Consider the following 143,464-nt stretch of genomic DNA (forward strand, 5'->3'; position numbering starts at 1 on the left):
CATGACACTACCTGAGCCTTCTGACTCCTTCTCCAGGCCCAGAGGCTCTGGCTTCAATCAAAGGACAGAAGAGCCTGACCACCTGGCCTTATTAGCAAGCAAGGACATCAAGGGTGGCTTCTTTATTTGCCTGCTCATCTCTGAGAAGTCCCAGCTGCTCACTAAGACCCTGGCCTCTGTGTGGCCACAGCGGGTGTCAAGGGCTGCTTAGGGACCCATAGTCCCAGCCTGGGAGGGGTGAGTAGGGGCTTAAGGTGAGGCAGCAACCTGAGGAGCAGGGACAACGGCAGACTGCAGCGAGCTACCAACTTTGGGTCAAACTGGAGAGTCCTGCATGGTGGGATGGGCCACAGTATCTAAGCGAATGGGGAGCCCTTTCTTATGGGGCCTGAGGTTCAGAAGAACCTGCACCAAAGAAAGGGGTCCCTATCAGTGTCACTATTCCTGAAATGATGGTAGGACCCCGGTCCTGGTTCTCAGGGCTCACCCTCAAGAAGGATGCCACATAAGTCTGTAGGTATGGGTCTAGGCTCCATCAATCCCCCTAACTTTGGGAGCCCAGCTTTTCCAGAGAAGCAGCCCCTGGCATTTGGAGCACTGAGCCCTCTGGCCTGAAGTGAAGGACAATGACATACTGAATTTGGGTGGGGAACTAGGGGAACATGGGCAAAAATATGAGCATGGCCCTGGATCCTGAGCTACCTTAGTATGCTGGAGGCTGGTGTTTCTCTGGGAGGTTGGTGAGAGGGGAGGCTCTCTTCCCTGCCCCCATAAGCCATGCTTAAGGCTCCTTCAGCAGCTTGCTTAAACTGCTTACAATGGTCTCCTTCCAAAGGCAGAACATAGGAGAAGTGAAAACAGCTAAGGCTGCAGCATGAGCAATTTAGGATAGACTTTAGGAAGCACTCCTGACAGAGAAGACTGCCAAGGAAGGTCTTGAGTTCTTCTCTGTAGGCAGGTCCTGCTCCTCCTGCAGAGACACGGTTCTGTGCAGTCCTGAGCACTGGTCAGGGGGATGGCTTGGACACGTCTTTGGCCTGTCTAGCTCAAAGAACCTCGATAGCTAGGTCTTAAGCTTCCTGTGCCGTTGCTGGGGCTCACTTCCTCTGGGTTGGCTTCTATTTTGCCTGTTATTAAGTCCTCATGATCTAGATGCCTCTATCATGGGGATCTCTCACCCCCTCTGTATGCTTCAGATCCCCAAGTTATTGCTCGTTGCCTGGGTGACACCTCTAACTGGATGCCTTTTCAGCTTTCCTTCATTTGGAGGGATAAACATGACACTTTACTTCTAGATCCTGTGAGAGGGCCTTGGCCTAGAGCACTTGTGCCTCTGAGTGTGCAGTCACTGCAGTGGGACTAAAGCCACGGCTCAGGTGGGGCAGGGGTGGGGTGCTCACCAGCGGGCCTGAGTGACAGTCATGGCGAATCCTCTCTGGAAGCCTACCCTTCAGGATCTAGCAAGACTGTCCTCTCTCCTGGCTGCTCTGTGTCACTGGTTTACCCTCAGATTAGGAGCTGTGTTTAAGTCCCAATCCTAATCTGAGTTAGAAATTAGCTCCCCGAAGCTAGAGAATCATTCATATCCCAATACATTTTTCCCTTCTTGTCATGAACGGGAAGGAGAAAGGGGAGGCTGACATTCAAGCATGACTCTTAATGCTGTGTGTGTGTGTGTGTGTGTGTGTGTGTGTGTGTGTGTGCGTGCGTGTGTGTTCCAGGCACATATGCTTCCTTGGAGGCCAGGGGGTGCAGATTTCACGGCTTTCCATGCCTCTCAGGCAGACAGTGTGAGGTGTCCTGGTGCTTTAGGAGTCTTAGAAGTAAGACTTCCTATCAGAAGCTGTATATATTGGTGTGTCACATTGTTTCTGTTGCATGTGTCCTTGGGACCTTCTTTTCAGATGAGGAAAATGGGCTGAAAGAGCATTATTCATTTACAGTCCAAGACCCCCAGCCTTTCAATGAAGGCAGCATCTGACCTTCCTTCAGTTCAGTGACCTCTATGCAGCAGAGGGCGTCCCTCAGCTTAAGGATCATCCCAAGCAAAACTTTAACTCTAAAACCGCTTCCATCCACCCATTCCATCAGCTCCCTACCTCCTGCCTTCCTCCACCTCCAATACAGACTGTGCATGGAGAAAAATCCACTTGATTGTCAGTGGGGGCCAAACAGGGTTTAGAATGGGATCTGTCCCCCAAACATTATGGGCTCTGGAGCCAGATTCTCTAACATTTGCATGATGGCTGCTTTCTGGTGAGGTAGAGCCTGGTCCTGCAGAGCCCTGACTCAGAGAGGAGGAGAAAGGGGTTCTGGGGACTGCACTCTGCACCCTCAGGTTCTCTAAAAGGGGAAGAATGAACTGCTCAATGGGAGTTAAGAAACAAAATCCACACCAACAAAGCAAGATCTCGTCTGAGAAGACTCAGACATTCCTGGTTAGTAATGAAAAGCATTCCCAAGGACAGCGCTGGTGAGAGAAAGGAGGGTTGGGGGGTTCTGAGATGTGCCTGGAGCCTCAAAGATCAGCTGGCTGAAGCAAAGCAGGGCTCCTACAGCCCTAGTGCTCCCCTGCTCCCTGCCCTGCCGTCCACTCTGGGTTTTCGGCATTGGAAGTAGCTGCCCTGTGTGCTAAGTGCACTAACTCCAGGCTGAGAAAGGCCAGCTGAGCCCCTTACCATCCCAATTTCTAAATCTCGGGGAAATGCCACAGTCCGCAAGTTGGTGCTATGTTTCATCTCATTGCATAATACTACACCATTCTCCGTGTGTAGCGGCTGTTCTATTTATATACATCGGTAGGCAACATATGGCTCTCCCCACCCCCACCTGTCAAAACTGTGACTACATCACTTCTGACGACCAGAAGGAAGCTGCTAGGCTGGGCCAGGATTCTAAATGCTGCGGAGGTAATTCAGAGCCAGGAGAAGTTGCACCATATGCTTTGGGGTTGCCGGCTGCTTATGTGCATGGGGATTGGGTTCAGTGCCAGTCCGCAAAACCCAGGGATGGCCCTCTCCTGGCTGCGGTACGCACCTGGTGGGGGTCTGAGGTGCCACTTTCTCTCTCCCTGGAGGAGAATCTGCTGGGAGCCACCGTTCTTCACGAGGGGACCCACGAGGAAAACAGGCTCCCCCAAAACCTGCCCTGGATAACATCAGGCCTGGCCAAATAGTATTTCTTTAAAAAAAAATTTTTTTTTTTTTTGGTTTGATTTTATTGGATAAAGATTAAGAAAGCGCCAGCGTCTGAGAGAAGGAAAGCAAACCACGGCCGGCGGCACGCCAGCCCGCCGAGGGTCCGTGGCGCGGCCGGGCGGTCTACCTGGAGGCGCTGGTCTCGGCCAGCCGGTTGTTCATGATGCCCAGCGCGCCTACGCCTCCTGAGAAGCCGTTCTGGCGCGTGTTGACGCACACGCTGCGCGGGTAGCCGTTGGCCGTCTCGGACAGCTGCTTCTGCAGCAGCGCCAGTGACACCTTGTTGGAGGCCGTGAGGTCGCGCATGGAGATGAGCTCGCCCGACAGGCGGCGGCCCTCGGCGTCGCTGTCGCGGGCCGCGGGGTCGGCGCCGAGCGCGGCCAGGCGGCGGCGCAGCCGGGAGCCCGGGGTGATGGCGTTGCGCCGGGCCAGGGGCGCTCCGGGCGCCGGGCAGCAGCGCGCGCAGCAGCGGCAGCTCAGCTTGCGCAGCATCCAGTTGAGCACCTGCTTGATGAGGATGGAGATGACGTTGAAGAGCGAGTAGATGCAGCACACGCCGAGCAGGATGAAGAGGAAGTTGCCCAGGCGGTAGAGCCCCTGGTTCCGGTAGGCGGCGTGCTGGCTGCTCACCAGGTCCCCGAAGCCGATGGTGCTGAAGGTGACGAAGCAGAAGTAGAGCGAGTCCACGTAGTCCCAGCCCTCCACGCTGGTGTACATGGCCGAGGCGCAGCACGACAGCAGCACGGCGAACAGGCCCAGGATCAGCAGCACGTGGTACACCGAAGGCTTCCAGCCCGCCAGGCAGTCGGCCTCCGAGAGCGCCGAGCCGCGGCGGAAGGTGGCGGGCAGCAGGCCGCTGCGGCGCAACTGGCGCTCCCTGCAGGCGCGCATGATGAAGGCCAGCAGAGAGATGATGCGCTCCAGGAAGAGGTTGAAGAACAGGATGGTTCCGGCGCAGCCGAACAGCCCGTAGGCGATGAGGAAGGCCTTCCCGCCTACCGTCGCGGGGGTGGTCATGCCAAAACCTGTGGAGACAGGGCAAGGGTCAGTGAGGTCCTGGCTGGGCAGGTGGTGCCCACTGGGCGGGGGAGCCGGGCGTACATAGGTGTTGACGCGGCTCCTACCGAGTGGCATCACTCGGGGGAGGGGAAACAGTACTTAGACATTTCTCGCCCTTGGCGGCGTGGTTCCTGATTGGGGCAACGCCTAAACTGATGGCAGAGATGTGGCTCCTCGTCTTGGGGTCTGTGGATCAAGATGGGTGGGCAGGATGGTCACTAGGAAGGACCCATAAAGACTCGTGAAATGAAACCACTGTATGGGTGCAAACCATTGAGATACCTACAAAGCCTACAAAGAGATGTCACCTGCTCTCCCACCCCTCAATTTTTTTTTTTTTTAAATGTAACCAATGGCACACGTGGGCCTCCTTAGGACACAATTCCATAAAGACTTCATTTGATCTGGGATTACTAGGGACCAGGTACAGTGTGTTCAGTCCAGGTGGCTATGTGTGATGGTCTCTGAAAAGAGGGTTTATGAAACTGACAAAAAGCTTGAGAATGAGTCCACAACATTCAGGGAGTGAGCTGGCTCTACCATTGGGTGTCATTGGGTATCTTTCTCATCCAAGGACCACCATCACCCTTGCTCAGACTTGTGGCCAAGGGAAAGGTGGTGGCCCAGCAGGGTCCTATGCTGCCATGTGTCTGGGGTCACTTTTGTCCTGGGAGGCCTGTTCTGTGCCTGGGCAGCTATTTATTGCTTTTAGTTCATAATTAAGCCTTAACGTGTCCACTTGTTCAAAGCACAGGCTTTAAAGGAGATTCTTTATCATTTGATTTCTGCTGAAGGCTTGGCTTCCCACCAGGGCTTGGCTTCCCTTGCCCTCCCGGGCAGCTCTGCCCTCCCACCTGCGTGCTCAGCTGGCTGTGGGCTGTGGGCTCTCTGTGGGACCCATAACCCACTCTGGTTTCGGAAGGGGGTTTAATTTCTTTGCACAAATATTCACTGCTGCTCGGAGTCTGAGCTGGAAATAGATCATCTGTCCAAACAGCACCATGGCACCTTTCCCACCTCTGCAGCAAAAGTTCAGGGGCATCCCTGTTAAATTTAGGTGCCCTGTCAGAGGGGCTGCCTGTGTGCTGCTAGTGGGGTGAAGCCAGCCCTGGGAACTGGGTGCTGAAGACTTCTGTCTCACTTGGTTTACTATTTCCTTAAAAAAGCCAGAGGTAAAAGATTTTTTTCCAGTAATTCCTTAGCCTCTATGCTAATCATTCTTGAGATTCCCTGGAGGAAATCTCAATTGCCTGACCACGATCTTCATCTTATGCTTAATAACTTAATTTAGGAGAAAAGCTATAACAATACCCATGTTGAGGAGGATGGATTATATCCTTAGATTCAGATTTGGGCCACAAGAGAGTGAAAAAAACAACAAAATATTAGCAGTGTAAGCAATTTAACGGATTTTTCCACACTTCAAAGCCAAATCCAAGTTCTTGAATTCGTAAAGAAATCAGCTTTGAATCTATATGGTTATATGTGGAGTGAGAGTATTTGTATTTGTGTGTGTGCGTGTGTGTGTGCACGCTTGTTTGCATGTGCACATTTATATAAAGTCCTGGATTGATAACCCAATTGTCCACAACTAAGTCAGTCTGTTCCTACAAGGAAATACTCTGCAGCAATGAGAAAGCATGAACCACAGCTACTTGCAATAATATGAATGAATCTCACAAAATTGTTAAAGAAGCTGAACACAGAATGCATTCTGTATTATTCCATTTATAAAAAATTCAAATTCAAAACCAGGCAAAACCAAACTATAGTAATTTTTTTAGGGATGCATTCTTGGTTGGTAAAATTATAAGGAAAATCAAGGAAGTGATTTCAATAAAAGTCAGAGTTGGGGTTTCCTCTGGGGATGGCAGGGGTAATAAACGGGAGGGGACACAGGGCCTCTGGGGTGCCAGAAATGTTAATCTGGGTAGTGGTTACATGGGTGTTGTATAATTGTCTAACCATGTGCCTTGTGACTTTTTTTGGTACTCTTATGATAAGAAAAACTTTTTAAAAAACTGCTATGGGGCACCTGGGTGGCTCTGTCAGTTGAGTGTCCGACTTTGGCTCAGGTCATGATCTCACAGCTTGCGAGTTCGAGCCCCACATCGGGCTCTGTGCTGACAGCTCAGAGCCTGGAGCCTGCTTCAGATTCTGTGTCTCCATCTCCCTCTGCCCCTCTCCCGCTCGTGCTCTGTCTCTGGCTCTCCCTCTCTCAAAAATAAATAAACATTAAAAAAAATTTTAAACCTGCTAGATTGTTAACTGTAAGGGACCTTAATTTTGATCTCTCGCTGTGTAAGTGAGGGAGCAGGGGCAAAAGTGACATGATCTATAGCTTGTTGGGAACACATACCTTACACATGTCCTGGCTTCTAGCCTGGTCTTAGACCATTCTACCTGACACTGTTTCTACACATTGAGGAAAAACAGCACCTCTAATAGGGGATCACTTTGCTAGATTCCTGAAGAAATGGAAAGTCCTGAGCCTGGAAAATTAATTTGCCTAAGAGAATACTGAATGGGATTTTCCTAATCTTTAGGATTTTTAGCTGAAGTCTCAAAGCTAAGAGTGACACGTGGCACATTATCCCCTATTGGAAAGAGAAGTTCTAGATGCATTTATGCAGAATTACTAGATCAAAATGGGTCTGGTGACTAGCACCCCTCAGCCCTGGGCTACATGGAAAGGCTGGAAGTTATTCAGGGATAACGGGAGATGGTCATGAAGTAGCAGAGTGGTTGTCATAGTAGGAGGTGCTGTGGCATCCTCCACCTACCCCCAGGCCAAGTGATGGGGGTGCGGTCAAGAACACCTCGCCTGCAGCTAGAGGGGAGCTGGCAGTTAGCTTCCCAGAGGCTAGCTGACCTGCAGAACTAGGCAGGCCCATCCAGGACCCCTGGATGGAGTATAGTGAGAGTTCTGGGAGAGTCAGAGGTATCTCCTAGAGTTTGAAGCTGTGCTGGAGAGTTCTCTGGGTGAGAGGCTGACTGGAGCAGGCCACACAGACAGAGGTGGGAAGAGGGGAGCAGTCTGCACTTCAGATGCTTGTTGCATCAAGGCTGTGTGAGAGTGACACACAGGTCACTGAGAGTGACAGGGTCAAGTGGATGTGCAGAAGGCAGCCAGGTCTGAAGACATTCTGCCCAAGAGGGTTGCTGCTGGGTGGAGGGGCCTCTAGCAATAAGAGGCTAGGAGATGGGGTGCTGGGACAGCATTTGAGGCACTCCCAGGAGGTAGGATGGAGAGGGTGCCCCCACTGAGGGAATGGTGCAGAACAGTGGGCCCTGTGGGTGGTCTCCAAAAACCCATAGATAGGCCCCATGAAAGGGTATGTCTAACAGTGGGCAATAGGTAAGAAAGGATTATAGTGGCACCAATGATGTCAGACCGAGCCAACAGACTGCCCTCCCCCCACAGGCCCCTGAGCTGAGGGCCAGACATGGAGCTGGAGGGAGAAGCTGATCTTTGATTAGAAGTGAACTTAAAGACTGGATTTATATTGGATTTAGATGGGACTGGATACCTGAGAATGAGTTTCAATTTTAAGACTAATGGTACTTAAAAAAAAAAAAAAAAAAAAAGGCTGATTGGAAAACTCTAGCATCTGCCCAAGACCTGAAGGGATCCGAAGGGAAGTTCCTTAAGACAGCAGATGAAGACAAGGTCACTTCTGTGTCAGGCCACTGGATAAACTGGTTCCACCTGGATTCACTTGCTGCAGCAAAGCCCCCGGCTCGAGCCCACAGTCCTTTCTCGCCTCACTCCATCTTGGCCACAGCTGTGGGGGAGGGACACCCCACTCACCAAGGGGTTAGGTAGTTGTCAAGGCCTCACAGCACAGAGCAGGGAAGCTGTGCCTGAAATCCAGGTCTGTTGCTGTCTAACATTCATGTTCTTTCCACCAACCCCAGACTGCCTTCTGAGAGCACTGCAGGGCCTCCTTTCCAACTGTAACGGCTCATTTCAGTCCTCCAAGGCTGGCAGCCAAGAGAGCACTTTCCCCCGGGGAGGCTGGCTGACCCTGAGTCATGACTCGTGTCCCTAAGAGTCCTCTGTCCCCTGTGGCTCTCTTTCCCTGGACCATTGCTGGGGAGAGGGGCCACGGCTCCTCCTTTAACGTTCCCACTGAGGTGGATGCATCACCTCTCCAGTGGCACAGCTAAGACAAGCAAGGCTTTAGAACCAGATGCCCCAGGGCTTGGTTAGGGACAGCAGGAGGCATGCCATACAGGGGGGCCTGTACTTTTGGCTAACAGTCTGGCTGGTGGCTCATCTGTCCCTTGGGGTCCTCACAGGACTACCCGTAGCTGACCTACCCCCCTGAGTCAAAGGCCAGGCCACCAGGAGCAGCCTCAGATTCCTCCAAACTCCCCCATGTCTGGATTCCTGGCCCCCTTCCAGAGTCTGGGTTCCCTGTTGAGGATTTGTCTCTTCCCTTCATGACTGAGAATGTGGCTGAGAATGTGACATGTTTCCCACTGACCATTCTCCCTCCCCAGAGGGTTATGGCCTTATCCTAGGGCCCCCATAAGGCCACAGCTAGATACGCTGCAGGAAGATGGACATCCACCTGTTCACTCCTTCAGAAACACAGCTTGGTCGACTTTGTGCTAGGCTCGGGGTATGTTGGAAAACCGGACAGATGCGGTCCCTGCCCTCAGAGTATCTGGGCTGCCTTCTTAGAGGTTTAGTACTCATCTACTCCTCTGCTCTGCAGGCTCACCCCTGGGCCAGGGCACAGCTTTTCTCCGATGCCCCCACAGAGTCTGAGCCAGAACTTGTTCTGGGGTCTCGTCATGGCCATGACCACAGGCCCAAAATGGTGCCAAATGCTTGACTGGCTGTGGCACCGTCGGCCCAGAAGGAAGGGGACAGGCAGGTCAGGAGTTTCTCTGCCAGCACAGGAGCACCCAATGCAAGTGTCCCTCCCACCAGCCCTATTCCTGAGGTCTGGCTCTGTGCCCACGACACCTCCTTTTGCTTTCCTACATACAACACTGTCCGTCTGCTCTGCCCAGGAGATAGGTGGCAGTTTACCGTCCTTCCCCATTGACACCGATAGGCTCAGAGCTCTGGGGGCACTGAGGCCTTGGGGTCAGGGCTGTGGGTTATGTGCCTGGTGCTGCTTCTCAGAGTGGAGTAGCAGTCCCTCAAGCTCTGGCAATCTGTGGGGAGCCAGGCTGGCTCCGGAGAGGGGCCTTAAGCCTCAGCCAGAAAAAGGCAACCCCAGGCACCCTGAGAGTCCCCTCCTTCCCCCAATCACACCCTGCAGAGGCGTAATCTGTCCCCAGGTTCACACCAAGCCTGCTGTTTTGTTTATGCCACAATTGATCTGCCATCCCAGTTTGCAAAGAGCAGACACTTGGGGGCTTTATTATGCCACTTTGACAAAAACTGTGAAGCTCGTTCCCACAGCCTGTCTGGTGCCGCCTTTGCAATTGGGGCTCTGGTGACGGGGCCTCTGGAGTTCAGCTCAAAGAGGCTGGAATCGAGATGGAGAGGCCCGTACTGATCTGTATCGGGTACCCCTGGCTGGCAGTGTCCATGCTGGACACTGGACACTTGTCCTCTCATCCGATCCCCCAACCACCCTGGGAGGCAGGCATCATCAGCTTTAATAAGGACATGAGCTAAGGGAGGTGAAGGTACCGGCTGAGTTTCCGTTTGTAAGTGGCTGAGCTGACTCTGAAGCCCTTTCCATTGTGGCAGAAGGCTGGGGAGTCTTCGCTCTTTACCTGGGGTACATTTTCTGCTGGCTCTACAGTGTCAACTTAGAGAAGGGGAGATATAATATATAGTCCAATCCAGTATACTTTTGAGAGTAAAAGGGGCACTGATCATCATTACACCAGGAAAGCCATAAATCAGGGCTGATCCAAGCAACTGAGATGTATGATTAAAATGATTAAAGGGCAGATTCCAAAGCAGAGGTTGGTTAGCTCAGTTAGAATGTGGTACTAACAAAATGCAGATTCCCACTCCAGAAGTTTATTTAGTGCGTCATGAAAAGGGCCCAGGAATCTACATTTTAGCAAATGTTTTCAGATGATTCTGATGCAGGCGGGCTAAAGCCCTTTCTTTAGAAAAAAATGTGATAAGGTAGCCCTGTATGTCCTACTGGTTGGAATCTGCCCAATTTCAAATATTTTGATTTAAATTCCTTTAAAAAATTGGCTTACTGAGGTATAATTAATACATAAAATTGTAAGATATTTAAAGGGTATATTGTGGTGCTCTGTTGATTTAAATTTCAAGCAGCTTAAAACACTTGTGGATATTGTGGCTGTCTCCTTAACAACACCTCCCACCTCCAACTCCTATAGGAGGCAGCCAGGCCACTGGAAGAACTGACTGAGCATCAGGAGTGGGCTCTGTTAGTCTAGGCCAATCGAGATTACCAGTCCCTTACCATGACTGGCTCAAGGATGGATAAGCCTAAACCAATCAGTGCAGGACACTTTTATGGCTACAGAGATTGGTGTAGGAGTGGACACGTGACTTCATTCAAGTGAATCAGCTCAAAGAAGAGTTTCTCTGATAGTTCCCGGGTTAAAAGATTTCTCGCTCTAGAGCTGCCCTGGCCCCAGGAGTAGTTGGCAGCCATCTGTGGCCATGAGGTGGGGCCAGCCTTAGATGAAGCTGACACTGCAGGAGGCTGAGTGGAGGCAGCCAGAAAGAAATGGGGCTTTCATGGCCCCAGTGAGCTGTCAAATCAAACTGGCCATGCTGCCCCACCTACCTCCAGCCTTCCCATTGCTTGAGCCCATAAACCCCTTTGCCTGCTTACACCTTCCATTACATGCCACCAAACATACTCCAACTGGTGTGATGGTTTGAGGGCCTGGGTGAGCAGCTCAGTGTCCAGGAAATAGAACCAGAGTTGAACTGGAAGTTATGACCTCCGTTGTGGCCTCTATCAGGCAAGCGTGAAGCAAATTGCTACCACTAACTTCTCTAAGCCTCAATTTCATCTGTACAACGTAAACCCCCCCTCCCCCCAATGTGAACTCTCTTTGTAAACTGTAATACACTATGCCAAAGTATGCTCCTCAAGGTGAGCCTGGGTGGCTCTGTCGGTTAAGCCTCCGACTTCGGCTCAGGTCGTGATCTCACAGTTGATGAGTTTGAGCCCCGCATCGGGCTCTGTGCTGACAGTGTGGAGCCTGCTGGGATCCTCTGTCTCCCTCTCTCTCTGCCCCTCCCCTGCTCATGCTCTGTCTCTCTCAAAAATAAGTAAACATTAAAAAAAAATGCTCCTTAAGATGATAAAACATGCTTAATGGTGGTGGGGAGAGGAGAATTCCTAAAATTAAAAAAAAAAAAAAAAAAGGTGGATGTAAGGGCAACATGTTTATTTATGGTAGGACTTTTCAGAGCACTTATGTTAATGTGACTTATGAATCCGAGTAGGCTGTGCTGGCACTCTCCAGTGTTCCCCACACTAACTGGACCATAGACTGTATTTAATCACCTCAGGTGACTTGAGTGTTTCAAAGAATAATCTTTGGGAAATGCTGCACTCCACCCTCAGGAAGAATTGAGGATAAGACATTTTTAAAAGCGCTTGAGGAGTACCCACATTTTCAACAGTCACCGTGACAATGCGGTGCCTGGAATAGCCCCTGGGATGCAGAACGTGCTGGAGCTCAGCTTGTCGAGTGAATAAATAGACTCTCCCTCTGCTGGTTTGGAGCAGGGATTCTCAAACTGGTTTGCCTAGGACCCGCCTGGGGATCTTGTTGAATTCTAGGGCGGGGTTTCTGATTCTGCATTTGTAACCTGGCATCCAGTGATGCCGCTGCAGCTGGTCAGTGAATCCTGAGTAGCGAGCACAGATGACTTACAGCATCAATTACCTTTTGGGGCCTGTCTCCACAATGAGACAGGGAATCCCTGGCAGGTGGGACCACATCGTAATTGGCTATTTGGAACTAGGTTGCTCAGGTTTGAATCTAGTTCCACCAATTAACCTCTCTGAGCCTCAATTTCCTCATCTGTAAAATGGAGATAATATAACTGCCTCAATAATTTTTTGTTTTGAGTTAAGTATATGCAGAATATTTAGTGCCTAGCACATTAATAAGTCCTAAATAAAGATTTATTATGAATCTTTCTGTGCTCTACAGCGGACAAAGGAACCTTATGTAAAGTAGGCACTGATAGTTATTTGTTGACTGAATGACTGAAAGTAAAAATTTCAAGAATCTCTCAAGGGTGAGAGTTAAATACCAGAGACAGTAGGAAAGCTGAGATGTGGAGTCAGTGGGCAGGGATGGGCAAGGAGACTCATTAGCATTGCCAGATAAAATACAGAACTTCCGGGGCTCCTGGGTGGCTCAGTCAGTTAAGTGTCCAATTCTTGATTTCAGTTCAGGTCATGATCTCATGGTTCAGGAGTTCAAGCGCAGCACCAGGCTCTGCACTGACAGCATGGAGCCTGCTTGAGATTGTCTCCTTCTCTCTCTGACCCTCCACAGTGTGTATGTGTGTGTGTGCTTGCTCTCTCCCTCTCATAATTAAATATTTTAAAAAGCCAGAACTCCCAGTTAAATATGAATTTCAGATAAATAACGAATCATTTTTTGGTGTAAGTATGTCCCAAACATTGCATGGGTCACATTTACACTAAAGAAGATTCATTATTTATCTGAAATTCAAATATAACTAGGTGTCCTGTATTTTTATGTGCTCAATCTGATGACCCTAACCAGGGCTCCGCTTGTCTGCTTGGCACAATCCCCTGGGAAGCCATCTCATTTGATCCTTCCTGACTGGCTGGTAGAAGGATGAACAGCCTCCCTTTAAAAAAATTTTTTTTAACATTTATTTATTTTGAGAGACAGAGCACAAGCAGGGGAGGGGCAGAGAGAGAGGGAGACATAGAATCCAAAGCAGGCTCCGGGCTACGAGCTGTCAGCACAGAGCCTGATGTGGGGCTCGAACTCACAAACCGTGAGATTATGATCTGAGCCGAAGTTGGATGCTTAACTGACTGAGCCACCCAGATGCCTCTGAACAGCCTCACTTTAATATCAAGGAGGCTGGGTCTTGCCCAAGGCTACGTTAGCAGCCAGGCCTTCCCGTGTCCCGTTCCCCCCCACCCCCCCGACCAGGTAAGCAGGGAGCAGTGGGAGACTCGGGGTGGGCTGGGGGGTGGAAGGTGGAATGCCATTGGGCTGCTCTGTGGCCAGTGCCAAGACACTGACTCTCAGGGAGAAGGAAGGAGCTTCTTCTTGGAGGAAGGTTGGACACTTGAGAAGGCATCAGGCCAGAAAGATTTCCCTGGGACATGAGCCTCAGCCCTGGACCCTCGGGCTGTGGCGGGGGGGCTTGGGGGACAACTAACCAGCTTGGGTAAGCCCCGAATATTTTGGGAGAGCTGGGGCTGAAAGAATGGTGGGGGAAAGTCACTAAAGCATTCAGTGAGGAATAAAGACGTGGAGGGGGATAATAATAGCTGACATGTATTGAGCCCTCACTATTTCCAGGCACTGTGCCAAGACTTCATGTATATCCATGCATTTCATCCTCACGACTCCATGAGGCACTGGCTTTCATTTACTCTAAGTCACAGCTTTTTTTCCCTTGAATTTTAACATTCTTGAAATCAGGATGCTTCCTACAGTCAATGACCTGGCATGGTTTATTTGGCAACATTTTAAATTCTTAATGGTACACAATAATGGTGCATTTCTAATCGATGGTGCATTTATAATCTTAGATGTGATGAACCACAGTGGGAATTATTATCATCTCCATTTGTGAGATTAGTAAATGCGCTCACACTTAGTAGATAAAGACACCGAGGTTAAATAACTTGCCCAGATCACAGAACAAGCTGCAGAGCCAGGAGGTGAATGTGGAGGAAAGAGCTTGCGATGTGATAAAGGAGAGAGTCAAACGCAGGGGAGTTTGGAAGAAAGGGAGGTCGGTTGCTTGTGGCTCGAACAGTGGTTCTTCACTCTGGCTATGCAAGAGAATCACTGGGGGAACTTAAAACTGTCCCCAGTACCCAGGTGCGCCCGGACCAGCATAGGTCAGTACTGGGGCTGAGGTCCTCCCCGTGGAGGGTCTGGGAAAGACTTATGGAGGAAGGTGTATTTGTGTTCAGTCCAGAAGGGTGTGTTTTGGGGAGGGAGTGGAGTTTGGAGAGGGAGGAAGCTGAGGCCTGGGTCTGAGAAAAGCATGTCTACTGGGAAGGTGCCGGGCACCGGGCCGGGTGTGCAAGGGGCTCAGCCTGGCCCACAGTATCCAGTAACGCTCGCCTATGGAACAGGTGACCATGTGGAAGGAAGGGGACGATGTGGGAGAACTTCCCATCCACCTTGTTCTCAGGCTGAACTATGGGAACACTGTGGGAATGAGGCCTCTAGAAACACCTCCAGGGGCACCTCCAGAAGCTTCTCCAGCATCTGAGCCTGACATCCGGCAACATGCCCTGCCTTTGTACAAACTTACAAGCTCTGGAAACTTCACGCTACAGAAGACAAAATTGGCATGTCTCCATTCCTGCAGGCTTGGGAAGGGCCAACGTCACCTTTCTTGGAGAGCCGACAGCAGAGACTGGGAGCAGAGGCTGTGGCGTCAGGCGCATGCCTCACTTGTGAATGCGGCAACACGGACAGGTTACTTCTCCCTCTAAAAATGGCCTGCTGACTGCCTACCTCGGAAGGTTACTGTGAGGAGTCCGTGAAGAGATGGTTCCCACACGCCTCCCGCAGCACCTGGGACATGCTGAGTGTTCACAAAGCAGCGAGCTTAATTGGCAAACAGCACGGGAGAGGCACGGCCCTTCCATCACAGCTCAGGTGCATCGGGTGAAACGTGGAAGCCAGGGGTGAGCCGTGACCAGAAGTTTCAGCGGCAAGAAAGAGCTCCCCATCCACACACCTAAGACCGACTCTACCACTGCCTGCTTTTACCTCCCTGGGCCTCAGTTTGCTGGGCAGTTTCAGGTGAGTGACAGCACCCTCTGGACTCGCTTCAGGCTCTGGCCTTGTGCGGGGTGGGAGGCCCAGCTAGAGGGAGGCACTGCCTTCTCCAATCCCCCAAATTCGCATGGCAGGATCCTAGAAAACGGGACCGTTATGGAAAAGCCAAGACCGTGGGCTGCTGTATTTGTTGGCACTTGTGGATTTCTCTCAATTGCAAACCAGATGGACAGTTTCTCGAGGACAGCAGCTCCTGGTCCCCTTCTTTCCACAGCTGAGCGTGGGGCTGAGCTCGTACCAGACGCCCCATGACTCAGGACAAAGAGGCACTGCCAGCAAAGCACCTGGAGAATGTGGGCCCCTCCTCATTCTCCTGTTTGCTTTTGGGTTGTTCTGTGGGGGCCTCTGGGATAATTCTTGATGAGAACAGGAGAGCAGTTGGGGGTGGCTTAGACGGCAGGGGGCTGGGGGCTGGGAAAAGAAGGCTGAGCGCTGCAGGCCAGTGATGTTTAACGTTAGAAAAGTTTTGGTAAACTGTGAGCAATGGGCAAGTGACCCCGAGAACCAGTTTTGAACCTTGGCATGGGCGTTCCCAGCCAGCCGGGCTGACTTGAACCTCCTCCCACTCTGTGCTGCTTCTGTGGGATTAAGGTTTTTCTCTTCTCACCAGAAATCATTCAGCAAAATGAGTTATTAAAAGCCGGTTAACTACTCCTGCCTCCGGGTAGCTCCTGCTTAACAACCTCTCCCCGGGAGCAGCTGTCAAACCCAGGCCCCACGGAGCTGGCGGGAAGATGAGTCATTTACATGGAGCCCATCCTGCGTCCTGCCCCCCAGATCTGTCCCTGCCTCTCTCATGACTAATCCTTTTGGGGGATGAGATCACTGCCCCTCCTGCCCCCCACCCTCCCCAAAGAGCAGAGCCCTAGCCTCAGCCCAGGGTTGTGGGAGAAGGCTGGATCCAAGGCCAGGGGAAGTGAGGAGCGGTCTCTGATGGGACAGAGGCCTGGCCAACAGGAGCCTGGAGAGGGCGCAGTGAGATGGGGGAAGCCAAAGGCCGCCCTGGCCTTGCTCCTGGACCTCAGGAGAGGTGGGGGAGGGGGGAGGAGGGGGGAAGGGTGGGTTCCCTCCCCACGGGGCTGTGGTGAGGAGCTTGAGAGCTCACCTTTCAGGCAGACATGGTTGTGGGGAGAAAGCAGGTGTGTCAACCCTGCTTGGAAGTGTCACTACAACATCACCTGAATCTCCTGTCACCTCAAATCCTGTATCATAGAGGAGCAGAGGTTTTAAAGCCCATGGTGGTTCCTGTAAGGCAGAATCGTGCTCTCCCACCGACAGTTCCCCCGCCTCTCGGCCAATTCCGTTTTCGTGCGCCTGGAGAAGCTCAGCTTCCCATCCTTCACCCCTGCCCATGGAGCTGCAAGGCACATTTGAAGGAGGAGAGATGCAGGGAAGGGGGCCAAGTGCCTGGGAAGCTGGATTCCGAGGCTCTTTGTGCACAGGGGTGCTCTTCAAGGCCCTGATCTGTGTGAGGGGCTGTCCCAGCACGTGGCTCCCCCCACCCCCTCTCCTCCCCCCGCACCTCTCCTCACAGAAGGAGGGCTGTGGGCTGCTCCAGAGAGTGCTAGAGACAGACAAGCCCAGTGTTGAGAGCCGGACCTGGGGAAACGCTCTTGGGGTCCCCACAGACCCCTGTGTCTGCCCCGGTGCCTGCTGACATGCCCCCTGCCCTGTGGGCTGGCAAACAAGCTAGAGGGGCTGTGTCACGGTGCCTCGCTTGGCACAGGGGCCTCTGTTAGGGCCTGGCTGTGTCAGGAGGGATTGGACCTGTGGCCCCAGGACTGAGGCCAAGGGATCAGGGGTGCCGTCTCCTCCAAATGGGGCAGGGCAGCTCCTACTGCACATTGTGCTCTCAGCTGCCTACGGGGAAGGGTGGGTGACCACCGGCTCACGGGAGGTGAGGGATGGAGGGACTGGTATGGAGCCCTAGCCCATGCCCGGCACTCTGCTGGTGCTTTCCAAGTTGTACCCCCGGAGAAATTCCTGGAGCAAGTGCTTCTGGTCCTTATTCAGGTGAGGAAACCAGGCCCAGAGAAGTCAAGTAATGAAAGAACACCAGCACACAGGTCCCAAACCCCACACCCATGGTTCTTTCCATTCGCCCTCTTGAAGCCCGACTCCCCTTTGGTTCAGAGAATGCACTGATTTTGCTCTAAAACATGCAAACGATCATACCGTGATGGGGAACTGTGACCAAAACCCCTGCCACAGGTCTGCGCCATGAGTGTGTGTCAGATGCTAAGTGACAGGAGATGGAGGCTGGGGCTCGGCACCGTGAAGGACCTTCTCCAGGATCACAGAAAATGGCCTAACTGGGATTCCAACTCAGGTCTGCCTGACTCTAAATCCTACATTTCTCCTCACCTTGCTTTTGGCACCCCATTCATAGAGAGGCCCTGATGACTTGGGACCCTCCTTCTGCACACTGTCCTAGATGGACTATCCTGCTCAAGCCACACTGAGCTCCCAGTTGACAGAAGGATCTGGAATGTCTTAGTCTGGCACTCAGGCCCTGACCCACTTTTCTAGCATCATCTCCCCTCTTTGAACCTTCTTCCTCAGGCCCTCGGGTACCCTCACTGCCTTATGCATACACACACACACACACACACTCATTCACCAGGAATTTACTGAAAGCCTGCTCTGTGTCGCGCATTGGTGGATACGAGGCAAGCAAGATGGTCAAAGCTGCAGCCTGAACAGAACCTAGTGTCTAGGAGATGTGCCACGAACACTCCCCCACCCCGCCCCCATGCCATGCCTCTGCACCTGTCCTTCCCCACCTTGCAAGGTCTGTAATGGCTTATTTCCTTTTCTTTACACTTATCTGAAGTCCATTCATCACCTGGCAGCACCTTTAGCTCATTGGGTATTTAGTTCTGTGCTGCTGTGGTGGCCCCTGTACTACTGACCATGTCCCAGAGTATTCTTTACCTCTTTGTGCTTTTCTGGGTCGCCTTGTCAACGAGGACCCAGCCCATGTCTTACATTTCCTCTCTCCCTCTACAATGCAGGTGCTCAGGGAGCAGCTGCTAAATTCCCGACCGAACTGGCAGTGTGTCCAGTGGTCACCAGCAGGGACTGTCCCAGAAACATGGTTTCCACCTTCATTTGAGTTAATTCACCTAACATGTTTTTGAGACCTGCTATGTGCCAGGCGTGGGACAGGGGAGGAAATACTGTGATATACCGTATCGTCTGTGCCCTGCTGCCAAAGGCCACCAGGAACACATCTTTAGATGAACAAAATTAAGTTCACTGCAACAAGGGAGATGTACATCCTGGAGAGCCGTGGAGCTTCTTAGCCAGTGGGTATCAGAAAGGACTTACTTAGGATTTGAGCTTGTATTAGGTGATCTGGGGAGGGCTCAAGGAAGCAAGGCTTTGCTCAGGTAGCAGGGATCATTCTAGGATTGGGCATTTTAATACTTCTTACATAGGGACGCCTGGGTGGCTCAGTTGGTTTAGTGTCCAACTCTTGATTTCAGCTCAGGTCATGATCTCATGGTTTGTGAGACTGAGCCCCATGACAGGCTCTGCACTGACAGCTTGGAGCCTGCTTGGGATCTCTCTCTCCCTCTCTCTCTCTGCCCCTCCCCTGCTCGTGCTCTCTCTCTCTCCCACTCAAAATAAATAAACACTAAAAAAATATTTCTGGGGCACCTGGGTGGCTCAGTCAGTTAAGCGCCTGACTCTTGATTTCGGCTCAGGTCATAATCTCATAGTTCATGAGTTTGAGACCCTCCTCGAGCTGACAGCATGGAGCCTGCTTGGGATTCTCTCTCCCTCTCTCTCTGCCCCTCTCTTTCTCTCTCAAAAATAAATAAACATTAGAAACATACTTCTTACTTAGAAGGTGGGAGTCATGGAGCAAAACCATGGCTATGATTGGTAAAGAAGTAGAAGACACTCACAGTAACCAGAGGGGGGTGTTTGGTCATGTTCGTGGCTTGGGTGATGTTCTTATTTGCTCTGTGTCTGGGCGTGATTATAGGTCTTGGTTTTATCTCACTCCGTTGTAGTCATAAAGAGGCCTCGTGTGATGCGGGTGTCCTGCAGAATTGCTTACGTTGAATGTGAGAACACCCCAGCCTAGATGTGAGCACAGGCCAGTTCCTGGCTTTCTGGGGCCGTTTTTGTCTCTCTCAAAATGGTTCCGCACTCAGCATTCCATAATAGCATTTTATTGGAAGCCATTCATTTTTTTTTAAAGAAATTCCTTCTGTTAACTAACTAGAATTTAAATAAAATCTTGAAACGTTAAAAAAATAAGGAAATTCCTTCTAAGTCTTCCAATGTACTTAAAAAATATGTGTATATGCATGTGCGTGTGTGTGTGCGCACATGTATTTAGTTCTGTGAGTGGAACATACCTCTAGGTTGTAGAAATATGGGCGATTTTTATTTTAATTTTCTTCTGTATGCTTTTATAAATATCTCACATTCCCTGTGGTACAAAGGGGATAGTTACTACTTTTGAAATCATAACTTTCCCCCAAAAAACGTTTAAAAAATGTAGACATAGGGGTGCCTGGCTGGCTCACTCAATAGAGCATGTGACTTGATCTCAGGGTCATGAGTTCAAGCCCCACATTGGGCATAGAGATTACTAAAAAAATAAAAAATAAAATCTATAAATAAAAATGAATAAAATAAGGCCCCTGTTCTCAAAATAATGACCCTGATACCAGATGAAAAGGACAGCATGGGAGATGTCACAAGAAGCCAGGAAATAGGAGAAGGGGCCTGGGGGCTTCCCACAGATGGTACCACTGGCTAAGTAGTACACATGCCTTAGGCAAGCAGGTGGAGATTGGGAGATGGACTCAGGGGTCATGTGGGTAAGGTTTCTCGGGGAGAGTGTGCTGTATGAGAATGAGGGCCTCTGGGGAACCCCAGTATTTAAAGAGCAGAAGAAGGGTGCCTGGGTGGCTCAGTCAGTTGAACACTTACATCTCGATTTCAGCTCAGGTCATGATCCTAGGGTCATGGGATTAAGTCCTGCATTGGGCTCTGGGCTGAGCATGGAGCCTGCTTAAGATTGATTCATTCTCTCTCTCTGTCTCTCTCTGTCTCCCTCTCCCTCTCCGCCCCCCCCCTCTCTCTCTCTCTCTCTCTCCCTCTCCCTCTCCCTCTCCCTCTCCCTCTCCCTCTCCCTCTCCCTCTCCCTCTCTCTCTCCCTCTCTCCCTCTCCCTCTCTCCCCCTCCCTCTCTCCCCCTCCCTCTCTCCCCCTCCCTCTCTCCCCCTCTCTCCCCCTCTCTCCCCCTCTCCCCCTCTCTCCCCCTCTCTCCCCTCTCTCCCCCTCTCTCCCCCTCTCTCCCCCTCTCTCCCTCTCTCCCCCTCTCCCTCCCTCTCCCTCTCTCCCTCCCTCCCTCTCCCCCTCTCCCCCTCTCCCTCCCTCTCCCTCTTTCCCTCCCTCCCTCTCCATCTCTCCCTCCCTCCCTCTCCCTCTCCCTCTCTCCCTCCCCCTCCCTCTCTCCCTCTCTTCCCCCCCCTCCCTCTCTCCCCCCCCCCTCTCTCCCCCCCCCCCCTCTCCTCCTCTCTCCCCCTTTCTCCCTCTCTCCCTCCCTCCCTCCCTCCCTCCCTCGGGGTGCCTGGGTGGCTCATTTGGACTTTGGCTCAGGTCATGATTTCACAGTTCATGAGTTTGAGCCCCCATTGGGCTCTGGGCTGACAGCTCAGGGCCCAAAGCCTGCTTCGGATTCTGTGTCTCCCTCTCTCTCTACCCCTCCCCTGATCATGCTCTGTCTCTCTGTCTCTCTCAAAAATAAATAAACATTAAAAGAAAAAAAAGATTCTCTCTCCTCTGTCCCTCTCCCCTACTTGTGCTTTCTATAAATAAATAAATAACAAAAATAATAAAGGACAGAAGAGGAGCCAGTGAAGGAGGCTTTCATGTGGTCAACAAATACTTATTGAGGGCCTACTGTGTGCCAGGTGTTGTGCTAGGCCCTTGGGATTCATCAGTAATTCAAACAAAGTTCCCTGCCCCCACGAGGATTATATTTCAGCATGAGAGATGGATAATAAAGTACAAACATAATATGCAAGTAAACTGTGTTAGCAAATAGTAAGTGCTATGGAGAAAAGAAAAAAATAGAGCTGGCCCAGCTGTGGGCTGGGAGGAGGCACACTGCAGTATGAAGTGGGGTGAGTCAGGGCAGGTCTCATTAAGGAGTAACATTTGATGAAGGATTGGAAGGAGGTATCTGGGATAAGAGTGTTCCAGGCCAGTCAGCAGCCAGAGCAAAGGCCCTGAGGCAGGGGAGCTGGAGATGGTAGTAGAGAGCAGGAAAAAAAAAAAAAAAAAGAAAATACTGGACAGAGAGATTAGTCAGCAAATCTCTCAAGGACCCTCTCGGGGAAAAGTTGAACTCACGCAGATGTCCGAGAGTGTCCGAAAACCTCTCACTCTCATTTGATTTTAGCATGAAGGATAAACAAATAAACTAGTGGTCTTAAAGAGGAAGAAATACAACTATTCAAGTAGATTTCAAGGGGCAGCAGAGATGCTAAAAATAACTGATCGCTACCTTTGTTCTCGATCAGGAGGATCACATGCCATTCTAGAAGGAATTAAGATTATGAGAACCACCATCAGCTCTTCGGTGTACAGAGCAAATGTTTATGTCCTATCACATGTAGCCACTGCTACCACCCAGGAAGGAGAATGGCACCATCATCCCCATTTTACAGACCAGGAAATAAGTCTATGGGAAGTGATGTGAATTCCACGACATCTGACTTCCTCGAGTCTGAGCCAGAGTTTGTACCTCCTACCTCTCAAACCTAGATTTTTTTCATTTATAACCAGGGAAATATTGGAGGGCGTGTCAATTTGTATTTTGTATATAGTGTTCATGTGCTCTCAATCAGTATTTAGCTATTAAAATTTTTACACAACGGTAATAAAAATAATTTTAAAAAGCCAGTTTCTCTGGCTGGCGTGTGGAGGGCAGCCTGAAGGGCCAGGATCGAGGAGTCCAGTTCAGAGACTGTGGCACCAAACAGGTGGGGGTGGCCCTGAACAGGGCAGTAGCCAGAAGGAGACTAAAGAAGGGGGGAAGACGCAAAAGCAGGAGAGAACAAAGTCACCGAAGCTAGAGCAGACAAAGGGTTTGAGAAGCAGAAATGAGGCAGAAAGGGGTTGGAGACTTCTAGAAGGATCTAGTCAGATAGAAACCTGACAGTTTCCCTGGGATTTGGCAACTGGGAGAAGCTGGCTCTAGACATGAAAGGAGGGGGTGGGGCCTTATGGATGCCAGGCTGCAGGGGGTGCAGAGGTCTTGAAAGAGGAGGAATGGATGCAAGTGGGGAGCCTGTCTTTGAAGCCCTTACGAAGGAAGGCTAGGACATCCCCACCCAGCAAGGCTCCGGGCCAAGACGGGTGCTTCGCTTACTTTACCTCAGGGAGTATTAAGGTCTTAATGTTTGTGTGTCTCCCCCCACCCCACCCCAAATTCATATGTTGAAATCCCACCCCCCCCCCACCCCCCTGTTCAGGTGATGGTATTAGGAGGTGGCGCCTTTGAGAGGTAATGATTAGGTCATGAGGGAAAAGCTCTCACAAATGGGGTCAGTGCCCTTATAAAGACCAGATCCCCTCATCCCTTCTGTCATATGAGGACACAGAGAAAAGGTGTCGCCCACGAACCGGGGGGGGGGGGGGGGGGGGGGAGGGCATTCGTCAGACACCGCATCTGTCAGCACCTTGATCTTGGACTTCCCAGCCTCCAGAGCTGTGAGGAATAAATACGGTTTAAGCCACTCAGTGTAGGGTATATTGGTTATGGCAGTCTGAACAGAATAGGTGGGGAGGGTAAATAACTTGCCCAAGTATCAGAAGACTGTGGTTAAAATCCCAGGCCCTGGAGTCAGAGGTTCAGGTTGTAACTAGCCCCACACTCACTCAGAGCTATTTGCCACGTCTCGTGTCTTCATCTATCAAAGGGAGACAGTGGTACCTTGCAGGGTGGCTCTTGGACCAGCAGAGTGCCTGGCAGGGTGAACCTCAGTCAAGTATTCATTATTAAGGTTACACACCCTGCAAGGGCAGAGAGGGAGAAGGCCTGGCTGGGCGGACCTCTGTCCTGTTGGAAATACCTACAAAGGGTCCTAAAATTTCAAGTGTCAGCTCTTGCTTTTAGGCATTCACTCCCTGTCTTAGCCCGTTCATGCTGCTGTAACACAATACTGTACATGGGGTGGCTCGTAAACAACAGAAATTTATTCCTCACGGATCTGGAGACTGGAAAGTCTAGGATTAAAGTGCCAGCAGATTCAATGTCTGTTGAGAGCCCTCTTCCTCATTCACAGATGGCACCTTTTCTCTGTGTTTACATGAGAGAAGGGGTGAGGGATCTCCCTGGGATCTTTTTTATAAGGCTCCACCCTCATAACCTAGTCATCTCTCAAGGGCCCCACCACTTAATACCATCATCTTAGGGGGTAGGTCTCAACATGGATTTTGGGGGGACACGAACATTTCAGACTATACCACCCCCTCACATGTGCTTCTGTAACATTATGAAGTGCCTACTGTGTGCCAGCCAGGAGCCGTGTTTGCTGTGTCAAGGGGCTTAGTGTCTGGGAAGACACAGACTCAGCCCATTAGAGGCCTGAACAAGAGTCCAGGGACTCTAAGCAGTAAGCCGCCTTTTGTGGGATCTCCAAATGCCGTCTCTGTGTTGAGTCACATCATCAGAAAACAGCAACTGCGGACCATATTGCCCTTGCTCCTCACAGACATGCCTTCAGGAATGATTTAATGTTTTACCTCCTGCCTTTAGGAAGGCCATGTCTGTGTTTTCTGCAGAACCAAGGTAAAAATATTGCCCATGTCCCTTATTAAAGATCCGTGAGATTTGCTTCTTGAATTTAAGATCCGAAGTATCGGTTTCCCAGGGGCACTTGCATGTACTTGCTTCCTTTTCTTGAATGCTAAGCACCCAGTGTGCCTGCTCAGGGGAAGTTCAGAGCCGACGCAGTGACCGATGGCTGTAGGACTCTGTCCTACACTTGGGACAACCCTCATCGATTTTCAACTATTTTTTTTTAGCTCCTTTTGCCCCTCCCTCCTTCCCTCGTCTGCTTCCTCCTGTCCACAAGACCTGCTGAGCACTTGCTCTGTGCAAGCACTGTGCTAGGGCACAGCCCTGCTCTCTTAGAGCTTACCCTTCAGTTTAGTCTAGTTTTATCACTAAGTTTGTTCACACTCTGTGGAAAGAAGCTGGCTTTTAGTCGTATATAATAAGCATCAGCAATTTCTAAAAATCTTAAGTCACAGTGACCCCACCAAATGTATGGAATCTCTTTCTCTAAGGTGGTTTTTAAAATGCAGACCTACTCTCCTTCACCAAGGAAGGCTCTGACATGTTTCAGTCTGAAGGCTGATTCTTATGTTGAAGTCCTAAAATGACTGTATTTGTTTATAGAGGCTTTAACAAGGCAGTTTAAAGTAAGATGAGACCACATAAGTAGGTCCTAAATAGGACTGGGGTCTTTTTTTTTTTTTTTTAATTATTTATGTTTGAGAGAGAGAGAGACAGAGTGCCAGCATGGGAGGTGCAGAGAGAGAGGGGAACAGAGTATCTGAAGTGGCCTCCGCACTGTCAGCAGAGAGCCCAATATGGGGCTCTCACTCACAAACCTCAAGATCATGACCTGAGCCAAAGTTGGACACTCGACCAGCTAAGCCACCCAGGCTCCCCCAGGACTGGGGTCCTTGTAAGAAGAGGAGATTAGGACGTAGACACAAACTGAGGCAAGACCGTGTGAACACACACAGAGAAGACAGCCACCTGCATGTCAAGGAGAGAGGCCTCAAAGGAACAAGCCCTATGGACACCTTGATCTTGGACTTCTGGCCTCCAGAACCATGAGAAAATAAGCCACCCAGACCATGGCACTTGGTGCTGGTGGTCCAACATGACCGACCCAGCCTGTGAGCTAGGCTGCGGAAGCCCAGAATCGCTGCACCCTTGCTTATCCTGGGTTTTTGCAGCAGCGGTGGCAGCAGGGAGCTCAGATGCACAGCTCAGTTTCTGAGCCCTGATCAGGAGGCTGTGTTTATATTTATCCTGCTAGCTGCAGGGGACTGTTTATACCCAGAGCAATAACCTCCCGGGCGAGCTGAGGGCAGCCAAGGAGCCAGCTGCTCCCATCAGGCCTGCTGGGTTCGTCCAGCCGGTCCCACACCATCAGTCCCCATGGTTCTCATGTGCCACGTCCCTCCAGGCTCTCTCTCATGCCAGAAGCTGGGCTTGGGCTCAGGGGCCGAAGTCTGGCCTTCCTGGAGCCCAGGCAGATTACACAGATGCTGACTGCTTCTCACACTCTGTCTGGGGTGTGCCCGGCCCAAGGACTGGCCTTTGCCAACCAGTCTCCATCCTAGTCTCACTCAGATTCAACATGATACCAGGTACTCAGCAGGTGCTCAACAAACAGAGTAAGAAGGAGTTTTGGTTTTAAAAAAAATTAGTCTAGGGGTGCCTGGGTAGCTCAGTTGGTTGAGTGTCTGACTCTTGATTTCGGCTCGGGTCATGATCTCATAGTCATGAGATCCGGCTTGGGATTCTCTCTCCCTCTCTCCCTCTGCCCCTTTCCCCCACTCACTTTCTCTCTCTCCCAAAAAATAAATTTAAAAAAATTTTAAAGATTAGTCTGGACTTCCAGCTTCATAAACTGTAAAGTGCTCCTGCCACCTGTCCTCCCTTTTTGGTCCCCTTCCTGGGGGCTCTGAGAGGGCATCTCCTGGGAGCAGGTCCCAGCCACTCCAGGGTTGTTCAGTGGTCTCGAAGCTGGCCTGGGCTTCTGGGAGCCAATGACAGGTTTCAGCAGGACCCTGGCCATAATGCATAGATTCTTTTTTTTTTTTTTCACCATTGCTCAACTGCTCATCTTTTATTTATTTATTTCCCCTAAGTACTGATGTTTATTGTTTGCTAAGTAGGGAGTACAGGTTTAAAATTGATAATTTTTTTTTTTGATATAATTTATTGTCAAATTGGCTAACATACAGTGTATACAGTGTGCTCTTGGTTTTGGGGGTAGATTCCTGTGATTCATCACTTACATACAACACCCAGCGCTCATCTCAACAGGTGCCCTCCTCAGTTCCCATCACCCGCTTTCCCCTCTCCCCCACCCCCCATCAACCCTCAGTTTTTTCTCTGTATTTAAGAGTCTCTTATGGTTTGCCTCCCTCCCTCTCTGTTTGTAACTATTTTCCCCCTCCTTCCCCCCATAGTCTTCTGTTAAGTTTCTCAAGATCCACATATGAGTGAAAACATATGATATCTGTCCTTCCCTGACTGACTTATTTCACTTAGCGTAATACCGTCCGCTTCCACCCACGTTGCTGCAAATGGCAGGATTTCATTCTTTCTCATTGCCAAGTAGTATTCCATTGTACATACAAACCACATCTTCTTTATCCATTCGTCAGTTGATGGACACTTAGGCTCTGTCCATAATTTGGCTATTGTTGAAAGTGCTCATAATGCATAGGTTCTCATTTATCAGAGAAATCACTTCCTCACTGTGACCCTGAGTCCCCAGATCCGAGAGGAGTGGGATGAGAGTACCCGGGCCAGGCAGGGTGCCCAGGCCTCTGCCGCCTGCAGAGAACTCAAGTGTGCGGGGAGCCGGTGCATGCCACGGCGACGAGGGAGCAAAGACACAGAGAAGCTTACAGGTTTCCAGCGCTGGCTGGAGGGCACTTTATACTCAGGGGTGGACAAAGAACGCGGGTCAGTCTGCACAGTGACATGTACGTGTTCTCTTTAAAGGAATTATTTGAGGTGGGAACTTTAATTCACTTGAGCAGGTGTGCCAATGTAACCGTGAGAAAGGGAGCTGCCAGAGCACTGTGTCACAGGCCCTGTCACAACCACGGCCACCACCACAAGCACAGATGACAACTACATTGTTTAGCTCTGACCACTTCTCTGGGTCACTCTCCTCACTAGGTTTCTGTGGGGTTTTATGGTTGTAAAGGCCATTTTCACATATAGTTTATGTATGTTTCTTCCCAACCATGGGAGGTGGGTGGGACGTCCCCGTTTTCAGATGCACAATCTGAGGTCAAGACAGGTTTGGTCTAAGGCAAGGAAGTGGTGCAGGCGGTGTCAGAATTCAGGTCAGTGACCCCACCGTGGCTGACCCTACCCTTTCGGGTCTGTGATGACACTGTCCCAAGGTTTGAGGGCAGAAACTCGTCAGGAGCTCGGCTGTCCCTCTACGCGCTCCTGCCCCTGTCTGGACAGACACTCCGGAAGGCAGTTGGGTGTCTTGCCCCCCACCCCGCCCTCGCATGTGCTCTGTGACTCTTTGGGAGGAAAGGCAGAGTGAGGATCAACATGGTTACGTGGCCCCGGACACTGCCCGCGGGCTAGCCCTCTGGGGCCGGGCCCATGAGCTAGGACTTGGGGCTGGGTCACTCCCTCCTTTTCCCTGCCGCTATGATCCTGAAGGTCTATGAAAGAATGTGTACCATCTTTACAGTCTCTCTTTCCTCTCTGTGTCACAAAGTGAGATGTCATCCACCCAGATTCGATTCTCATAGCTCCTTCTGTCACTGACGGGAGGAGGGCAGAGGCTCTTTCCACCAAGGAGCCAGGAGGACGCCCATCACTGTTTCTGGGAGCAGGTGATCCCCAGATGTCGTGCCGAGTCCCTAGGGCCCACCTTCTCTCAGCTCTTGGTGGCAGTGAAAGTCCAAGAAAGATTCTGGAAACACTGCCACCAGTTTCACTTCTCTTTCTTTTGGACTGATTCCACTGTCTCAGAGGAGAGTAAAGACAGACCTCCACCCAGATGACAGCCACACAGACATGCCAACACTCCAGTTCACTGCCCTATCCCCCCTCAGCATACACTTGGAATCAGGGGCTAAAGCTAGGCCAATGGGCTTCTCATCGTATCTCTAGATCTTTGTATAGTTTCAGCCTGCTCTTGCATAAGACTTCATAGCCTGGGGAGGTCCTGGTCTCTGTGCGCTGGGCCTAGGCCTTGTTACCTCTGAATGACAGGGATTATGGGCTGCGAACAGCATCTGGAAAAGCCTTTCTCCTTCACAAGGCACTTTTCCAGGCCCTAAAGAGGGCTAGCACCATTGTTCCCAGGGTTCCCACTAAAACACATCAGTCCCGTGTACTTTCGTGTCTGAGTAACTCATAGATTGCAAAGCTATAATTTCATGGGATTTGTTTTAAATGCCCTTTGTTGGCAGATGTGGGCTCAGCATGAGCACTCTGTAATTTTCTAGCCTCCTAAGTGGCCCCCCTGTAGCTAACACATACCACGCACCAAACATAACCCACCCTTTTTCCACCCCCCAGACAACCTGATTACTCACTCACATGGTCTTCACCAGGGCCCTCCCAGGGTGGGTGGGGGTCCCCTGGCCTAGGTCCTGTGGGGGCGGCATTCGTGCTTCTGAAAAGCCACAGCACATCCTCTCCAAAGAATACTACGCATCCAACAACAGGGATGCTTTTACAAAGTTTATTTCTACATTATATATCAATAATATAAGGCCTACAATTTTTCTACAGAAGGAAGACTCAAAGGCAAATCCCCGGCTTAGTTCTATTTTCGTGGTAGAAATATTGGGAAGGTTCTTCTTTCACTTCTATGTGCTCTTCTCTTTTTGAAATGTTCAATAACGAGCATATATTATTTTAATGGATTAAAAACTGTGTCATTCTATTTTAAAGGCAGGGTCTAGCCTCTGGTGGGGAGGGAAGTCACACACGTGTGTGGTCAGATAATCACTGGCAGAAGTGAAACGAAGAAGGAGGGTCCGTGGAGGCTGAATTAGCAGGGTGGGCCCTGCCATGGAAGACGCCCTTGAGTGCTGTGTGGGTTTTGGAGAAATGAAGTGGGGGAGGATGGGAGAGGGCTTTCTGGGCAGAGGTGATGTGGTAATAAAGAGCCAAGCGGGATCAGGTGTTTGACTAGAACCGAAGGAGCAGCAAGGGGAGTGTTTGCTTACACGTAGGATTGGAGAGGCAGGGGTCAGTTTCTGGAAGCTGGAGGCTGCCGCCAGAGGAGGGACCCTTTGGGAGACCTGGATACAGGTCCTCATTTTCCCTCCATTCAGTCATTTACTAAGTATCTTTAATGTCTCTAAATTCCTCATCATTCAGGCAGCAGCAGCCTTGCCGCAGGGAGGGGGCAGGTGGGATGGCTGAGGAGGTAGGGGCCCCGGCCAGAGTCTCCTTTCTGTCACTTGCTGGCTCTTTGATCTGAGAAAGCCCTTTAACTCCTCTTTCTAACAGTTTTCTCACCTGAGGATATCAATTGCACCTATTTCCACAGAACCTGATGAGGATTACATGAAATAAAGTATGTAAAACGCTTAGCATAGGTCTTGGAAACGTTGGCCATTTGTGCAGTTAGAGAACAAAGAACAGAATTTCTAAAGATAGGAGATGAGGACGAACAGAGAAGAGAAAGGTGGTAGAATAAAACTCCCAGACTGAATTTCATTCAGCTTCCTTTGTTTTCTTTGGGTAAATAATTTGTTCAGGAGGCCAGCTGGCATTATCTAAATGCTCTCTTGGGGAGGAACCCACCCACATTAAATTCCCAGAGAAAGAGACCACTATGCACAGGGAAAAGCTGGAAAGGGAGCAGGCATCAAAGGTGGACAGAGGAACAGCCCCTCCCTGGTTGGAAACTCCCAAGGGCTTTCAGAGCCTAGAGCTGTGGGTCTCAGTTATCTGGCTCAGATTCCCACAACTCTGCATTTGTTGCAAAGGCGTCTGAATCTGTTTGTTCACTGAGCATTGTTCTCAGCCATAATAACTTTCTCCTATATGCTTGTGCTAGGAGTTTCCAAATATATGTAAATGTAAAACCACGAATGCATTTAAAAGTGGTATTGAATTAATTCAGAGGACTTTGTGTGTCAATACGTATTTTCCCTATTAATTAATGAATACTGAAAGTATATGTCACTTTTATCATATGGGTTCTATATAAAATACTTCTATCATGTGGGTTCTGTAAAAATATTCTGAATAAATAAAAATATGTAAAAGTATTTAAAGTGATCTATACACACACACACACATATGTATATGTGTGTGTGTGTATATATATATATATATATATTTTTTTTTTTTTTTTTAATTAAGTAAACTCTATGCCCAATGTGGGGCTTGAACTCAAGACTGAGATCAAGAGTCCCATGCTGCACCGACTGAGCCAGCCAGGTGCCCCAAGTGATCCTCACCTCTAAAAAGGTTTGGAGACTTCTGGTTTCTAAGATAATCATCTAATCACCTGGATTGCTCCCCCACCCCCACCCCAAGACCAGCTAAAATGACAGAAAAGGGACAGAAAGGCTTAAAGCAGGAACAACACTGAGGATGGGGAGGGAGATGTCCAGTGGATGAGGAATCTCAACGTACTTCTGGAAGGTGGCAGCAGGTCAAGGAGTGGTGACTGGTGAAGGTGGGTGTGGTTGAGGAGGGGAAGGAGATGAAGTGCCCCAAGGAACCCTGGACAGGCGTGGGTGTGGGAAACACTGCAAAGATAAATGGCTCACCCGCTCATCTAAAGAGAAACCTGAGTCTGCAAGCCCCACCTATGCAGATTTTCTATTTTTAATTCTTTTTTTTTAATTTTTTTTAATGTTTATTTATTTTTGAGACAGAGAGAGACAGAGCATGAGCAGGGAAGGGGCAGAGAGAGAGGGAGACACAGAATGTGAAGCAGGCTCCAGGCTCTGAGTTGTCAGCACAGAGCCCGACGCGGGGCTCGAGCTTACGAACTGTGAGATCATGACCTGAGCCGAAGTCGGATGCTTAACCGACTGAGCCACCCAGGCGCCCCTCTATTTTTAATTCTTAAATGAGAATGGACAGTCACAATCCAGACATTTGCAGAAAACTGTGCCCTCCTTCTGTCGGTTCTCCTAGCTTAGCCACCCCTTCAGCTTTTGGACCACTAAGACTCAGTCTTCAGATCACTTCTGGGTGCCACGATCACTCCCTGGGACTCAGGGCTTCCAACCTTGGCTATACATTGGAGTTACTAAGGACTTTAACAATATACTCGTTCCTATGCCCTACCCCCAGTGAAGATGATGCAATCGGATGGTGCGGGGTAGGGTGGTGGTTGGACATTAAGACTTTAAAAAGCTCCCAGGTGGGGCACCTGGGTGGCTCAGTCAGGTGGGCATCTGACTCTTGGTTTCGGCTCAGGTCATGATTTCATGGTTTCATCGGTTCAAGCTCTGTGCTGACATGAAGGAGCCTGCTTGGGATTCTCTCTCTCTGCCTTTACCCTGCTTGCACTCTGTCTCTCTCACAATAAATAAATGAATAAACTAAAAATGAAATAAAATAAAATAAAAAGCTCCCTAGGTAATTTTAATATGCAACCAGGGCTGAGAACAACTGCCCTAGCCGATCTTTGGCAGGGCATCAAGTGACACATACAGAGTGGTTCTTACCCCTGCCTGCACATTAGAATCATCTGGAAAACTTTAAAAAGTATTAATTCCTAGGTCCAATCCCCAGAGATGCTGACTGAATTGGCTTAAGGTCAAGTCTGAACACTGACTTTTTTTTTTTCTTTCTAAGTTTCCTAAGTGTTTTTAATGCCACTGTAGCCAGGGTTAAGAACCATTGGCCTATAAAAATTTGTATCTCAGCCCTGAGCTTTTTCTTGAGTTCTAGACTTGCAAATACAACTGCCTAACTGACATCCAACCTGACGTCTAGCAGACATCTCAAAGTTAATATCTTCATAACTTAGCCCTTGATTCTCATCTCCATCACAGCAACTCCCCTCCTTGATTCAACTACAACCTTCCTTATCTCAGTAAATGACAAATCCATCCTTTCAGTTGCTAAGGTCAAAAGTCTTGGAGTCTTTAGAGTCTTAGAGCCCTTATTTTCTTTCTCTCACACCCTATATCTGATCCATTAGCAAATCCTATCTATATCTATATAGAAACATATCTATAATTGAACCACAGACTTTTGCTTTAGGCCATGAAGGAGAAGCTCTATCCAGACATCCCTCTTACCATAAACAACTAGGAAACTGACAAAATCTATGAAATAATTATTTTCAAACACTAGAAAACAGGTAGTACAGGACTATGATCCCTGAGAGAAGGGAAACAAATGAAGTGAGACCTTTGATTGTCCTGGCTTTCTGCCTGGAGACAATTTTCAGACAGCAATAGAGGAAATGGGGATCCAAACAGAGCCCAGCACTCTTAGTGAATTGAGGAGACAGAGACTTGAGTTCAAGGAGGACAAGGCAGCTACAGCAAAGGCAGCACTTGCAGGGTAGTGTGTGGGAAAAGAAGGAATTACCAAGAGAAAGAGCAAAGGGGCTTCCTTGGGTCTTTGGCTGAATAACAATCTGTGCAGATGTAAGATGAAATTTCTTAAGACCAACAAAAAATAACTTCCAGGAAAGAACAATTGCCAGAGATGTGTAAACCAAACAGTTTCCAGAGCTCTTATAGAACCAGGAATCACCAGAGTTCCCACTTGCCGGGATGCAAAGGTTTTACTGAATACATAACACATTCAGTAGAGACCACAGAATGGCTCTACCTTAAGAGTGTGGCTAAACTAGCCACAGAGAAAAGGCTCCTTTATTTCTACCTTTAAAAAAGTTTAAAAACAAGCCTGGAAAAGATCAAATGCATCTATAAGTAACTCAACTGTCTGTTAGAACAAAGTGCAACACTTTTTAAAGGAGTACAGCATAATCAGGCATCAAAAATGTAAAATTCACAATGTCTCTAATAAAAAAATTATCAGACATGCAAAGAAGCAGGAATCCACAAACAAGAGAAAAATCAGTAGAAAAAGATCCAAAAATGCTAGAGATTAGGGAACTAACAAAGACATTTAAACAGCTGTTAGAAATATGTTAAATATGTTCAAGGGTTTAAGAAAAAGATAAACATAATGAGAGAAATGGAAAAAAATAAAAAAGAACTAAGCAGAACTTCTAGAGATAAAATATCTGAAAAGGAAATTTTACTGGATAAGTTTAACAGATTAGACACTGCAGAAAAGAAAGAAAAAAGATCAAACCAGAAGACATAGCAATAGACACCATCCAAAATGAAGCACAGTGAAGGAAGGAAAAAGTCTGTAAAACATAAAAGAAAGCAATTAGCCTCTGTTACCTGTGAGACAGTATCAGGTGGTCTAACTTATGTGTAATTGGAATCCAAAAAAAGACACGGGTGACAAAAAGAATATTTGAAAAAATAATGGTCATAAATTTTCCAAAGTTGGTAAAATTTATAAACACACGGATCCAGGAAGTTCAATTAAGACCCAAGTAGGATAAACACAAGGAAAACTATGCCAAGGCACTTCAAAATCAAATTGCTGAGAATCAGGGATGAAGGGGAAATCTTAAAAGCAGCCAAAGAATAAAAGGCACATTACTTACATATAAACAAAGATAAAAATCACAGACTTCTTGTCAGAGACTACACAAGCCAGGAAATAATCTTGTCTCAGTTATTTAAGTGCCCAACTCTTGATTTAAGCTCAGGTCGTGATCCCAGGGTCTTGGGATTGAGCCCCACGTCAGGCTCTGTGCTGCATGGAGTCTGCTTAAGATTCTCTCCCTCCTTCTGCCCCTCTCCCCTGTTCGTGCTCTCTTCTTTAAAAACAAAAAAAAAAAGGAAATAATATTTAAAAGGCTGACGGAAACAAATAACCCTTCAGCCTAGATTTCTATACCCAGTGAATAAAGCTTTTCTGAACACTATTCTGGAAGACCTAATCACTTCTCCCTGGCTCTGCCATTAAAACCTGGTCTAAGTCACCATCATCTCTCATCTGGAATATTTCAAAAACCTCCTAACTGGTTTCCATGCTTCTACACTTGCTTCTAAACTTCCCCTAAAGTTTTCTTCTTGAACAGTAGAGTGATCTTAAAATCAAAGCTTATCTCACTCCTCTTCTCAGTACCTCCACTGGCTCTGCATTTCACTCAGTAAAATCCAAAGGCCTTGCTGTGGTCCATACACCCTGCATGGGTCTAATCCTTGGTTATTGTTCTGACTTCACATTCTAACACTCTCCCACCTGACCCTCTTCCAAACACTATTCCAGTCACATTGGCCTCATTGCTACTCCTGCATGCAACTTGTACTTAAGAACCATGGCTGGAATAATCTTCCTCCAGGTAGCCACACAGCTCACTCTCTTGCTTCACTCAATGTCTTTCCTCAAGGGTCATATCATCAGAGACCCTTTTAGAACACCCAATCAAAAATAGCACCCCCATTTCCAACACTCTTTAGTCTCTTGCTTTTTTTCTTTTTGTAGCATTTATCACCATCTGACACTTACTTGTTTATTGACTGTCTTCCCCAACTAGAATGCTAGTTCTATACAGTAGGGATTTTGTCGACCTGTTCACTGCTATATGAGGATTGTGAAATCAATCACTCATACACATATACACACCGCATCCATACCTCATGTTTTTCTGGAACTCTCCAGTTCCTGACTCCTTGATGCATAAAGACATTTTGGTTCCCTCAAAGGGGCTGGGAGGAGCTCTAAATGACAGGTATTTTAGTACAGTGGCACCATTCTGGGTTGGAAACCCTGGAAACATTACAAGAGGAAAAGACCAGGGCTTTGCAGATGGTGTCTCACTTGATCATATTACATGGAAAAGTTGGGCCTCTCCCTGCAGGGTCTGAAACATCTCCTTCCTCCCTTCTCAGCCCTGGGGAATGGGGCAGGGTCAGGAACTGGGATAGAATTAATCAGAGTACTCAGCTCCAAGTCTGCAGCTGGGGTGCCCTTCAGCCACAAACAGCTGTAAAAGAAGAGGAATTTTTATAGAAAAACATTTAGAAAGAAATAAATCAGACATTTATTTGAAGATGAAGGTGATCCTAGAAACAAAAATGCCATGAATTTAGGCCACTGCTACACACCAACCTCTGTTGCAGTCTTGTCGCCCTTCCCTAGTGCCTTTCTCAGCACAGGGCACAGGAGACTGCCCTCTGCAATCTCTGAGCAGGGAGGGGAGGGCTGCCCTGCTGAGCCCAGATATGGAGGACGGGCTTTCTCCTCCAGCCTCAGCCTGACTTCACTCCCCACTTTCTTTGTGGCTGGAGCATCCTTAACTGCCTTCCCTCCACTACTAGACACATACACAAGCAGCTCTAGATGTATTGTAGAGATCACTTTCAGCCCCCTTCCCTGGATCGTCATGTGTGGCCTTGATGACAGGGATGGGAAGAACAGAGAACAAGAAAATCCAAGATTAGTGGAGATTGTGCTGGGTCATGTTGAGTGCCAATCACTAGATCCTGCCATATCATTCCTGAAAACATCTCTCTCTCTCAGCTTCTCTTCTGTTCCTTTCCAAAGGCCTCAGGATTGTCAGCCCCTATCCCTAGCCCCTTCCACCCAATTCACTCTGCACACAGATACTCAGCATCCTGGATTGACATATAAACAAATGAACAAACATTTATTGACCCTTGGCCTATTATGTGACGGTCTTCCCTGTACGCCTACAAGGCAGACATTATTGTGGGAAAGATTTGTATATAGCTATTAAGTCTAATGTGCCAAATTCTGCTAGCTCTTTGTTCAATGTGCGTGTACCAGTAGCTATAAAATAAAATTATAACTATCATAGATCATGAGCCACTTAGAGCTCATGAAGAAACAATACACATTGGCAATCCTTTTGAATGAGTTTGGAATCACACTGCAGTTCAGAGCTAAATATACAAACTAAGTACCTACTCCTCAAGGATTTACCACCCATATAGACATGTAAGCTCCCCATAAAGTGAAGGGGACAGCTGGTAGTGGGCTGATTTAAGTGTTCGAGGTGAACAGCCAAAACAAGGTACTTCACAATTATCTGGTTGTTTCCAGGCAGTCTAGAGAATGACAATTTAGACTAGATTGCCTGACTTAATGACACGCTATATAGTGACTAATCAGTCAGAATCCTTCTCTAAAACATTCATCATCACACTGCACTCCTGCTCAAGAACACATAATGGCTCCTTATTGCTCCCCACGCCAAGTCTAAACATTTCTGCCCAGCTTTTTAAGGCCCTCTGATATGATCTAAACCTACAAAATCAGGTCACTGTTCCTTAACATGCCAAGGCTAGGCTGGTCCTGATGTCACACGCTGTTCCTCCAGGCCTCCCTACCCTGCAGCCTGAGAAGTGGCATCAGACACTGTGGAGTGAGCAAAGGCTCTGAGGTCAGAAACCTCAGCTCACGGTCCAGCTCTGCCACTCACTGTGCGACCTCAGCCAAGTTATTTATTAATACAAACACTAGCTCTGTTAGAGTGCTTATTAAATGCCAGGGCCAGACTAGGTACTACATTCATTACCTCACAGAATCCTCCCAACAACCAGAGAGAGAGGCATTATTATACTCCCATTTTATTGATGTTAAAACTGAAGCTATGGAAGTTGATTCATCTGTTCAACAAATACCAGATGCTCGGCAACAGGTGCATAACTGTGGGTGAGAGAGAGGAGAACCCTCCTCTCAAGGAGCAGGGAGTGGCTGGTGGTCAGGAACAAACAAGAAAACAAGTAAACAAATACACAAACCCAATGATTTATGAAAGTGGTTCATGCTCTAATAAGACAGGGAAGGGGCACCTGGCTGGCTCAGTTGGTTAAGCATCTGACTCTTGATTTCGGCTCAAGTCATGATTTCAAGGTTTGTGAGTTTGAGCCCCACGTTGGGCTCTGTCTATGCTGTCAGCACAGACAGAGCCTGCTTGGGATTCTTTCTCACCCCCTCTCTCCACCCCTCCCCTACTTGCTTGCTCTCTCTGTCTCAAAATAAATAAACATTTAAAAAGTTAAAAAATAAGATAAGGAAGTGCGACGGACAGTGGTCGGGGGTGAGTAGGGGTAGTCAGGGTGGTCAGGGAAGGCTCCTCAAGGGATGACATTTTAGCTTTCATCATGGGGACTTGAATGTGGTTGAGAAGTCAGCCATGCTAAGACTCAGGGAGCACTGCTCTAAGGAGCAGGAGCAGCAGGTGCAAGTACCCTGAGGTCTGATAAGTCCAGTTTTGGCATAGTGACATGAGCAAAGGGGAGAGGAATGCCAGTGAGGCTGAGAGAAGGAGGGCCAGAACCCACAGGGCCTTGCAGGTCACAGTAAGGAATCAGATTTCTTGCAAGGGAAAGTCATTGAAAGGTTTCAAGTGGAACACTGGACAAGAACTTGATCTAATTTATACCTTGAAAGATCTCTTTGCTGTGTAGAGAAGAGGTTGTCAAGATGCAGAGAGGAAGCTAAGGGTTGGTTAGGAGACTGCTTTCGTTGCCCCAGCAACAGATGGTAGTGATGGTGGTCAGAGTGGATCAGTAGGGATAGGTATGGGGACAAGGAGATGGAATCAGCATATATTCTGCAGCCTGAACTAACAGGATTTGATGATGGATTGGATATGGGAAGTTAGGGAGAAAGAGGAATCAGGACAGCTCCTTATGTTGGTGACATTCAGATAAGGAAGATGGAGACGGGGCAAGAATCAAGAGTTCTGTTTTTGGTCTTTTTAAGTTTTCATACCAAATTAGACATCCATGTGGAGATGTTAAGTAGGCAGTTGGACCTGTGGTCTTGAAGCTTAGTGTGGAAGATTGGGGCATTTCTTCTGGAAGTCATCAGCAGGTAGACAGGATTTAAGGGCATGGGATGCAAGGGGATGAGAGTATGCAGACCCAAAATAGGCAACTTTGGCAGAGGATTATTTTGAGCTGACGGCAATAGAGAAACAGCAGATACAGGAAAAGCTCTCTACCCTTCTCCTATCTGCCTAAATGTAGGGTATAAATTTTCCTTGGTGAAGGTGTCTTCCCTTCCCTCAACCGCACCAGAAAGAAAAGAGCTCTTAATCACCAGAGACACTCACATCACACTGATGCTGCAGGAGATTGAATCTGCATAACAAACCTTACTAAAATAACACTTAAGTTTAAGTTTCCCTTTCCTACAATTTATCACTCCTAGAAGCTTAAACCCTTTTTTCCTTGTCTTCACAATTTACAGCTTCACAATTTATAGCTCTTTATTACACTGGTATATCAAACCCTGGCCTAACTGCTTCTTTGGGTATCAATTCTTTCCTTAACAGGCCTCCATATACATACATAATAAGCCCTTTCTCCTGTTAACCTGGCTTTTGCCAGTTTAATTTGCAGGGCCCCAGGAACTGAATATAAGAGGGTAGAGAAAAAAGATTTTCCCTCCCCTACAGGTTAAATGCGATTATCTGAAGAGGGAGCAGAGAGAGGGGTCTGAGGACTGAACATGGGGCTCTCCAACACTGAAAGGCCAGCCAGAGGGAGGGGATCCAGCAGAGGAAACTGAGGAAGGCAGCCAGTGAAGCTAAAGGAGAGCATGGTGTCTCAGAAGCCAAGAGAAAAGAGGATTTCAAGAAGGAGGGTGGTCAGCCATGTCTAATATTGCTAAGATGCTGAGTAAGCTGAGAACAGGGAAGCCATCATTGGGTTTGCAGAAGGAGGCTGCTGGGGATCTTGCAAGTACAGACTCTGGAAAGGCGGGATAACCTCTTGATTGATGTGGACCCAGAAGAGAAGGAAAGGGAGGAAGGGAGAGGTTGGCTACACTTTTGAGAAGTCTTCCTGTGAAGGGGAGCAGAGAAATGAGGTAGCTGGAGGACAGTGCAGGGGTCAAGGGGGTTGTCTACTAAGAAGGGAGAGGGGCGCCTGGGTGGCTCAGGCAGTTAAGTGTCCAACTCTTGATTTCAGCTCAGGTCATGATCTCACGGTTCATGAGTTGGAGCCCCACATCGGGCTCTGTGCTGACAGTGCAGAATTCTGCTTGGGATTCTCCTTTTCTCCCTCTCTCTCTCTGCCCCTCCCCTGCTCACCCTCTCTGTCTCTCAAAATACATAAATAAACTTTAAAAAAAAAAAAAGGGAGAAAATGCAGCATGTTTGCCTACTAATCGAGGACACTTTGACAAATGCATGGGAGTGGGAATTGTAGGAACAGAATCTTTGAGCAAGTTGGAGGGGATGGAACCTAGTGAAACAGGCATTTAAAAGTGGACAATTCATGTGCTGTCATAACAGGGCAAACGGTTCCACGTGATGCATGGATTTGGCATTGTGAGGATAAGAGAGTCTCTGGTGGCTTTTATTTTCTCAGTGAAGTGTGAGCAGAGTGAGGGGTGTGAGAGGCTGGAGGTAGGAAGAGGGGACATAAGCAGTGAGTTGACATCGTAGGAAGGTGGTAGGAGGGCCGGCCTGGTACCCAGGGCCACTGACTGAAGGTTAGATCGGCCAGCATGATGGCACTGTTTTCTCCAGCCACATTCAGCTGCTTGGGTGCAGGTGAGGAATAGGTGGAAAGCTGGCATTTTGATGGTGACCAAGTGGAGACAGGGGCACAGCACATGGAGAGCAGGGCAAGGAAGTTAAGGGTCCTTGCAGAAGGAATAAATCTAAACTGGATTGGAAAAGAAGTAAGGGGCGGGGGGGGGGGTGGCACCTGGGAAGCTCAGTTGATTGAGTGTCCAACTTCAGCTCAGGTTGTGATCTCGTGGTTTGTGGGTTCAAGCCCCGTGCCGGGCTCTGTGCTGACAGCTCAGAGCCTGGAGCCTCCTTTGTATTCTGTGTCTTCCTCTCTCTGCCCCTACCCCACTCACACTTTGTCTCTCTCTCCTTCAAAAATAAATAAACATTAAAAAAAAATTAAAGGGGATGCCTGGGTGGCTCAGTTGGTTAAGTGTCCGACTTCAGCTCAGGTCATGATCTCGCAGTTCGTGAGTTCGAGCCCTGTGTCGGGCTCTGTGCTGACAGCTCAGAGCCTGGAGCCTGCTTCTGAATCTGTGTCTCCCTCTATCTCTCTGCCCCTCCCCCACTCATGCTCTGTCTCTCAAAAATAAAATGTTAAAAAAAAAATTAAGGAAATAGGACACTGCAGGTCCTGAGGTCCCAGGATCATTGTTCTGGGACAATAGAGGAGGAGAGCTGGAATGACAGAAGGAGGTGGTCAGAGGAAGAGATGTTTGGAGTCAAAAGCTTTGAAGGTAGTACAGTTCCTGGTCACAGCAAAGACAGAGGTAGAGTGGGGTGGGACAGAGAAGAGCATCTCTATAGACGAGATGGCCGAGGGCCATGTGCCCTGGGTTTCGATGGGTCACACTCAGAAGACAGGAGAGGGGTGCAGAGGAAGGCAGTGATCAAGACCTCCTCAGTGAGCGAGCAGGAGACATGCCCTGGTGACTGGCTAGTGAATGGCAGAGCTGAAATTCAAACCCCAGACCAGAGCCCTCGCTCTCTCCCTGACCACTGTGTCACCCTCACGTTGTCTCCTGGTGATGCAGATTTTCTCAGTCTGACAACAGAGACGTGAACAGCCACCCGCCTGCTGAACGGTGTGTGTCAGGGAGCTTTGTAAGGCACTTTCTGCACGGCAGGCAGGAAATCCAGTCTGCTGCCCTGTGGGTACAGGGCACACTACCCACTTCAGCTCTCGGCACACCTGCTTCTGAGATGCTCACTGGGCCAGATGTGTGCTCACTAGTTTGACCACGGTCCCTCGCCATCAAGGACTGTGCTGCTTCAGGAATTTGAGGCTCGTGTGTAGGTGGTGATGGCAGGAAAAGGGACTTAATGCAGCTGCTGGGTTCCTGACATACTGGCTGCATGCTGCACTTCACTCTAAATACAATGAAGTGCCTGGGTCTACTTCTCGAAGCCCTGGGGTAAAGCCCTCTGCAAACTGAAGCTTTCTTTTTACAAGGCGAATCGTCATCTGATTTTCATATTTTACTTTTTCTTAAACTGGTGCCTAGGTAGACTTGAGAATCTTGCACACAGCCATTCATCCCACAGATATTCCTGGAGCCCCTCCCATGTGCCAAGCCCTGTGCTGGCCAATGGGAGGCACAGCAGAGATCGGAAGACACGGGTGCTGGCAGGACTGGGCACTGGCAGGATAGGGTCCTGTGCTTCCGCGTCACTGGCGCTGACAAAGGCAGGGTTCTCTTCCCTGCCTGCTTCCTGGGGCTTCCAGACCTCCCCCAGCACTGGCTCACCTGCCACCTTTCCTTCCTTACCTTCCATTTAAACATAGAATCCAGGCATCAAAAACTGCATGGTCTCCAAAATGCACCCTGCCCTCCTAAGAAAGGCCAACCAGCCCAACATGGGCAGAGTTTTATGTGTTCCTTTCCCTCTCGGCCCGGGATGTCTCTGCAGCATTTCTGGCAGGCCCTGGTGTGAGGAGCTCAGAATTCAGAACACTTGGCAGCAGGGAATGAGATGGTGGCCATTTGGAAAGGATTAGGAAGAAGTCACACACAGTGCGATTTGGGGTTTGTGTTTATCTCAACTGTAACTTTCCAGAAAGCTGGGACACCCACTTCCAATAAAAGCTCCCCAAGTATTTTTGGAGGCATTGTGATGGTGCTGGATTGTGTGGGTGGGCATGGTTTTTCCCAGTTTGTGCAATTGTGTTTAGTTACTGGGAAAACTTCTGTCCAATTTGTGAACCAATATCCGGTTCCCAAGGGGTGTGTCCTGGGCAGGATGGGGAGAAGGTAGCACTGCTAGGCTGAGGGCTAGAACTTAACAGGGTCTCCTTAGGGCTGGGGACCAGGGGCTGTGGCCAAGGCCAGGCCATATGGGGAATCAGGGTCAGTGAGAGAGCTGGGACCAGAAGTCTGGCTTCTTCATTTAGGACTGAACTTTTGCTACCACTCCTGGGGCAACAGGGGCTGAGTCTCAGAATTGTCTGGTGTGGTTTCATGCCAAGCATTGTGTAGGGCCCCAGGCAGGGGAGGAAAGGACCAAGGTGACTCAGAGAGCCACAGAGACAGCACTGTCAGCCAGGGGAAGCCCCGCTAGAGTGAGCTGGCTGCTTGCTGCACACCTGCCAGCCGCTGAGAGATCGTTAAACCAATGGCCCAGCAGAGAGGCCAGGGAATAGCCAGTCCCTCTGGCTCCAGAGTGGGGAGGGAGGAGGGGGGAGATTCCTGGAGCCCAGCCTGGGCCCAGCTTTTTGCATTTAAGAAAAAAGTTTTTTATTACTATGTCCAGTAGTCCAAGGTTGTCAGTTACTAACACTCATTCATTCATTCCATCCATTCAACAAATGTTGATTAATCACCTATTTTGTGCCAAGCATTATGCTTCATGATTTACAGAAATGGTCTCTTTGCTTTAATTATCTCCATCCGTCTCCAGATACAGTGCCCACTTTATAGTAGTCATTCAGTGCATGCCTATTATTGTTAACTGTAGCAGTGACAAGCCCCACTAAGAGCTCCTAGCCTGGAAGAAGAGGAAGGGGGAATAATTTCTGACACCTATGTGCTGGGTCCTGTGACAGCTTTTGATATAGCTTGCATTATTTCCAGGGAAACTGGCATAGAGACAAATAGTTGCCACAAGTCTGGGGCCAGTAAGAGGGACTTCATAGAAGGTCTCGCTCTAGTGGCCCCATTTGAGTTGGGCTTTGAGGACCAAGTTCACTGGGTAGAAAATGGAGAGAAAGGGAAGAGCATTGCAGGTCAAGAGAACAACAAAAGCCATGGCCTGGAGGCTCAAAGTGCCTATAGTTTGGGGATGGGGGTGAGTGGGAAGGGTTGGGGTGTAGTGGGTGGGGAGTAGGGGAGGGATGGCCAGAAGTTAAGAGTGGCTAAGGAGGGGGGTGCATTGGTAGGTCCTTGGTTTCATGTGCTCCCCTAACATCTGGGCACGTTTGCCTCCAGGATAAAGACCTTGAGCAGAGCCTTTCATAAACCAGCTGGCCCTTGGGAACTGAGCTGGCTGCATCCCCAGACTTTCCCGGCTGGTGTGTGGACCTTCTGGTCCTTATTCAGTTTTCTGTCCTCACCTCTCCGTGTCCACTGCTGCTAGCCCAAGGGCAAGGCTGAGGGCCCTCAAGTAATGGGGTCCCCTCTCTGAGCAGGAGCTTGGAACAAAGTTCCCTTCCACACAGGCTCCCAGAGTTCTGGTGAGCTCTGAACAAAGCACTATGCTTATCTACCTTCTCTCATCTGCCCAGAAGTCTCCCTCCCAGAGAGGAGCAGTTGTAAACGATGGAAAGCAAGCAGCCCTTAGTTCATTGAAGCCATTGGGTTTGCGAGGAGCACAGCAGAGCCAAATCCAAGTCCTTAAATTGTGCTTGAGCCCTTGCTGATACCTCCTCATGTTCTCCTCCTCCACCCCCACCTCCCAGCAGACTGAAGACCGGGCTGTGATCCTTCCCTGTCGGTGGTAATGAGGGGCTCAGGGGCAGCAGAGAGGATGCTGGGTGGTCAAGAGTCCTGAATCTTCTATCCTGCCAATGACGCACTTGCTGTGTGACCCCAAGCAAGTCGCTTAACCTCCCTGAGCCTATTTCTTCATCTGTGAAATGGGATAATAGCTTCCTCTTTGCTGTCCTTGGGTTTTTGAAAGGTTCCTGAGTAAACATGTTTTCCGGTGAAAGCATGGTAAACCAGCAAGCATGACATGAGGGGGAGACCACCAGCGAGAGTGATAAGGCTTCAGCTATCGCTCCTGCTCCCCAGAACAGAGGCCCTGGGTGCTGGCACAGTAGAGTCTGGAGAGGGGAGATGCTGGCAGCCTCTGTAGCCTCCCCTGTCCTGCCCTAGGAGGCCTCTGACTGGGAATGCTTCTCTGCCCATCAGGGGCACTGAGGTAGCCCCAGGGTAAAGAGGACCTGGAGCGACACCCTGGCTCCCGCCCACAGGGTGACTACTCACTGCAGTGCCGTCCTCCAGTGGCCTCCCCCTGCAGTCCCATCTCAGAGAAGCGTGTCAGGGCCTGACTTCAGTCACCTCTGCCTCTGCTGCTCTCAGCTCCATCACCTCCCCCTAAGCCCGAGCACTGCCAAGAGGCCCTATAGCCCACCTGGGAAACCAGGGCTTTGGGCAGCAGTTGGCCCACCAGGGCTCCATTCTGAGAGTGGAGAACAGAGAAGCACCAGGAGACACTGGTCTAACCCACCACTCAATCATCCATTCAATTATTCCCTAAATAGGTTCTTTAAAAAGATTACCAGAGCACACACATGTGAAGAATTAGTAAGACGTTCTAGTTGAGGAACCAAATAAAATGCATTTTAAAAAGCACCCTCCCAGGCCAGTTATGTAACAGTGCAGGACAGCAACACACCCCAGAGGCAGTGGCCAATGAGAGGGCAGCAGATGCCACGCTGCAGGTGTGGCTGGGACCCAGAGGGTTGTGCACAGGGTGGTGTGTGTGGGTGAGCTGCAGGGGGTGAGTACTGCCTCAGTTTCCCTCCTGTGCAGTGAGGCAACTTGCCAATGGGGCCACTTCTGGGCAGCTGATGGTTCCTGAGGGCTTGCCAGGCACTGCACACACGGACTAGCTCCCTCAGTCCTTAAAGTAACTCCATAGGGCAGGAGCCATCGTTATCCTCACTTTCTAGAGGAAACACAGGTGAGGAGAGGTATATCTACGCACCAGGAGCCCATGGATTGTAAGTGGCAGAACGGGGACCGGAAGTCAAGCCGGCAGGCTGCATAGCTGGCGTGTTTAGTCCACATTATACTGCACTGGGAGAATGGGAGCAAATCACCTTCCTAGACGTGAGAACGTCAGAGCAGGAAGGGACCCCAGGGACTGCAGGGACTCCTTCCTTTTAGGAATGGAGAAACTGAGGTAGTGGGAGGTGATGTGTCCTGTCCAAAGCCACAGGGCCAGTGAGTGGCAGAGGTGGGTCTCAGCTGCCAGCCCCTGATTCGCTGCTGCTTCTCTACACCCTGGCTAGTAGAGGTGCAGCCTGGGGACCAGTGATATGGATGTCACTGAAAGCCTGTGAGGAATCCAGAGTCTCAGGTTCCCCCAGACCTACTGGGCAGACACCTGCGTGTTGACAAGAACCAGAGATTCACATGTACTTTATAGTTTGAGAAGCACTGCTCTGTGCTACTCTGTCTTCCTGCCCTGCAGTATGTATTACTGTGAGCACAACAATACTGTATCCAGACACAGTAAAACCTGAAATTATAAAATTCTGGCATCTCCATCCTGGGCTCACCTGGGGGTGAGTCCTCTGTGATCTAGGGGAAGCAGACAGAGCAGGTCCCCCACAGCTCGATCCTTCAAGGACACAGGTACACCAGTCACCGCTGACTGCTACTGAGCTGGGAGCTTAGTCCTGAGCTGGGGTTGCCAAGCCCAGGGAAGGGGTGACACTCACAGACAGGGTCCAGAGCATCCTCCCCCATCACCACTGATGGCTAGCAGAGGCGGCCTAGAGTGCCGTGAGGAACAGCTAGATTGGAGGCGGGCCTGGGAATGGCAGATTCAGGACAAAACTCCCTGGGACAGAGCCTGACAGCAAGGGTGGCAGCCAAGGGCTGGCTTGGGCTGAGGGCCTGGGGGTTTTGATTATCTCTCTCTGCTCTCTCCTGGCACCTCCCCGAGTACTGTGAAAGGCTCTTCTCAATCCCATGGAAAGTCCTATGTCCTCATAGCCTCAAGCCCCTCCACCTCCCGACTCTTCCCTACACAGAAATCCTGCCCCTGCCCCTGCCCCTGAGTGCAGTCAGAGCTTGAGACTGCCCAGTGTGCCCACCTCAGCCCACACACATTCCGGTCTGCTGGCTGGCATCCCCTGTCCCAGCCCTGGGCCCTGGGGAAGGGAGTGGAACTAGACAGGAGCCAGGGGAGGGTCAGAAGACTGGGGAAGACCCGGGCTAGGAGTGATCACAGGAACACAGTGGCTTTTTGCTCTCTCAGCTCCTCTGAATCTGAGGCGGCCATACAGGGGCAAGGAGAGTCCCACTGTAGATGACAGGGCTGGGGGCACCACACCCCACCTTCAAACACAGACCACCTTCAGATGGAGTAGGAGCTTCTCCCTGGAGGACACCTCGAAGGCACCTGACTGACTTTGCTGCTCCTGAGATGTCCTATTCTCCTTTCTATAAGCTCTTCCCTTTTCTCCCTGAGGTACAGCTAAATGTTCCCCTGACCCGCTGTGTGACCTTGGGAACCTCTCCCCCTCTCTGAACCTTACGTGAAATGAAGAACAAGGCTAAATTAGCCCTCTTCAGGTGGGTCTTGGAGGAGCTCTAGGGGGTTCTCGGAGAAGGTTTTGGGGAGAGCATGGCATCCAAGAGTAGGCCTGACGGGCAGGGCTCCAATCAGAACAGCTTTGCTACTGTCTGTTTTCTATAATGGGAGGCTTGTTGGCTTTTGTTGGCAAAATGGTCTAAATGCTTGGGAGACTTTTATGGTAGTGTCTAGCTGGAATCCCTGAGGGGTAGATCTTTGCTCCTGTGGCACAATTTGGGCCATTCCAGGCTGTGGCCCAGTCAGGGCTGAGGGGAAGAATGCTCTCCTTCAGCTGGCTCGGCCCAGGAGTGGTGGGAGATGGTCCCCAGGAGTGCAGGGGACAGGAGGGAAGAAGCTCCAGGTACCCCTCTCTCTCAGTCTTTGATGGCCTGGTAGCTATTCCCATCTGTTCCTCTCTCCTGCCATTCTTCATTCACCCGGAACTTCCCAAAGGAAGCAATTCTCATTAAAGCAATGGAGGCTAAAAATGCTGAAGCCACAGACTTGTTCAAGGGGCGGCTCAGCCCCAGGGACTGAATGCAATCCTGGAGAAAACCAAGTGGCAGTCTGTGGCCTGTTTCCATGGAACAAGCAGCTGGATAACTGGTCTCTGTCAGGCCATGGAGAGGTATAGGCTCAGCTTGGGGGAGACCAGACAGTCCCTCACTTGGAAGGGGCTGGCCACAGAAGCCAAGAAGACAGCAGTATCCACTGACTCAGCAATTTCACCACTGAGAATTCAACCCAAGGAGATATTACAGGAGGAAAAGGCCATCTGCATAAAGATGATCACTGTGGCATTACTCAAAATAGCCCCAAACAGGGAACCACCCGGCTTCCCAGCAATAGGGGTAGTAAATTATAGAACATCAACCAGATGGAATATTATGCACCCACTAAAATTAGCATGTGAAGGCTATGTGGAAACCTAGAAACAACACTGATGATAAAATGTTAACAAAAGGGAAGCAGCTTAGCACAGATCAGTTCTCTTTCTTTTCCCTATGAAAGGTGTGCCAGAGAACTACAGTTGTATTATGAGTGATTTGCTCTCTTGTTCACTGAATAAATAACGATCGAGTGTCCACCATGTGCTGGGGTCAGGGCTGGGTGCTGCGGATGGGTGTGGATGAGAATGCGTTTCCTTAAAGGTCCTTCAAAGCTGTCATAGCACCATCTTTCAATAAAAAATAGTTGATGGGGGAAATAAGTGAGGAAAGGGGCTCCATTCCTTCTGGGTAATGTTATTTGCCTCCTGGGATCAGAACCACCTCCAGTTGGATTACATACATGTTAGAAGAAAACCGAATGTAAATGTGGCGGTGACATTTCGGTCTTATAATGTCTTAGTTTCCTTTGAAGTGAAAACCGTTTTAAAAATCCATGTGAAAAAAAGAGGAAAAAAGTTAGGACTTGTTACTAATCTCGCGGCTGAATAATTAAGTGTGCCTAATTCTGAAAGTAGCAAGCTAAATTATGCAGTGTCAACAGTGACAACTCTCATATACCTACACCATCCCGTCTAGAGCGGCGTGGTTTTAACTTTATAGCTCAAATACGCTGCCAGCAAACCTAATAAAAGGAAGCAAAAATATTTCTGTTTATATCAAGCTGCCATTTGAGAAAGACTTTTAAATATGTTCTTCCCTATGTGTAAATCTGACAGCAGTTGCATAATTAAAACCCCAGTAGAGAGTTTCCTTTTAATCTTTTCAAAGTAAACCAGTAAAACATCCTTTAGGATGTGAAACGATGGATTAATACCCTTTGGATTGCTTGAATATCTTTGAGCTAGAGCACTGCCTCCAAGAATATTGTTTAGTGCGAACAGAACACAAGCCGCCATCTTTACCTGGAGGAGTTCATGTAATCACAGGAGATGCAGATAATGATCTGCCAAAGGCCACACATGGATCTACGATGAGCTAGACTTGTCTTGGATTTTGTTAAATTGAGGAATGAATAAATGAATGCATTCACATTAAAACAAACTTGATTTCAACCCCTTAGGAATATGTCACATCGCATAAATGAAAGAAATAATACTACTCAGGGTTTCAGTTCAGTGTAAGCAATCAATATGAATAATTTAGACCACAAAGTGGATTTGTATTTTGCTTGAGCTATTCAGACTGACTTCCTGCACAGCCTCAACTACTGCTGAACAATCACTGGCAAATTTTCCCACTGGATCTGTACCATGTGGACACACATGTGTCTATACCACTGCAAACTACCTAGCTCTGGTATGGGGCCCTGTTCAAGCCAAATGTCCAGACAAATATTCCATGTTATCATGGTGTTTCATCTAACCCTAAATACAGCCACATGTGTGTCTCCCTCTAGCTGAAGGCCCATTCCTGCCCCTTCTTCCCTTTCCCTATGTGTGTGTGTGTGTGTGCGCGCACACACACACACACACACACACACACACACACACACACACACATTGGGGCAAAAGAAGGCAGAAAGCAAGTGGTTTCCATCTCTGTACCATTCTGATAAACACCAGAAGGTCTCCTACTTGTTAGTACCTGTCTCTGACTGACCTTCTTGGTATTGGCTCTTGCCTTCCCAGCTGTCTTAGACCTGCCAGATGCTTCTCATCTGTCTGACCTCTAACATATGTTTGATCCTTCAAGTGTTCTCTGGACTTAATCAGTTCTTGGCCTGACCAACAGACCAGTTCTGCCCAGCCCTGCCCTGATGTCAGACCATCCCCCCACATGCCCATTATTAAATACTTCAGTCTCAAACAAGAAGGTGTCCGCCACTTATATGCATGAAACTGGTAGACCAAACACTGCACAACATGGATTCTCGATCCAGCTGAACATATAATTAACTGTGACCTGAGACAATTCCTTTAGAACTTTGCACCACACGGGACTGGACTAAAGGTCTCCTCCTTGTTCTAATCATCTTTAGTGAAAATAGCCAGGATATGTTGCCCATAAATGCTATGATCCATCTGCCGTGGAATATGCTTTAACCTGTGTCTTATAGAATAAGCTTTAACTTTTCAAAACGTAGCACCGGGCCTGACATACACAATACATCAATATTTATAGAATAAATGAAGATTTGTCCATACGAACATCTAGATGAATCATTTAGCAGGGTCCATGCACCACAAAAGAGGAATGCCCACCGCTGCATGGACCATCTATACCATGATATCCACTGATCAGAGAAAACGGAGTGCATGCTAATTTTCCTCTTCACTGGATGAGGTGGCAGGCAGAGAATCCTGACTGCCCATTTTGGACCAAGCTGTGGCTTCCTGAGCTGCTAAATCCACAAAAGCACCAATACTAATAATAATTGTCTCTGAAGACTCAGGGCATTTAAGGGAAAGAAACTGATGTATGTAGACCTTTACTTACATCTCATCTAAGTATATTTTGCAAGAGAAGGCTGAAATGACAACCATGCTACTTTGGGATTCAGCAGAACTTATATGACAGAAGTGACCAGTTTGAACCAGTGCTCCAGGCCATGGCAGCACGTGGATCCTGCTACTCGTGTAGCTGTCTTGGCATCCCTGCAAAGGTCTAGTTCAATGCTAAGTTGTCCACAGGCTAGTTCCTGTCCCTGAGTGTAGCTCCCCTGAGAGATGAATGTCTCCGTGCAGCAGATTTTGGAAACAATGTGCTGGGTCATTCGTAACACAGCCACATGCTTCACTGTAGCCCTCCTACACTGCTTGCCTACATCTGAGAACACAAATCAAGAAAGAGAACATAGTTCCTTTCTGCTTGACTAAAGAACAGCCACTCCTGCCAGTAGCTTAAAGGGCTTGGAACAATTTGCCAACACACAGACTTGATTTCGTGCAAGGACTGAGAGAAGCTTTAGAAGCTGTGGCTGGGCAGTGCATGAAGAAATTGATGGGTGCTCATCCGAGAGGCACAGAGACCAACAGGTCACTGGCATGGGGCCCCATCTGGATGGACTCACTCCCTGTAGGGGAAGAGGACACTGCTAACACCTCTCCCTTTAGCGTGTACGTTCCATTAGGAAGCTGAAGCCAGAGCATGTAACCAGGAGAGAAATGCTGTGGCCATCCAATATGTGCACAGGTGTGCCTCTAGGTGGAAGAAAGCAAAAGGGTGTGTTTCCAAGAGGAAGAGCACAAATCAGTAATGAGCTATGAGTGCATGATGTCATCCTCTAGGACTAAGCATCCTTAGTACTTTTAAAGCACTTAAAAAAAAAACTCTAGTTGCTATAGCAACTTGATGCAGCTCTTACAAGGGGATTTTTTTGAGGGGGGTCATTTTATATCTTCAATCACCATAACAACATGATATAGCTTTTAAAAGGTATTTTTACCAAATTTGTGTGTGCTTTGGGCTTGGGCCATATTTGCCATTTCTATTTAAAATAATCAGATGAAGCATGACACATGAAAAATCATTGAAGGAAAGGAAGCCCTTTCGTAGACTATACATATACACTCAGAGAGACATCTCTAAGCTGCTCATATCCTGCACATGGATGAAGTCTTTCTCTGCCTCTCAGCAGCCATCTGCGATGGCTTACACTGGCCAGTTGGTCTATGCACACCTCTGAGCTGGCATACAAAACCAGCCCAGAACCTACCCATGGAAGTTGTGTCTATGCAATCCCTCACTTCTCAACACAGTGAAACCAGCCCTCTCTTCCAAAACTACCACCAGGAGATAGTGCCTTGGGGTGACTAGTGATATGGCCAGCCAAATGCCCTCTCCCACCCTGGAGCTCAAAGCAGGAGCGGACGGCACACACACACAAAATCTCACCGAAGTGGCAATCCTGTATTTATTCTGCACTCTGTAGTAACTGAGGAGGAGGTCTGTTTCACATGACACCCAGCATCCTCAGAAAGGGGGGATGGGGAAAGTGGGTGACAGGAGAAGAAAAAAGAAGGAAGGGGTGTAGTGCTGAGCAGCCAGTGGCTCCAAGATCTCTACAGGAGAGGCTGGTGGGATGGGGGTGGGGGTGTGAAAGTAGAAGTGGGGGGCTTGAAAGAGTATTTACACATCATATTTTGTGTGGTTCTGAAACCGTGAACTGTTTATACCAAACATAAGAAGGAATGATAAAAAGTATGGAGAAACTGCCCCCTCCCCACCCCACCCGGTTATCCCTTGGTGCCACTATTGGTTGGAAAAGATGGCAAGGTAACGAGAGAGGTCTAGAAATTGGAGGAGAAGCTGGGAAGCGGGTGGAGGGAGAAGGGGGAGAAAATCCAAGTGGGAAGGGGGGCGGAATAAGAGCGCTGAAATCCTGGCCTCAGAGTCTAAGGGCTTTTCTTTGGTGGAGGGGGCGGTGTAGACTGTAGGAGTAGCGGGTGGGAAGGAGATCAAGGAAAGTGTTCGTCCTCCCCAGGGTAAAGGGCTAGAGGATGCTGAAGAAAAACGTGGAAAAGAAGAAAGAAAAGAGAGATTAAAAAAAAGAGAGAGATAAAAACGTGGTGAGTGGAGGGAAAGGGGGCTTCCCAAATCATCTGGATGAGGAAACAGACCCAGGGGGCGTGAGAAATAGAAGGAAATAGAAGGCCCTAGACGCTTATTCTCACAAGTCCTTTTAGAGGAGAAAACTGAGGCGCACAGAGGTCAAGTTACGAGCTGGGAAGCGCTAGAGCGCGCGGGCGGCCGCGGGTCAGCCCAGTGGCTGGGTGAGGGTTCTCCCCATTGGGCCGTACTGCCTGGCGAGTCACCGCTGGGTGAGCGCCAGAGATGGGTCTCCCAGGCCACTTACCGCGCCGAAAGCCAGTTAAGAAAGAGAAGGGTCAGGAGGAGGGGGACCGGCGGAGGGGTGAGGGCAAGACGAAACTAGGCAGTGGGGCATTAGAAGGGAAGGGGGAAGCCGAGGGACGCGGACCAGCCGCCGAGCGGTAGAAAGGGTGGCAGGTGAAAGGCGCGGAGAGGAAAGACGCGCGCCGGGCGCGCTGCTCACCTATGGTGGATACCACTGTGCCCACGAAGTAGAAGGCGCCAGGGAAGTCCCAGCGCGGGCGCAGCGCGTCTGCTCGGACGCCGGCAGCCAGCGCGGCCTCGTAGTGCCGGAGGAAGGCGCGCAGCTCTGGCTCCGCCACGCCGTGCGCCGCGCTGAAGTTGCGCAGCGTGGCGCCCCAGCGCGCCCGCGCCTCCGCCTCGCCCGGGCTCTCGAGCGCCGAGAAGACTGTGGCGCCCGCCACCAGGTAGAGGCCGATGAGCGCCGCCAGCAGCACGAAGCGACCCGTGTCCTCGTTGAGGTGCGAGCGTCGGCAGCAGCAGCAGCAGCAGGAGGGGCGCGGCAGGCGGCGGCGGCAGCGGCGGGGCGGGGGCCGGGGGCTGCGGGAGGACATGGTCCGGAGCTCAGCCCCAGGGCCGGGGCGGCGCTCGGGGCCCGGGCCGCGACATCCCCCCCGCGGGAGCAGAAGCGTGAGGATGGTGGCCAGGGGTCGGGGGCCGCCGCGGAGCCCCTTGCCGCTTCTCCCAGAGCCCGGACGGCGGGGCGCCTCGCCTCCGCCTCCTCCTTGGCACTCAGGCCGCACACGGGTCCCGCGGCCCTTCGGGCGCCCGGGCTGGGACGCTCCTCTCCGCGCCCCGACGCCTCGCCGGCTCCCGCGGCTCCTCACCAGCCACCCTCGGGCGCGGGGGTCTGAAGCTAGGCCCCTGCCGCCCTGTGGCCGGCGTCCACGGGGCCCCGGGCCTCATACTCTTCTCCAGACAGGCCGCGGGCTGCGGGCGGGGCGGGCTGGGGAACCCGGGAGCCTAAGACTGGGACGCCGCAGCAGGGCACGAAGAGAGCCCCTGGGGTCGTCCCATGAGGCGTTCCCTGCTTGGCGGCTCCCAGGCTCCGGCTGCACCCGCAGTCCAGCTCCCACCCCCGGGCCTGAGCCGGCGGCGTCGGCTTCGGAGCCTCAGAACCGAGCCGAGTCCCGGGAAGCGCTCCCTTTCCAGCTCCAGCCGGAGAGCCGCCCGGCACGGAGAGGCGGAGTCACCGGCGCCCGGGGCGGGGTGTTGAAGGCGGGGGGGGGGGGGGGGAGATAAGGATGGGAGGGAAGGGGTGGGGAGTTGGGCTGCTGCGACGCCTCCCAGTCGTTCCGGCGGCATTAAATGCGGGGCACCGAAGCAGGTGTCCGGACTGCGGTGCTGGCTACCACCCTGTCGGGGAACCCCGTCCGTCCCCTCCCTGAGCTTCGGCTTCGGAATCCCTTTCTTATCTCCAAGCTGCCGCCAAACTTTGCTCAACTTGGTGGTGCCCTGAGGTCGCAGGGCGTTGGGGGCCACACAACGCGAATCCCCCGACACCCGGTTCTTGGGCTGCAACCGAAGTTTAAGTTCCCTCTTCTTCCTGGATCCTTCCGCAGCTCTAGGTCTCTGAAGGTTCCTTTGCAGAAATGATCCCGCCTGGGAAGGAATGGGGGTGGGGTCACTCGGCTCTTGGAGACCCGGGAGTGAGGGAGTCTCCTCCCCTTCCCAACCTAGCAGGCGGCCGGCGTCAGCACCGCGGACAGCGCATCGGTGCGGCAGCCGGGGGGCGGGCGGCTCTAGGGCTGCCGGGGCCCGCAGCGCGGGGCGAGGCCCGTCATCCTGCTGCGCGCTGCTCCCCAAACCCTGTTTCCCTTTCTCCTTCTCCTGTGTTCCCCCAGTCAGCGGCAGGTACAGTTGCTGAAGCAGAGTGCTGACAGGGCGAGGACGCTGCGGAACAGAGACAGGGGAGGAGTCAGGGGATCGAGGTGCCACCAGAGGAGGAGGAGGCGTCCAAACCCACCCTGCTGCTGGGTCTTCTTTTGCCACCCAGCCCCCTTACCCCTCTAGCCCAGGATCGGGGAGTCTGGATAGGAACCTGGCTGCGGTGGGGTGGGTAGAAGGGTAGAGGAAGCTCACTAGAGGGCTCTCAGGAGGCCGGCGTGGGGGGGCGGGGAAAGGGTGTGCTTTTGAGTGTGGCGGGGGCGGGGAATCGTCGTCCCCTGGTCCCGCCGCGCCCGGGAAACAGCAGGTGCTCCGCGCTACCGCGGGAGCTTCTCCGCGAACACAGTCCGGGCTTGGCCTGGGTCACAAAGTTCTGTGGTGAGGAACACCTTAGGTACCGACGAAACACCACCTTATTCAGGCAGCCAGCCCTTTCTCTGCCCCCTTCCGATGACGATGATGAATCCACGCAGATACAGAAAATAAAAACAATGATGGTAACTGTATTTAAATACCCTAGGTGGGTGAACTGGGGCAAAATGCAGAACTGTTTCCCCACCCCATTTCCCAAGCTATCTGGCCTCCACAATAGAAAACACTGAGCTAAGGTCGACCAAAAGTGGTGGCAGCATCGTCCGACCCCTCAGGGTCCGGGTGCTCAAAGTGGTTCCTGAAGGAGCCTCAGTCCACTCACTGAACATTCCCCTGCTTGGAAACCAAGTACTTCTGACCCCATGCCCCCACATGGAGACTGGAGGTGGGTGGGGAGCAGGAGAGCTGGCAGAAAGCTAAAAGGCATCTGACTTGGGATGTTGATTTGCTTAAACCAGGCACATTGGAGACTTGGATCTTCCTAGAAATGCTGTTCCAGTTTGTAGATGGAGCCAACTGCACTCCCCTCCGTGTTAGGGAGGGACAGATGAGAAGAGGATCCATCACCATAGTCAGAATTAGGCTTTCTGGCTGTGGGTGGCACGTGTCATGTTTTGCGATGATCTTATTAGAAAGGGGCAGGGGAATCTTGGCGTGAAGGGGAGAATCTCATAGTGGGAGGCTTAAGCAAACACAGATTATTGCCTTCGCAGACTATTGCTTTATTTGCAAAATGCCCTTCAATTATTCTTTTTCCACGGCTTTGCCTCCCTTGGGCTCTCCACTGGTGTTGCCCCAACTTGTTCTGTCTTCCCTATGATACTCCCATCTCTACAAATTCCTGAAGGCAGGGGGGACAGCCCAGCCATAGGCCTTCAGGGCTGGGTTCCACTTGACCGAAGTATCTGACAGACGCCCTGAGAAGTATCATTCCAGGAGTCGGCCCTAGAAGCCTCTAGAGGCAGCTGAAGGGCATTGCCAGACCTCAGGGCCTTTCTTTGCCCAGAATCCCAGGGCAGGGACAGAGTGCTTTGCTGCAGTGTTCTGTGCCTCTGGACCAGCTCCTTGCCCAGTTGGCAAAGGGCCTGCCTTGTCCTCCAGCTTGTTATTCTAGCTTGATTAGCAGCAAACCCCTGGCATCAGTCTCAGCTCTGAATGATCTAATCAATTTATATAATAGGAAAATGATGAGTTCCCTGCACACAGGCACGGGTCCTTTGAGGGACCAGCCCCATGATGAATGCCACTTTGCCCACTGAATCAATATTTAAGTCACTGATTTCCAGCTGGCTATCCTCAAAGCCTTCACCTTGGCCCTGAATTACTGCAAGAGCCTCCTAGGGATGAAGACTTGCTATCTCAGATGTCTCCCTTTTTAGCTCCATGTTGCCTGCATCTGCCAGTCATTGCTGTGCCCATGCCATTTGATCTGATCACTTGACTAATGTCCCTAGACCACAGTCTTCCATGGTCCCCCAAAGATATTAAAACCCTGCTATTCAAACCCTTGATGATATGATTCCCAGCAAATCATTCCAGGCTCCCTTTCTACTACATCTTGCTTATCCCCCAAGTGTTCCATACTCAGCTCAGTCATCAGGCCTTTGCTAATGCTATGGCCCCTGCCAGAGTGCCATCTTCTTTCTCCTCCTCTCCAGCTCTTCAAATATACAGCTCAGCTCAGGTTAGAACTTTTTTCCAGAAAAATTTTCCTTTGTAGGATATTTTGACCCAATCACTTTGATGCCATCATTTCAATCCTAAGATCATTTGATTCTGCTATGCCCTTGAGAACTTCAAATAAGACATCTGAATGGGCACAGGTCTTCTCTTTTTCTCTATTGCTGCCATTTGTAAAAGAAAACACAATGACAGGAATGTAAACCAGGAAAATTGGGAAAGGTCAACTGCACCCAATTGGCAACTCTACTCTATGTATATATCCAAGATCAGTGAAAAGATATATCCACACAAAAGCTTGTCAGTGAATGTTCATAGCAGTATTATCAATAATAGCCAAAAAGTGGAAACAACCCATCAAGTTCATAAGTGTCCATCAACTTATGAATGGATAAGTACAATGGGATATATCCATACAATGACATATTCAAGCATAAAAAGGAATGAAATACTGAACACATACTACAACATGAATGGATCTTGAAAGTATTAAGTATTAAGATGCCAGTCACAAAAGATGATGCATTGTATGATCTCATTTATAAGAAATGTTCAGAATAGGAGAATCCATAAAGATAGAAGTAACTTAGTGGTTGCTTAAAGCTAAGGAATTGAGGAGGAATAGGAGTGACTGCTAATGGGTATAGGAGTTTCCTTGAGGGTTATAAAAATATTCTAAAATTGTGGTGATGATTACACAGTTATGAGAATATACTAAAAAGCATCAAATTGTATATCTTAAATGGGTGGATTGTATGCTATGTGAATTGCATCTCAATAAAGCTATTAAAAATACACCTACAACTAGTTGACCAAATTTTTATTGAAAAAATGGAAATAGGAACGAACTGATCCCAAGGAACATGATTTCTTTAAAATAAAAAAATAGGAAAAATTGGGAAAAGTTTAGCTGTGCTAAAGAGAAATTTTTTTTTTAATTTTTCAAGTAATTTTTTATTTTTATTTTATTTTATTTTTTAAATATATGAAATTTATTGTCAAATTGGTTTCCATACAACCCCAGTGCTCATCCCAAAAGATGCCCTCTTCAATACCCATCACCCACCTTCCCCTCCCTCCCACCCCCCATCAACCCTCAGTTTGTTCTCAGTTTTTAAGAGTCTCTTATGCTTTGGCTCTCTCCCACTCTAACCTCTTTTTTTTTTTTTCCCTTCCCCTCCCCCATGGGTTCCTGTTAAGTTTCTCAGGATCCACATAAGAGTGAAAACATATGGTATCTGTCTCTCTCTGTATGGATTATCTCACTTAGCATCACACTCTCCAGTTCACCCACATTGCTACAAAGGGCCATATTTCATTCTTTCTCATTGCCACGTAGTACTCCATTGTGTATACAAACCACAATTTCTTTATCCATTCATCAGTTGATGGACATTTAGGCTCTTTCCATAATTTGGCTATCGTTGAGAGTGCTGCTATAAACATTGGGGTACAAGTGCCCCTATGCATCAGTACTCCTGTATCCCTTGGGTAAATTCCTAGCAGTGCTACTGCTGGGTCATAGGGTAGGTCTATTTTTAATTTTTTGAGGAACCTCCACACTGTTTTCCAGAGTGGCTGCACGAGTTTGCATTCCCACCAACAGTGCAAGAGGGTTCCCATTTCTCCACATCCTCTCCAGCATCTGTAGTCTCCTGATTTGTTCATTTTGGCCACTCTGACTGGCGTGAGGTGATATCTGAGTGTGGTTTTGATTTGTATTTCCCTGATGAGGAGCGAAGTTGAGCATCTTTTCATGTGCCTATTGGCCATCCAGATGTCTTTAGAGAAGTGTCTATTCATGTTTTCTTCCCATTTCTTCACTGGATCATTTGTTTTTCAGGTGTGGAGTTTGGTGAGCTCTTTATAGATTTTGGATACTACCCCTTGGTCCGATACGTCATTTGCAAATATCTTTTCCCATTCCGTTGGTTGCCTTTTAGTTTTGTTGATTGTTTCCTTTGCTGTGCAGAAGCTTTTTATCTTCATAAGGTCCCAGTTGTTCATTTTTGCTTTTAATTCCCTTGCCTTTGGGGATGTGTCAAGTAAGAAATTGCTACGGCTGAGGTCAGCGAGGTCTTTTCCTCCTTTCTCCTCTAGGGTTTTGATGGTTTCCTGTCTCACATTCAGGTCCTTTATCCATTTTGAGTTTATTTTTGTGAATGGTGTGAGAAAGTGGTCTAGTTTCATTCTTCTGCATGTTGCTGTCCAGTTCTCCCAGCACCATTTGTTAAAGAGACTCTCTTTTTTCCATTGGATATTCTTTCCTGCTTTGTCAAAGATTAGTTGGCCATACGTTTGTGGGTCTAGTTCTGGGGTTTCTATTCTATTCCACTGGTCTATGTGTCTGTTTTTGTGCCAATACCATGCTGTCTTGATGATGACAGCTTTGTAGTAGAGGCTGGGATTGTGATGCCTCCTGCTTTGGTCTTCTTCTTCAAAATTACTTTGGCTATTCGGGGCCTTTTGTGGTTCCATATGAATTTTAGGATTGCTTGTTCTAGTTTCGAGAAGAATGCTGGTGCAATTTTGATTGGGATTGCATTGAATGTGTAGATAGCTTAGGGTAGTATTGACATTTTGATAATATTTATTCTTCCAATCCATGAGCACGGAATGTTTTTCTATTTCTTTATATCTTCTTCAATTTCCTTCATAAGCTTTCTATAGTTTTCAGCATACAGATCTTTTACATCTTTGGTTAGATTTATTCCTAGGTATTTTATGCTTCTTGGTGCAATTGTGAATGGGATCAGTTTCTTTCTTTGTCTTTCTGTTGCTTCATTATTAGTGTATAAGAATGCAACTGATTTCTGTACATTGATTTTGTATCCTGCAACTTTGCTGAATTCATGTATCAGTTCTAGCAGACTTTTGGTGGAGTCTATCGGATTTTCCATGTATAATATCATGTCATCTGCAAAAAGTGAAAGCTTAACTTCATCTTTGCCAATTTTGATGCCTTTGATTTCCTTTTGTTGTCTCATGGCTGATGCTAGAACTTCCAACACTATGTTAAACAACAGCAGTGAGAGTGGACATCCCTGTCATGTTCCTGATCTCAGGGAAAAAGCTCTCAGTTTTTCTCCATTGAGGATGATGTTAGCTGTGGGCTTTTCATAAATGGCTTTTATGATGTTTAAGTATGTTCCTTCTATCCCGACTTTCCGAGGGTTTTTATTAAGAAAGGATGCTGAATTTTGTTAAATGCTTTTTCTGCATCGATTGACAGGATCATATGGTTCTTATCTTTTCTTTTATTAACGTGATGTATCATGTTAATTGATTTGCAAATGTTGAACCAGCCCTGCATCCCAGGAATGAATCCCACTTGATCATGGTGAATAATTCTTTTTATATGCTGTTGAATTCGATTTGCTAGTATCTTATTGAGAATTTTTGCATCCATATTCATCAGGGATATTGGCCTGTAGTTCTCTTTTTTTACTGGGTCTCTGTCTGGTTTGGGAATCAAAGTAATACTGGCTTCATAGAATGAGTCTGGAAGTTTTCCTTCCCTTTCTATTTTTTGCAATAGTTTGAGAAGGATAGGTATTATCTCTGCTTTAAACGACTGGTAGAACTCCCCTGGGATGCCATCTGGTCCTGGACTCTTATTTATTGGGAGATTTTTGATAACTGATTCAATTTCTTCGCTGGTTATGGGTCTATTCAAGCTTTCTATTTCCTCCTGATTGAGTTTTGGAAGTGTGTGGGTGTTTAGGAATTTGTCCATTTCTTCCAGGTTGTCCAGTTTGTTGGCATACAGTTTTTCATAGTATTCCCTGATAATTGCTTGTATTTCTGAGGGATTGGTTGTAATAATTCCGTTTTCATTCATGATTTTATCTATTTGGGTCATTTACCTTTTCTTTTTGAGAAGCCTGGCTAGAGGTTTATCAATTTTGTTTATTTTTTCAAAAAACCAACTCTTGGTTTCATTGATCTGCTCTACAGTTTTTTTAGATTCTATATTGTTTATTTCTGCTCTGATCTTTATTATTTCTCTTCTTCTGCTGGGTTTAGGGTGTCTTTGCTGTTCTGCTTCTATTTCCTTTAAGTGTTCTGTTAGATTTTGTATTTGGGATTTTTCTTGTTTCTTGAGATAGGCCTGGATTGCGATGTATTTTCCTCTCACGACTACCTTCGCTGCATCCCAAAGCATTTGGATTGTTGTATTTTCATTTTCGTTTGTTTCCATATATTTTTTAATTTCTTCTCTAATTGCCTGGTTGACCCATTCATTCTTTAGTAGGGTGTTCTTTAACCTCCATGCTTTTGGAGGTTTTCCAGACTTTTTCCTGTGGTTGATTTCAAGCTTCATAGCATTGTGGTCTGAAAGTATGCATGGTATGATCTCAATTCTTGTATACTTATGAAGGGCTGTTTTGTGACCCAGTATGTGATCTATCTTGGAGAATGTTCCATGTGCACTCGAGAAGAAAGTATATTCTGTTCCTTTGGGATGCAGAGTTCTAAATATATCTGTCAAGTCCATCTGATCCAATGTATCATTCAGGGCCCTTGTTTCTTTATTGACCGTGTGTCTAGATGATCTATCCATTTCTGTAAGTGGGGTGTTAAAGTCCCTGCAATTACCACATTCTTGTCAATAAGGTTGCTTATGTTTGTGAGTAATTGTTTTATATATTTGGGGGCTCCCGTATTTGGCACATAGACATTTATAAATGTTAGCTCTTCCTGATGGATAGACCCTGTAATTATTATATGATGCCCTTGTTCATCTCTTGTTACAGCCTTTAATTTAAAGTCTAGTTTGTCTGATATAAGTATGGCTACCCCAGCTCTCTTTTGACTTCCAGTAGCATGATAAATAGTTCTCCATCCCCTCACTTTCAATCTGAAGGTGTCCTCAGGTCTAAAATGAGTCTCTTGTAGACAGCAAATAGATGGGTCTTGTTTTTTTATCCATTCTGATACCCTATGTCTTTTGGTTGGCCCATTTAGTCCATTTACTTTCAGTGTTATTATAGAAAGATATGGGTTTAGAGTCATTGTGATGTCGGTAGGTTTCATGCTTGCAGTGATGTCTCTGGTACTTTGTCTCACAGGATCCCCCTTAGGGTCTCTTGTAGGGCTGGTTTAGTGGTGACGAATTCCTTCAGTTTTTGTTTGGGAAGACCTTTATCTCTCCTTCTATTCTAAATGACAGATTTGCTGGATATAAAGGATTCTCGGGTGCATATTTTTTCTGTTCATCACATTGAAGATTTCCTGCCATTCCTTTCTGGCCTGCCAAGTTTCAGTAGAGAGATCCGTCACGAGTCTTATCAGTCTCCCTTTATATCTTAGAGCACGTTTATCCCTAGCTGCTTTCAGAATTTTCTCTTTATCCTTGTATTTTGCCAGTTTCACTATGATATGTCACGCAGAAGATCGATTCAAGTTACATCTGAAGGGAGTTCTCTGTGCCTCTTGGATTTCAATGTCTTTTTCCTTCCCCAGATCAGGGAAGTTCTCAGCTATTATTTCTTGAAGTACCCCTTCAGCACCTTTCCCTCTCTCTTCCTCCTCTGGAATACCAGTTATGTGTAGATTATTTCTCTTTAGTGCATCACTTAGTTCTCTAATTTTCCCCTCATACTCCTGTATTTTTTTAATCTCTTTTTTCCTCAGCTTCCTCTTTTTCCATAACTTTATCTTCTAGTTCACCTATTCTCTCCTCTGCCTCTTCAAGCCGAGCTGTGGTTGTCTCCATTTATTTTGCAGCTCATTTATAGCATTTTTTATCTCCTCCTGGCTGTTCCTTAGTCCCTTGATCTCTGTAGCAATAGATTCTCTGCTGTCCTCTATACTGTTTTCAAGCCCAGCGATTAATTTTATGACTATTATTCTAAATTCACTTTCTGTTATATTGTTTAAATCCTTTTTGATCAGTTTGTTAGCTGTTGTTATTTCCTGGAGATTCTTTTGAGGGGAATTCTTCCATTTCATCATTTTGGATAGTTCCTGGAGTAGTGTGGAACTGCAGGGCACTTCCTCTGTGCTGTCTTGAATAACTTGCGTTGTGGGCGGGGCCGCAGTCAGACCTGACGTCTGCCCCCAGTCCACCGCTGGGGCCACAGTCAGACTGGTGTGTACCTTCTCTTCCCCTCTCCTAGGGGCGGGATTCATTGTGGGGTGGGGTGGCGTGGCCCGTCTGGGCTACTTGCACACTGCCAGGCTTGTGGTGCTGGGGATCTGGTGTATTAGCTGGGGTGGATCAGCAAGGTGCACAGGGGGGAGGGGCAGGCTCCGCTTGCTTTTCCTTTGGTGATCCGTTTTAGGAGGGGCACCTCTTCCGTGGGCCTCTTGTCTACGCTTGGTTCTGGAGAATCCTTTCTGCTAGTCTTCTGGTGGTTTTCTGGGTTATTTAGGCAGGCGTGGGTGGAATCTAAGTGATCAGCAGGACAAGGTGAGCCCAGCGTCCTCCTACACCGCCATCTTCCTTCTAAAGAGAAAATTGATTATTAATTTAAACTTGAATAGGAGTTTGCCCCAGAAAATATTTTCTCTTAACAATTAATCTGTGTTGGTAAAATTCTCATAAAAAATTCTGTATTCCAAGTAGCAAATTCAATATGTCCTGGGTGCCTGCAAATCTGTTTGATCTTCCTGATCTCAGAACTCTTCTATTATTTATTGCTCATTGGCAATTAGTTGTGTAGCAAGATATAAATTATATATTATATAATATATATTATATAATATATATTATATAATATATATTTATATATATTCACAGGATTACAATCTGAAGAAGCTGATCATCTCTATCCTGTATAGGACCACTTGAGATATGCAATTACAGAAATCCTCCTCCCCTAATTGTCCTGGAGTTAGGGAAAAAGAAGACCTTTTATGTTTTATATGATTTGGCAAAAATTTCCTCACACCATATTTAAAATTTTTTTTAAGATTTTATTTGGGGGGAGGCACCTGGCTGCCACAGTCAGTGGAGCATGCAACTCCTGAGCACAGGGTTGTGAGTTCAAGCCTGACATTGGGTGTGGAGATGACTTAAAAATAAAATCTTTAAAAAACTTTTTGAGTGTTTATTTTTGAGAAAGAGAGAGACAGAGTGAGAGTGCAGAAGAGGCAGAGAGAGAGGGAGACACAGAATCCGAAGCAGGCTCCAGACTCTGAGCTGTCAGCACAGAGCCTGGTGCAGGACCCAAACCCAAGAGCTGCAAGATCATGACTTGAGCAGAAGTTGGACACTCAACCAACTGAGCCACCCAGGCACCCAAAAAATAAAATCTTTTTTAAAAATATTTTATTTTTTAAAGTCATCTCTACATCCAACATGGGGCTTGAACCCCCAACCCCAAGATTAAGCGTCCCATGCTCCGACTGAGCCAGCCAGTCACTGCCTCCTCCCATCCCGTGTTTTAGAGAGCTGGTGACTGAGGAGTGAACCAATTTCACCCAGGACTTTCTTGGATGGAAGCAAAAGATGTCTGAATTGTCTTCTCTGAATTTGAGGTCAAAGAGGCTTGTTGAGGGAGGGTAGTGGGCAGTGTCTAACCACAGCCCAGAAGCTTGGAAAAGGACCCTTTGAAATACAGTTATTCTGAGGATGAGGAGCTGGACTGGAAGCTAGGCTTGGACAAGTGTCTAAATACTTTGGTAGCGGAGGATATAACTGATGCCAGATCCCCCTAGGCACATCTCCCTGGCACTCTGTGGGATTTGAAGGCGAGAGTTGGTTGAGCCTGGACTTATGACCTGAGAAGAGAGCAGACTTGGTGGCCAAGTCATGGTAAAGTGTGTCTGAGCAGTGATAGATAAGCAATGCCACAAATGGTACAGAGGTCCTTGCAATAACAGGGGTGATATTGTTCCTTTTCTTTCCAGTTAGCATTTGGAGGAGGGAGTTCTTTTTAGACTGAATAAGCCTCTATTTTCTTACTGATCTTCTGTCTAAATTTTCTATTCATTATTACAAGTGGGTATTTAAGTCTTCAGCTATTACCATAAAACTCATCTCTCTCTTAAAATCTGTCAGTGTTTACTTCATATATTTTGAGGCTCTGTTGTTTGGTGCATGTATGTTTATAACTATTTTAGCTTCTTGATGGATTTACCTTTTTATCAATATGTAATGTCCTTTTTTGGTCTATTATAATAATTTTTTCTTTAAAATCTATTTTTTCTGGAGTATAGCCACTCCAACTCTCTTTTGGTTGCTGTTTACATGGAATGTCTTTTTCCATCTTTTTACTTTCAATATATTTGTGTCTTTGGATCTTAAGTGAGTCTCTTATAGACAATATATAATTGGTACATAAGACTCCTAAGTGAACTTGTTAAGAATGTCTGTGATTGTTTAGCTGCCTCCTGGTATATTCCCAAATAATGAATAGATACTTACCGAGAACCTATCAGGTAAAAAGCAATGTGATGTGATGTGAAATGATGTGATGTGAAGTGTACGTATGCATGCTCACACATGTGCTGAGCTCTGCTTTCCCTGCAAGAGCTTGAGGCCTGGCTCAGGAGTCAAGATACAGGTGTATGAAGCAGTAAGGACTATGACACAGCAGATACAGTTAGGAGCTGTGTGGTGCTAATCACAGATCAGAGAAAGGAGCCTGTGGTGAGGACTGCAGGAGTCAGAAGAAGCTTTGGGTAGCAGGCAGAATATGGGTAGAGGTCAGATGGACTGGAACAAAGGGAACATCCCAGCCAGGAGAGTTGACCTGAGTGCTAGTGTGGAAGCAGGAAAGAGCATTTGTGGCAAGCATAAAGGAAAGATCCTCTGTCTTTTATAATCCATGACTTCATTGGCTGACCTGTCAGCCTTTTAATACACCTTGAGTGCATGCAATAACTGACCCTGTGAAACCTCAGGATGTTTTCTTTCCAGGATGAGTGTCAGATATCCAACTCAGATGGATTAATGAAGTTAATTTTATGACAAACTTTTGGGTTCCCCATATACACCACCACACTGAGGTGGCGTGGGGCAGGGGTGGTGGTGGTGGATCAGCTGTATCTGCAGAGGAAACGAGGGACAAATGAGAAACAGATTGGGTATAGAGTCACAGGCTCCCGTGTTAAAACCTCCCTGTGTACCTGTTTCCATATCTGTCTTTGTGAAGAGTGTGCTGTCATCTTTATGTAGCATGATGCTCAAGGATTAATGAAGCCACTGATGCCTATCTGTTTACAAGGAGCTTGGAAATAAAGTTCAGAATCCTAGAGTGAGGGGTTGCCATGAGGCCACTGGGGACAACTCCTTGCCTCCTAATTCTCTTGTCCATCCTGAAATCTGCGGGGTCCTTATCTAAACATCTTCACAAGCCCTCTTTTCCAATGCCAAATCACTTCTTAATTTTTAAATTTTAAACCTGAAAATTTTATTTTAAAAACTGACCCAGATTTTTTTGTTCTACAGGTAAGACCATCCATGTATTGTCCCAAGTGGATTTTTGACATAAGTTTTTAGAAACTGTATAAGTAATGTGTGATTAACATAGAATAATTGAAAAATTAAATAAAGCAAAAAAAAACACCACACATTCCATCCCATTATCCATAGAGAATTGCTGTCATTAATCATTTTTTTTTTCTTTTTCTTTTTCAAAGTAATCTCTACACCCAACATGGGGCTCGAAGTCACAAACCCAAGATCAAGAGTCATATGCTCTGTAGACTCAGCATGCCCTATTGGCTGGCTTGCTCTATTTACCTACCTACCTACCTACCTACCTACCTATCAATGGAGAGAATTTCATTTGTTTACATAGTGCCCTCCCAATTCAGTTTAAGCTGAATTTCACATTGGCAGGTCTTCCTGAATTTTTAAGGCTCCCCCTCTTCCCTCTTTCTTGTTTTTTTTCTTCACCTTTCCCTTCTCCATTAAAATATCAGTAAATGTTTGGGTTTGGCTTCTAAAGGATACTGCTGGTTCCTATTCAAATCCATTCTCCACCTCTTTTCAGTAGTAATTTGTTATAAGTTAACATTTTCATGGTTCTATGTTACAAGCATTATTCTAAATGCTTTAGATATATTAATACTTTCAGTCCTCATAACAACACGTTAAGGTAGGTATTACTATTCCCCATTTTATAGATAAGAAAATTGAGCCATAGAGGTTAGCAATTTGCCCAAGGTTACACAGCTAGCAAATGGCAGAGCTAGAACTTGAACTCAGGCAGCCTCATTCCAGAGTCCATCCAAAAATAGAGTCCACAGGACTGTGTGGTTCATGGGACAGGCAATCAGTGCAAACTTAGAGTTTTGGCTAAAACATTCATGATGGAGAACACAGTTCACAGAGGTAATTCTTCATTTAGTAGAGATCCCACAGAAGGTTAATTTGTGATTGCAAAAGGCTTTCTATTATACAGGCTTTTTTTTTTTTTCTTCAGAGAGTACTGTTTTAGAATGTTTGTGAACTGGCCAGGTAGGCTGGTTAAGGGGTTAGGAGCTAGCAGGGAGCATAGTGAAGCTAGGTGGGCTGAGCAGAGTGAAGGTGGAGAGGTCAGCCTTGTTTTCTAGCTCCCTGCCTCTCCACCCTATGGAGCACACTCCAGAACTATATTCTTCATTAGCCTCCTGTCCTTTCCTCCAGCGCACTGGATTCCTTCCACATTTCAAAAAGACTGCAAATCATCTCCCTTGTCCTCTAGAGAGAAGTGTCCTGTTTCTTAGGCAAGGAGCTAGACAGAGATGGTTAATTAAATTTTCAAGTAAGTAGGCAGTGGCTTCCTTAGTTCCCTGACATGGGGGTCAGCACTAATTCTTTAAAAAGAGCATTGTAGAGACTCAGCAGATTCTGAGTATAAGTTGGATGCTTGCCTGACTCAGGCCCAGACAAAGGGCCTGGTACCCACATTCTCCCTCCCTCTGCCCTACTCCCACCTCCTTGCTTCTGGAGGAGCCCAGTGCCTGCAGTATTCCTTCATCCAGGCACAGGATCTGAGTGGGGACGGGGTAGGGTCCCTGGGGTAGGTCATTCCCTGCTTCAGAGGATGGAAACCTCCTGGAATGAATGCCTTCTCTTGGATATATTCCTTGGTCAATCATCACCATGTCTACAGTGGACGCGCTTGGTCCTAACTGTGTGCACAGAGAGAGTGGGGAAGGAAGATCCTGGGGTGGGCCAAAGATCACAGAATGAGGTCCATGAGAGGAGGACTTGGATGCTGTGTGAGAAAAATGGCAGCCCCCAGGGAGGGAAGAGGCAAGGGGAAAAGGTATTCTTGTTTTGTCTCTCTCACTAGCTCTATCCTCCTGGAACCAAATCTACTATTTACCATTGACATAAAACTCCAGAGGGTCAGCTCATTCCTGGTAGAGCAAAGATGTTCAGTGGTCAAAGAGGTGATTAGCGAAAGCTCCACATAGTCAGTGGGGCTGTGAGGGATGCCAACCATGTTTTTAAATCTGGAATTAGTACACATGGTCTCATCCAAATGTGCTATCGGGACAGACAACTAAAAATTAGGACTGTACCAAGGAACCCAAGACCTACAATCAGGTCCACTTACACAGAAATTACTCCCTTCATGCTGTGTGTCAGCAGGAGGAGAGGAGGAGAAAGAAAGAGAAGGGCATGAGAAGTCACGCCTTTCGTTGTCCTAGAGTGGACATTGTTGTTTCTGCCCATCCAGTCCTCTGGTTTGGGTGGGGAAGGTCCTATGCAGTTCACCCCCACCCCACCCCATCCCTACCACGGGGATGGTGAGACCCAGCCTGGCCAAGCAGTGCACTCTGTCCATCTGCTATGGGGGTGGCTCAGGCAAATGAGACTTACACCTGGGACTTTTGATGGGAATGACTAACTCTAGGGATAATGTTTGAATAGAGGGTCCAGAAGCCAGCATGTGGCCAAGCCTGCTAAAGGGGGCCACCACCAATTTACTTTCTGTTTCTATGGATTTTCCTGTTCTGGATATTCCATATAAATGGACTCATACTACTTGTGACTTTTGTGACTGGCTTCTTTTACTTAGCATAATGCTTTTTGGATTCATTGACACTAGTATATGTCAGTACTTCATTGTTTTGTTAAGGCTGAATAGTGTACTGTGGTATGGATATACCACATTCTGTTTATCTGTTCACCTGTTGATGCACACTTGGGTTGTTTCCACTTTTTGCTATTGTGAGTAGTGTCACTATGAACATCCATGGACTTGTTCAAGTATTTATTTGAATACCTGTTTGCAACTCTTTGGGTTGTGTGCCTAGGAGTGGAATTGCTCGGTCATACATTCATTCTATGTCTACCTTTCTGAGGAATTGTCAGATTCTTTTTCCACAGAAGCTGAATAAAATTCCCTTTTTTATTGTCCTGTATGACTCGAGGAGAGCTGAGATGCCAAGGCTGTGCCCTTTACTGTTCCCAGGGCCTCCTGGAGAATGGTCCTCGCTGGTCTGGAATTGTTCTGGGGCTAGTGACTCTGATGGTCTGACACCCAGGAATGATCACTGCTGAGGAGCCACATCCCATTGCCCCTAACACCCCTGAGGAGCCATGTACCAGAACAGCCTCTTTAGCTGCTGGGAGAGGCTCTTTTGGGCAATTTCTCTCAGTCTGTCTATTCATACTTTCCTCCTGGGCAGCCTCCCCCAGAGTGGTGCTGAGAGGTGGCAGGCTAATTTGGCCCCACTGAATTTCAACTAGGGTCGAGGCTGTAGAACAGTCTGTTTCTCCATAGACCCAGACCTCTGGGGCCATCCATCATCAGGTGTGGGAATGCCAACCCAGTTGACTATGGAGAGAGTTGAGCCATGGCCAGGACACTTGGGGTCTTATCTGCCATCTACCCATCATGTGACCTTAAGTTAGTCCCTTCCTCTCTCTGGACCTCAGTTTCTCAAGTGTCAAATGAGAGGGGCCGATGATCACACTGACCATTTTGGGGCTGGGTGCCTATCACCCCACCTTGCTCCCAAAGTTTCCTTCTCTGAATCTTCATGAAAGTTGGGATTTTGTAGCTGGCCAGAGGCACAGCAATAATCCAGACCACCTGCTCTGGCCCCTCGTCCCCACTCTTGGTGTGTGCATGCTGGTTCTGGCTGGCCATTGTGCGTGGAAGGTGAGAGCTGGCTACTGAGGCCATTCACTATTAGCACCAGTGCCCTCTTGCAGCTGCGACTCTCCAAACAGCAGCTACCCAGCAGATAGATGATGAGAGGTGCTCCCCACAACAGGCACCTAGTGATGTTGGAACTTCTGGGGGCTGCCTGGGGAGGTGGCTCCCTGTTTAAATGCTCAGCTCACAGCTGTCAAGTTCATCTGCATCAATAGCGGCATTGCTAGATGCCCCCACATGCCCATTCCCAGCGACCTTGGAGGGCTGAGCAGCAATTGGGTGCCTATCTGTGTGTCTGTCTTTTATACACATGCAAATGGCTATCATGGAGCCTAGCCTTCACATACTAAGTATCCACTTCAGAATGCCTCTCTCTAATATTCTGTTATTCTAATCATTCACTCTGTTTTAAAACATAGTAAGTGTATTTGGCACAACAAAAGCACTATAACAGAGTAAGATGTATGGTTTCTATTGCTATTATTATTATTATTATTATTACCCAAATCTTATAAATCCGATAGATATAAATGACAACTTTCTAATTGCAGTTTCATAATGATTTTCAGCATCTAAATATTTTTAAGTTTCCATAAAATCTGATGCTTGGGGCACCTCATTAACTCAGTTAGGCATCCAACTCTTGATTTCAGCTCAAGTTGTGATCTCATGGTTTGTGGGTTTGAATCCCACTTCTGCACTGTCAGCACAGAGCCCTCTTGGGATTCTCTCTCTCTCCCTCTCTCTCTGCCCCTCCCCTGCTTGTGGGTGCATACTCTCTCTTTCCCTCAAAATAAATAAGTAAGCTTAAAAAAAAAGATAGAAAATCTAATGCTTTTGAACTGGTCTTTGGAATATGAATGATAGAAGCCAGTGCTTGGATACCCTCTCTATGGGAGGAGAGGCATGTATGGTTTGGGAATGCTCTATTCATGTCACAGACCCCTGATTTTCAAAGGGCCAGTAAACTGCCTTATTGAAAGATGGGTTTTATGTGATCCCTAGGGCTCCATTGCCCCATCCCTTGGTGTCCTCTCAAGGAGCAGATGTTACCAAGACTACTGGTACCACCAAGAGGCCTTGGTAATGAAGGGTGGTGGGGGATGGGCACGGCCATGGTGGAAAAGATGGACACTGGAGCTCCTGCTCTTTCAGTACTATTGGTGTTGACAAAGGGATGCAGGAGACAGATGAGGGATGGGTGGGGATATGGGGAGGACTAATTTAGTCCTTAGACCCCTAAACACTTCCCCATCCTGAGATCCCAGGCTCTGTGGGAAAAGCTATTGATTAGGACTGCAGCCCCATAGGATTTTGTGCCCATGGCCCCATCCTGCCTGGAGAGACGCTCTTGGGTTTTCACCTAACCAACCCTCCGCATCTGCCCTCGCAGGATAGGGGATGTGGTTTCCCCATAGAAGGCGGCCCAGGCAGGCACACACAGTGTCTAGTCACCGAATGAGAGGGACTCACTCTTGATGGATTGACTGACTGTGGATGGCAATGCCAGGAGTGGGCATGCATGTAGGAGACCCCTGCCCTCAGCACAGCATTATCCTTCTCCTTCTGATCCCTGGGGACTGCGCCAGGCAGCAGAGCAGGATAGAGGCACAGAGAGGCTAAGACTGTATATGTGGTGGGGATGCATATGGGACATCCATCCATCATTCCTGTCAGACCAATGCAGGCTCCTTCCTGGACCCCTCCCTGCTCTCTGTCCCTCAGGCCAGGGCTCTGGACTGACCATGGCCAGTTGGATCTGCACTAAGGGCAAAGGGCTAGCAGAGCCCATGAGCCCCTTCCTTCTCATTTCTCCAGTGAGCCAGGAGGCTTACCCAGGGGAGAACCCTCTGACCATGGTGATTAGGAGACTGTATTGTCCTTTTGCTGAGGCAAAATAGACAGCAGCCTATGTGGTATAACTTTAAGAATTAGAAAAATTACCTCAATATAGTTCTCTTTTGTGCCTGAATTCCCATCATTAGCAGTTCTCACTTTTGGGTTTTGATGATTTAAATGTTTATGGAAAGGGGAATGCTATGCTTGAAGACCCATCTCTCTCACATTAGATTTTTCCCATGACAGAAGGGCCCTGGGGTGACACAACCCCCACCTCCCACCTGGTCTGGACCAGGATCAGGGGAGAGGTCCCTCGAGTAGGGCAGGGGTATAGAAGACTGATGTTCTTGACTTGCCTCTTTTACTATGAGCATCACAGCAGTGCATGAAGGAGTGAAGGGGGGTGACACAACCCCCACCTCCCACCTGGTCTGGACCAGGATCAGGGGAGAGGTCCCTCGAGTGGGGCAGGGGTATAGAAGACTGATTTTCTTGACTTGCCTCTTTTACTATGAGCATCACAGCAGTGCATGAAGGAGTGGACAGGAAGGGATCAGGGGTAGGCTTGTTGTGAGTAGCTGCTGTGAATTTTAATTCAATTCAGTGCAGCTGGCTTGGTGAATCAATGTTGGGAAAACACAGTGCTCTCCTGGGAGGAGAGGTGTTGGGTATAAATAGAAGGTATTATTGTGAGGAAATTGGGGGACGTCATGTCGCTCAGTCCAGCTCAAGGCAGCGGAGAGAGCCCAGCCATGAGCTGTAGGGCTGAGAGCTACATGTTTTCATTTGCTTATCCCAAGAGAAAGAGCCCTACCTTTGTTCAGGGCTCATCATCAAGGTGACCTGAGCAAATCCAGTGCCCTCTCTGGGCCCTTAGCCTCTTTATTGCTGGATACATTGGGCTACGTCCATTCTCAGGGGGCACTTGATAGGGTCCTAACCATGCTGGTGAACTGACAGTAACAAGGGATTACCACTCTCCACTCAAACTCTGAGCAATAGCTGTGTCTTCCCCTGATACACCACTGTGTTCTTTATGCTTAGACAGGTTTTTTCAGCTATAATCTACACAGCCTACAACTTACCCATTTAAATGTATAATCCAGTGGTTGTTAGTATATTCACAGATATATACAAACACCACTACAACTTTTGAACATTTGCATCACCCCCAAAGGAAACCCTGTACCCTTTAGCTATCACTCCCATCTCCCTATCAACACCCTAGAAGCAACTCTCCTTTCTCGCTCTATAGATTGACTTTTCATATAAATGGAATCATATAATATGTGCTCTTTTGTGGCCGGCTTCTTTCACTTAGTGCAGTGTTTCCAAGGTCCATCTTGTAGTGTGCAGTTCCCTTTCATGGCCAAAGAATATTCCATTGTATGAATATGCTGCATTTTGTTTATTAATTCAGTAGCTGTTGGAAATTTGGGTTATTTCTACCTTTTGGCTGTTATGAATAATTTTTTGCATGGACACATATTTTCATTTCTCTTGGGAACATACCTAGGTGTAAAATTGCTGGGTCATATAACTCAAAGTTTAATCATTTGAGGACCCCCAACTTATTCTTGATGACAATTATCAAACAACTTAGATTAATCATGGACCTTCCAGGCAACCATTCAACAAATACTTATTTAGCTCATTTTGTATTCCAGGCACAGTTCTGGAAGCTAAGGAAACAGCACTATGAATGGAGGTCAGTCAGCCATGCAGCTTCACCATGGTAAGAACTTTGGCTTTTACTCTGAATGGAATGCAGAGAATTTGGAGGTTTGTGTTTTCCCCAAAAGGTTTATCAAAGTATAATTTACAAATAACAAACTGCACATAGAGTGTACAATTTCATGAATTCTAACGTGTGTCTGTGAAAATGTCACTGCAAGATGGTGAACATCATTCCCATAAGTTTCCTTGTGCCTCTTTGTGATTCCCACTCCTGCCCCTCCTTTTGTGCCCTTCCCCAGGCAACCACTGATCAAAGTACAGATCAGTTGCATTTTCTGGAACGAAACAGTATGTGCTTTTTTTCGTGTGGCTGCTTTCACTTGGCATAACTATTTTGAGGCTTGTCTATATTGTTGCTTTTATTGGTAGTTCGTTCCTTTTTATTGCTGAGTAGTGGTTCATTACATGTATGCACGACAGTTTGTTTATCCATTCCCTGTTAATGGACATTTGGAGTGTTTCTAGTTTGACATTGCTACAAATAAAGCTTCTATGAACATTTGTGTACATGTCTTTGAATGGACATATGCTTTGGTTTCTTGAATAAATACCCAAGAGTGCAATGGTTGGATCATATGGTAGATGTATGTTTAACTTATAGGAAACTAACAAACTATTGAACAACAGGGTGGCCCAGTCAGTTGAGCGTCTGACTCTTGATTTTGGCTCAGGTCATGATCCTAGGGTTATGGGATTGAGCCCTGTGTTGGGCTCCATGCTGGGCATGGAACCTGCTTAATCTGTCTCTGCCTCTGTCTCTGTCTTTCTTTCCCTGCTGCTCCTCTGTGCACATGCACGTGCACTCTCTGTCTCAAAATAAGGAAATAAACATTAAAAAAGAAATTAACAAACTGTGTTCTAAAGTTATTGTACCATTTATACCTCCACCAGCAGTGAATGAAAGTTCCAGTTGTTCCACATCCTTTCCCCCGCTTGGCATGGTCAGTCTTCTTAATTTTAGCTATTATCAGTGTGTAATGGTGTATCTCATCATGATTTTAATCTGCATTTCTCAATGACCAGTGATGCTGAGCATCTTTTCATGTGTTTATCTGCCCTCTGTGTCTTCTTTGGAGAAGTGTCTGTTCAAATCTTTGGCCATTAAAAAAAATTGTTGCTTGTTTTCTTATTATTGAGTTTTGAGAGTTCATTTTTTATGCTAGATATGAGTCTTTTATCAGATATATGATTTGCAAATATTTTCACTTAATATGTAGCTTATCTTTTCATTATTGTAGCAGTATTCTCGAACAGCAGAAATTCTTAATTATGATGAAGTCCAATTCATCAATTTCTTTCTTTTCTGTATCATGCTTTTGGTGTCCTAGCTAAGAAAACCTTGCCTAACTCAAGGCCACAAAGTTTTCCTTCTGCTTTCTTCTACAAGCTTTATACTTGGAGGCTTTACATTGGAGTCTGTGATTCATTGTGAGGCCACTTTTTTATATGGTGAGAGGTATGAATTGAAGTTTTGCATTTGGATCTCCAGTGGATCCAAGCGCTATTTGTTGAAAAGACTATTCTTTCTCCTCTGCATTGCCTTTGCACCCTTGTTGAAAATCACTTGTGCATATATGTGTGGGTCTATTTCTGGACTTTCTGTTCTGTGCCGTTGATCTATTTGTCTATCTTCATGCCAATACCACCCGTCTTGACTAACTTTATGATAAACTTGAAGTCAGGTAGTGTTCCTCCAGCTTTGTTCTTTTTCAAAGCTGTTTTGATTAGTCCATGTAAATTTTAGACTCAGTTTGTCAGTTTCTACAAAAGAACCTCCAAGGATTTTTATTGGGATTTCACTGACTCTATGGAACAATTTGGGAAGAATTGACATCTTAACAATATTGAGTCTTATGAGCCATGAGCAGAGCATATCTCTCCATCTGTTTAGATCTTTGATTGCTCTCAGCAGTTGCATAGCTTTCAGCGTCCAGGTCTCTGCAGGAGTATCTGTGCTCCCACATGTCTTAGCGTAGGATGATTGCCTACTAGGTGAGCTCTAAGTCTGTAACAATAGTTATTCTGGCTGACTGATAGAGCAAGGACCCCTGCCCTGCCTGGGACTACTTGCTGGGGATATGGAGGTGGTGATGAACATGTAGTATCAGCCACTGCCCACTTTCCCTACCAGAAAGCATCCTGTGACTGCCGCTTGGGGGTTGGTGAGCCTTTCTGGCTGCCATCCTATAGATCTCCAAGATCAGCCCAAGTGCTGTGGTGTTTCATGCCCAACCCAAGTCTGGAACCGAAATCCACAGAAGCAGGGCTGAGCCTGTCTTGCAGAAAGCCAGCTCCTTCCTTGTACTCAGCTTTGTGAACATCCTACCTGACATAGACTCATCATCTCAGATCTGCATATGTCCCTTGAATCATTTTCTTGGACACTACTCTAAGTTTTTCCAGGAAAACACCCACAGATGAGAAATAGCCAGATCGGTGCTATCGATGCCAAAAGCCAAGAAGTAGCGTAAGGTAGGGTGAGTCTGGAGCCCAGAAGGACTTGTGTGGATTCATCCATGGGGTGTTTCTAAGATTGGTCAGTTCCCCTTACCTGTGCCCTATCCCCTCATGCTGGGTTAAAGCTGTAGATGCCAGGCTGGATGCCTCTAGACTCTCACCTTCAGATAATTTCTGCTTGGGGTGGGCTAGATTTATCTTTATATATCATTATATTCATCAAATTGCTCTCCTGATCAAGAACCATCAGGGACTCCCCAGTATCCTCAGGATAAAGTTCAAATTCCATGGTCTGGTATTCAAGGAAACCCAACATCTGCTCCTTCCCCACATGCCCCCAACACTCTATTCCAGCCAGGCCAATATTCTCACTGGCCCCAGCATGCTCCCAATCCCAAAGCCTTTGCTCATGCGTGCCCTGTCCTGCTCTTCCCCACCCTTACCTGCTCAGATCTCAGCTCCTTAAAGATCAGTTCAAATCCCATGTTTCTGTGAAATGTTGCTAATAATTCTAGCCCACCCAGCCATCCTCTGTTCCTTAGATTTAATGGGTTTTATTTACAACTTGATTTCAACTTCATTAGTTCAATTTAAAATAATTTATTATTGGGGCATCTGGGTGGCTCAGTTGGTGAAGTGTCCGACTCTTAGTTTCAGCTTGGGTCATGATCTCATGGTTTTGTGAGTTCGAGCCCCATGTCAGACTCCACACTGACAGTGCAGAGCCTGCTGGGGATTCTTTCTCTCCCTCTCTCTCTGCCCCTCCCCAACTTGTGCATGCATGCGCGTGCTCTCTCTCTCAAAATAAATAAGCAAACTTAATAAAAATAAAATAAAATAATTTTTATTAACTAACAATAATTAGTAAGAGTTCCCACTTAATGAGAGCTCTCGTATCTATGCCACACACACACACACACACACACACACACACACACTTCATATTTTTTGTTTGGTTTATAAACATTTGTTTCCTTGTAAAAAATGTTTCTAATTTAAACATCAAAAGTCTGGGCTCCCAATAGCCCTAATTATAGATAATGACATGGAGATTCAGGGAGCCTAAGCAACTTTCCAAGTCCCACAGCAAGTGGGCATTGTGGTGGATTTGAGCCCACACCTGTGCCCTTCCCACACCCACTCCTGGAGGACAAACAGGGCTGAGAGCCACATGGTACAGAGGAAGGGGACTAAAGCTCGAGAGGTTGTTCCCTTCAAGGTCACACAAGAAAAACAAGTGAGCCCTTCCAGTTTTAGCACTTTGTAGTAAAAAAAATAAAAATAAAATAAAATAAACTGTGGTAAAATATACATAACATAAAAGTTACTATTTCAAAGTGAACAATTCAGTGGCATACTGTATGATCCCAGTGTTGTGCACCCAAAATCCCTATCTCATTCCAAAACATTTCATCACTCCACAAGGAAATCCTGTGCCCGTTAAGTAGTCACTCTCTGTTACCTCCTCCCGGCCACCCCAGCCCCTTTCTGCCTCTGTGGATTTGCCTATTCTGAACATTATATAAAAGTGGAATCATACGACATGTGGCCTTCCATGTCCAGCCTCTCTTCCCTGGGCTCTTTCATTGTAATGCTGCCATTTTAGACATATCATCTGTGCCGTACCTTAAACTCATGTGTCAGATGGCTGTATCAAAACGGATGAGCCCTAAATGGAACCTAGGTTTTATGATACCTAATGGCCAGGGAAATGCACCCCACCCCCTGCCCTCATGCTTTGAGTCCGGCCCAGAGCCTTGTGTTTACTCTATTTCAGAGAGGCCCCTCTTGCTCTTCTTCCAGACCCTACTCCCACCCAAAAACACACAGCGCCTGACACGGGGCTGGGTGGCATTGCCTACAGCTGGCAAGGCATGTGGCCCCCTCTGCAGGCAGAGCTTGGGGCTGCCTCCACTGCTCCGGCTGTGTCCCTGCTCAGCGTTCTCCAGGTCAAGCCATCAGCATCTCAGCCTGAGTCCCTTCTCACATGCCTGCTGTGTGGGGCTCACACTTACTTGTGCCTAGCCTGGCCTGGGGCTCTCCCTGTGCAAGCAGCTGGAAGCAGCCCTCCCTAGCAGCTTGACTTGTCTTCCTACTCTCTTTCAATTCCTCCACTTCCAAGGAAAGAGTATCACCCATACATGCAAAGGCTGGTTAGTTCTCAGCCTGGGGCTGGCACCGATATTGATACCACATCTAGAATTCAGTGACCGCGGTCTTTTGCCAACTCAGCAACAGGAGGATCAGGTGACAAAACCCTCGGGACTTCCAGACAGCACTGCCTGCCCCGATGTGGTCTTCTCTTTAGGCTTTCTCCACCTGGAAAGCAATGCCTAGCCACTCTTGCCAACCTGTCTGCTCACTTCGCCAGAGAAAATATTCTCTTGAGAGAGATTTGAGTGTGATTTTCTGCTCTAGAGGGACCTCCCCCATCAGGTCCAATTTTCTGTCCCTACCTCTGGTGCTCAAACTCCACCATTTCAGGGTCTTTTTGGTAAATAAAGCAGGGTCGTCTTTATGCTCCTGGTCTCTACAGAGGTAGTTGCAAGAATGTCAGAGAGGGTGGTGAACTATAATCTCCATTTATAAATAAAAACACTGCACTCGATATGCTGACACAGCTTCCACCCATGTCTGCTACCTTCCTCCTTCTAACCAGATTGCTCTCCCCAAGCCCTTCCAACGTAGACATTCCTGAGCCTCAGTATGAACGAGTTTATCCAGCCATTTCCTGTGAGGGAGACCCAGATTGCAGACGTGTTCTAGCTGCTGGGTTTCTGCACCTCAAGTTCTGGGCATGGGTATGAGGTTGGTCTCATGTGCCTCCAAGGACCCGCAAGTACATGTGCAAGAAGCAGACCCAGGTTTGCCCCGCCCACTGCTGTTCACTTCTACCCGGCAGCCGTCAGACTTTGCTGTGTGGGGTCAGCACTGATTTAAGGAGCTGTGTGGGTCATAGCTCCTCTGTCCACCACTCAGTCCCAAGTGCTGCATTTGTCTGGAGATATCCCATGCCCCAGCTATCCCTTAGGCTTCCCTAGGCCTGGATAAGCTGCTGGTGTGCTTCCCACCCCCTTGCTGACTTACCCTGTGTGTGACCTAACTGAGACACAACAGTTTCTTTACTGGGCATTTCATCTGTTTCCAATTGTTAGGCTGTTATAAATGCTGCTCCAAGGATCATCTTTGTGCCTTCTGTCTATCATTGAGATGGCCTCAGTGGGAGCCAGACAAAGACAGGAAGGATGCTCAGAATCCAATTGGATTTAAATATATGCAAGAGGTGTGGCCCAGGCAGATTGGAAGTACAAGAAAAGAATTCAGAATAGCATTAAGCAGTCAATAGAGGAGCTCTAACACAGTGAGGAAGACTGGGGGGTGGGGAGGGGTGGCGGTTTGCAAACTCAGACCAAATGTGATGAGCAGGAGAGGTGCAGTCCAGGGCACAGGCTGTGAGACCACTTGGTTTGGAGGGTGTGGACTGGGAATCACAAAGTTAAAGCAGAGCTACTACGTAATCAGATTCAAATTATCCATATTGTCAAGAGAAAAGTCTCCTTAGGTGTCTGTAGCTGCAGATCTCAAGTTCCACCCAAAACTGTGTTCTCTGAGTAACCTCAGCCCAGCAAGAGAATGGTAATGCTTCCATGTTTTTATGGCTTAAGTGTTTGTTCAGAGTGACTGATGGGGCCCTTGGGTGGCTCAGTCAGTTGAGCATCCAACTGCTTGATTTCGGCTCAGGTCATGATCCCAGGGTTGTGGGATCAAGCCCCACGTCAAGCTCTGCACTGATCATGATTGTGTAGTCTGTTTAAGATTCCCTCTCTCTTCCTCCGCCCCTCTCCACTGTTCACATGAGCACTCTCTCTCTAAAAAAGAAAAAAAAAGAGCAACTGATAGATTCACCCTGCGCCTCCCACACAGTGGCTTAGCATAAGCAAGGACAGTATTAATGCTCTCCTCTACCAGGCAGAATGGCAGAATGTTTCAGGAGACAGGGGAAATAAAGCTTGTTTGTGGGCAGGGGCTTGCTTCTGGAAGAGCATGTGGAACTGGAGTACTGCTGTGAGCCGCCAGGGCCATCCAACCTCTTTGAAGCCCTTTCCCCAAGGTCCTTCTGGCCTCATCTGCCACCCAGTCCCAAAGCTCCACATCATGGGCTTTACCACAGCACCCACTTCTGGGTACCTCAATCTCTATCTGGTATCTGTGGCTGCATATCTCCAAACATAGTGGCTGAAAACAATGATACACTCCTTTTTTTTTTCCTCACGAGTCTTCAATTTGGGCAGGGGTTGGTGGGGACAGCTCACCTCTTTTCCACTCGGTGTCAGCTGGAGTAGCTGGAAGGCTTGGCCATTCATCCCAGCTGCAGCTAAGGCCAAGACCAGCAGACTCACCCATACCTTCCCCATGTGGCCTGGGCCTCCTCACAAATGGCGGCTGAGTTCCAAGGCTAACTGTCCAGAGGGAGAGAGAGACAGAGAGAGGCTGGTGGAAGCAGTATTGCCTTTCACAGCCTCATAAATCCTAGAGCTTCCTTTTTACCACATTCTGTGTTGTGGTCCAGCAAAGGGTGGGAGGTAGACCCCACCTGCTGATGGGGCAGCAACCAAGTTCTGGAAGAACATGTGCGACAGGAGATGTTGCCGTGGCCCTTCTGGGAACAATTATCTGCCTCGCTTCCACGCTGGTCTATCATTGGCTATGGGCTACCCCTGGGGGCACGAACTCCCAGGTGCTTGCAGCTGGGGAAAGGAGGGACCAAAGGACTATATTTCTAAGACAGTTTCTGGTGTGGGTGTTCAAAATAAAGGCACATGGAAGTTGGGCAAAAGGTGCATAGAAACACTCAAGGGCGGGCCTGGAGGCTCTGGGAGATGCACCAACAGGTCTGCTGGAGGATAATAAAAAAGAATACTGACTGATCAGAAGTCAAGGTGAATTATATCCCTGTCCCTTTACCTCATGTGATCACAGACATCTCGGTTTTTTAGCGAATATTAAGTGACAGAAAATGTGAACCCAAGATCAGCCAGAGGCTCATCTGTAACCAAGAACTGACCTGACCTGGCATGTCCATCTCTCAAATCCTTATGATCTCTGACCACTGAAGAGATGGACCAGTGGCCCTCTCCTAAATCATGCTGTTACTCACCCATGACTTGTTTTGATCCAGCATAGATTGGACATCGACCAACTGGTTTTTGCACATGAACATATATGCATGCAAAATGAAGACGTCTTTATCTACTGAAGATGTGTTTAAATAAGGTTTTGATTTATAACTACCAACATGTATTTAAATATCTTTGTTGGGCCATGAAGACTGTAGTGTTTTGGATATGTGAACTAGCTTCTCTGAGAAAACAGTAAGAAAGATATATATACATATTTTTCTACTAAGTGAACATGTTCATGGAAGGAAGGCATGAAAGAGCCATAGAATGTACTCCTTGCCTGCTGACACCAGGAAGGCTGTTCAATATGTTTGTTAGGATGGTGTCATGGAATAGATTTTTCCACTAGAAGATAAGGTTTTGCATACTACGTGTACAAGTTTTTCTCTTACTGCCCAAACTTCACAGGTGCTTAGACTCTCTCTCACCATCCCAGTGTGGCTCTCAGAACGCTCCAAATAAAGGATGAGAGTATTCCCTGAGGGGTCCTAGGGAAGCGGGGAGCTTATGAGATGTTGTCCCCAGCTAGAGCAGCCACATCCTCTGCTCTGTAAAGCTCTGCTCTGCTCTGAAGGAGTCAGCCTGACTCCAGCTCTGATGTCACGGGAAGAAGAGTCTGCCAAGCTGCCTCAGTTTCCCCGATGTAACTATGACCAGCCTGGCCTGAAGAGATTGGAGGCCCATTAGAGGCAGGAACACATAGGGTCAGCTGTGCCACTTGTGCTTGATGGTGTAACAGGCAAGCCACGCCCCACACCCCCTTCCAGAAGGACTGTGGCAGGGCAGTGGTGGTCACAGAACCATACATAAACATTCAGTGGTGTCTCTGGAGACCATGAGCTTCTGCTGCTCTAATGTCTCATGCCTGGGACTGGAACCCCCATGGCTAGATTCTATTTCTCTAGTAAATCAAGACTCTTGCCTCTGGATCCATCTTGGAGGCTTCAGTGGAGAAAAGTCTTAATATGCAAAGTACCTTCTCTGGAGAAATCACTCCCCCAATCCTAGGCCTCTGTCTCCTTGGAAAAGTAATGAACAATCCCAAACCATAAGGGAAACAATCCCGCAAGGGAAACAATCCCACAATGAACAACTATAAGGGAGAGCCATTGCAAAACCCCAATGCATGTGTCTGAAGCACTGAAGAAGGATGACCAGCAATGGGGAAATGCAGCAGACTCTTCTACTGGATTGTACAGTCGTATTCAGCCCAGACCTCCCTCCTTTCTCTCCCTCTTGGTGGATGCCACAGGAGTGAGCAGGCGTGCTCTGGGCTTTGCTGCTAGGATGGTTCCCTTGGCAATGGGGAATGCACCAGATCTGGAGACAGAAGTCCTGGGAATAAGCCCCACCTCACCCCTTACTTACTAGCTGTGTAACTTGGGCAAATCCCTTCGCCTCTCTGAGCCTGCTTCCCCATCTAAGCCTGCCTTCCTTTTCTCACTGGACGGAGGTGAAATGCATGGGAAAGAGCTCAGTGAGTCCCAAACTCTCTGTCCAAACATAGATGGTCATAACTGGCACTGACTCAGCATAAGGTTCCAGGTTCCCTGTCTGGGGCATTGCACAAAATCTCTGAAGGACATTCCAAAACAGAACTGAGTGATGCCTACTTCCACAGGACTGCTCTGGAGACAGATACTGTAAGGCCTGGCTCCCTTGATGCATCTCTGAACCTGTCAGGCACGTAGCAGCTCAGGGCAGCGCTGTTGAGGGTGAACTGCATGTGCATAAGGTGAGAGGAATTAGTTCCTTCTGTTACTGGCCACTGACATGGAATGCAGAAAGCTTATAGAATGAATGAAGATCTCAGAGAAAAGCAAGAGTTGGGATGAAATGCCAGCATCATACTGGATGATGAGGTGTGATCAGTGAGCTCAGATTTGTGGCTGGTTTGATCTGCGTACCCTCCCTCTTCAGCTGCCTGGGGCTCCCAGCTATCAGGATGAGCTCTCAGGAAAGGCCTGATGTCAGTCACTTCATCTTTGATGAAATGGAAGCCACTCGGTCCTTCCCCTTTGGGTTTCTACTCTCCCACTGCAGAATGGAAGGCATTGGCTCTGGAATTAAGAACTATCAGACCTCGACTAGCAGGTCAATGATGATTCTTAGGAATAAGAGGTCTCTTTGGTTTCCCTGAAATTCCTTACTTTCCATCTTGGAGTTGGGCTGACCTTGGAGAACCCTGAGATCTGGGCCACAAAGTGTCTTGTGGATCTTGGGGATGATTTTCAACTTTCAGATGAAAGACACAGGTCTAAGGGGATTTCTGCTCTGATCCAGGTGGGGCACTCAGAGTTCATCTGATGGATGCGGACATCACCACTTGAAGCCCAGCTGGTGTGCATAGCTATATCTATAAAGGGCCACTTACTGGGGCACCTGGATGGCTCAGTCAAAGAAGTGTGCAACTCTTGATCTCAGGGTTGTGAGTTCGAGCTCCACGTTGGGTATAGACATTGCTTGAATAAATAAAACTTTAAAAAAATAATAAAGTGGCACTTATTAGAATGGAGGCTCCAAGGGATGCCTGGGTGGCTCAGTCGGTTGAGCATCTAACTTCAGCTCAGGTCATGATCTCACAGCTTGTGAGTTTGAGCCCCACGTTGGGCTCTATACTGACAGTTCAGAGCCTGGAGCCTGCTTTGGATTCTGTGTCTCCTTCTTTGCCCCTCCCCGGTCATGCTCTGTCTCTCTGTCTCTTCAAAAATAAGTAAACATAAAAAAAAAAAAAAAAAAAAGAATGGAGGCTCCTCAAGGTCAAAGGCTGTTGGGGAAGGGTTACCAGGAATCCAGACATGAGAGCGTCATGTGCATGCAGGATGCTTCCAGAAGCTGGAAAGGAAGCCTAGCCTCTCCTCCACACCAACTTAAAAAAATTTTTTTTTGTTGTAATCTGATCCTTGGGCTGCAGCTAAAATGTAAATTCCCCTGGAAGGATCACTATCCTTTAGTTACTGGTAATTTAGCCTCCCATGTGAATGAGTTCTAGACCTAGTCTCAGAAATCTGTATTGGAACAAAGAATGTGGGCCCTGGGTGACAGTGAAAAACAGGGGTAACAGTCATGGAACCTGGGGTTCCAGGCAGTGATACACACTAAGGTAAGTTTTCTCGTCTTGGTCTCACAGTATCTATGTAGAGTGGGTTTCACCCCATTGTATAATGAGGACATTGAGGCCCAGTAAGTAATTTGTCTAAGGTCAGTCAGCCAGTGGTCAACACAGCTGGCATTGCAAGCCACATCAGCCTGGCCCCAAAGTTGTAAGGATCCCTCTGCCCCACACTCCTTCTTCAGGGCAGAGGAGAGGAGGCTGTGGATAGTGTCAGAGGGAAAGAGTGGGGACCCAGACAGCAGGTGAAACATCAAGCTGTGAACATCTTAATACACAGCCCCGGGATTTCAAGGAGAGGCTGTTGCAAATCACCCTCCAGGCCAGTGTGTGCTCCGCATAGTGGTTGGTGCTGTGAGTCTAGAAGAAAGAAAACCCAGAGCAGTGGTTCTCAATCTTCAGTGTGCATCAGGGGGCCTGTTGAAACACAGATTGCTGGGCCCCATCTGCAGAGTTTCTGACTTAGTAGGTCTGGGGCGAGATATGAAATTTATAATTAAAACAGTTTCCCAGGTGATGCTGATGCCGCCGGTTTGAGGACCACATTCTGCAAACCAGTGACCTAGTATATGTCTCAGGGAGTTTCTCTCTGGCTCAGGGCAGGATATACACCTGTAAACCAGCAGAGAGCTTTATTAGGGGGGCTGAGGAGAGGCTGCTGTGATAAAGAGACCCAACAGTCAATCAAGAGCTTAGAGAACATACAAGTTTCTCCCCTAGTAGGGGCACCTGGGTGGCTCAGTTGGTTAAATTGCATCTGACTTTTGATTTTGGCTTAGGTCATGATCCTGGGGTCGTGGGACTGAGTCCCGTGTTGGGCTCTATGTTGTGCTTGGATGGGATTCTCTCCCCCTGCCCCTCCCCTGTGCGCTCGCTCTCTCTCTCTCTCTCTCTCTCTCTCTCTCAAATAAACAAATAAATAAAAGAAGTTTCTCCCTTAGGCACCCCCCCCCCCCTTCAGGACTGAGACACCATTTGCCCAAATGCCAGTAGGGGCATTGGTTGTTGAGGGCTCATAGCTAAGTCCCTCTCTGGGAATTGCCCTTGGCCAAAGGGATCCACCTACCCAAGTTACACCCTTTGATGGGGGCAGCCTGCATTCAAGGAGAACTCCTTGATATGGACTACAGCAGTCCCACCCCCTTGTCTCAATGTAGGACAATGCTGAAGGGCCATCCTAGTTCCAGGGCTCCCCACTGGATCAGCTGCAGCCTCCTCTCATCTGATGTCACTGCAGTTCAGCTTCTGCCCTGAAACTTGCAGGTGCTGACCTTGAGAGTGTCCCCCAGTAGAACTCCAGGACAGAGTCTGCTCCACATAGGCCCACGTAAGCCACAGCCCAAGGTGAGTATCCTCAGGTGGCACGTAGCTTTGCTGCCCTGAGTCAGTGAGGGGCAAGGTTCTTCCTACATTGTTTCTTTACCATCCTTTTGGCTTTGCTCTTGGCTAAAGCCAGGTTGCAGGTCCCTCTGTGCTTCTGTTGGTGGAAACAGGAAAGAGATTGTAGAGGCAGCATGGTTGCCTTGGGACACCAGCCTGGAAGTGACACCTCTCCACTAAGTGACTCCAACCTAGTCCCATGGCTACATACAACTGCAGGGATGTTGGGGAATAGTGTGTGGCTGGGCAGCTGCTCCAGGCTGGAACTCCTGCTTTGGAAGATGGAAGGGGATGGTGGTAGATGGACAAGGGCCCCCAGACAACCTCTGAATGTGAATCTGTATGGCCCCGATGCCACGAGCCACAAAAGCTCTGCAGCCAGAGTAGAAATGTGAGCCTGTTTATGGGGCACAGAGACCCCTGAAGCATTGCCATCCACACACGACAGCCCCAGAACTGTTGCTTACTATGGGCTCTGCATAAAAGGCTGTGCTGCAGATTTTGTCCAGTATCTGGAACACTGAAACTCTAGTGTGTCCCTGCCAATCCACAAAAGCTTAGCCGGAAGTAAGCAAAATGAAGTGACCTGAAGAGATAACCCTCAGCAGGCTCAATAAAAAGAAAATAATTCCCAAGCCTCAATTTTTTATTTAGCTACAAATTACTTATAAAAACCTTCTATTTGGTCACGTCATACGGTGGCCTTTGCCTGTCCCCTCGCCACCCAGAAAGGGTGGGCTCGACGGTGCTCGCTCTGGTGGAGGAGCTGCTTGTTGCTCCTGGGTGGGGCGGACTGTCCTCCCTCATTCCAGGAAGTGTCACCAACAGGTCCCGGGGCACAGGGTCACATCATACTGACCCCACCATCCCCCCACATGGAGTTCACGGTCCATCTTGTCATGCCTTTGTTACAAATACCCTTCACTTCCTTGTCTCCCCCTTGAGCCCTAGTTACCCCCCTGCCCTGCCCCCACAGAGGTCCTTCATGCATCCTGCCTGTGCTGCCTCTTTAGGTTTATGACCCCAAATCTCAAATGTGTACTCAATACCCTCAGGCAATCCTTGTATCCCTTTCTATCCTAGGGAATCCCTTTCCTGCCTGCCCTCACAGTGTTCCGCCTTCTCCTGGGGATCACAGCCACATTCCCCCCCACCCCCACCCCCTTCCTAAATGCCACCCCCTTCCTAAATCCTTCCTGGAGAGCACAACCCATCAGAGGGAACTCTTCACTGACCCATCACCAATGCCACCAGTGCCCACCTGCCCCTCACTCCTGTCCCCGCAGAGGAACCGTCCTGTTTTTGTCTGAGGCCAAACCCTCCTCTTGGTCTATAAATCCTATCCCCAAATGCTGGTGTTCAGATCCACAGCTGTGCCTTCCCTCTGAACTGCAGACTCAATCTCAGGCACTTCCACTTGGGTGTCTCGCGGGCGGACCAGGGGCCAAGGAGGGAGACACAAAGCCAATCAGGCCTGGGGCACTTTGGCAGGCCCAGTCGGTGGACCATGTGACTCTTGATCTCAGGGTTGTGAATTCAAGCCCCATGTTGGGTGTGGAGATTACTTTTTAAAAAATAAAATCTTAAAAAAAAATAAAAATAAAAAAGCCAGACAGGCCTGACCACTGGTGGGTCAGTTATGGGGGAAGGTGCCCAGAGAGAAAGAAAATTTACCTCCCAGGCTATTCGAGAAGACATCACTGAACTGGGAGATGACAGAGGAGAAGCTGTGGCAGGTCGTCTCTGCCACGAGGGAGCAGCCCATTTCCTCCCAGACCCCTCAGACGTCTATCACGATGGAACAGCTCGTGAGTGGGAGGGCTTGGCCAAGGCCAACAGGCCCTGCCAGTGGCCTCCATCTGGCCTCAGAGGTGACTGTCCTCCTGGGGGCTGGGCGGTGGTGATTTCAAGGCTGGCCTCTTCTTGAGCAGGTGAGGGAATGGGGCCAGACTCAGATGCTCATCTGGCTCCACCTCAGGAGGTACCAGGGAGGATTTGCTGACAGCCTTTCTCCCAGTGCTGCTTCAGGGCAGGGAGACCAAGTGCTGAGGGTGGAGGGAGACCCCTCCCTGCCTCCCTGCATGCTCAGGGGTCCCGGGGGCTCCAGGTTCCAAGCCTGCCAGCAGAGGCACCTCGTTAAGAAACTGCCTGGCACCAGGTATGGGGACAGGCTGTTCGGTCACCCTGGTCACTGACCCTGTCCTCTCTCTCACTCCCCCCACGTTCCAACCAGCTTGATCCGTGGCCAGCATCTGGTAGCCAATTTATTCAGGCCCTCAGGTTTGTTTTGTTAAGGACTTTAAAATGGATTAAGAAATGTGCAAAGGGCTTGGTCATCACTTTTCCCTTTCGAGCGTACCTGAGCAATTGGATCAGGAAGTGCCTGCCTCTTCTCTGGCAGGTCAGTGGCAGTGGGACCTCTGTCTTCCCTGGCAGGGCCAGCACTGGTGGCCGGAGGTCCCAGGATGAGGCAGCTAGCTGTGGCTCAATCCCCTTTGAGCAATCCCTCTGGCCACATATCCTGGACCTGAGCCAGGAGAATGAGGGGGTGGTGGGGAAAAGGGACTTCTTTCTGTTCTCTGATTCTTCACCCCCTGTTCTATAGGGACTGTAAATGCCCAGGAGGCAGGGCTAGGACTTCAGTGCCCCAGCACATGGAGTGTCACTGCATGGCCCTATAAAGACTTGAGTCATGACGATGGGCCGAGAGGGAGGCCAACGTGCCTGTATACATCCATCTCTCTGGGTCTGTCTTCCACCCCCATCTCTGGTGCATCCTCAGACATGGCTCTCCTGGGAGTTCTTCCCCTGGAGAGGATGTTTGATGTTGCTCTGATCTGAGATCAGGCACTGAAGAGAGAATGCTCATCTCAAAATGGGTTTAGAAGCTATTATGGATCCCACCGTGTCCCCCAAAAATGAGATATTGAAGTTTTAGCCCCCAGCACCTCAGAACATGATCTTATCTTACCTGGAAATGGGGTCATTGCAGAAGTAGTTAGCTCAGATGAGGTAATACTGGCATAGGCTGGGCCCCTTGTCCAATACAACTAATGTCTTTGTAAGAAGAGGCAGAGTCACTCAGAAGACAGCATGTGACGATGCAAGCAGAGGTTGGATTGCATCTGCAAGTCAAGAAACCCCAAGGATCGGGGCACCTGGGTGGCTCAGTCGGTTGGGCGTCCGACTTCAGCTCAGGTCATGATCTCACAGCTCGTGAGTTCGAGCCCCGCATCGGGCTCTGTGCCAACAACTCAGAGCCTGGAGCCTGTTTCAGATTCTGTGTCTCCCTCTCTCTCTGCCCCTCCCCTGCTCATGCTCTGTCTCTCTCTGTCTCAAAAATAAATAAAAACATCAAAAAAAAAATTAAAAAAAAAAAAAAAAAGAAACCCCAAGGATCACTGGCAAATACCAGAAGCCGGAAGATACAAGGAAGGGTTCTACCCTGTAAGTTTCAGGAAGAGCATGCCTGTGTCAACACCCTGATTTCATTCAGACTTCTGGCTTCCAGAACCGTGAGACAACACACTTTTCTTGTTTTCAGCCACTCAGGCTGTGTACTTTGTTATGGCAGCCCCAGGAAACTAAGACAGAGGAGAAACACTTCACTCCGGAGTACCCATCTGAATCACGTTAACATTGTCCACTCCCTACCAATCCCCAAATCTTAGCTGGAGGTAATTGAGATAAAGTGACCAGAAGAGATATAACCCTCAGGAGGCTCAATAAAAAGAAAATAATTCCCAAGCTTCAATTTTTTTATTATTAGCTACAAATTACTTAAAGAAACCTTCCGTTTGGTCATGTCACACTGTGGCCTTTCACCAGTCCCCTCGCCACCCAGGGAGAGTGGGCTCGACGGTGCTGGCTCTGGTGGAGGAGAAGCTTTTTGCTCCTGGATGGGACAGACTGTCAACGGTGCCAGTATGGCCCCGAGACTCATCGGTTACCCTCCAGTTTGTCCCACTCACCGTTCCACTCCCAGAAGGCCGGAGGTGGGATCTGGTCATAATCAGGGCAAGGGGGCCTTGAGCGATGAGCCCCACTGGGATCTAGGGCAGAGATTATAATGGCCTGGGGTCACAGGTTGGTGGTCAGTAGACCTGGCTTTCGATATGTCTGCTGCAAATCCTCATTAGGACCCACTCCTGGGAAATCTACAAAACATGTTTTCTCACTGAGTTAATGGGATTCAAATGATGTCTCAGCAAAACAAATTATTTCAGGTCACGAATCTTCAGAGTCAACTGAAGAATGCTCGACTCTCTGAATGTTAAATGTATGAATGCGGAGAGCACGGCAGTGATGGAGGCGTCCCATACTATGCCAGCGCACCTCTAGCCTGCCCTAAGTGCCCTGGCTGGTCCTGGATGTGCAGACCTTTGCTCTGGATCATGCCTGGGGGCTCTGCTGTACTCTCGTGCTTTCCACCAACCCAGATAAAACTCAGCTCTCCTAACACCACACCTGAACAGTCTGAGAAACAAATTCAAGTCCTTGGTGATAACAATAAGCTTCATTTTGTCTACCTCTTAAATGCTGTTCCATGCACCAGTCCAGTTGACCGTCGGAACAGCTCTTTGATGTGGCCTTTATCGCCTTGTTACAGATGAGGACATAGCTGCTTAGAGAGGTTGAGGACTTGACTCAAGGTCACACAGCTAGTGAGGGGCAGAGCCAGAACACAAGCAAACCCCAGGCTGTTGACTCCAAAACCCCAATTCTGTCGGCTCTATCCTGATGGGGGCCTCTCTCTGCCCTCCTCCCAGGACAGCTGCCTACTTTCTGACAAGAGCCTTTTAGAAAAACCACAACTCTTAAGAATTTTAGGTACCGTGACGTGCTATGGATGGAAAATGTTGGAGCAGTAAGTCCTTCTGGGGCAGCCTTTATGCCTATGAATTCAGAAAAGTCTCGATGCTTAGTTCTGGATCTATTTTTAGCTCCTCTCAATCTTGCTGGCGGCCCAGGCGTGGCCTGAAGTTCTGCTGGCCTCCTCGGGCAGAGCTGCCAAGCAGATTGAACCCTACCTATTGAAATGCTCACGGCGTTTGAGATGAGGTGCTTTTCTCAGTTAATTCTAACCTGTCACTATTCATTTTTTCCACTGAAGTCCAAATAGCAACGTGTCATCTCCCAAACAAAGGGCCTGCATTGACTTTCATTCCCCTCTTTGGGTTAGAGTCATTCAAGGTGCCAGAATCAGAGAGTTAAGGCTTGTGTTTGCATGTGAAGGGAAGGATCACGGGGTTACATAAATTATGGGGCACCTAGTCCATGGAAGGCAGCACAGCTATTAAAATTCCAGTGTGTTCATCAATATGGAAAGGCGTTTATAATATATTGTGGAGTAAAAGAACCATGTGTAGCATAACCCATTTTGCATTTTAAAATATATCTACATGTAAAAATTACCAGGAAGACATATTCTGAAATAATTGTAATTGTTATCACTGGGTGGTGAGATTCAGGGTGATTTCGTTTCTTTTATCCACTTATCCGAGGTTTTTTTTTTTTTCTTTCTAATATTTCTCTCAAATTAAATACATATTTGTTTAAATTCAAACACAATAAATTTACTGGTAAATGTGGAACTGTAACAGCAAACCATGGCCCTGATGTTCAGTGCATACTGGTTTCTCTCAAATCAGGTCACCATAAACTTACGTGTGAATGAATTTCTATTCAGGCCCACATTCTATTCTTTTTTTTTTTTTTTTTTTGTAATACCTAGTGTTCTATTTTGAAAACTTAAGACCCAGAGAAAAGTTGCAGGAATGGTACAATCAACACCCAAAGACCTCTCACATAGGTGGAGGGACTGGTTGTGTTTTTGTCACATTTGCTTTATTTATCTCTGTATGTTTTTGTATGTATTTTTTTTAATGCTTTTTTTTTAACATTTATTTCTTTTTGAGAGAGAGAGAGAGAGAGAGAGAGAGACAGAATGCGAGTTGGGGCGGTTCAGAGAGAGAGGGAGACACAGAATCTGAAGCAGGCTCCAGGCTCTGAGCTGTCAGCACAGAGCCCGATTCGGGGCTCGAAATCATGAACTGTGAGATCATGACCTGAGCCAAAGTCTTACACTTAACCGACTGAGCCACCCAGGTGCCCCTGTTGTATGTATTTCTAACCCCCAGCATCTGACACTGTTTTCAGTAAGTGAATGAACGACTGTAATGGCAGGAAAGCCAGTATTTCAAGGGCAAGGAGCCTTGAGCAGGTGAAGGGACAGAAAGAGGTAGAGGCAATGGCTCTTGAAGTGACTGTCTCGTATGGTAAGGGGGAGAGATCCAGGATGACTCCCAGGGTCTGGCTTGGAACATGTGAGTGAGCACCAGTGCTGTTTTCCAAGATGGGGCACACGGGAGGAAGAGCCAGTGGCGAGGGCTGAGGAAAAGGGAGATGCTGACTTCAGTTTTGACATATTGCGGTCGAGTAGCCTCCAGGATGTCCAAAAGTAGATGCCCAGCAGGCAACTGACTAGGGCTCCGGAGCTCAGGGCCAGGGACAGGTCTGGATGTGGACATTTTGGAAACCTAAGAGTGATGTGGATGGTTGACCACTGTGCTGGCTGGCCTGGGCAGCCTTGTTTGTGCCTATATTCTAGCATATTAACTAATAGTTTTTCCTTTTCCTTGCCCAATTTGGACAATAATTTATATGGCCACTCTAAAAAAGTGGAGGCCAGTTGCTTCCTGTTTTCACCGGATGCCACTCCCCAGCCTGGCTCTGTGGGTGTTTTATATTGTGTGCAGTTAAACTAGAGGTCTGTGTCCTCTGTCCTTGGGTATCTCCTGTTTTGCTTTACCTGGTACCTTCCAGGTAGGTGGTGTCTAAGAAACATTTGCCTGTCCTGTGGTTGAGAGGTCCACAGGTCCCCATCCACTGAAGGGAGAGGGGGCAGGAGAGGTTCTGTGGGTTAACTTGCTGGAAGCTGACAGAGTGAGATGCTCCCCTTAGACCAAGCCACTATTAGGTATGGGATTTAGGAAATGTCAGAGAGGTGAGGAAACTGAAACATTCTCTGTTCTCCTCATGGGCCCACGTTGCTCCCTTCCCTCACCCACTGCTGGGGCAGTGACAGCTGGAGTGTTGGTAAGACCTGTCCCCAACATAGGTCCTCAGAGACCCCGTGCCACCCAGCTCTGAATGAGTCTTTCTGGAGCCCATGCTGCTGATGAGAGCCACATCCTGGTCCTGGGCAGATCTTTGGACAAGTCCTGTCAACCTCCACTTTCTGCTGTTCCCCCCACGTGGGCTTTACTTCAACCAAACACCCTTTAAACACATCCTGAACACTTTTTTTAAAAAGTTTATTTATTTATTTATTTATTTATTTATTTATTTATTTATTTTGAGAGAGAGAGAGAGAGAGAGAGAGAGATCATGAGCAGGGGAGGGGCAGAGAGAGAGGAAGAGAGAGAATCCCAAGCAGGCTCCACACCATCAGTGCAGAGCCCGATACAGGGCATGAACTCACGAACTGTGAGATCATGACCTGAGCCAAAGTCTGACACTTAACCGACTGAGCCACCCAGGTGCCCCACACCCTAAACACATTTGCCTCTGCGAACAGGAATGCCTTTTCCCCGTGCCCTCATGCCTCTCAGTCTCATGTCTAACTGTTGAAATGTGTTCTTTGGGGCTGACTCCAATGTGACCTGATGTCCCAGGAGACTGTCTTGGATCCCTCCCCACTGGACACAACACTCACTTCATCTGGAAAGTCCCAGTGGCACCCACTGTCTTCCTCAGAGTTTCATCTGGACTCTTGCCTCACTCTTCAGAACTCTGGGTGGAGATACTTTCTTTTGTATTTTTTAAGTTCTCCACAATGCCAAACGTGGGGATGATTTTCCCATGCTGTGTACAGAAAGTGTGAGTACAAGAATGCAAACTGCCAAGAATTTAGTCTCCAGGTTAGAGGGCCCCATCGAGGGTTATGAAGCAGGGCATAGCAGAAGGAATACAAAGTTTGGATTCATACATTCAACAAATATCTATTGACAAGTTGGACGTATTAGACATCGTGCCACATAATGGATTTACAGAACCAGTCGCTATCTTCAAGGACCTCAATATTTAGAGGCGAGAGGGAACAAGACATGCATGTAAGCAGAGTAACCAAACGATGCATTAGGTACCATAATAACGGCAAGACTGTTATTACACTGTACAGCAAGAGTATACAGTGGTGTCAGGAAGGGCTTTACTAAGGAAGTAACATTTAAGCTGGGTCTTGAGGCATGCATAGAAGTTTTCCAGGCATCTGAGAAAGGGAGCTGCTGGTAGAGGGAACAGTAAGAGCAAAGTAACTGAGCCCCAGAAATGATTGTGTGGGGGACTGGAAGAAATTCAGTGCAAGGAGGGAACATATAAGTGTGGGGGGAGCCAGAAAAATGCCAGGGAGATCAAGCAGGGGAGAAGGAAGGGAATCTGATATTGGAGGCAAAGGGCAGGTTTTTAAGGAGAGGGAAATTGTGGCAGCTGTAGCAGCAAGAAGAATGGAAAAGAGGCAGGTGTGAACGTGCAGCTAGTCTCCATCCATGTATACCTGGGGCTGCCCTGAACTGGTCACGGCTGCTTTGCTTTGGATTATAGGTCTCTGCAGGGAGCTGCCTGCCTCACCCCTGAGTTGCCAGCAGCAGCTACAGATCCCACGCCTCCTTACCCACTCTCCTGGAGGAGCACTTCTGGGGACAGAGACCTCGCAGGGCTGATTTCTGGGCTGAAACCCCCTTTGCCACCAGCAGGAAGATGCCCGCGCCCTCAGGGGTGGGCAGATGGTGAGGCCTGCCTTCCAGCCGGGCAGCCGCACTGGCTGGCAGTGCCCTTTTGAGCGTGTAGGAGACAGCAGGGGCCCGCAGGCCAATATCCGCCCTCCCAGGTGTCCACACTTGGCAGCCCCACCTGTCTCCAGCCAACTGTGTACTTGCAGATGAAACTGGCAGAAGGAAGGAGCTGGGCTCCTAATTGGATTCTTGAATTTTTTTAAATCACAACTTGGATGTTTCCTGTTCTGTCCGGTCACACTGTCATTCCTTTTTTTTTTTTTTTTTTTTTTTTTTACTACTTCTTAATGCTTCCTCCATGCCCTTGTCAGCCTGGGCTGCAGGGACTGCCCCCAGTCCCCAGCACTTACCTAGTCCTATTGGGTTGATGGGAGAGCAGGCAGGGTTTCAGTCTTGTCGTGAGCATTTACACAAATGGAAAATGTCAGCATTTAATCCGTAAAGGAGCCCAGGCTTGGAAGTTCCAAAAGGAAATGTTTGAAGGTGGAGGGTGCTTTCTCTGAGCACAAGTCCAGGAAGGAAAGCTGGTGTCCAGTCAACTCACGCGTGTAAGACCCTCTTGAAGACTTAGAAGACACCCTGCCCTCCTGGAGCTTCTAAAACAAAAAAACAAATTCACAGCCTATTACATCCCAAAGCCCACATCAATGTGCTGTCAGGCAGGCAGGGAGGGTTTGGTGGAGGAAGGGCTCACTGTGAATTGGGTTGGGAACCAGCCCTGGGGCGGTCGGGGTGGGGGGTGGGCCCAACTGAGACACTTCCTAGAGAGAGACATATGAGGAGTGACAAGTGCATGTCAGGCTATAGTAACTGTGCGACCAAAGGCTAAAAGAAGAGCCCGGGGACATGGGTGGCAGGCTGGAGGGTGGTGGACAGACTCAGGGAGCCTTGAATGCCTGTCCAGGGAGTTAGGCTCTTCTGTGTATATGAGAGGTGAGAGGTGGCACAGGCCTGTAGGTGCATCCAATCCTGGCCCTGCCGCTAATCATCTTGAGCCCTGGGCAAAGTGTTCCTCCCTCTGGGCCAGGTGGCAGGGGTGGACAGGGATAGGAGCTGCTGATCAGGAGGACAGGGGTGCTCTTTAACAAATACACACGTCTAGTGCTAGACATACTGGTGAACATCTCTGGGGCATGGTCTGGACATGTCTTTGTTTTAAAAGATACTGCTGCTTCTTTTGTCTACACTGGATGAATTCATTTCCAAGATCCCGTTAGCTCTAAAATGAACATGTTTCTGAGGTTTAAGAGGATGGTAATGTAGCGAAGGAAAAACTTTTCCTCTACCCTCTTAGGTTCAGTGACTAGATATTGCGAATTAAACTGATGCACATGTGAGGCAGTGCTCAGTGATGAGTAACTCCAAAGGGTGGTTAGAATTTGGGCCTTATATACCGAACTTAATAGGAAAGATGATGGGTTTGTCTTTAGGAAAGACAAATGGGTTTTTAGAACAAATGGGAAATAAGAAAGTGTGATGATGTTTGTTTATGCAGATGTGAGTGATCTCTCTGTCTTAAGAGCCAGTAGAACTTCCCCTGGGAGGGAACTGATGGCATGTTTGCTCTTGATCTGTTTCCCGGGAGTAGACCAACACCAAAGAGGGAATTTATGCAGTCTTCATTTCTCAGAAGTTTCTGCTTTTAGTCAGATAAGAGAAGCTCTGAGAAGGCTTTTATCTGCATCTGTTGAATCTCAAAGATCTTTTGCTTAAAATAATCTTTTACCAACACTGAGGGTCTGAATAGAGCCCCACGGTGAAATGGCTAACATGAAGGAATTCTCAGCCAGCCTGGAGCTAACCTTCACAACCAGTGGAAACCAATGGCTGAAGATTCATTCTCACTGAGTAGACCACACGTCTGAATTGCTGGAGTTATATGGATAATTGCAGAACAAAGTTGATGCTGGGGGCTGGAGAGACATTTTGGGGGCTAAATGATCCAGATAATTGCAGTGGTGGTGATGCCCTCCCGGCATGCCCTGGGGTGGTGGGAGCACATTAGTCATGGGTTGGGGTGAGGAGAGGTGGTTGAAGAACAGGGAATAAATAAAAGGAATGAGCAGTCCTGTCTCAAGCAGGCCTGCGAGGGCGGGGGGGTGGCTGCCAGCATCCCAGGCAGGGAGACATGAGTCACACCCTGAGACACTGACCTGCCAGAACCCAGCCTCTCTAGAAGGAGGGAGGAGGAGGCAGGCTCTGGAGATTCCAAATGTCAGGCTTTGCCTCTTGCTAGAGCCTTGAGCTTGAGATCTTTGTCATCCCTCATCATCAACCTTTGCAAAGCTATATGACTAACTGACCTCTGTTCGTAGGTCTTCTGCTGCTCTTTATCCTTAAACCATCAGAAGCTCTACACCTGACCTTAAGGACTACAGCCACCCAACCACCGACCACCGTCCTGGGCTGCAGTAACCAGAGTACCCTTACCTTTGGAGCTGCCCCATGGGACTGTCGTCTCTTCTAGACGGTGGGGCTGGTTTGTGACATTGGGAGGGATGAATGACTTGTCACTGTGTTCTCAGCAGCCTGCTTCTCCCCAAGGCCTCCTCGTATGGGACCCCTGGCCCTTCTAGGAGGTCTTCTGCCCAGAGACAGGAGGACTTCTCTGATACTCTAAGGAGAATATCCAGACCACCCTCCCCCCCCCCCCGCCCCCCGAAAGTGTGGGCAGTTCTCAGAGCAACTGAAAAGCTAGCTGTTGCTAAGTGGCATTGCCAGACACCATGTCCTGCCCCAGGGGCCAGGATCACTCCAGCTGAGAACAGCCACAGCCCTTTCTTACCTCTGGGACCCACTTGCAAGGGAGCCAGAGGCCGGAGTCACTATTGGGTCAGCTCCTACCCTTCTAGATCTTCCTGTTATTGAGTGCTAGACTTACTGGCCCCTTTTCTTCTCGGCTCTGTGTTCCGTGACCTCCTAGGTCACAACCTCACCCCACCCAGCCTGGCCCCCATCCCTCACCTAGGTCAGTGCCTACCCCCTGCTCTCTGCCCTGGCCTCAGGCAGGAGCTTGGGGCCCAGTGCTGCAGGCTTCTGCCTTTGCCGGGGTCAGCCTGGGTGGAAGCTGAAGATGAAAGTCTTTTGCCAACCCTGGCAGAGATGTGCCAAATCGTCTAAAGTAATTGAAGCCATTTTCTGCCTGTGTGAGGGATTTTTATTCCCAGAGATTCTGTCTGACCATTTGGGGCAGCCCTGTTTGGCTAGCTGAGGGTTCATATTTTTTCCCACAGCTGGATGTTTAGTGTCTATGCACTTGCCTTTTAAAAATGTCATCGTCCAGAATAGCTCTGTTTCATTTTGTGTTCGATCTCCCTTTTTATCTTTAAGTGGGAAATGGGGAGACCAGCATGAGGAAGCAGTCATGAGGTTCATCTGTGTTCAAAGCAAGAAACGTGAGAATGCTTCTCCCCCCGTTTGCCCCTGCACGTGCTTTCCAGAACTAAAGAGCAGAGCTTGTATCCCAGCCTGGGATGGGCCCCTTGACCTTGAACCAGGCAAGGCTGACAGCCCTAGAACAGGGGCAGCTGCTGTGAAATAATTCAGAGACCTTATTGCAGAGCAGAGAAGAGCTGGAGGGAGACAGGATGCTTTGCCTCCACAGCCTCTGGCTTACAAAGCACCTAGAATTCCCTGGGCCGGCAAAGAGGAGCCATTTCCCCCAGGCTCACCCCTTGGTGAGCTCCCTCCATGCCAGCACTGCGATGTGGCAGGCAATGTGAGATTCTCGCTGGGGTCAGCTATCTGAAGCAATGGTCACAGCCATGTGAGGTCACTAAAGCTACATTTAAATAAATTTAAATGAAGTAAAGTTTAAATATCAGTTCCTCAGCCGCACTAGCCTCATCTCGAGTTCTCCATGGCCACGTGTGGCTGGCAGCTGCCTTTAGGCCATTAGGCAGTGCAGATACAGAACATTTCAGTCATCACAGGAGGCTGTCTTAGAAAGGGCTGTGGGTTTTGGGAGAGGCTCGACAGAACTCATCGAATCAGCTTTATAATGAACTATCTATAAAATCGATGCTGCTACGTGTCCCTCTGACCTTGGGTAGACATTCATTCTACAGACTGTCCCAAGCTTCGTTCTGAACTCAGGGAACTGTGGCCTTGTGACGCATCCCTTCCAGAAAGAACAGGTAGCATGCCTCTGGTAACCAGACCGACTAGGCAACTCTCGGATCAACTACCAGCCTGACATTTTACTGCCCAAATGAATACCTCTGTGTCCAGCGGTGACACTTCTTACTTGGCCATCCTTCTGCCCCATTGATACTGAATAACTGGTTCACACTGGATTCTCAGCCCCTCGGCATCACCCCTGCCTTCCCCCAAGCACCATCACCCCAAATAAAATAATCTGTTAATATCCTAGGTGCAGTCCACAAAGCTCCTGCATCAGAATTACTCGGTGGGGAGGGGCTTGTTTAAAATGCAAATTTCTCAGCCTCACTCCAAGCCAATGGAATCAGAATCTCTGGGGTGGGAGCCACTGCTAGTGAGGAAGCCGCTCAGGAACCACCCGGAGAGTCCCTGGAAATGAGAAATCACTGCCTTTTGCATTCTAGGGTCTCTGATATATTGCAGACCAGACTGCTCCAGGGCTGAGAGCCAGATAGATGCCGGTGGCTGGTGAGGGCTGGGGTGTGTGAGACAGATGTGTCCCACCCCCAGTGTACACACACAAGTCAGTACACATGCACACTACTGGCCCCTAAGGTCTGCTGGGTAATAACAGAACCTCACCTAAGAAAAGCCTGCTCCAGTCCTGACCTTGGCAGTCAGGGATGAGCGCCTGGCATTCTCCCACTCCCCTGCTGCATGGACTCCCCAACCAAGGTCTCTAGGGCCTGCCTCAGAAAGACTATCTTCCTTTTCTCTAAATCAGGGCTTCACCACCTTTATTAGCCCTTGCCTCACTTTGGTGAGCACAAAACTCTACCTCTGGGATTCTAGTGTGCCGTTGTCTCCCTCCGTGCCTCCCCTCCCAAATATTCTGGAGTTTGTGTTACAAAAATAAAGCTTCTTCCACATTTTCCAAATGTAAAATTACATGCACATAATACTTAACAGAGCATGAAGGTATAGTTCATTACTGGAAAGAAAGTCATACTCAAAGAGCAGAGTTTCTCCAGCTCACAGTGAATCAGAATCCCCTGCAGGGCTTGTTAAACAGATGGCTGGGCTCCACCCCCAGAGGCTGATTCAGGAGGTCCGGGGTGGGGCCTGAGAATTTGCATTTCTCACAAGTTTCCAGGTGGTGCTTTTGCAGCTGGGTGGGGGGATCACACTTGGAGAAACACAGATCTAGAATGATTATCCTCACATACTCCCTGCCTAGAGCCGGAGGAATGGCCAAGCCTTTCTTTAAAACACCCAGCCAGGGATATCTCATGGCTCAGTTGGAGGAGCATGTGACTCTTGATCTCAGAGTCATGAGTTTGAGCCCCACTTTGGGTATAGAGATTACTTAAATAAATACAACCTAAAAAAGTAATGAAATAAAATAAAAACACCCAAATAATCAATCACATGGGGCCCCTCCTCTCTCTAGTCTCCCTCCCTCTTCAGACTGGAGCATCTATAAGGCAAACCAACCCTATTTCTGTCTCTCTCTCTTTTTTTTAATGATTTTTTTTTAAATTACATCCAAGTTAGTTAGCATATAGTGCAACAAAGATTTCAGGAGAGATTCCAGTGATTCATCCCCTATGTATAATACCCAGTGCTCATCCCAACAAGTGTCCTCCTTAATGCCCCTTACCCATTTAGCCCACCCCCCAAGGCCCCCCTACAGCAACCCTCTGTTCTCTATATTTAAGAGTCTCTTGCCCCCTCCCTGTTTTTATATTATTTTTGCTTCCCTTCCCTTATGTTCATCTGTTCTAAGTCCTCATATGAGGGAAGTGATGTGATATTTGTCTTTCTCTGACTAATTTTGCTTAGCATAATAGCCTCCAGTTCCATCCACATAGTTGCAAATGGCAAGATTTCATTCTTTTTGATTGCTGAGTAATACTCGATTGTATGTATACACCACATCTTCTTTATCCATTCATCCATCGATGGACATTTGGGCTCTTTCCATACTTTCACTACTGTTGATAGTGCTGCTATAAACATTGGGATGCATGTGCCCTTTCGAAACACCATACCTGTATCCCTTGGATAAATACCTAGTAGTGCAATTGCTGGGTCATAGCGTATTTCTATTTTTAATTTTTTGAGGAACCTCCATAGTGTTTTCCACTGTGGCTGCACCAGTCTGCATTCCCACCAGCAGTGCAAAAGAGATCTTTTTCCGCATCCTTGCCAACATCTGTTGTTGCCTGAGTTGTTAATGTTAGTCGTTCTGACAGGTGTGAGGTGGTATCTCATTGTGGTTTTGATTTGTATTTTCCTGATGATGAGTGATGTTGAGCATGTTTTCATGTGTTGGTTGGCCATCTGGATGTCTTCTTTGGAGAAGTGTCTATTCATGTCTTTTGCCCATTTCTTCACTGGATTATTTGGTTTTTGGGTGTTGAGTTTGATAAGTTCTGTATCGATTTTGGATACTAACCCTTTGTCTAATATGTCATTTGCATATGTCTTCTCCCATTCCGTTGGTTACCTTTTAGTTTTGCTGATTGTTTGCTTCACTATGCAGAAGTTTTTATTTTGATGAGGTCCCAATAGTTCATTTTTACTTTTGTTTCCCTTGCCTCCAGAGACGTGTTGAGTAAGAAGTTGCTATGGCCAAGGTCAAAGAGGTTTTTGCCTGTTTTCTCCTCTAGGATTTTGATGGCTTCCTGTCTTATGTTTAATTGTGAGTTTTGAGTTTATTTTTGTGTATGGTGTAAGAAAGTAGTCCAGGTTCATTTTTCTACATGTCACTCTCTAGTTTTCGCAGCACCATTTGCTGAAGAGACTGTCTTTATTCCATTGGATATTCTCTCCTGCATTGTCAAAGATTAGTTGGCCATATGTTTGTGGGTCCATTTCTGGGTTCTATTCTGTTCCGTTGATCCGAGTGTCTTATTTTGTGCCCCAGCACTGTTCTCAATAACACCGATGGCCTCTCCAGGTGAACCTCCACATTGTTATTCTGACCAAGTCTGTCCCTGCAAAAGATGTCATCCACATTGGCTAGCCCAGAAGGGAGAAAGGAAAGGGAAGAAATGAAGAACACTATCTTGCCAAAATAATACTGAACACAGGTTTCAAACTCCACATGTACGAAGTGTGTGTTGAGTGTGGTATGGTGCATGGTGTTTTGTGTGTGTGTGTGTGTGTGTGTGTGTGTGTGTACGTACCTGCACGGTTAGCCAGGGGGCGGGGCACATGTGCTCACATGTGTGTTTACTGCTCTTTAAGGATTTCTGGGCACAACGTATAGTGAACCAAAGCTGAAAAGTGATATGGTGAATCAGAATAGTACTGATGGAGAATGCAGGCCTCCTATCCCAACCAGGGCCTGGATGGAAACAGCCGCATAGCTCACGTATTTATTTGGGCCTTGGTGTCTCAGCAGTGAAGATATGGTGTATATGAACAAAAGATGGAGAACTTTTTCTGCTCTATATTTATAGGTTTCAACTTTTCCCGTGCAATCTATCTTGAGCTGTCCCCATGAAGCAGGCAAGCAGCCTCTGACACTCACATCTTGTTAGAAGTTCTACACTTTTTTTTTTTTTGCCCCGAGAAACAATCTAGTTCTCTGCCAGCAAGGCTGTCAGGCAGTAACGGAGTGCCTGAGCTCATTCAGTTGTTTATGGGGCTTTCTCTGAGATCTTAAGCCCTTTTCCACAGATGGGAAAAGTGATGAAAAATCTTTCAGGAACAACCATGAGTGGCTCATCTGTCCTCAGCTGTCCTCATGTCACTGCTTGTTTCATATCTGTCATGCTGCTTAGCTAGTCTCACCTGGCTGGTCAGTCTCACCTGGACAGTTACACTCAGTTATAGGAACTTCGAGAAGAGAAAGGCCCATATGGCAAAGGACTCTAAATGATGCCTTATGGGGAAAAAGACACAGGAGGAGTGGAAGGTGTAATCCAGAGGAGTGTACTCAGGGAGGCACTGCCCTGTCTTCAAATATCCAAACAGCTATTACATGGAAACATCTTGAACTTGCTTCCTGTGCTCTCAAGGGAAGTTCTGACTGGTTAAGCCAGGTTATTTGCCAGGGTGTCCTTCTCTGCAGGCGTCTCATGTTAAGTGTCCCTGGAAGCCTTTTCTCTCTCACCTCCCTCTCTGGGCAAAATTACTGCTTCTCATGGTTTTAAATGTCATCTTTGAGCAGGTGACTCCCAAATGTTTATCTGTAGCCCAGATCAGTTTTCTAAAATGTAAACTTGTACGTTCAGCTGCCGGCTCACATCTCCACTTGATGTCTCTTTGACATCACCAACGTAATATGTGCAAAAGTGAGCTCTCGATCCTCCCCATACCAAATCTTGTCTTCCCACAGCTTTTCCCATCTCAGTAAATGGCACCAGCCTCCACCCAGTCATCAAGTCAGGAACCTGGGAATCATTTTTGGCACCTCTTTCTCATTCATGCCCCATATCCAACCCATTACCAAGCTCTGTTTATTCTCCTTCCAAAATATGCATTGAGCTCCTCTACTTCCCTCACCTTGAAACCCACAACCCCCATTCAAGCCTCTGGTAGGCACTATTCCACACTTCTCCAGCTGGTCTTCCCTGCCTCTGACCCATCCCACATAGCAGCCACAGAGACATTGGAAGCCCCATGTCTAATCAGGTCGCCCCCTGCTCAAACCCTTCAGTGGTGTCCATTTCAGTTAGAATATAGTCCAGGCTCCTTCTGGCACCTGCAGGGCCTCCCGCTCTCACCTCCACTGCTACCACTATCCTCATCACTGTGCATTTGTGCCACACTGGCCTCTGGCAGCTCTTTCCTTGTCCCTCTGCGTTGGCTTGCCTCCTCCAAAGGTCCCCTCTACCCCCTGACTTCCACTCAGTCTTTGATTTTCATCTATGTGCCCCTTTCCCAAAGAAGCCATCTATTTTGTTTATCTGCTCTGCATAACAAACTACCTACAAACCTAGATGCTGAAAACAACCACCATCTTCTTATTTCTCACAATTCTGTGAAGTACCAGGGGCTTAGCTAGGCCATGCCTCTGCTGGTCTTGCCTGGGGCTCTCTCAAGTGGCTGCAGTCAGACAGCTGCTGGGGCTGAAACATTCACAATGTCACCATGCCTATACTCACATGTCTGGCATCTTGGCAGGAATATCCCAGCTGGGACACCAGGAGGGCTGGGCCTCTCTGTGTCACCTTAGGGGCTTGCCCTCTCTGCATGGTCTTCCAGCAGGATGGCCCAATGGATTGGGACCTGGAATGATCCCATTAAAAGTCTTGTTAGAATAGCCATGGATATGAATATCTGTCAGCATGACTAAAAGGTTCCCAGGAGTGATGGTGCAGAATAGAGTAAATGAACCAGACTTTGGAGTCTGACGTTCAAATCCCACCTCTACCATATGTGATTCTTGCTTATTAATTAAGGCTGTTTTGGTTGCCAGCAGTAGAAAGGATTCGGGCTAGCTCAAGCACAAAAGGAAAATTTGCAGTAAGGATCACACGCAGGACTGACAGCAGCAGCAGTCAGGGCCCTTGCTCCCGAGTGCTGCCTGTAACCTGTCTCAGCCTCAGCAATCCCCCATCTTGGTGTTTCTCATCCTTTAGTTTCAAGTCTCACATCTGCATGTCCCTCCACATGCTGTTTGGCCTGCTTGGTTCCAGCATCAGATTCCTGGTCAACCAAGGAAGGCCAGGGCACAGAGTTACGGCTGTTGGGCCCCCCTGAGAATGGAAGGCATGGCCAAAAAAGGAGGTCAGTGTGAGACCCTTGTGGACCCCAAGCATGGTTCAAGGACACTAGTTCAAGTTACTGGTAAGCCTTAGTTTCCCTCACATACAAAGTAAGATAATCTACTTCTCAAAGTTATTGTAAGGATTAATCAAAACAATGTCTGAAAGTGCCTTACACGTAGTGAATGCTAAATTCATGGTAAGCGGCATTAATGTTTTCAATATAGCAACATTACTGCTATCGGACAAATGAACAAAGAGTTAATAGCTTCAAAACATTATCACCGTCTTCAAGGTTCTGTGTTCATCCTGTACTTGCCTTGTCCCACGCTGGAATTAGCTGTTTCTCTAAGGAGCACTCATTCCTTAGAGGTAGTATGGGAAATGGTATCCAGAAGCCAGTTCCAGTCCCTAGATGTGCTCATTGCCAGTGGGATGTCACTGCTTCCAGAAGCCCTCAGGGGACAGAGCTAGAGAACACGCACATCTGTTTGTGTCCACGCTTATTTCTATCTCTCTGTATACGGGAAATCACGCGTTCACACCGATACTTCTAATCCCAATCACCACAGTGTTTATTCTAGTATTCTCTTTTTTCCTTAATTGTTAACTTCCTAATTTTGATGGCTCTGTTGTGGTTATGAAGAAGAATGTTTTTGTGAAGGAGAATTATTTAAGAGAAATACTAAGGTATTTACCTAGTGGGAGTCATGAAGTCAGCAATTCACTCTCAGATAATTCAGGGGAAAAAGTGTTCCTTGAACCATACTTGCAATTTTACTTCAAGTGTGAGACTTTTCAAAATAAATGCCTTAAAAGCAAAATCAGTCATACACAAATAACCCTATACATGCATCATTTCCTCCATGGCAGGCATTTTCCTAAAAGAAGAGATGCTGTGTCAGAAGCCCTAAGCATATGGTGGAGCCTGGGTGGTTCAGTTGGTTGAGCATCCGACTCTTAGTTTTGGCTCAGGTCATGATCTCACAGTTCGTGAGACTGAGCCCCGTGTCAGGCTCTGTGCTGACAGCGAGGAGCCTGCTTGGGATTCTCTGTCTCTCTCCCTCTCTCTCTGCCCCTCCCCAGCTCTCTCTTTCCCAAAAATAAATAAATATTTTTTTAAAAAAGCCCTGGGCATTCATAATTTTAATGAATGTTGCCCATATTGCTCTCCATAGCACTGTTACCAATTTATATATACTCCTGCTTAGAGACAGTGAGAGGCCTGTACCCTCCTTAATACAGTATCTGATCAAATTTTAATTTTTAAAAATAATTCAAGTGGTGAAAACTATTATGTAATTTTAATTTGCATTTCTCTTATTGTGAGTGAGTCTGAATGTCTTTCAGAAAGACTTAGAAGCCAGTTGCATTTTCCTTTCCTTGAATGGTCAGTGCACAATCTTTATCCATGTTTTTATTTTTATTTTTTCCCCCCATGTTTTTATTGCATATTGTTCCTTTATTATTGTTATCATTATTGATTTAGAGATGACGGAAATTAAGCCAAAATGAATAGTAAATATTTTTCTTTTTTTTAAATGTTTATATATTTTTGAGAGAGATAGAGAGAGTGTGAACAGGGGTGGGCAGACAGAGAGAGGGAGACACAGAATCCGAAGCAGGCTCCAGGCTCTAAGCTGTCAGCACAGAGCCCGACGCGGGGTTTAAGCCCACAAACCATAAGATCATGACCTGAACAGAAGTCAGATGCTTAACTGACTGAGCCACTCACACACCCCATAAATATTTTTCTTAATTTGTCATTTGTTTTTGGACTTTTTGGAGATAGTTTCTGTCACTCAGATAGTTTTTATTATTATGTAAGCACATTTATCACTCTTTTTTGCCTTATTTATTTATTTTTTGTAAACTTTATTTTATTAAAAAAATTTTTTTTATTTGAGAGACACACGTGCGCACACATGCACGAGTAGAGGAGGGGCAGGGGGTGGGGGAGAGAGAGAGAGACAGAGAGAGAATCCCAAGCCTGACGCAGGGCTTGATCCCGTGAAATCAATTCCTTCTTCCCCATTGTTTCAACATGCTGCCTTTACTGAACACTGAATTCTTCCATGTATTGGGGTCTATTTCAGGAATTTCTGCTCTTGTCCATGATCTGCCACAGGTACTCTCTAGAGACATGGCTGGAGAGTCCCATCTCCTCTGGTTCTCACCCGTGTCTCTGGCCACTCCTTCTCAGCCTCGGATGGCTGGATCCAGGCTCTCCTCCCCTCCCTCCTGTGTCTCAAGGCACCCACCACCTGCTCCATCCTGGTACCTTTCCCTTCTCTCTCTCTCTCTCTCTCTCTCTCTCTCTCTCTCTCTCAGGCGGGTCTCTCCAGCTTCACTGCAAAGGCCATATGTGCCTGGATGGTACATAGCACTTACTGCTCCGGCCCAGATCTCTCCCCCATCTCTAGACTCCTGTCCTCTGAGTCTCCACTTAGATACCTGCTTCCCCCACAAAGTTCCTCCAGAAATAGCAGCTCTGTTCATTCCATGGCTTAACTCAAAAATATTCAAGTCTTGACTCCTCTCTTCTCCACATTTACTCTATCAAGTCCTGTCAGCTCTGCCCTCAGATACACCCAGAATCCAAACAGCTCCCACCACCTTCATCCCTGCCCCCCTGACTCTTACTTAGACTATGGCAGTAGCTACCTAATTGGTCTTTCTATAGCGGCCCTGATTCCACTTCCCTTAGATTTAAAAATCTTAGTCGGTTCATGTCCTCCTCTGCTCAAAGCACTCCAGTGGCTCTCAAAGTCCCACAAAGGTCCCCAAAGCCTGCTTGAGCTGTGCCTCCCCTCAGACCTTTATCCCCTCCCATGTACCCACTTGATTGCTGAGCTCCAGTCACACTGGTCTCCCTTCTGTTCCCTGAATATGCCAAGAGGACTTCTGCCTCAGGGTCTTAGCACATGCTCTTTCCTTTACTTACAAGGCCCTTCCCCCAGTTTTACACATGGCTCTCTCCTTCACCTCCTTCAGGTCTCCACTCATAATGCCACCTTCTTGAAAGGTCTTCCCTGAAAATTATATATAAAATAGAAACCCTATCCTGCACCCTTACCTTCTATCCTTTTACCCTGTTCTTACCAACCCTGAAATGTTACAAACAGTATTTTTTAATAAACAGTATAAATGGTATTTATGTGTTTATTATATACCTATTCTTGCTAGCATGTAAGTCCCCATGAGGGCAGGGACTTGTTATTTTCCTTTACTGACATTCTTCTGCATTTAAAAGAGTGCCTGGAAAAACTCTGGAAAACAGTGTGGTGTTTCCTCAAAAAATTGAAAATAGAATTACTCTATGACCCAGCAATTGCACTACTAGGTATTTATCCAATGGATACAGGAGTGCTGATTCAAAGGGGCACATGCACCCCAATGTTTATAGCAGCACTATCAACAATACCCAAAGTATGGAAAGAGCCCAAATGTCCATCAGCTGATGAACAGATAAAGAAGATGTGGTATATATATGCTACTTGGCAATGAAAAAGAATGAAATCTTGCCATTTGCAACAATGTGGATGGAACTGGAGAGTATTATGTGAAGTGAAATAAGTCAGACAAAGATAGATATCCTATGATTTCACTCATATGTGGAATTTGTGAAACGTAACAGAAGACCATAGGGGAAGGGAAGGAAAAATAAGATACAAACAGAAAGGGAGGCAAACTATAAGAGACTCTTAAATACAGAGAACAAACAGAGGGTTGATGGGGGTGGGGGGTTGAGGGGTGGGAAAAAATAGGTGATGGGCATTGAGGAGGGCATTTGTTGGGATCAGCACTGGGTGTTGTATGTAAGTGATAAATCACGGGAATCTACACCTGAAGCCAAGACTACAACGTATGTCAGCTAACTTGACAATAAATTTTTAAAAATAAAATAAAAAAAAAGAGTGCCTGGCATATACTAAATCCATCATAAATACTTGTTGACTGACTGAATGAATGAATGAATGAATGAGTGAGTGAATCTGTTATGCTCTAGTAGTGCAATGTTTTAATTATTGTTGCTTTATAATACCTATTTTTCATTTACAATTTCATTTACAATTACAATCAAGATGCCATTGATCGTAAGGTCCACTACGATTTCATGTACCAGCGAGAAAGAAGTGTAACCAATAACTACCAATTAAACCATAACAAAGTGCTTAAAATTAAAAATTTATGCTTACTGAGAGAGCACTTTTAGACTTATGTAGACATAGAAGTTCATCATATCTTACACTTGGACATACATAAGAAAGAAAAGATAAGTAAAATAAATTGGCTAAGGTAGTTCTAAAATGTCTTCATATTCCTATTTTGATTCTGACCATTGATGTCCTTGTTTTCCAACAAGTACTGTCCTCTGTATCTTCACAAGTGTAAGTTTGGTGATGTAGCATTTCTTAAAAGAATACCCCACTATTGACCCAGGATTTTCTTCCGAGTCGCTGACAATCTCAGCCAGTGTTGATGTGCATGGACAGGTGATGACAACTACCTCCTGACTGCCTTCCTTAGCGTCCTCACCTCCAACTAACTGAGAGTAAGGGCTTCAGCGTATGAATTTTAGGGGGACACAAACATTTAGTCTATACCACTAGGGAACAGAACCCTGGAGGGAAAACATCCTACTCTGTTGGGTCACTGTGGAAAGTAAGTATTCCCCAGACACCTACACCAGGTCTGAGCTCGACACCAGGGGATGATCAAGTTGAAGGATTTATCAGTGACTGAGGCCGGCAATATTTGTTGCTGGCAGGAGAAATCCACTGTCTAATTGTGAACCTCGGCATCCTAGAATTCTGGGGCAAAGCCTGTTTTCGATTCGTTTTGAGCTTCTCTCTGCGGCAATTCTAGCCAATTAAGCCGACTCTGCAGGTTCCCGGGCAGTGAGGGCTTTGTGTATGGGCTATATTTAGCGCCCATGGCAGGTGGACATCTGCCACACTGCGCCCAGCACTACCTTGCTCACCTCTCCAGCAGTGTCAAGATGACACCTGAGGGCTTATGTGGCAACGTGGAGGCTCCCCACACCTTGCACTAACCCAGATGCCTCCCTCCTAGCCCCAGTGTCTTTGCCTCAGGTGGCACAGTGCCTTTTTATGGACACTGTGCTCTGGGTCTGCTGGTTTTTTAAGGGCCTGTAGAAAAATACTTGAAACCTGAATTTAAAATGTATGGCTCCTGGGGCATCTGGGTGACTCGGCCAGTTGAGCATCAGAGTCTTGATTTCAGCTCAGGTCATGATCCCAAGATCATAGGATTGAGCCCTGGAGCCCTGCAGCTCTGCATCAGGCTTGGTGCAGAGTATAGAGCCTGCTTGAGATTCTTTCTCTCTCTCCCCCTCCGCCCCTCTCCCCTGATCATGCTCTCTCTCTAAATTAATTAATTAATTAATTAAAAATAAAATGTATGGCTCCAAGAGACAGAAATTTCTAAATTGACATTAGTAAATGTTAATTAAATGCCCAGAAAATGTCAGTGGGCACCTACAATTGAACTCCACTATTATATAAATGTCTAATAAATATGTGGTTATATTAGTATATATTTTATATCATATATTTAGTTTTTAAAAAGCTAAAATGTAAGGGTGCCTGGGTGGCTCAGTCGGTTAAGCATCTGACTCTTGATTTCAGCTCAGGTCACCACCTCATGGTTTGTGAGATTGAGCCCCGCATCAGGCTCTGTGCTGACAGCATGGAGTCTGCTTGGGATTCTCTGCCTCCCTCTCTCTCTCTTCCCCTCCTTGTTCTCTGTTTCTCTCTCTCAAATAAATAAACTTAAAAAAATTTTTTAAAGAGTTAAAATGTATAAAAGCCCTTTCAAATTTGCTAGAGCAAAGAGATATATTTAACATGGGGTATAGTTGCATTTTAATATTTGGTATGAAGTGAGATATGTCCCCTAATGTCAGCACGCCCAGGGCCTGGTCCAGGCAGATGTGTTTTCTAATGGCCATGAGACCCTGACCTCTGGGCAAGGCCTGATTCCCACTCAACCAGCTGCCTAGTTTGTGAGGACGCTTAGCTTGGCCCGGGACGATCCAGGCACGACCCGGACCCTAATGCTCTACAGCAGTGCCTCTCACAATGTCCTCCAGGAGCCACTTACAACGTGTGGAACACTTGTTAGACCTGCAGTTTGGGCCCTTGAGACCTACTGGACCAGATTATCTGGGAGAGGGCCCCCAGAAGCTGTACTTGTAACAGGCTCCCAGGTATTTCTGATACATAGTCAGGTATAAGAACCGGAGCTCTATAGACACTGGTTCTGTTTGGCAGAGAGCTGTGCAGAGTCAGTGAGAAGCAGGTCTCAGGATATGATGCAGGGCCTCTCAGGTGCTGTGGCAGAGGACTGGGGCCAGAGCCAGGACCCAGGCAAGAGGTCTAGGGCTGGAAGGGGCATCAAGTAGGACCAACAGACTGGGGTTTATGCCCTTTCTGGCTCCTGAATTCTCCCACCTGCACCAGGCCAGTATGTAGGGCTCAAGCCCTAACAGGAGCTCCTTGGGGCTGGATTCAATATCTAGGGCAAGATCAAAGGGACAGACATGGTGCAGGGGGGGAGGCGTGGAAAGGCTGATATGCACTCATTTATTCATTTATTCGGTGTACATTCATTCATCTAATATGATCGAGCACCTATTCTGCACCAGATGCTGGGCCAGGCCCTGGCCATACCACCAAGGACAAAAATGAATATTATTCCCTGCCTGTGTTGGGTGGCACACAAATCTGGCACAGCCACTGGGCAGGTGCTAACAGGGCTGACTGGGCCTCATGAGAGCTGCTGGGAAGTGAATGTGGGGTTATGGGTCAGAGGAAGGTATCCCATTTCACTTCGGGTAGGAAAGGGCCTGGCTTAGGTGGCCTCTGTGGAATGTCTGCTGAAGGATTCTGTACCTACAACTGATCAACCAGTAAGTTTTGATACCTGCCTCTTTCCCCCTGTTCTATCCACCTCCAATTCCTGTCTATTCTGCTTCCAAAATACCTCTTGCTACTGTGCAGTTGTCTTTATTTCCCCTGCTACTATCTCAACCCAAGCCACTGTCCTCTCCCACCAAGTATGATGGCAGGAGCCACTGACCACATCATAACAATGAGGACTGTACATCACTGTACAATGATATACAATGTATAATGTATACAATGTACTATGTATAATGATCATTACAATCATTATAAGAGGATAAGCATTATCCTCTTAGCTTCCTGACAGGGACATGGATCCCCTGCTTAAAGCCTCTCCAGTGACTTTCCCATGCCAGTGTCCCCCTGGGTCACTCTGCTTCCTGCGGAAGTCTGTCAGCCCCAAGGACACTCACACACCTGGAATGTCTTTGCTGACCTCCTTTCCCATTGCCTGAGTGATTGCTACTTATCCTTTATCACTTCCACAGAGAAGCCTTTCTTTTTTATTTTTAATTATTTTTAATGTTTATTTATTTTTGAGAGAGAGAGAGAGGGAGAGAGAGAGGGAAAGAGAGAGTAAGCAAGCAGGGGAGGGGCAGAGAGAGAAGGAGACATCGAATCCGAAGTAGGCTCTAGGCTCTGAGCTGTCAGCACAGAGCCTGATGCAGGACTTGAACTCACGACCTACCAGATCATGACCTGAGCTGAAGTGGGATGCTTAATGGACTGAGCCACCCAGGTACCCCCACAGAGAAGCCTTTCTTGACCACACCCCACCCCCAATGTAAATGAAGTCCCTTGTCTCTTTTACCTTTATTTTGTGCTCATAGCATGTACATGGTAATTATATATTCTTGTGATTATTTAATCATTGGATCATAAGCTCTTCTAGGCAGAGACCTGATCTATTTTGTCTCTTTTGGTAGACACAGTGCCCAGCACATTGATACTCAATAAATATTTGTTAAATGAATGAACAAGCAAGAACATGGTATGCTTGTTCTAAAGTATCCATCTTGGGGCACCTGGGTGGCTCAGTCGGTTAAGCATCTGACTCTTGATTTTGGCTCAGGTCATGATCTCATGGTTCATGAGTTTGAGCCCTGCACTGGGGTCTGTGCTGACAGCACTGAGCCTGCTTGGGATTCTCTCTGCCCCTCCCCTGCTTGCTTGAACACTCTCTCTCTCTTTCTCCCTCTCTCAAAATAAATAAACTGAATTTAAAAAATGTCCATCTTTGTGGCAGGAGTCATGGGAAATGTAAGGAAGAGGAAAAAAAACCATAGTCCCTGGATTTTAGTAGATTTAGGAAACTATCTCTTGATGAAGACATTTGTATAGTTGTCTACTACTAAATAAAAATTACCCCCATATTTAGCAGCTTAAGGCAAACATTTATAATCTCACACCATTTTAGCAGGTCAGTATTTGGAAAGACTTTAGCTGTAGGGTCTGCCTCTGGGTCTCTCTCAAGGCCAAGACTATAGTCATTTGAAGGCTTGACTGGGGCAGGAAGATTCATTTGCAAGATGGCTCTCTCACATGCCTGCCATTAGTACTGGTTGTTGTTTAGTAGCCCCAGTTCTTCACCACATGAACCTTTTCATAGGACTGCCTAAGTGTCCTTCTGACTCTGACATGGTGGCTAAATTCTTCCAGAGCAGGTGGTCCAAGAGACCACAAACCTGAAATCACAATGTCTTTTATGAGCCTTGGGATTCACACTATGTCATTTCTGCCACCTCCTATTGGTTATACAGGGCAGCTCTACTTACTGAGGTTGACTGCACAGGGGCATGAATACCAAGAGATGAGGATCATTGTGGGCCTTCGTTAAGGCTGAATACCAAGTGCTGAAGTGTAATGCGTGAGCATGAATTCAGAGAAGGGAACAATCTCTGGCTGATGAAAGTGGTTGATTCAGTCTGTAGCCTGAAGAATGACTAGCCACTGGGGAATTGTCCATGAATTAAGGGAAGGCAGGCTAGGTGGGAGCACAGCATAAGCAAAGGCACTGAGGCAGGAAATGGACATCATGAATTTATTAGTAAGAGAGGAGAGTGATCCGGATGGAGCAGAGAGTGCTTGTGGTTTGAGGTAGAGGTAGTAAGACAATGTAATTGGGTGATATCTAATTAAAGAGGACCTTAGAAGCCAGGCAGTGATGTTGTTTTGGTGGGTTGTCAATAAGGAACAAGGTGAGTGTTAAGGTGTCTGATTATGATGAAAGCACAACTTTAGGAAGCATAATTTAGGGGTAGCATGTAAAATGGCTTGGTCTGGGGAGAGTCTGAAGGTAGAGTCCTGAGCCTTGGCATGGTGAGAACCTAAAATAAGATCTTGGTAATAGGAGTGGAAAGGAGGCAGAGTTTTGAGTATTATTATAGAGGAAAGGAAGATATAGGATGAGGTAAAGAGATGGGTCTGCATCTCACTTTCTCCATGCACAGAATGAGGGTGTATGGGTTAGCATCTGTCCCACCTATCCCCCAGCACTGGGTTGAACATCATGGGATTTGATGGATAGGAAAGTACTCTGACAGGAGAGAAGGTGTAGACACTGAAGGGATTACTATTGTAGGAACAACTCACTTGGTGAGCAGTGTTTATTTTAGGACAGAGGGAGCTAAGGCTGAGAAGAGACTAGAGGATATTTGGGGACATATCTGCCCAGCTCCGCATCCCTCTACCCCATTTCATCCCTCATGGATCTAAAATCCAACACCTCAGGGCGCCCAGGGTGGCTCAGTTGGTTGAGCATACAACTTCTGGTCAGGCCGTGATCTCATGGTTCATGAGTTCAAGCCCCATATCGGGCTCCCTGCTGTCAGCGAAGAGCCTGCTTCAGATCCTCTGTCCCCCACTCTCTCTGCCCCTCCCCTGCTCGTGCTCTCACTCTCTCTCAAAAATAAACACTAAAACAAACAAACAACATTAAAAAAATAAAATAAAATCCAACACTTCTCTCTTCCCCTCTCTTTGTCCATGCCCCGCAGTTACCCAGCTGCAATCTGGGCTCTTGACTCCATGCGTCCTGGGGAGCCTGAGATCGCCCCCTCCTGGTCTGTTCACTACAGGCACACAGCAATCAGGAGACTGTGCTGGGGGAGCACTTGCCCTGGCCACCAGTGGCCACTACTGCTGTGGTCTGAGTGGCCAGAGAGACTGGGTTTTGCAGACCCCGAAGTTATACCCCAGAGGTACAGAGAAGGAGAGGCTGACTCAGCCAGCACACTTAGACCTGCAGGGTCTTAACCTCTCCTGGTCCACGTAGCTCCTTGCCCCAAATTCATTGGCAGAGAAAGCAGAGCTGTTTTGTCTCATTATGTCAATATCAATGAGATTCTGTATTCGAGTTCTTCTTCCCATTTTCAAGGACTTTGACAAGCCTCACCACCACCAAGGGGCATCTAATGAACAACAGCACTCTTGTGTACTAAGTCCCAGCTTCCCAACTTACCACCTGGTTACTTCCCTTCTGTAGGCCTTGGTCTCCCCATCTACGAAATGGGATAGCAGTAGAACCCCTTGTCAAGTGCTGGTGATGACTGAGTGAGGCTCAGGGAGGTGCCTGGCAGGTCACTGCGATAGGGCCAGGGCCGTGCTCCCACTCGCAAAGTGCCTGCAGGCTGGTTGGAAAGACATGTGAAAAGAAAAAAGTATGCTTTTTTGGGCTTCCTGGGCTTTTGTTAATAAATTTCCAGCGGACGTTTCCGCCACTTGCCTTTTTTTAGAGACACGAAGAGAGGAGAATTGAAAACATTTCCTATGTTGAAATGAAAGGCACTATTTAATCTTGTCACCATCTGCCTTCGCTCCAGGCTGGGAGCCCACAGGCCCAGCTCCCCGTTTCCTAGCGACAGGACAGGCACACCTTCCCCATTAGAGAAAAACACCCACTGCGGGGGATGCTCCTGCCCCAGGGAACTGTGAACTAGTCGTCCCAGAGCAGAAGGGGACCCAGCCTCCCTGGATGTTTGTCTTCAAACAGGCCACGCTGTTCCTCCTTCCCAGCGTCACACTGCAGTGGGGCCAGCACTTAATTTGCAAAGTCCTTGAGGTGACCCTCAGTGCCCCAAGCCCCCTCCTCTTCCCCAACAGAGCTCAAAGGCTGTCTCAGTTTCCTAGGGCTGCCATAACAAAATCCCACAAACTGGCTTACAACAACAGAATTCTATATTCTCGTAATTCTGGGAGACTGTGCGACTGTCAGAAGGAAAATTAAGGTGTCGGTAGGGTTGATGCCTTCCAGCGGCTCTGAGAGAGATCCAGTCCATGCTTGCCTCTAGGTTCCAGTGGCTCCGGCAATCCCTGGCAACCCTTGGTTTGTAGATGTCTTACTCTCTACCTGCGTCCTCAGGTGGCTTTCTCCATCTCTCTACCTCTTCTCTTACAAGGAAGGGCACCTGTCATTGGATTTAGGGCCCACCCTAATCCAGGATGATCTCCTTGTGAGATACTGACCTTAATTATCCCTTTAGAGACCCCTTTTCAAAATCACATTCTGAGGTTCCTGGTGGACAAATCTTTGGCTGGGGGTGGGGGGGGGCATTATTCAACCCACTGTAGACGCTATCATGTCACTCGGGCTCCTCCTGTCTGAGTGAAAAGGCTTGGCAAACTGCTGTTAGGGACAGCATTCAGAATGCTCCAAATGCTCCTTGATCAACAGCCAAGAGGTGGATATGTTGGAAGTGGAGTTTGGGACGGCACAACACCTTAACCAGAGAGGATGTAGCCCTCATGGTGGGACACTGGGCACGGTGATCCTGCAGGTAGACCTTCTGACAAGATGCCTCCCTGGTGATCCTGTTCCTGAGGGGCAGCGGCCATGCCCGTGTGGTTGTGCAAAAGGAGAGTCACACCTGCCCTGTCATCCCAGCAGGAGGGACTCCTGTACCACCTCCTTCATCCTGAAGGCTGTTGGGGTCCTTTGTCCTCCTGGGGCCAGGGCGGAGATGGGTGGAGTGCCCCACAGGTGGCTCTGGCCCACCCTGGAAGGGGGCTCTGGGAATGACCCACCTTCTCTCTCTCCCTCTCACAAACAAGACCACCACTTCTGGATGTGGGAGGGTCTCCAGTTCTCTCAGTCTCCCCCTCACTGATGGCTGAAACCCAACCATCTGAAATCCATTTCTTTCAGTTCTTATTTTTATTTTTGAAAACATCATATGCAACAACAAAACTATCACATGAATTTATTCCTTTTTGAATAGGTGATACATTGTCATAGTTTCAGATTCAAAAGGAACAAAAGGAAGTTCTGTGAAAATTCTCCCTCCCACTCCTGTCTCCCAAACACCCTGTCCACCTCTCTAGAAGCCACTGGTGTTTCAGTCTGAAGTATTCTCAGGAGATACATATATAGTCATAGATCTGCTCTTTCTCTTTTCTGCACAAATGGTAGCTACTATACCTAGTTTTGTAACTTGCTGTTTTCACCTCATGATATATTTTGGGGATCTTTCCATATCTGTCATAGAGAGCCTGCTCATATATTTTTTTTAAGCGGAGGAAGTATCCACAGTGTGGAAGCGCCATGCCCTGTTGATGGACGCATGGGTTGTTGACTAGGTTCCCTGATACCATAAACAAGTCCACAATGAATAACCTTGGGTGGGCATCGGGTCACATGTGAGTAGGAATAATCCTAATATTGCTAGAAGTAGCGAGGCCGGGCTCCCCTTCCTCCTGCCATGAACCCTCTGGAGGGCACTCAGGCTCTGGACCGAAATGGCACAGTCTCCAAAGACCTGGCTGGTTTATTGTAAAATGGTGAGAGGTATGCAGGTGGAAATGTGAACCCACCTTGATGGGGGTATTTATGGATGCAGCACATTAACTCGAGTGCGATTCAAGACCATATAATTTTTATGTTGCCATTAAACCTGGCTCAAGCTGAAGCCTCACCTCCATGCACAGTCTGTGTGCAGGTCCCTCAGGGTGGGTTGGGGCTGGGGGGCTGCAGCCAAGCTCCAGCTCTGCTCTGTGTGGCCTTGGCAAGCCACTCCCCTTCACTGGGACATTGGGTACTAGAACCCTTGTCGTTCCCTCTTTCCCAGATTTGCAGAAGACAGGAAAATGTGTTCCGGAGCTCCGTGCAAGCCAGGCCCCAACAGCACTCGCATCCTATTTATTAGTAATTACAGTAGCCATGAAACAGAGCAGACCCCATTTCACCTTCTGGCTGGTGTATTTATTTCCAATTTTATGTCCTTGGCTCTCTGAAAGAGAAATAAGGTTGAGGAACCTATTTCATTCTGTCTTACCTGGTCTGCCAGGGCAGTGCAGACTGCGGGCAGATCTGTGGGGTCTGGCTCAGCAGACTCTAAGGGGCAGGGGAGGTTGCTGTGGGAGCCCCCCCAGGGCCAGGCTAGGGGTGGCGGTGGGGGGGGTCTGTGAGGGTTTTATGCCTGGAGGCCTTGAATGCAGACAACTAACAAACATTTTCCTGGGGCTTTCTCAGTTAATATGTGATTCAGTCAGATCCTTAGTAAGAGCAGATTTAAACAGAAAAAGAAATGAGTGAAATATTTTTTGGGGTGAGAGGGCTCACAGAACTGCCTTAAATTTGAAGCAGGAAGCTCAGAAATCAGGTGGGAGCTAGTAGAAGACAAAGTAGCCAGGAGCTCAAATCCATCCCCGGGGAATGCGGAGGTGAGGACCCCACGGCTCCAGACACTGGATGCCACCACAGGCAGCATGGCCACTGCCCAGGCTGAACACAGGACACCAGAGGCTGAGGTGGCCTGTTGCTACAAACTGTCACCCCCTTGCCTACCGCAGGCACTGTGGTGGGCCCAATAGGGTGGCATCTGTGTCTGCTCTTAGAAGTCACTTACCTGAGAATAAATGTCCCTTCCTGCCCCAATGCCTAATGTGAGAAACCTGGGTCACTGTCCACACCCTGACCACAAAGGAGGTGGAAGAAAATTGGTGCCTTTTCAGTTTCTAGAATGGGAAGCCAGCCTGCTCCCATAAAGAGTTATGGAGGGGGACCCACAATCTCAAGGAGGGGGGTCAGATGTAGGGCAGCAGGAAGGCAACTATCATGGCTGCACACAACAGTCTTGGGATTGGGGTTACTATAAGCATATCCCGCTTGTTGAGGGGTTAAGGTGGGGTCTTTACCCGAATCAGGGCTCCTGGGATCTTTATATTCAGCTCTTTGCAGAGCTCTCTGACAATGTAGGTTACTGCTTGGGATCAGCACACCATTAGGGGATTATTGGCAGATGCCCATCTTCTCCATCCTTCCCAGTGACGCTGATGGTAGGCCTGGAGCACATCCCCACTCCATCTGAAACCCACACCCCTTAAGCTGCCATAATAGCTTCTTTTAACCATGCGAATAATGCTGTTTGTCCTTTGGAAGATAGTTGCTGGGAAGCAAAGAAAAATAGAATGTTAGAGACAGGGAGATGTAGCCTGGGGATGACTGCTGAGAGAGGGGTGTGGTCACTGGGCAGCTGAGCTCTGGAGTGGGGAGTCCGCTGTGTGGGGACAGTGGGGGCACTGCATGCCTGTGCTCCACTGCGCAATGAAGAGTCTTTGCAGCAGAGCACAGAGGCTCCCGGCTGTGGTTGCACATTGTAGGCCTCAGTAAGAGGTGGTGGCAGGGGTCACTGTCCAACCCGTGCGTCTTACAGACAAGGAAACCGAGGCGCAGAGAGAGGGGCAGTGAGTTGCCCAGAGTGACTCCGTAGGTCAGGGGCAGAGTGGAGAGTAGGTCTTGCGTGGTCCTGCATCCCTGCCACCCCAGCAGGATGCTGGCACAGGTGGTGGGATGGAGGGTACTTGGAACCAAGGGGATCTGGTTGAAATGCAGACTTTGATTCAGCAGGCAGGGGCTGGCTGAGAGTCTGCTTTTCTAACCAGCACCTGGGGGCTGTGCTTGAAGGAGCCAGGCTTCAGAGCAGTGGTTTGCGCAGAGGGAGTGCATTCGAATCACTTGGGGAGCTTTCATAAAATACTGATGCTTGGTACCAGAGACTCATTGAACTGGAGGTGGTCAGTGAGCCCCACATACAGGTGGGCTGAGGAAAGCCACAGCAGAGACTGCAAGCGAGGAATTTCCAGAGCACCAACAAACCTCCTCTCTTCCAGCTTCTCCTCAAACCCCTCAGGCCACAGCTAAGTTTAAACAAGCAAACACCTCCGGGAAATGTGCAGTGTGGCTGAAGTGTGGCTCCTTACAGCAGGACCTCCCCAGAGGCGCTGGGTGCCAGGGGCATCAGGAGGAAAAAGCCACGAAGGAGGGAAGATGTGTAGAGGGGAGGCCAGAGCCAGGAGGCACAATTTTGTGGCTGGCCCAGGGACCCCCAGTTTCGGCTGCTAGAGAAGACCTGACCTTAGCAAAAGGGACAAACAGGTCTGATACCTGAGGGCTGGGGGAGGGGTACAGTGAAGGAGACCCCGCAAGTGGGGCCACTGGCAGGCTGAGTAGTTGGCCTCAGGCAGCTTGAGTTCCACCATTCGTTCCCTCGGGCCTCTGTGGCCACTGCGGTAGTCATGACACCCCCTCCCCCAAGGGGTCTGGTTTCCCTTTAAGGCTCTGGCCTTGAAACTCCCACCCCAGCACACCTGAGGCAGGCTGTAATTTTCAGGATGGATATCACTCAATTCCAGGCAGAACCAAGGAAGTAACCAAAGCAAAAGGCAAGGCGTGGCTTTGTGACTAGGCCCTGGATTGGCTCCCCTGGGAGCACCAGCTCACCTAGGGCTCCCGGCAGGGCTCTGATAGCCGGAGGAGGAGTACTAGGTGCCCTCTTAGAGAATGCTGAGACCCTGGAGCAGGTGAATGGTCTGCAAATTCCTGTTAGCTTTATTTAATCCAGTATGTCCAAGCATTTAATCATGGAACTCTTTTATTACAGAACGACCATTAATGCTCTACAAGCCTCACAATGGGGTTGAGACCCTCTTTCTTGGAGGCTCCGGGAGAGGACTGATGCCCAAGTGCCTCAGAGCTAGAGGTTCAGGGCCAGCTGGAGGCCGAGGTGTGACTTCACACCTCTAGCATGCCTGCAGTCTAGAGAGCCCTCTTGAGCCTTCCTCCCTGAGAGCCTTCAGAGGGAGCTGAGCCCAAACAATACCTTGATCTTGGACTTCAGGCTTTCAGTGAGACAATATATTTATGTTTTAAGCCTCCAAGTTTGTGGTAATTTGTTGCAGCAGCCAGAAGAAATTAATCCGATCAGTTATGTGTTCACCTTGGAGAGGTTTCCTGGCCCACTGCCAATCTGGGTTCCTGCCTCATGGACAGCAGCCCGCCTCAACTTGTGATGTGTTCTTGCCCTCAGCGGCCTGAATCATGAAGCTCTCGGGGGCCCCCTTGGGTTAGGAGGCCCAGCCTCCCCTTTTCCCAGCAGAATCTCCTCACTCAGTCCCCTCCTCAGTGGGGGTTGAGTAGCTGGGGACAAGTTCCAGGCCAGGAAACTTTCCTTCTTGGCACCTGGGTGCCTTAAGCCCATTGCTGGGGGCAACGTGCGTGAAGACCATTGCTGGCCGGGAGCACAGATCCCGAGAAAAAGTGCCCTTTGTAACTGTGGGGGCATTGCAGTGGCTCCTACTGATGGCATTTGAAGTGGGGTGTGAGCAAATGGCTAAGAAAGAATTCTTGAGGGGCGCCTGGGTGGCTCAGCCAGTTGAGCGTCCGACTTCTGCTCAGGTCATGGTCCCGCGGTCCGTGAGTTCGAGCCCCGCATCAGGATCTGTGCTGACAGCTCAGAGCCTGGAGCCTGCTTTGGATTTTGTGTCTCCTTCTCTCTCTGCCCCTCCCCCACTTGTGCTTTGTCTCCCTCTGTCTCTCAAAAATAAAAAAAACTTTAAAAAGAATTCTCAAGACGTCTTTGGAACAAAAAGGTGGTTTTATTAAAGCATGGGGACAGGACCCGTGGGCTGAAAGAGCTGCACTGGGGTTGTGAGGAGTGACTCATTATATACTTTTAAGTTTGTGGAGGGAGGAGGGATAGAGATAAAGTTGGTTTCCTAGAGATTTCTGGATGCTAAAAGCAGGGACCCTGAAGATTTAGCTGCTGTCAAGATATGGTTGCTTTTAGTTTTTAAGGAAGTGTGAACATTAAGGCATGAAGGCAGCCATAAATGTCTTGGGGAATGTTGCATGCTGTGGGTCTCTGACATCTATCAATGGGCTGCAGGCTGTAAGGGAATTTAAACTACGTTTTCCTTGCCTTTGTTTCCCTCATCACTACCAGCTGTGGGAAAGTCAAAGACGCAGCAAGCCTAGTGTGGAAGTGGGTCTCCACAGGCCATGAGGCCTGGGGTTCTATCCACCTGCTGCTGGAGTTCCATAGACTGGGGTGCCCCAGGGTTCAGCCCCCAGGTCCCCAGAGGGGCTAGGGAAGCCGGGCCTGGCTGGGTCTCAGCCAAAGTCATCTGAAGGGGAGCCATGTCCCTCCCCTAAAACTGGGAGGGGGGAGAAGAGGGAGGAAGGGAGGGCAGGGAGGAGGCTCAGGAGGAATCACAACCCCCAGGAGGTGGGACACTTGCTCTCATGGGCTGTGTGACTACTAACACATTGTTGAACTCTTCTGTGTCTCAGTTTCCCCATAAAATAAGAGCTTTGCTTTTCGATCATCCCTAACTTTTCTTTTGTCACCAAGTCTGTAAGAGCAAATGGGGTACCAGGCTTTGGGGGTGGGGATGGGATTCAAAGGTAAATGAAACACCGAAACTGTCCTGGCAGTGTGTGCAGTCTAATGGGGAAAGCTAGACCCTTGACAGTGACAGAAATCCCTACTGGAAGACCTTGGAAACGGGACCCTCTCCCAGTATGGACTGCATATCAGGAAGGGCAGCCTGAGCCTCAGATGAATTACCAGGGACCCTGGAGGAGGACCTAAGGGGTCCCAGTGGGCGTCCCCATGTGGAGCCAGGGCAGCATACCCCACAGGAGGAGTGTGAAGGATGGCAGGAAGGTAGACCTCTTGGAAGAAGGGTGGGAAATGGACAGGAACCTAAACGAAGACAGACTTAGGTTCATATTCAGCCTAGGTTTCTGGGCTTTTGTGGTATAAATTGTTGTAGAGTGAAAGGGAAATTGATATTTAAGGGTGGCTGGTGGCTGAATTGGTTTATATAGAAAAGGGCAGGAAGTGAGCAGGGGGAGCCCTGCAATTTGGGTTTTGAGAAGGTGTAAAGGAGGCAAGCAACTTTGGGGTAACCAAGCCATGGTAGAATTACCCATCAATTTGTTTTTTGCGCTATGGTTGTAAGCTGCCTTTGGTGTCTTATCGGATGACCATAGTAAAAACTTACATTGTTTTTCAGTTACGTTTCGATGCCAGACTGATGATTCTTTGGATGCTGAGACTGACTTCCAGGTGAGTGAAATCAACTGCTCCTAGGGGTTACAGGTGGGTGCAGCCTGCCTAAGAGGGAGACACAGAGAAAGACCCGATGTACCTTGCAGCCCAAACCAAAGTCAAACACAGACCTTTTCCCTTTTCCCCTGCCAATTTCCCAGCTCTTTGTCTCATGGATGATTAGTTAAGATCCAAACTGTTTGTCACCTTGGTGGGCTGCCTGTGGCTCGGTCGGTTAAGCGTCCAACTTCAGCTCTGGTCATGATCTCCTGGTGGGTGGGTTTGAGCCCCGCGTTGGGCTCTGTGCTGACAGCTCAGAGCCTGAAGCCTGCTTTGGATTCTGTGTCTCCCTCTCTCTCTGTTCTTTCCTCACTTACGCTCCCCCTCTATCTTTCTCAGAAATAAATAAATTAAACATTAAAAAAAAAAACCTGTTTGTCCCCCTGAAACTAGCTACACACAGCACACAGATAAAATTACCTGTTCAGCGGAAACTTCTCCTGATTGCAGTCACCTTACCTGCACCTTGTGTGTTCTTCCCTGTAAAAGTCCAACTCAAACTCCTGAGGCAATCTAATCTCGTCGGGTGTCTGCTTTTATTGCAGTAGGCTGAATAAAATGAATGTCCTTACTTGTCCGGTTTTTGTCTTTGATAGCCGGGCTTATGCTTTTTCCAACTTCATATCATTTTATCTTCAGGACATTCCTAGGAGATAGATGAGGAAGATATTCTTTGTTCCTCCTTTATACTTGGGGCAGGGGGTGGAGGTGAGACTCTGCAGTGTTAAACGTAACTTTTGTGAGGTCACAGAGGTATAAGTAGACCTGAGGCTAGAGCCTGGGTTTCCTGGTTCCTGGCACTTTTTAAGGCTGGCCTGTCTTGAGCTCTGAAACCAGATGCAGCCCAGGTCAGACCAGTTCAGACTGGCAGCCTCTGCTCTTGCCTTCAGGGTCCTCTCCCTATCTGGCATCAGCCTGGACCAGACAGTGTGAGGATCCTAAATCCTAGAGCTTCTGAAGGGGCTCCCAAGAGATGATGTGTTCTGGGCTCTATTTTTCAGAAGCGGCAACAGACTTATGAAGTTTATTAATTTGCCCAAGATCACACAGCAAAATAGGTCATCCATAGAGCAGAACTGAGCGGTGGGAGTAGGGAAGATACATCAGGAAGAGAGGTGACCCCTGACCTTGCACGTTACCATCTGGCCCCTGGATTAGCAGATAGGATATGATCTCCTTTGGGCCATGCCCAACTCATTTCTCCTGATGGGTTCTCAGGGTTTGAAGAGATGCTCAAATAAGTCGCCTGGCATCTCACAGCCTCACAACTGCAAAGTGGGGTCCACACATACACACTGACCCCAAAATTAGTTGTCAGGATGTTTGAGGGCAAGAAATTGGTTTGAGGTTGTTTCTAGGAAGGGGTAGGCTGATTAATGGCCCCCAAAGATGTCCTAATTCCTGGAATCTGTGAATGTATTACTTTATATGGGAAAAGGGAGGGAACTGTCTTTGTTCAGAAAACACTGTTAGGGGCCATTTGGCTGTGAGCAGCTAGGCCCTGGTCAGGACCTGAAGGGGCACAACTGAAGGAAGTGAGGGCAGAATAACTTTTACAAGACAGTCCATTTGCTCAACAAAAGGAAGGAAGGAGACCCAAGGACATAGCAGGAGCCAAGCTGGCAGGTACACAATTGGGACTTTGAAACACAGGCCGCCTAAATTCTAAGTTTTTGTTTGTATAAATTTCCTCCACCTCTTTCAGTATTTCAGTGACCTTTGCTAAGACTGAAATGGCCGTCTCACTTTCATTTTTGCCTTCATTTGGTTGAAAATAAGCCAAGGAGAGGAGTTGAGTTCTGTGGTTGACACAGGGTAGGGCCGGCACCTATGGGATGGAGAGATGGCCTATAGACTGAACTGCTATTCAGGGGAGCTCAGAGCACTTTGCCCATAACGTCACTTAATCCTGCCACAGGAACATCAGAGCTGGGCAGTCATGGAAGAAGTAAAAACAGATTTTATTTGGGACTACTGCAATAGGGGAGAAGAGATTTGGATACAGACCTATGCTCAATTCAGAATATGGCCTGGGCAAGTGGGAATTTGTAGCTGGTGAGCAGGACGGAGGTGGTGGATGAGAAGAAACATTGGGGGTAACGGGGGTGTTGGCTAAACTGACCTCCCAGGAGACAAGGATGGGAGAGGAAAAGGAATTTGATCAGATGCTGAGGGTGAGGAGATACTGAGGTGAGGGTTTCTGGTTAAACTGAATTAGCAGGGATCTTGCTAAAAATGGATTTTATAAGGAAGTACACAGGTGGGCCAATGAGAAGATTCAGGATTCAGGGCCCTGCTGAAGTTTGGTCAAGCAAAGAATTTTCATCAGTCCTAACAATAATCCAGTGAGGTATATGCCGTTATCTGCATTTTACAGATGAGGAAACTGAGGCACAGAGCTGTTACTTCCCTTGTCCAAGATCACACAGCTGGTGAATTAGCACTTCATCCTGGACCATCTGAATCCAGAGCCCCTCTTCTTAACCACTGGGCCATACTGCCTCCTAATCCCCCTACTGCAGTGAGATTGTAAACTCTGCCTCTCCCCACAAGAATATAAAGAAATGCTAGGCAGGGGCAGCTGTGGAGTGGGGGTTCAAAGCCATCACAAGAAGGAGCTTCAGGGGACAGGGTGGCCCCTGTTCACACTTAGTCTGTACCTTGTCCTGTGCCCTCTCCCCAACCAGGCTGGGGTTCCTAGAGGGTGGAGGGGCACAGTGTGGCTTTGCTAGGTCACACTACATCCAACATTTGTAGAGGGCTCTATACTTTCTCTGTGTACTGTCCTGTATACAATCTAATTTCATCGACACGGTTGTCCCAGGAGGTAGAACAGAAATCATTGCCTCCATTTATGAATGAGGAAATCGAGCCTTACGGAAGCCATGTGGCTTGCACGTGTCACATAGCTGGTAAGTAACAGAATGCTAAACTGGAACATGCAATTTTTTTTCTTTCCACCCCAAAGTGTCCCCTCTTCAGGTTAACTGCTTTAAAAAGCATTCCCCCCCACCCCCTCAAAAAAGAGCCCACTCTCTCATTTTTTTTCCATTTTGAAAGCACAGGCCCCATTTGCAGATGGTCTTGAGCTGGAAATAGCACGGTATGGAGATGATTTCCTCAGGATTCAGCATTAACCACTCATCTTGGGCTTGTCCTTCCGGGAAAGGACTCTGGTCAGGATAATTGTCGCGCATTCATCCCCAAGGCTACTTTTATATAAACGCAGAGCCGAAGGCTGAACTCTCATTGTTCCCACTGTTCTGATGAACAGCCAGCACCCTTTGCAAAGTAAGAAAAAAACAACCTTCCATCAGTTTCTGCTCCAACTCAGAGAGGCCATTCCAGTCAAAAGCCACTTCAGCTAAGGGAGAAGTGGGCACAACAGAGCAGTGATCTCCCTGGTCCTAACTGGCTTTTCCTTTTCAATTTCTCTTTTACTTAAGAACCTCTTCCTGCGAAATGACTGATTGATGTCACTGTCCTGTATCCAGGGACTTTCTCAGCAAATGCATCCAAGGTGTGAAATGAAGGCCAGCTGTCCGTCTGTCATAAGGTACAGCATTCCCTCCCACAAAACCTGAACTGAGCACGTACTGACCACCCACAGCATGCCAGGGCCCCTGCCCTAAAGGAGCTCACGTGTAAGTGTGGGAGGAAGAAAGGATGCGTGGGAATAATAAAGGGAAAACCAGCACCTGAGGCTTGGAAGAGGCAGGAGGGTTTCCAGAAACTGGAGTGTAGGGGGTGCATCAGGGAGGAGATGAGCCATCCATTGAGCCCTGGAGGCCTCCTCAATTCATTCAGTGAGACTTCCCCAGTGTGCCTGGGGACATAGCAGTGAAGGCAACAGATAAAAATTCCTGCCACCCTGGTGGGGAGAGAGACAATAAATAAGCCACAGAGAATTAAAAAGCAAGGAGTGCCCACTAGGGAAATTAGGCAGAGTTTGGGGTGATATAAGGAAGGGATTGAGATTTTAAGCTGGATGACTGGGCTTCAGTCAAGGTCAGTCAAAGGGAGTAAGCCCTAAGGATATCTGGAGGAGGCCTTCTGGGAAAGGGGAATAGAGATGGAAAGATCTGAACCAGGAGTATGCATTGAGTTTCTGAGAAACACAGTTGGAGGGTAGACTCTTTCTTGGCCAGGGGTTGTGATGGGGGGAGTGTCCTTTTTAAAATCAGTTACTCTAGGCAGCAGTACAGGTAAGCATCTGTGGACCTCTACTCAGTTCCCTGGCAGTTACCTTCGCTGCTGGAAGAACGATGTGGTGAGGAGGTTGGGAAGTGACAGGTTGCAGAGGGGAGGGGAAGGGGCAAATGACATAGGAGTCTGAGCAGCCATTTTCTCTTCAAGTGACGCCAGTGAAAGGTTAGGGGCAGAGGAGCCATGTGCTCAGATGTTGGCTCTAACGGATCACTCTGTATTAAGAATAGTCTGTAGAGGGGCACCTGGACGGCTCAGTCAGTTAAGTGTCTGATTTCGTCTCAGGTCATGATCTTACGGTCTGTGAGTTCGAGTCCGACATTGAGCTCTGTGCTGACAACTCAGAGCCTGGAGCCTGCTTCGGATTCTGTGTCTCCCTCTCTCTTTGCCCCTTCCCCACTCACACTCTGTGTCTCTGTCTCTCTCTCAAAATGAATACATTTAAAAAAAAAATAGTCTATAGGCCCCAAGGGTGGAAGCAGGGAGACAGGTTGCTACAACAGAGTTGATAAGTGTGTGCTTAACTTCAGAGAAACTACCAAACCAGATTCCAAAGCTGCTGTACATTGTGTATTCCCACCAGCAATGAATGAGAGGGTGCTTGTTGCACATTCTTATCAATGCTTGGTTTTATCCGTCTTTTTAATTTAGCCATTCAAGTGGGTGTATAGTAGTATCTCATTGTGATTTTAATTTTTACTTCCTGGATGACTAATGATGTTGGGCATCTTTTCATGTGTTTGTGGTAGAAAGTTGGCAGTAGTTTGGAGCAGGGTAGTGGCAGTAGAGATGATGGGAGGGTCTCATTCTGGATATAAGGGATCTGGAAGGAGCAGTGGGGTGATGCACTCGAGATGGGGGAGCCAATGGGCTCTAGATCTGACATCCTTCCTGAGTCTTGTGGGAGAAGGAACCACCTCCAGACAAACTGGGTGTCTGCCTGAATTGTTGTTCCCAATATCCACTTTCCCTTTTTCTCAGGTGGCAGAGCCCTGATTTTGGCTGACCACAGGGTTAGTCAGAGTGGAGACCACACTTAGCCACGTGACCAAGTTCTGACCAATGGGATGTGGACAGAAGAGTTAGGGCAGCTCCTAGCTTTAAAGGACAGCCACACGTACTCTTCACCCCTTCTTCCTGTCCTGCCTGGAACTTAAAAACCACTGTAGTCCACACCTGAGATGGTAGATGGCAGAGCCAGAAGAACCCTGAGCCCCTGGCTCCTGGAGTGTTCAGTCAGGCCTGGACTGCCACCTCCAGGCTTCTTGAATGGGAGGGAAATACATTTCTGGTTGGTTCCCTGCTGCTGCTGCTGCTGCTGCTGCTGCTGCTGCTGCTGCTGCTCTCAGCCTAATCTGAACTGATAGGACATGCCAACAAGTGTCTGCTCTCAAGAGCATCTTAGAAGGGGTCCATAAACTTGGCCTCCAGGTGGGTAGGATTTAGAGAATCAGAAGCCAAGCTGGTGAGCATTCTAGCCTGAGGCAGGACAAGAAGTAGCCTGGCTAGGAAGTAAGGGGACAAGGAGCTGGCCAGAGCTGTAGAAGGCTTTGATCACCACTGAGACGGTGACTGGTGCCTCTAAGCCAAGAGATCGGCACCATGTTGAATGGCCCCTGGTACCTCTGTGTAACTTACATGTATCAGGTGCCACCTTAAACCTCCTTTCCTTATTCATAGGGGAATAAGCCTGGCTTCACCTTTGGAGCCCCTTTGTACCCCTAGACCTTATTAAATACCACTCCCGATAGCCACATGGACAGACAGGCAGGCAGGGGTCATTCCATAAAGTGGTCAAAGCAGAAGTCCTAACCTGCCACTCCTGGTTCTCTAAATGTGTTCTTGTCATTCCTAAAGTCCAACTCCCAGACCAGATGCACTGAGCTGGCCATCTCCTCCCTTAGCATCTGCTCTGGCTTGGCCAGCTGGGCTCTCACTTGTTGAACAACCCCATTCTCCCTCTGAGCCTTCTCCCAGACTCTTCCTTTTTGCTCTGTGCCAGAGGATCCAGGAGCCAAGCACAAGACCATCCAGCGCTGAGCCAAGCTAGATATGTGGTAGAACTGTCTGAGGGGCCCTCGTGCCTTCTTCTCCTTGCTGCTTCCCAGAAACCTCCCTGATGTCAGTTATCTGAGATGCAGGACCCTAAGCTACTAGAACACCCAGCCTCAGAGTCCAGAGAACATCTTAGCGTGCCTGAGGCCAACTGCTAACGATTCTCTGCACCTGGAAGTGTGAAACAGAAGTGTTGTTATTTTCATGTGAACTTCACTATGTCAGCCGTGCATGGAAGCTTTGTAGGGGTATCAGTGGGAAAAGAAAAAGCTTTTACTTGAGGTCATTGAATGTGCCTTGGACACTGGCCGAGGGCACCTGGGTACTGCTTCTGTTCACTGGGGAGGTGTGGAAGGCAGACCGGGAGGAAGTCAGGAAGTTGAAAATGGGAAGTGCCGCCGTCTACCCAGGATCTGCGGGTTCCTGTGATGAGTGTTATTCCCAGCCTTTCTTCCACCGAGGATGCCTCCAGAAGGCAAACTGGACTTTTTTTCTATGAATTGATATGCTTCCAAATTTGATTACCCAGGAGTCATTGTAGATACCAGTCCATGCTCCTGATGAGTAGGAGATGAGCAAGATTGTCACACAGATGATGTCATTCCAGCTGAAAAGGAAGGAACTGGGGCTTTACTTAGCAGTAGAGCCTCATCTTGGGGAAATTTTAAGCTTTCACTTGGGCTTTCTGAAATATTGTAAATAGCCCAGGAATGCATGCCCCCTCCACCCAACTCTTTCCTGGGCTCTACCTGAGAACCCATGCCTTGCCTCTAAGGAAAGCGTTTCAGACTGCAGGCCTTTGAGCAGGTGTTTTGGGCCCTCACTTGGGGTGTCCTCAGATCCTCCAACCATCTGTGGTGCCTTAGGTGAGTCCTGACCTGGGACCTTGCAATCCTAGAAATTCCTGCAAGTTCTTCATATTCCCAGACGTACTGACAGTAGGAAAAGTGGGTGTGCATGTGACTGGAGGCTCTGATAGGAGCTCAGGTTTCTTGAGGAAGCTAATTTTATGACAAATTAAATCCAAAAAGATGTGGAACATCTTAGCTCTGTTTTACAATTCTCCTTACATCTTCAGGTTACCCAAAAGGTTGTTTTTATAGAAAGAGGAACAAAGGAGGCTCTGAATTTTCTCCTTCAAGTGAGAGGGAGTAAGGATGCTTGGGTTTCAAGTCCCCACCCCTCCCTTACTTGCTGTGTGACCTTGGGCACATTACTCAACCTCTCAGAGCCTTAATTCCTTACCTGAGAAACAGTGTTATGAAAATCAAACAAAAATCACATAGAGCATTTAAGGTCTCTGACATATAGTAAGTACTCAAACAATGGTGGCTGATGCTGTGTGTTTATTACATATAATATTCTCCACCTTTATTTTAGACACCCCCCCCCCCCCCCCCCGCCAACCATCACTTCCTAAGAGATTGACTTATGGCTGACTCTGGAGCCTGGCCAGGAGCTCCCTCAACATGGAGACAGTGCCTTCCCCACTGGACCCCGGGGCTCCTGTAGGGTTGAGGGGAGGTAGTCTCCTCCCTCTGTGCCAGCTCATCCCTATTCCTCTGCTCCAGGCCCAGCACCAGACTCAGCTTGATGATGAAAATGTCCAGGATATGCCAGTGTAGGGGAAGAAAAATAATTTTCCCTCTGCCCTCTGAGTTCTTGGCTAAGACCCCTGTAATAATGGATTAATAAGAGAAAAACAAACAAATTATTAACATGTATACCTCATGTGTACATGGGAGATACCCAGGAAAAAATGGGTAACTCAAAATGGTGGCCTTAGAATTCAGGATTAAATGCCATCCAAATTGGGAAGGGGAGAGAGGGAAACAGGCTCCACAAGGGAGAGTGATTTTTAGGGAAGATGAATGCTCCACACACACACCACAAGTTACTGGGGGGTATGATAGTCTGTGACAGAGGTTGTCTGGGTGTGGTGCAGAGTTTTAGTCTCTTCTCCTGTGAGGAGACAATCTGTCCCCAGTTGGTGAAACCCAGAGGAGATCTATGACAAGTGAGTTCCTTCTAGAGGATCTGTTGTTAAGCAGATAAGGGCAGTTCAGAGAAAGCCTCTCCTGGTCTTTGCTGGTTTTCAAGTGCCTACAACTCAAAATCATCAATATACCAAAGCGGCATATTTTAGGGCCGCAAATTCTGTTACCCTTCACCACAGTGGCATGAGGATTATTTTGAGCCGAAGACATTTGAGAATTAACAGCTGCAGGAAGGAGCTTTTTTTGAACTTCCTTTAGCTTCCTAAAAGCAGTCTCCCAAAAGATTTCAACTGTCATAAATCCCCTCTCCAGGAGCTTCATCGCAGAGAAGATTGACTTTTATCACTAAAGACAAGAAGCCAGCACAAGTCAGCACTGGGAGAAGAAATAATCTAAACAGACATTGTCCTAAAACTATCAATTCTCCCATTCATTCTCCTAAGGGCCCATTTATTCTTCCTAAAAGTCACTTGTTCCCCAGCAATGTCCCCCCTGCCCCTCCCCATACCTTTATAAAGTGGTATATAAGCCTCAGATTCTAACCAGTTTCATGAGTCACATTTTTCTGTGAACTCCCTAATATAGGTAAATTAATAAAAAGCCTCCTTTTCTCTTGCTAATCTGTCTTTTGTCAGTTTAATTTACAAGTCCTCAATTACTGAACATAAGAGGGTAGAGGAAAAGTTTTTCCTCCCTAACTATGAGTCTGACTGGCCAATATCTTATTTAACAGCATTGAGGTTTTCCTCCAGGAAGCTTTAAGAGTGGCAAATTGAAGAAGGCCTACAATTCCAACAGAGCCCATGGAAAGGGTGATGGGTGGCAAGACCTTTGTGAGGGCATCCCATCCCCTTTGGTGCTTCATTTCCCAGGCTCAGAAATTCATTGCTTTTGTACCCAGAGGTGATCGGTTTCTACAAAACATCTCACAGGAGCCAAGCCCACAAAGACTGATGGATAGGTCCAGCACAAGGAAAGCTAGGAGGTTACCAGAGGTTACTTAGTGAGCACTGGACTCTGATTAGGTGGACAGTGGCCCATGATAATAATGGCTGGAATCAGCAGATAGACCATTATAAATAAATCTACTATGTCACAAGGCCATTCTGGGACCACAGTCACCCGGAGGTGTGTCTGTTACAACCATGAATTTCTGGGCACCACTCCAGACCTAAGAATTCACCATCTCTGGCACCGGACTCAGGTAGCTGCAGGTGATTCTTCTGAGGCTCAAAGTCTGCAGGCCTCAGCTCCAGGGATACACCTGCAGAAAACTGATTGCTTTGGTGGTTCCCTCATCACACTTAGCCCTTCTGATCTGTGGATTCCTTCTTTAGGCCTGTTGATTCTTTCAATTAGGGTATTTTGGGAACCAGGGAGCTATTTTATCTCCATAAAACTTTGTATATCTCTACTCTGATATAGTAAATAATTTATTTTATATTTTAGCCTCAGAGGTCAATTTGATTTAGCTCTTTCTGGTGAGGACATTAAAATTACTTCTTTCTTTTAGCTAGAAAGCCACCTATTGCTCAGTGCTCTGTTGTCAGTGTGGTAGTGGGAGGCCCTCCGGTCACCCCCTGCAGACCTTCATTACTCCCTGTTCTGGGCCAACGGTATAAGCCAATGCATTTTATTTTGCCAGTCAAGCGTTCACTCCACCCCTATGCTTAGAAGCTCTCGCTTGGCTGCTGGTGGGTAGGAGTGAGCATATTTGCATGGGAAGTCTGGGTAGGGTGGCTGTACTTCTGGGTCTGTGCCCACTGTGCTGATGGTATACGAACAGCGCCCTCCTTCCACTCGTGGCCAGTTTGGACAACAGATTATAAGCAGACCATTGCAGAAGCATTTCGAGAAGCAAAGGATAAAGTTTTTGACCCTTTTCCTTTTGATGATCAGTTTTCTTCAAATAGCTCTGTGGCCTGGGATACACTGACTGAGACGAGATGACACAGGGGACCCCAGAAGGGAATGAGGAGGCTGGACCAGGGACCCAGGCCCAACACCAGTATGCAAGAAAATACCATATGGCATTAAGTATGAGTGAAGAAAGCGAGTCAGAGTAAAGAAAAGGGGAGGAGCAGGTATTTCAAATGCAGTGGTCAGAGAAGGCCTTCCAATAAAGTGACTTTGAGTAGAGACCTGAGGGAAGACAAAGAGCAAGGCTTGGGATCCCAGGGGAAGAGAATTGCGGGTAGAAGGAACGGCAAATAGAGAGGTCCAGAGGCAGGACCAGCTTATTTCGTCACATGAACCTGGAGGTTGGGGAGGACGAGAGAGGGAGGAAGCAGCCTGAGAAGGCAGGAAGGTTCCTCCTTAAACACTTTTGTTTAAATAAAAAAATGTACACTTATTTAATGGAAATAAATTTATTTAATGTATTTATTTGATGTAAGTTTTATGTGACAGGAGAGCCTTCCTCAGGAAACAAAGTGTTTTAACCTCAGTGTTTCTGAGCTAGGCTTGATCAAGAGTGGAAAGTCATGGAAAGACAGGACAGGACAAAGGGGGGAATTTGAGCTTAGGTTAAGAACTGGGAGAAACTTAGCAAGGCCTGTTTGTTAGGAGTCTTCTGGGTGTCCCTCTGTCTTAGACGTGAGGGTGCTCCTTTCCTCCAGGAATGAGGAGGGCATCTGTCACATGAGGGTCTTATGAGCTGCTTCGGGGAAGAAGGGTGGAGGAAGGTTGGAATGATTTCCTGCACCTGCCATTTTCTCAGATCCCATCAGCTGAAAATATTCAATATACCAAGTTGCCTTATTTTGGGGTAGCACGTTCTGAACCCTGTCAGTATCTTGTGGCGACCCCTACAGGTCCTACTTGTAGAAGTGCTACTCCTACAACCACTGTGATCTGTCCAAAATGTGACTCCTTGCATGAGAGGTGACAGGCCTCAAGGTTCTCAGAGATCACCTAGGCTTGTTTTCTCCATCTGTGAGAAGGGGATGACGACACCTTCCTCACAGGAGGTAGTGTGGTGGCATTCTCGGCTGGAGCCCAAGTTCCCGCAGGGGGACGTGGAGCAACGGGACAAGGAGGATGTCTTCTCCTGATGGGAAAGTCCCAGACAAACCAGGATGAGTTGGTCATGCTCAAGAGAGGGGTCATTAGCTAAATTTCTTCTGAGGATGGACAAAAGGAAGGAACTCTGGCTAGCTAAAAGGGGGGAGAAAAAGAAGCATGCTGGGATAGCTCACTAAATCCAAGGAAGAGCAAGGCAGGTGAGCCTCAGGTGGAACAGACCCAGTGTAGCGATGGAGAGCTCAGCGAAAACCGTTTGTCAGCCTGTCTCTGGTCATTAGTGTGAGCCATCACAGACAACAGGTAGCCAGCAGGGAGTGACAACCACAACTGGTGCCCCCCAAATGACCTTCCTATAGTAAGAGCAACAGGACTACTGATTTATTTCACCCACCATGTCTCAGGTAAAATGTCCCTCGTGGCCCACCTAACCAGAAACATACCAGGAAGGGAACCCCAAAAACAGGCCAGCCTGGCTACAGTGACACTTTCCAGCCACCACATACCCTGGTTCTCCCTTCACAGGTGGCTTCATCATGTGAGGGCTCTCCCTGTTTGTACCCCCCACTTTATACCTCCACAAACCTGGCTGAAAAATGACAAATATCAAACAAAAAGGGCCAAGGACAGGTAAACCCCCTAAGATACTTAACTCCAGGCCCATAAGATCCATCAATTTTCGGGTATAATCAGCTATGTATTTATGAATTGTCCGAATGTGTTGTAATCCCAAACGTTCCCTTGACATCTTGATTTCCAAGATATTTGTTATATATATATATATATATATATATATATATATATATATATAGTGTATATATACAAAGCATATATATATATATGTCTTGATGAAAAATATATGTGTTATCTTTTCAACAATCTTTACTTAGTACTCTAGTAAGGTAATAAGAGTAGAAATTTAAAAGGAAGTAAGAACAGTGCAGTGAGCATCCATATGTCCTGAGGGGAACTTGTCTCATTCAGATTCCCAGCACCTACTACGCTGCTTGGCCAGAGTAAACTATACACACACATACGTATATGCACACGCTTTCATACACACTTATGTGTATATAAAGTGTAAGTGAAGCTTTCTTTTTTCCCCACTTTATTGAAACATAATTGATATATAACATCGTATAAGCTTAACATAATGATTTGATACACTAAAATATTGGAAAATGATGAACACAGCAGGGTTAGTTAACACTTTCCCATAAATACATTTTGAAAGAATGAATTGCATTTATATTTGTAGAGTTTCCTTCCTTATAAGAATCATGTGTTCCATTTTATGGCAGTGCTAAGGACATAAGGTTCATTTTTAAGAAAAACCTATTTTCAAGTGGGAAAAGTGGAATTGATTAAAATAAATGTACTTAATAGTTACATGGAAGGTAGAACGCAGGTGTAAAAACCATGAAGTACGAGAGTGAGGTTCGGGAACTGTGGGGTGGATGTAAGTGGGGACTGTGTTACAAGGGCGTCAGGGGTGGGGGCATTGGGAATGTCTACTTCCAGGAAAGGCTTCCCAGCCCTTCTATCCTGACACCACCCATACGCACAGGAGATCATGGGTTAATGGCATTGGCCAGGTCCGCTGGCAGCCTGTGTCCTGTGTTCAGGCAGCTCTGAGAGCTGTGGCCAAGGCAGGCAGCCGCTCGCGGAGAGCCGGCCAGGCACAGGCTTTAACATATTGCTACCAATAGTCCCTTCACAACAATCTAGGTTTTTCTCACATGCATCTCAAAACTCATTCCCTTGTTCCAAAGCTGCTTCCACGTTTTTAGATATTTGTTACAGCAGCACCCCACTCTGTTGTACCAAATCTGTCTGAGTCAGCTAGGGCTGCCATTATAAAATACCATGGATCTGGTGGCTTCAAGAACAGGAATTTGTTTTCTCCCAGTTCTGGGGGCCGGAAGTCCTAGACCAAGGGGTTAGCCAGTTCCATTCCTGTGAGAGCTCTCTTCCTGGCTTCAGACAGCTACCTACTTGCTGTGTCCTCACACAGCTTTTCCTCAGTGTGTGGGCAAGAAGTGATCTCTCTTCCTCTTCTAAGACCACCAGCTCTATCAGATCAGAGCCCCAAACTTACTTAATCTTAATCATCTCTGAAAGGCCCTGTCTCCAAATACAGTCACATTGGGGGTTAGGGCTTCAGCATATGAGTTTGGGGGAGGACACAATTCCGTGCATAGCATAGGGAATCCAGAAAAAAAAAGTGCAGGGACCATTGGTGGTGATTTGGTGCCAGAAACCCAGGAAAGCCCCTTCTTGGCTCCCCTTCCTCTCTGCTCATTCATTAGTTTAGTATCTATGGAATATATTGCTGGCACTTTCTTGGTTTGCATTGCTCCTCTTGGCTCAGGAAACTAGAATATCACACACACACACACACACACACACACACACACACACACACGGGGACCTGGAAGGAGTAACTTGAGAACTGAGGTGATCTCACTGTAAATGCCGAATTATAAAATGCCTACCAGAGGCCAGGCCCCCATTCACTACCCCTGGTCCTTTAAAGCCCTGTTCTCCTGAGCAGTGTTCCCCTCCCATGTCTGTCATTCACTAGATCTTTACATCAGCTGGGTATTGGGGGATCCAAATATACTAGAGGACCACCCTTAGGAGCGCATAGGCACACCATTTGCCACCAGCAGGGCTACCTGAGTGAAGCAGGAGAGGAGCTGGTGCTGAGGTAACAGGGTTCTTATTTCCTGGACAAAGAATTAGGTCACAGAGTACAGGCACTAGAAGGGGACTTCCAGTTTAATAGTGTTAACATCGAGACTTGGGAGACAAGTTTTTAATTCAAAATGGATTGGCAGAGAGGAAAAATTTTCCTCTACCCTTCAAGAATTTTCTAGCAGGTCTAAGAATTAAATTGACATGAGTCAGATTAACAGGAAAAAAAAACAAACAGTCTAATTACCTGGGCACGGAGGCCCAATAATAAAATTGAGACCTATAGAAATGAGCAAGGCAGACAGCTTTTACACATTTTAGGCAAAGAAACATGTCTGTGAGGAACTGACAGGACAAAGAAAACTTATGTTCAGGAGCTTCAATTAGTAAGGAATTTCAAACAGAATTTGTGCTGGGATAATAAATTAGTAAAAAGTAACCGGGTTTGTTTGCGTGGCCTTCTTGGCTCTGAATTCTTCCTGTCTCATGGTAAGGACGTCTCTCCACTCCTGGTACAGGGAGGGTATCTTTCACATGGGAGATTTCGTTTCTGCTTTCTGGAGACCAGGTGGGATGGGGGCCAGAGCATTCTTCTCATGCTGGCTGTTTCTTAAGTAACTTTAATTTAAAATAACCAATATGCCTAAGTGGTACGTTTTGGGGCAGTCTGTCCTTGGCCTCCACAGGGTCAAGGACTTCAGTTTAAGAAGTAAAACTATAGGGGCGCCTGGGTGGCTCAGTCAGTTGAGCATCCGACTCTTGATTTCAGCTCAGGTCATGATCCCAGGGTCATGGGATCAAGCCCTGCCTCAGGCTCTGTGCTGAGTGTGGCGCCTGCTTGTCATTCTCTCTTTCTCTCCCTCTACCCTTCCTACATACTTGTACTCTTTCTCTTAAAAAAAAAAAAAAAGTAAAATTATATAACTTGAATCTAGGGCCAGGCAGTATTCTTAGACTTGACACTCAAAGCATGTTTCATAGAAGAAAAAATTGATACATTAGACCTCATCAAAATGAAAAAGGTTTTCTCGGTGAAAGACCTTGTTAGGATGAAAAGACAAATTTTGGAGAGAAAATACTTGCAAATCACGTGTCCAACAAAGGAGTAGTATCTAGAATATGTAAAAACTCAGTTTAAAAAAAAATACACAATACAATTAAGAAATGAGCAAAAGGCACAAAGGGACATTTCACCAAGGGAGTGGAAATACACACATGAAAAGAAGTTCACTATTGTTAGTCAGTAGGGATGTGCAACTTAAAGCCACAGGCTCACCTATCAGACTAGCCAATATAAAAAAATAGCAAATACTGGAGAAAATGAAGGGAAAACAGATCACTGATATGTTGCTCGTGGGAGTGTAAAATGGTATCATCACTCTGGAAGAACAGTTTGGCAGTTTCTTATAAAATTAAATATGCAATAACCGTACAATCCAACATTTGCACTCTTGGGCATTTATCTCAAACGAATGGAAACTTATGTTCACAAAAAACTCTGTACTATTTTTATAGCAGCTTTATTTGCAGTAGCCAAAAACCGTAAAGAATTTAGTTGACCTTTAAGATGTGAATGTTAAATAAACTGGTGTATCCACATCATGGAATAATACTCTGTGAGAAAAAGGAACAAACTATGGATACACACAGCACCTTAAATGAATTATGGGGATTATGCGGCTGACAGAGCAGAGCCTGGTTGGAATTCTCTCTCTCCCTCTCTCTCTGCCCTTCCTCTGCTTGCACACACTCTCTCTCTCAAAATAAATAAATAAACTTAAAAAAATAATCAGCCTAAAATATTCCACATGCCAAAGAGACACATTCAGGGGTGGGAAATTTCACTCCCCTATAAGATCAAAGAGAGGTGATTGTATTTGAGCCTCCACTCATAGAACAGATCATATCAGTTTCAAGAGTCTGAAATTGTACATCCAAGAACAATCTCTATTCACCATAGCCCTGAGTTCAGCATCTCTTGAAAACTGCACTTGATTTTATGCAGTCTTAAAGCAGAAGGCTCTCTTCACTCCATGACCATCTTTGGAGTGTTGCCTCTGTCTGTCATTTACTCTCTCTCCATCCTGTTCAGAATATTCCAGGTGCAGTCTCTTCTTCAGGAGCAGCCAGGGCTGCAAATAGGCATGGAATGGTTCTGGACCAGAATCTGCCATGCTTGCTGCCTCAAACATTTGTTATCTTAGGTCTGTGTATTTGGAATGGTTAGGGAAGCTTTTATAGACACTGATAGCTTCGCTCTAGACAGGCAAGGTGTATTAGACATATTTGGTCTCATGTGATGGATACCCACTCTGAATGGTGAGTGTGTGAGGCTGTCAATCTCACAGGCATCCTGGGACTAGAAAACATCCAGTGGGAAAGCCCCGCTGTGGCCTGGACTGGGGAGGTTAGGAACAAGGCTTTCCCTGCCACCTCCTAGGGAGCCTTTTGCCTGCTCTTCCCTCTTTGCTTCTACATAGTCTTTCTGCTCCTCAATGAACTCACCTAGTATGTGACTTTGACTTACCATTGACTGTGAGTGGGAGCAACACCAAGGAACAGGCACAAGCTGGGTGATCACCTGGAAACCTTCCTTCTGTGGTGGGAAGCTCGTGTCCATAGGCTGGTTCTCTTTCTAGGACAAATCTGGATCACAGGCAGTCCTGTGAGAGCTCCAGGCTGGCAATCTCCTGTGTGTAGTTTCAAGGCACTGGGCACCTCACAAAGTTTTTCTGCCTCCCTGCTCCAGAAATTCTATAAAAGAAATTAGAGTTTCTTGGGGCACCTGGGTGGCTGAGTTGGTTAAGCGTCTGACTCTTGGTTTCAGCTCAGGTCATGATCTCTTGGTTTCTGGGATTTAAGCCCCACATTGGGCTCTGTGCTGACTCTGTGTAGCCTGCTTATGATTCTCTCTTTCCCTCTCTCTGCCCTTCCCTAGCTCATGCTCTCTCTGTCTCTCTCAAAATAAATAAACTTTAAAAATTTATTTAAAAAAATAATAAATTAGAGGTTCTTTTGTGTGAAGCCCTCTCCAGACAAGGCCTTGGTGCTGGGAAGGAGCAGAGATGGACAGACTCTGGCACAGGCCACTAGAAAGCTAGCCCCTGAAAAATGCAATAAAAGGTAGTTTGTGATAAGCCACAGAAGAACTATGTGTGTTGAAGAGAGGAGAGAGGACAAGTGTTTCAACTGATGAGCACTATTCTGAATGGCAAGCAGTGTGAGAGTTGCCCTGCCCAGGGAGGTAAGGCTAAGTCAAGTTCTTGGAAGAAGTCGAGCTGGAGCCCACAGGTCAGTGTTGAGGCAGACTTAGATCTGCCTATGGAGAAGGGGAACACTGATGAGGAAATTACCCCAAAGGTATTTAACATCCAGCTTCAAAACTTTGAGTCTTCCTTGGGAAAGCAAGCTGGTGCAGCCACTCTGGAAAACACTATGGAGGGGTCTCAAAAAACTAAAAATAGAAATACCCTATGACCCAGAAATTGCACTACTAGGCATTTATCCAAGGGATACAGGTGTGCTGTTTCGAAGGGACACATGCACCCCAATGTTTATAGCAGCACAATCAACAATAGCCAAAGTATGGAAAGAGCCCAAATGTCCATCGATGGATGAATGGATAAAGAAGATGTGGTATATACATACAGTGAAGTATTACTTGGCAATCAAAAAGATTGAAATCTTGCCATTTGCACTACATGGATGGAACTGGAGGCTATTATGCTAAGCAAAATTAGTCAGAAAAAAACAAAAATCATATGACTTCACTCATATGAGGACTTAAGATACAAAACAGATGAACATAAGGGAAGGGAAACAAAAATAATATAAAAACAGGGAGGGGGACAAAACAGAAGAGACTCATAAATATGGAGAACAAACTGAGGGTTGCTGGAGGGGTTGTGGGAGGGGGGATGTGCTAAATGGGTAAGGGACACTAAGGAATCTACTCCTGAAATCCTTGTTGCACTATATGCTAACTAACTTGGATGTAAATTTAAAAAAATAAATAAACATGATTAAAATTAAAAATAAATAAATAGATAAACATTAAAAAATTACTGAAGAGATATATATATATACATTTTTTGTCTAGTAAGTCTTTGAAATTTGATGTGTATTTTACATGTGAAGCCTATCTCAACTTGGACTAGCCACATTTCAAGTGCTCAGTAGGGACATGTGGGGACCAGCTACCATACTGGGCAGCAGAGGAACAGTAAGAGTCCACCATCATGTTACCCAGCAATACCAGTACCTCTGCCCTGATGTAGTGTCTGAAATTGCACTATGGGCTACTCTTATGGCTGGAAGCATCATCTTCAGAAGGCCACACATACCTGCAGATGTGCCATCTAGGAGGGTTAAAACATTCATCCAGCAGACTATGCCGTTAGCACACCACCCAATCAGAGCCATAATGACTTGGAGGCAGAGAAATGTCTCTTAGGACTTTTTCTGCCCTACCTTCAGTTATCTAGGAAAGACTAGGTCCTTAAATGAAATGCTTTCCTTTTCAATTTTCTAAGCCCAATTGGCTGCTTTGAAAGCTCCATACTTCTGGTTCAGTAAACTTGTCTCCTGCCCTCTTAAGGATCTCAATTGAGCAGTCTTGGACTGTTGGTCTGGGCCTCTGCAGAATTATAGTGTACCAAACCCCACCTTCCTTTCTGGACCCTCTCCCTGCTTGCTCCCCAAACCTTATCCCATCGCCAGCTTTGGGGGTCCTATTCCTGTAGGATTTTGCCATTAAATCCCTTAAATGGGTGTCCAAACCAGTTTGAGCAGCCTGAGAACAAACTTAAGCTGGAAATCACAATTCAAGATGAAGATTAGAAAGGTGCTTCTTGAAAAGGCTCAGCTGCTCAAAGCAGCCTCATTTTCTCATTCATTTCTCTCTATCCCAAAATGTAGGTTATCAGAGTTATAAGAACTTACATTGTTTCCAAGGGATATAGTAAAGCTATTTTTGTATTGAATGAGTGGAAAATGCCTCTGTAAACATTTAATTTTTTTAAGTTTATTTATTCATTTATTTAGAGAGAGAGTAAGTGCATGCAGGGAGAGACAGAGAGAGAGAGAGAGAGAGAGATAGAGAGGAAGAGAGAGAGAATTCCAAGCAGGCTCTGTGCTGTCATTGAAGAGCCTGACCCAGGGCTTGATCTCAGGAACCGTGAGATCATGATCTGAGCCGAAACCAAGAGTAGGATGCTTAACTTACTGAGCCACCCAGGAGACCCACCATTTTAATTTTTCTTAAATTGGCACTTGTGTAAAAAAAACCCAAAACAGCAACAACAAAGCACAGATTTCCCACAGCCAGCAGTTCCAAAGTTTTGGAGTAGATCAGTAAAATTTTAATATAAAAAATAACAAAAAAGAAACAAACAAATCCTTTCAATGACCAAAGACATGTTCAGAAAAATATTCCAAAACTTGGAACTAAGGAAAAGGGATTATTACTATCTTTCCATTTAGAACCATGCTGGCTGAATGTATGGATGTTAACCAGTTTTGTATCTAAATTAGCAAACTTTTGCAAACATTATTTCTCTTAGCCACTCTAAAGACTTCACTCTTTCCAATTCCCCCTCTTTTTTTTTAATTTTAGAGAGAGAGAGTGAGCATGCATGAGCAGGGGAGAGGGGCCAAAGGGGAGAGAAAGAGAATCTCAATCATGGGGCTATATCCCATAACCCTGGATCATGACCTGAGCCAAAATCAACAGGCAGACCCTTAACCAACTGAGCCTGGTTGGCTCAGTCAGTTAAGCATCTGACTTCAGCTTGCGTCATGATCTCACGGTTTGTGAGTTTGAGCCCTGCATCAGGCTCTGCCCTGGCAGTGCGGAGCCTCCTTGAGATTCTCTCTTTATCTCTCCCTCTCTCTCTGTGCCCCTCCCCTGCTTGTGTGCATATTCTCTCTATATATCAAAATAAAAAATAAATAAACTTAAAAAAAAACTTCCTCGTATCTTTTTACTTTTTAAAATGTGTGTACTACAAAATTTTTAATCATACACAGCTTGTAGTGTATTCTATGGGACAGTGTGACCTATTATATCATGTACCTTCCCACACGGTTGCTGAGAAGTGACAGCTCCCTGGGCTACCATCCCTCCCTGCGTTCTGGAAAGAGTTTGCTTCTGAATGGCAGGTCCTCTCTTCTGGTCCTCATTCATGGGATGGAACCTCTTGTCCACATATAGTCGTTACTCCATTTGTGCCCCCAGAAATCAACAATACAGGGCCACAGTATAGGACTGGGGAATCAGGAGACCTGCAAGTTTGTCCCAATATTGCTACTGAAAGATAATAGAATATGCCACCCCCAAATATGCCACTTTGACCCAAGGATTATTTTGAGCTGAAGGAAATTGAGAAGAAGCAGATACAAGAAAAACTCTCAGTCCTCCTGCTTTTTGCCTAAAAGTAGGACATAAATTTGTAAAGGTGTCCCCCTCCCCTCTCTTCCAGGAAGAACAGATGTTTATCACCAAGATAACTCTAGACCCTTATCAGTTTAGAGATGGCACCAGAGGAACTGACATGATAAATTTTACTAACTAGCCCTTATGTCCCATTAGTTCCCCCCATATATTTACCTTCCCCAAATTTGTCACCCCTAGAAGCTCAAAGTCCTTTGTCTTGCCATGTCACTACAAATTTATTGTTCTTTTGTTAAGATGTTGTAGAAGTCCAAGTTCTAACCACCGCCTTTGAGTTAGTTACTCATCACCCCAGGGTAGACTAAAAACTCTTAGGGCATCCAGCTCCACTTCCTGGTTCACTTTCCCAGCTTCCTCCCTTCCTTTTTCCTGGTTCGATGAAGGTGTTATGCATGTTTGCAGCCTCTATTTGGCCCTAGCTTTTGTTCTATGTCTGAAGCCCATCCCTACCCCTTCAAACCATCAGCTATGATTCACCTGTGGGTTTTGGAATACTGGGAGTTCCCACAAGTGAGCCAGAAAGTGGGTTCTTTTATTTTTTTTAATATCAACAATTTATTTATTTAAGAGCATGTGCATGCAAACAGGGGGAGGGGCAGAGAGAGAAGGAGAGAGACAGTCTTAAGCAGGTTCCACACTCAGCATGGAGCCTTACGTGGGGCTTGATCTCATGACCATGAGGTCATGACCTGAGCCAAAATCAAGAGTCTGATGATTAATTGACTGAGTCACCTAGGCTCCCCAGGAAATGAGTTCTAAGTGACTGGGAATAATAGTCCTATGCTCTGGGATTAGGGATGGGAAGTATCCACTCTCTTCTGGTGGTTTTATCCATTATTGCTTCCTCTGGATCTGGAAGTTGTTCCAGCAAGCCCTGGCTGCTCTGCAGGAAATGTTACAAATAATTATTATTTCTTCAGGAATTACTTTTTAAAAATATATGTGCCTTTTTAAAAGATTGGTTATAGGGGCACCTGGGTGTCTCAGTCAGTTGAGCATCCTGACTCTTGATTTCAGATCAGATCATGATCCCAGGGTCGTGGAATTGAGCCCTGTGTTGGGCTATGCACTGAGCTTGGAGCCTGCTTGGGATTCTCTTTCTCTCTCTCTCTCTCTCTCTCTCTCTCTCTCTCTTTCTCTCTCTCCCTCTCCCTCTCCCTCTCCCTCTCTCTCTCTCCTCCACTCACACTCTCTCTCTCAAAAAAAATTTTTTTTAATAAAATAAAAAGATTGTTATTGTGCAAATGTTTCTGACTGCCTTATGTAGCCAGTTTTCTCCCCTGGCAGGACC

General features: G+C 47.6%; 1 protein-coding gene and 2 long non-coding RNA genes across 5 annotated transcripts; all 3 read right to left on the reverse strand.

Annotated features, from left to right (window-relative positions):
• Positions 1-3,217: 3,217 nt before the first annotated feature.
• KCNK12 (potassium two pore domain channel subfamily K member 12) lies at positions 3,218-52,672 on the reverse strand. Its single transcript, XM_042930211.1, has 2 exons — positions 52,282-52,672; positions 3,218-4,222 (listed from the first exon to the last, which is right to left on the reverse strand). The coding sequence occupies exons 1-2, from the start codon at positions 52,670-52,672 to the stop codon at positions 3,321-3,323; spliced, it is 1,293 nt and encodes a 430-aa protein (XP_042786145.1). The 3' UTR covers positions 3,218-3,320.
• Positions 52,673-94,026: 41,354 nt separating this feature from the next.
• Positions 94,027-113,984, reverse strand: LOC122215022. 2 transcript variants are annotated; one of them, XR_006200194.1, is made up of 3 exons: positions 113,820-113,984; positions 102,828-102,951; positions 94,027-94,205 (listed from the first exon to the last, which is right to left on the reverse strand). It is a non-coding gene; the product is annotated as an uncharacterized LOC122215022 (long non-coding RNA). The 2 variants fall into 2 exon arrangements; XR_006200193.1 differs by lacking the exon at positions 94,027-94,205 and adding an exon at positions 96,876-96,984.
• A 1,559-nt stretch (positions 113,985-115,543) lies between these two features.
• On the reverse strand, positions 115,544-122,433 carry LOC122215023. 2 transcript variants are annotated; one of them, XR_006200195.1, is made up of 4 exons: positions 122,206-122,433; positions 121,640-121,752; positions 117,491-117,741; positions 115,544-116,583 (listed from the first exon to the last, which is right to left on the reverse strand). It is a non-coding gene; the product is annotated as an uncharacterized LOC122215023 (long non-coding RNA). The 2 variants fall into 2 exon arrangements; XR_006200196.1 differs by having other exon boundaries at positions 122,167-122,433.
• Between the last annotated feature and the right edge of the window lie 21,031 nt (positions 122,434-143,464).

The sequence above is a fragment of the Panthera leo genome, chromosome A3 (assembly GCF_018350215.1).
Source record: "Panthera leo isolate Ple1 chromosome A3, P.leo_Ple1_pat1.1, whole genome shotgun sequence".
NCBI classification, from domain to species: Eukaryota; Metazoa; Chordata; class Mammalia; order Carnivora; family Felidae; genus Panthera; species Panthera leo.

Excerpts from the sequence above, each read along its gene's own strand:
- KCNK12 (XM_042930211.1), bottom strand. The coding sequence starts at position 52,672 with ATGTCCTCCCGCAGCCCCCGGCCCCCGCCCCGCCGCTGCCGCCGCCGC. Across the intron at positions 4,223-52,281 it reads CACAGTGGTATCCACCATAG|GTTTTGGCATGACCACCCCC; the intron begins GTGAGCAGCGCG and ends CTGTCTCCACAG.